Source organism: Ochotona curzoniae, unplaced genomic scaffold, assembly GCF_017591425.1.
Source record: "Ochotona curzoniae isolate NIBS_2020 unplaced genomic scaffold, NIBS_Ocur_1.0 contig_2210, whole genome shotgun sequence".
NCBI lineage: Eukaryota > Metazoa > Chordata > Mammalia > Lagomorpha > Ochotonidae > Ochotona > Ochotona curzoniae.
The window spans coordinates 23,845,714-23,989,892 of record NW_024465369.1 but is presented as its reverse complement, the minus strand read 5'-3'; positions in this window follow the sequence as shown (position 1 = coordinate 23,989,892).

Genomic DNA, 144,179 nt, shown 5'->3' with positions numbered 1-144,179 from the left:
CATCATTATAGAGGTTTGAAAATTATTTTTTTAATGGTTATTTATTTTAAAAGGCAGAGCAATCGATCCCCAGCTCTGGCTCTTATGCTCATTTCGGAAGTAAATCAGAAGATGAGCAATGTCTCTGTCTCTTTCAACTAAAATGAAAACCAATATGTTAAAAAAAATTCTTGGGCCCTGCACGGTAGCCTTGCAGCTGAAGTCCTTCCCTAGCACACGCCAGAATCCCATGTGGATGCCAGTTTGTGTCCCAGCGGCTCTCCTTGCTTTCCAACTTTCTGCTTGTGGCCTGGGAATACAGCTGAGGATGGCTCAGTGCCTTTGGAACCTGCACCTGCGTGAGAGACCTGAAAGAAGCTCTGGGCTCCTGGTTTCAGATTGGCTCAGCTCCAGCCATTGTGCCTACCTGGGGAGTGAATCAACAGATGAATGATCTTCCTCTCTTCTCCTCTCTGTATGTTTGACTTTCTAATAAAAATAAGACAATCTTAAAAATAATTTTTTAATCCTCTCTTCTGCTGTTAATTTTGTTCTAACATATTAATTTATAGCTAGGTGCCCTTATCCAAGAGTCCTTTCACTAATTCATACATCAATTAAGTCAGCAAATGTGTTTTTAATACCAAAAAAAGTGATTATTTCTGCTACATATTCAGTACTGTTTCAAACAAATTCCTCTAACCTGAAAAATCCTGTCAGCCATGTTTTGGAGAATTTGATGACTCTTTTTACGCTCATCAGAAAGGAGACTGACTCTCAGATGTATTGCCCTGTTCACATATGTGTATGGATGAGTGCATAAAGTAATTAAGTGAGCCTTAGGTAGTATTCTAAACCCTTACAGAGACTGTTAGAAACTCTCCGAAGCTACTGATGTTGCTTCTCTATTTTTACCAAAGTATTTAGTTCCTAAAAGTTATGCTTAGGCATTAATTTACTTTATGCCAACAGATGAGTGAGATTTGTCTTAATTTGAATAAACCATAAATGTCCATTCATCAGTTATGATCCTTGTTAAGGCAGCTTGCCAGGAAACACCAGGTGTCTGAGCCGGAATTTACTCAAATATAAGATGAACCTTTTTCCGATGTTTGAAAGCTATAAATTCTCTATTTGATTTTGAGCCAAATATTTAATGTCTTTGAGTCTTGGTTTTCTTGTCTGTAAAGTAAAAATGTTGATTGTATGAGCTCTTAGTTTCATTTCTACATTTCTATGCATTTGATTGATGGCCCAGAGAAGAACTATTGATAGCACTGGTACAATATTTGGCTCAGAAACTCTCAGTGAACGTGGAAAATTAAAGCAAAAACTATGTCTGGCCATGTATCAGAGTCTAATGTTGTACTAAAGAAGTAACGATGAAGATACCCTTTGGTTTGGATAGTTGTGCTACCTGGTTTGGGCCATGAGACAAGCCTAAATGGTAAAAGAAAAATTACCTGAGTTCTAACTCAAAGTTTTAAGTTCATATGACTCAAGATTTAACTGATATCTAACAACTACCCAATATCTCTGTCTTTGTCTATAAGACTTTGGTATAATGTGAAATACTTGATTCTCAAAATCCAAACACATTTACATTGATTAGAAAAACATATGACTTAATATTCAATGATGATTTGCTGAATTCTACATAATCAATCAAAATTTAAGTTAGTATTCTAAAAGGCAAAATGATTTTAATTAAGGGAAGATCATATTATATAATTATAATGTTTCCATTCTCAATTTTAGTTTTATATATAGAAATATAACTTACACTGTTTCACTTCGTTCTGTTATACAGCTGAATGAAAGAGAAGCCATTAAAATATGCTAGTCTCAATAGGTATAGCATGTAATATTAACAACGGGTAAATATGTGGCAGAATCAGTGAATGATTGTTACAGAGGATGCATGAATTTATTGAATGAGAATACCTTCATTTTTGTCACTGTTATAACTTTTAGCCAGTAGATTTCTGTACTGTATGTTTATTAGTGTAAATGAAAGGAAGTATTTTTTTGTTTCTTTGTTTTGTTTTCAGTCACTTCAGAGCATTCCTGTTCCCCAGTTTGTCCTATATTTTGATACTCTTCCTGTGAACACTCATGTGTTTTGATTTTTCTTTTAATGTTCTTTGTCCATTTTATTAACATATATGTGCAAAAAATAAACACTTCCTGCTATTCTTTAAAAATTATTGAGCAACATTTGGCATTTGTTAAATTTGAAGCACATTTTAATGTATTCCAATTAGCCATTTATCCAGGAATAAAATCCCTGCAGGGAAGAAGGTAATTTGCTGTATCTTTGTTTTGTGCATAGATTGTGTACATATAAAAAATGTCTTCTGAATCGTTAGCTTCCTAGTTAAGACAGTGTGTTTTTCTTTTTAAGATGAGTTAAATTACTAGGTTCGCACTCAGAAGTTGAGTTATATTACTAGGCTAATGGTCAAAAGATAGAGAAGACAAATTAGAAGGGAAAAAAGGAGTGGGTGAAGAAAAGAAAACTCACAACATATCCTTTACTTCTCTGAAAATCAAGTTAGGAAACTAAAAACATAATTTGTCTTTTTTTTCTTCCTAATTAAAACATTTATATAGTATCCAAAGTCCAGCCCTATTTTTGCATTTCGTAGTGTGTGTAGAATGTGCTTAACTTAGAAGCACTTCTGATACAATAGATCCCAAATGCTCTCTTTTAAAATTCAGTCCAGGTTTTCTGAAATTGAAATGCACATGCAACTCATTTGTAGGACTGAACATACATCTTATAGAACACACTGGCATTAAATTGAAACCTGAACGATGAGAAGTCATTTGCGTGGGCAGGAAGCCAGATCGTTCCTGGAGTCCTACATGCAGGCAATAATTTACATCGACAGGTAGAAAACATGTTATGTGTTTTTGGTACAATGATGCCGAAAAACTTGGCAATGACTCATAACTCAGCTATCATTTTTAAATTCCAAGAAACATGGGAAAGAGGATGAAAACTTACTCTTGTCTAAAGCTGAAGGCAAAGGAGTCCTTGAGGTCTGACAAGGTGAATCAGACCAACAACGGATAGATGGATGACAGATAACATTATGTTTTAGATTTCATCTCCCTCTCATGGCTGTTATTCAGGTACCTGAAAGAAGAATGGAATCTGCTTTTCATGTTTGGTTTCTCATTTATTTAAGCTAAATTTAATAGGTTTTTCCCCATTCCTTTGTTTTTTTAAATCACTGTGATTGGCTCCATTACTTCCATTGTCTTCTTGTTTTCTGTGAAACTGAATTAGGAGTATCCTCATTTCCCTTAAAATTAGTGACGCAGCTGTTTTCTCAACTACCTGTGGGATTATCCTAGAAAGATTAGATAAAGGAACAAATAATAGCAGCAATCCTCTCTATGGAAAGGTAGATTTACAGAGAGGAGGACAGACAGATCTTTCATCCACTGGTTCACTCTCCAAGCGGCTCCAATGGCTGGAGATGAACTGGTCAGAAGCAAGGAGCCAGCAGTCAAGAGCCAGGAGCCAGGAGCCAGGAGCCAGGACCCAGAAGCTTCTTCCTGGTCTCCTATAGGGTGTGAGGTCCCAAGAACTTGGGCCATCCTCCACTGCTTTCCCAGACCATAAGAAGGTAGGCAGAGCTGGATAGGAAGTAGAGCAGTTGGGATATGAACCTGCACCTATATGGAATCCTGTCACATGCAAGGGGGAGGATTAGCCAATTGAGTCATTTTGGGCCCAAAATTGTAAAAATTCTAATACATCCTTCATATGATCACTGTAAAGTTATGGTGACTGGCACTTTCCTAGGGCTGTACTTTCTGAAATTCTAGGGAGTATTAATCATTGCTCTTTTCCCCTGAACTTGTTTTTGGTTTTAAAAAAACTCCATGAAAACCTGTTTTAAAAATAAGTTTATTGTGGTGCAAAACATTTGAAACCCATGCATAGATTTCTGATAAAATGCATTTTCTTAGCTTTTGCAAAAAATTTTTGAAGGAAAAATGAACTCCAACCCTCATTCCAGGTAATCAAAAAAAGGTGAACAACTGTTACTGAATACATTCAGAATGGCTACCACTACCAGTGGCTGCAGATCTGACAGCTGTTTCTCATGCAAGCAAACTGCCAGAGTGCTGCCACAACTCATGACTAACTGCACATGTCATACAGCTGTCTTCTGGTGGTTGGGTTGCAGTGCACACTGCAAAGTGAAATTAAGCCCATTCCATCTTGTTGTCAATGTGCATAGGCAGTTCATGTGGTGAGCCCTGCTTTTCTGATGCTAGGCTCAGGAGTGCCTAGCTCAGGACTACTGCTCTTAGTAATTATGTGTGAGTATTTCAAAATGTTCATGGAAAACTGAATTTAAAAATATGAGTGTTTTGATGCAAAGACAATCTGAAATCCATGCATAGCTTTTTCATAATATGCATTTTCATGAGTTTTTGAAAGAAGTTGCATATGCATGAATTTCAAAATATTTTTGTGCTAAAATTATCTTTTAATTGTGTTTTCCAAACTTTTTAAAGTCTTATATATTTGGCAGCGCTCATCAGTTCTCTTGAGACTAGATCTTTTTAGGCTTGAATTCTGAGGTGTGAAACAGTAATAATACAAGATTCAACAGGTAATACTGTTCAAATAGTCACATAAAGTGCTTCCTCTATCATTAAGTTGTCTGTAATATCTCTGGGGTAAAGTGGTGTATTGTTTTTTAAATGTTGGAATTTCTTAAATTTAAACTGTTGCTATGTTTCTTACACAATGTAGATGATTTTGGAGAAAGTCTGCTTTTGTTTGGTTGTACATAGGCAGGTCATTGAAAAATTTGATAAGCATTGACTTCTGAATTAATAAAAATGAACAACATATGTTACTCAATTTTCATTGCTTACTAGTTTTATCTGTCCTCTAAAATATGTCTGTGAATGTGAAAATTACAATGACAAAAATATTTTCATTATTTAATGCACATGAAATGTATAAGACCGTATTTCTTTTTCACCATCTGTCTCATTGCCTACCCTAATTCAATGGAAAGAGAAAGCAGGTTCTTGAATCTTTAGTGAATAAATTAATGAAGCACAGGATTAATTCTTAGGTGTCATAATCAAATATGCTAGACATTAAGTGTTTTAATAATATATCTTAGTTCTGTGAGAATTTAACAAGATCTTAGTTCATTTACAAACATTTGTTGTATACTAGGAATAATATCTAATGATGTATAAATTCTTACTACCTCACTTAATAAACATCAAATAATCAACATTGTGTAAGAAACAGAGCAATAAAGCAAGAAGCCCACTTCTTGTTGCTAATGTGTGTTGCCAAGTAGTTACATGAAATGGATATATCATTTTTAACAAGGCTTATTTCAAAGGGACATTGGAACCTTGACTGTTCTACTTAATGTTGGAATGTCTTTTGTTCTTCCTTCTTTGTCTCATTCATTAATTCTGTGAAGTTAGTTTGATTTTAATTGTTTTTCTGTTGCTATTTTTGATAACAATTCTATTCATACTACTGATAATTTCTTTATTGGATACCACAAATATTTTTGGCAGTATTAAGATATTTAAGACAACAAATTGTCTTTAGTGCATTAGGGTTTATATTTCTTATTAACTCATTTTGGAAAACTAATATGCATAATCTGTTAGCATCAATTTATGGAGAACTAAATCAGTTTACCTTTAGTTGAACCTGTTACATCCATAAAACACATGCGTAAAGCACATCAACAGAGGTTGTAGACAAGTATCCTCCTTGGATATTCAGGTTTATATATAACCATTTCCTGCAATTGCCCTCTGCCATCTGACACCAAAAAGCCACCAGGAGATGCAAACACAAAGTGTACAATGGAGAACATCAATAGATGTTATCTCAGGCTCCTTTCTGACTCCTTTGCCTAATGTTCAATGCGGACTACACACATTGAAAATGCTGTTTTCTCTTCTATGTCAAATCTCTGAACACATATTAATTGGGTGCTTAAACCAATGAGACGAAAAGAGACATTTGTCTGTCTTTTTTTTTTCCCCTTTGGAAAATCAGATATACAGAGAGGAGGAGAGACAGAGAGGAAGATCACACAATGGCCGATGCTATGCCAATCCGAAGCCAGGATCCAGGAGCCTCTTCCGGGTATCCCACACGGGTGCAGGGTCCCAAAGCTTTGGGCCGTCCTCGACTGCTTTCCCAGGCCACAAGCAGGGAGTTGGATGGGAAGTGGAGCTGCCGGCATTAGAACCGGCGCCCACATGGGATCCCAGGTGTTCAAGGTGAGGACTTTAGCTGCTAAGCCACGCTGCCGGGCCCAAGACATTTGTCTGTCTTTAAGACAATCACCATTAAACTGTGGAGATAAGAGTAATTAATAAGAAATTGGAGCAGATAGTATCAAAGAATAAATAATGAAGTAAAATCTGCTGATGCTACCATGGCTGACTACCCAATACAAAATAGAAATGAGGAACCCCATATTAAGGAAACCAAAAAAAAAAAAAAGTCAAAATAGCAATAGCAGAAAATTAAATCAAGCTACTTGATGAAATTCACTTACTGGATGAAGGTGGTCTGGAAGATCCAAGAATCTTGCATTCATTTATTTGGTACATTGATGGAGCTTATGAAAGTGGGATTGGTTAGGACCTTGACCTAGAACATCTTCACATAGTACCACTAGTACAACAGTTTTAGGGAGGGTGGAATTCTACTCCGTGGCTTATGAGTCCAGGTGTGAAAAAGCTCCATGGCTTTTTGTCAGCCATGGGATCATTAAAAAAAAAAATGGTAATAAGTTCTCAACAAAGCCCCATTCTGTTTAAGATTTATCTTGAGTTTTTTAAATACAAGAACTGCATGCATTCATTAAGTGCTACTTTACAAAGAACACACAAACCAAAAGCATGGCCAAGTACAGCAAATGTTAAATCTACTTTTTGTCCCAACAAATCTTTTTTGTTTTTGTTTTTGTCTTAGACTTATTGACTGTGGCAACCAAATATCAATGAGTCATACCCCAACTCTTAGAACACAGAATACACTGCAGCTAGACACTCTAACCTCAAGTTCACATTACATGATAGATACTTATGAATACTAGTGAAGTGGAAAATTACACAGTGTGTAAAACCCAAGTTCATGTGGTAGCTCTAACACTTACTGTATCATCTGAGCTACACATAGAAACTCTTGGAGCTCGTTTTCTCTTAGCTCTACCCATCCCATATAGTTTTGTATGATTTTCAAATGAGGTTAATCATGGAAAATAGAAGGGCTTGGTGACTTTAGACAGTTATTGTTATTATTATTATTGCTACAGACACAAAAACTGAGGAACAATTCATTCTCCCAGGTAGAGGAAAGGAAAAAAATAAGGGAAAGTTACAGAATATTGACTCTTAAAGATTTATTGAGTTAGTCAAGTAGACAAGCCATTATTTGTGGACAGAAACACTATTGTAACTGTAGCGTCAGAGCCCTAATTTATGCAGAAACATGTTGATAAGGTTTCTACAAATTATTGAAAAAATAACTTCAAAGTCAAACTTTTAGAAAGAATGCTTCATTATTTTTATAAGTTGTAACTCCTTTGATATGTAAAAAGTTAAGCCTTTTCAAAGGTAAAGGCTGTGTGTTGGTTATCTTTATATTCACCTTCATTTGAAAAAAATCAATGGAAAATTTGCATTCTTATTAGTTGTTATACCACAACATGTGTCCTGCTGGCAGTGAGCAGAAGTCACCTGCCAACAACTGTGTCCAAAATGTATCCTGCTGTGACCCTTTACTTCTCATCTAATAAGGCAGAACATCTTGTGTTGGGATAATCATTCACAGTTGCTTGGGGAACAATCTACACTATTTGCAGAAAATTCTTGATTGATTACATTTTTGACTGAATCCGGCAAAACTGTATATTCAAGGCAGTGAACTTGGGAAGCGGGAAGCTGTTAGAAATAGTCTTTAGAGACCAAAAATTGGCTAACTGTGCAAAGCACTCTGAAATACAAGAATTTATCTCAAACTGGAAGCATTTTTTTTTTTTTTGCTCAGATGCAAGCAAGGGTATTTTATAATTGCAAGAGGAGTGATGGCTTAGAAAAGATGAGTTTATAAAATCAACCTTTGTCTAGTGGACAGTACCCTGTAGTACACTGAAGATCATGAAAGATGTATTTGTTTCAGCTTTGGCAATTAGCATTCCTTGGTTGCACAACTCCTGTCATTCATTGATGTTTTAGAACAAATGCAGAAGACTGACCCATCATTATCCATTTGTACTTATAATTTTTTTTCTGGAGCTGGTATAGTAGTGCATGGGATTAAGTCACCACGTGGTAACTGTCATGGAATAATGGAGTACTGATTAGCATTCCAGATACTCTGCTTCTCATCCAGCTTCCTGCTTTTGCATCTGGGAATGCAGCAAATTGGCTCAGCTCTGGCCATTGCAACCACTTGGGGAGTGAATCAGCAGACAGAAGATCTTTTTGTCTATCTCTCCTTCTCTATGTATATCTACCTTTCCAATAAGAATAAATATTTTAAAAAGAAATAAATGCACCAGTGTTGTGGTACAACTACTTAAGCCATTGCCTGTGGTGCTGCCATAGCATACAGGCACTGTTTGAGCTCAGACTGCTCCACTTCCAATCCATCTCCCTGCTAAAGCACCTGGTACAACAGTGAAGGATAGACCAAGAGCTTGGGCCGTTGTACTCAAATGGGTGATCTAAATGAAACTCCTGGGTTGTGCTTTAGCCTGCCCCAGCTTTGAGTATAACAGCCATTTGAGTAGTGAACCAGTGAATGAAAGATTCTCTCCCTCTCTCTTTGCCTCTCCTGTTTCTCTGAAACTCTTCCTTTCAAATGAATAAGAAAATGTTTAAAAACAAAGCAAGAATGAGAATATAAATATTATTTTGTAATAAAAAATCAGCTATTTAGTCCATAAAGAACTAAGGTAGGGCCATTGCTCTGATATATTAAAATAAGTCAAAGCCTTCATCTCTGATATCTCATATGGGTGCTGTTTCGAGTCCCAGATATACCACTAATGATCAGTTGTCTGCTAATATGCTTGGGAAAGCAGCGGAGAGTGGTCCAGGTGTTTGAGTCTCCGAACCCTTGTGGGAGATCAGGAAGAAGCTCCTGGCTCCTGGCTTTGAATCAGCCAAGCTCCAATTGTGATGACTTTTTGGAGCATAAACCAGCAGATGGAAGAGTTTTCTCTCTCTGCTTCTGCCTCTGCCTAGTAGACTGAGTTCATCTAGGGGGCTTCACCTGGATCTGCCACGTGGGTGGTAAGGGACCAAACACTTGTCACCTTTCGTAACTTTCTCGGACTCATGAACAGAAATAGGGCTTCTGGGATTTGAATCAGTGCCCATGGGGGATGATGATGTTGCTGTATGTCTTTACCCACTATGCCACAATGCTGGCCTGAACTCTGTTCATTTGCTTTCATTCTTTAATTCATCCCTGTCTTTTGACTTATATTATTTCTATCCATATATCTTCAGTTCTGCTATTTCTTCTACAAGTTCAAGTCTATTGTTCCTTTAAGCAATTATTCAATTTCAATTATTTTTAGTTTTCAACTGCAAAAATTCCATTTGGTTATTTTTAAAATAATTTCTGAGTGTTTGGTGATATGCAATATTTGGTTCAATACTATCATAACATCTCCTTTTACTTTTCTGAAATTTCAAATTAATAAACAATAGTGTGCATTTATGCGCTATAATGTGATGTTTTGATATATGTGTGAAATGATAGCATTAGTCAATATGTCTATCAACTCATATATTTATTATTTTGATAGAATTACTGTTTTATCAATATAAATATGTACATACAAAATTATTATTCACTATAGCCATGCTAGGCAATAGCTCTCAAAATTTTTTCTTCCCTTTAACTGAAATTTTACATCCTTTTAATCAACATCTCATACTGTATCCTCATTAGCCTTTGTAACTATCACTCTTATATCTGTATCTGTAAAGTTTGCGGAGGGGTTACATATAAGGGAGATCTAACTATATGAGTGTTTGCATTTATGTGCCTGGTTTATATTACTTCTTCCAATGTTTTGATATGTCCCATGGTGTTGTAAATGATGGAATTTCATTCTTTAAAAGAACTTTAATATAATTCTGTTGAGCATGTATGTGTGCATGTGATATATTTTATTTGTTTGAAAGGCAAAATTACAAAGTGTGAGAGAGCGATAAAGAGAGCTTCCATTCATTGGTTCGTTCTGTCAAATGCTGCAGTGGCTGGGTATGGACCAAACAAAATTTGATACCCGGAAGCTCCATCCTGGTCTCTCACATCGGTGACAGAGGCCCATATACTTGAGATGCCAGCCTCATAGATGGTGGTTTAACCTGCTTGGCTGTAATAGAGGCCCCCATTGCTTATTTATATTATGTATTTATTTATTTATTCACATATTTGTGGGTGACTAGATTGGTTCCATATCTTGGCTAGCGTGAAGTAAGCTGCAGTAAACAAGAAAGTGCAGCTATCTCTTTACCACATTAATTTTGATTCCTTTTGCTGTGTACCCAGAGGTGGACTTAATGGATCATATTATGGTTCAGTTTTAGTTTGCAGTTATCCATAATAGCAATACTAATTGGTATTTCTACCAACATTATATACAATTCTTTCCTTCACATCCTCTTTAACACTTGTTGCCATTTGTCCTTTTTAAAAAGTCTTAGTCATTTTAACAAGTAAGAGATGATATCTCATTGTAATTTCAGTTTTCATTTCCTGTGAGCATTTTTTCATGTCCCTTTTGACCATTTGTATATTTTCTTTTCAGGAATGTTTGTCAGATACTTGATCTACTTTTTAAAAATTGTGTGTTTATTTATTTGTTTGTTTGAAAGAGTGACAGAGGGAGAGGGAGATGTTAGGGAAAAGAGTTCTTCCATTCTTGGTGCATCCCCCAAATGGCTACAATAGCCTGGACTGTTCCAGGCAAAAGCCAGAAGCCAGGGACTTCATACAGGGCTTCCACATTGGGTAGCAGGTGTCCAAATACTTGGGTGAGGTACCTTAGCAGCAAGTTGGGTTGGAAGAGAAATAGCCAGCACTCAAATTAGCTCTCTTACTTGGGATACTAACATTGTAATTGGCAGCTTAACCTCCTGCACCACAATGCCCATTTTTAAATAGAAATATTTGTTTTCTTACTGTTATTTTCATTTTTCTTATTTTGGATGTTAACCCCTTATCAGATATAGGGTTTATGAATATTTTTATCCCAATGCATAGACTGAGCCTTTATTTTTAAAATCATGATTTTCTATGCTATGTTTCTTTAAATTTACTCGACATCAAGTATTTGAGTTTGTGACATATAGTGATGCTTAAAGACAGTTTTTGTTGTTTTTTTGTATTTCTGATGTATGAGTCATATTTTCCTGTTTGTGTGTCTGATAATTGTTTGGTTAGAAAGTAGACACTTTAGATAATATATTGTAGCAGCTGTGGATGCTAGTCTCCTTCTGGGACTTATTATTATCCTTTGTTGGTTTGCTCAGTGACTGATTAGATTATTGTAGTAAAGCTTATCCCTGTGTCCCTCCTAACTCTGTAAAGACTTTAATGTCGCTCTTCAGTGACCACAGCCTTGGCTCTGGCAGGAGAGTCTCTAGTGATAACCGATTTTAGCTGGGCTTGTGTGTGTGTCTGTGTTTAAAGAATCATTTATTTATATATATTTGAAAGGCAGAGTCACAGAGAGAAGGAGAGACCAAGAGAGATTCTCCATTTGCTGTTCAGTCCCCAGATGGCCACAGTGGCTGGAGCTGAGCCAATCTAAAACCAGGAGCCAGGAACTTCTGGATCAACCACATGGGTAGTAGTGACCCAAGACTTTGGACCAACCTCCGCTGCTTTCCCAGACCATATTCAGGATTGAAAGTGGAGCAGCCGAGACTGATGTCCACATGGAATGCAGGCATCGCGGGTTAAAGCCTGACCTGCTGCTCCATGGCACTACCCGTAGGCTGGGCCCTGTTTAAATGTCTCTTTTCTGGTCCACACCAGATTTTACATTCCACTGGTTGTTCTTTTTTTTCAAAAATTTCTCATAGTAATAATTGCTCCACAAACTAAACCAATCATTTTTGGCTGAGTTGGCAGTATTGTTCCTAAAGTTAAGATTTTAATATTTGTTAATACTGCAGAAAGACTAGTTGTCTCCTTTTATGGCTCTTTGAAGCAGTCTGAATAGCCTATAATCTAACCTATATACATTAATTTATTTGCGCATCTCCTAGTTCACATTGCCTCAGGTACCCTTAGGCTTGAGTTTCTCCACATGTTTTGGATGAGATTATTTCTTCATGGAAATTATAAACTATCTCCTTTATAGACCCTTCCCATCCTCATCAGGAAGGATGATTTGAATTCCAGCCTGGGCACTGAGGGTGAAGACAACAGCATGCTTCTCTCTGAGTAACACCTGTGCCTTAGTTGTTGAATGCCTGTAGAGAAGTTGAAGTAACCTCAGACATTTTCAATTTGCTTCCCGTGGCAGAGAATCATCACTTCATGTATTAGGGAAATGGCATTGTGGTTCCAGTGTTGTCCGTAGCACTATGCCCAAGGTAGAACCAGACTGAAGGAGGCCCCTACCTCTCACCTCATTTATCTTCAATTTATACCTTGAACATAAGTAGCCAGGTGTAAGATGAGAGATGCTGGTATCCTGGCATTCTGCAAAGAAGTCACTCTAACTGGATACTAGGAAGAAAACCCAGCATATTTTGGTGTGAATTTCCTTACTGCTTAGCAGAATGTAGAAAGTGAGTCTTATTTCAGATATCACTGATCCATGCTGTTCTTTCTGTATTTTGACAGACTTTCTTGAATAACTAATTCTTCATTTGCTATGTATACTTGGAAAAAAATTTTAGAAACTTGAAACGCTCTTTTTTATTTATAATTTCCTCTAGTTTCCCTGGAGAGTAGGTCCAAATGAGCTCTTCAACCTCCTATACAAGAATTCCTTCCTTCTAATTTTTAATCAAAAGTTAATTTGGAAAAATACCACTATGTTAAATATGTGAAGTAAGTTGAGATGGTGTTTTTGTCACTTCAGGAAAATGCAAACATGGTAACAACCTATGCCCAAAAAGATACCAGCTTTCTGGTGTTGTTTGGTATCCTGCTATTCTGCTTACAAGGACATCATCCAATAGTGATCTCTGATGGTGACAATAATTGAATTGTCACTAATATATCTCTTCTAAAATTTCTGTAGCTTGACTGCCATCCTAATGGAAGATAGTAAAATACATCCCTTCCTACTTTTCTTGACTCAACTATGCTAGTCTGTGTATGAAGGAAAAGAATGCGTTAAAAATTTACATGTATCATTGAGTTTATATCCATCTTATTAAAACTCAGTTCAATTATAAGAACTCTATCACTTCATCTTTTTTTATATCACTCTATCTCTAAATGCAATGCTCTTCTTTTACATAAGTGACTAACAGGATAACATTTTGGTATAACGGTTTTTTCTATTTCTAAAATGTAAGAGTACAGTTTTGAAAGTCTAAGAGTTAATCAGTAACATTTATAAACTCTTCAGTAATGAGTTACAGAAAATTCAAGTCAGAAAATTTGTCACAACAATGTGGGCTAAATGAGCAATCACAATATTTGCATTCTATCTGCTAAGGTGGTGCTTAACACAGTCAATCTCTAATTAAGTATTTTTCACATCGAACTTTGTCATCTTTCAGGGCATTTTTGGATCATTTTTTTTTTGGCCTTTGATTCAAGAAATATAAATGAATTTTAGCAATGGTACTTACATTGTAAGAGGGATTTGTTCTGCCATTTCTGGAACAGTCAGAATATATTGCATATTCATGAGGAAACAGTTTTTGATTAGCACTTACCATTTTAAGACCACACTGCAAGATTTGCTACTTATCAAAATAACAGAGTTTACACATGTCAATAAAATGTGAAAAAGAGGTCAGATGACATGACATAAAGACACTTGTCAAAATTCACACATTAAGATTCATAATGACTAACTTGCTATTGTAGAGTCCCTTACATACCAAACTAGTGGTGACTAAGCACAGTAAATCAAAAGGAATTAGTGAATTGATTTCTAAAATTATATATGATTGATTAAACTTTCCAAATAGCAGTAAGATTATTCTAATGAGCATTGTGCTAAATAAAAGGTTATTTATGAACTTAATTGTCTTCTTCTTTAAAGGTTTTTTTAATTAAAAAAATTTTTTTTTATGATACAATTCCATAGGTTCGGGGATTTTCCCTTCTACTCTATCATTTTCCTTCCTCACCCTCACAGTTTTCTTCCATGCTATAATAGTATACTCCTTTGACAACAACAGTTACATCATACTGCAATTTAAGTGTGTCATAAAATTGTAGGCCTAGACAATGATAGAAATTCCAGTATCCTACTGCCGAGATAAACTTAACAGTTTCAGTGGGAGTTCATCCTTTACAAAGAGCTTCAGAAACTCAACAACAGTGAGACTGACCTACATCCAGAAGTTTACTAATAATGCTTGCTGGTGTGGATGTAGAGACAAAGGTGCCCTCCTTCACTGTTGGTAGGAATGTAGGCTAGTACAATTGCTATGAAATTCAGTATGGAGAGTGCTAAGAGAACTGAAAATTGCTTTGCTGCATGACCCAGTTATCCCACTTTGGGGAATATATTCAAATGAAGTAAAATCTGTATATGAGAAAGTGATTGTGATCCTATATTTACAGCAACATAGTCCACAATAGCAAAGACAAGGAAACAACCCAGACTCCTGTCATAAGAGAAATGGCTAATGAAATAGTGTTTCTACTCTATGGAATAGAGTAGAACTCTAATCTATGGAATACTACTCAGTCATGGAAAAAGAATAAAATTCTACTGTTTACATCAATATAGTCTGAACTAGAGACCATCATGCATAGTGAAATAAGCCAATCTCAAAAGGACAAGTATCATATGTTCTCTCTGATATGATGCAACCTTCATACAAAATGTAAGTTCAATAGATACATAGGCAAACATGCATATACCTATATTCATATATAGCACACTTTGGTTATCATTTCTCATGCTGACACATAGTTCAGTCAGTCTTTTGTAGAAACATGGCACAGCCTGGATACTTTATGGACAACAGGAAATTATGGCTCAAAGTTCTTTAGGCTGGGAATTTCAATTGCCAACAGACTTGGTACCTTTTGAGGAGTGGTTCTCATTACACCTTCATGTGGAGGAAGGGGTGGAAAGTTCTGTGAAGTTATATTTTTATAAGGACAGAAATCTCTTTGGCTAGCAAATAGCTATCTTCTGGGGCTCTCATATGGTCTTCCCTGTACGAATGTGTGTTTATTTCCTCTTCTTAGAAGAACATCAACTATATTGGATTAGGATATCCTCCAGTGATCTCATAGCTCTATTTTCAAACACAGTCATATTCTGTGGTACTAGCAGTTAGAACTTACAATCTGATTTTGATGGATGCACATTGTATATTATACATATAGAAGCATTTCTGGATTTTCTGATCCATGATCCTTTTATCTGTACCAATTCCAATACTATTCTTGGGTAATAAATTATATAAGTTTTAAAATCAGATAATATGAATCTCCTAATATTTTCTCTATTTTCCCAAGATTGGTTTGAAAATTTTGCATATTTGTGTTATCATATAAATTATAGAAACAGTTTGCTGATTTTTCAAAATTTATTTGAGATTTTGATTTGGTTTCTATGAAATCTATAGTATAATTGTGGGACATCCTAATATAGGACCTTCTTATACATGAACATTATGTATCTTTTTTCACTTATTATTATTACTATTAATAATGTGACTAATAATAATAGTAATAATAATAATAGAAACTAATGTGTTGCTGAAGAAATGAAAAAGAAAATCAAGAACCTTCTTGAAGAAAATAAAGCTACTGTATAACCTATAAGTCAGTGAAGAATTTGATATGAGAAAAAAAACTGTTTTGAAGAAATGAAAATATAAACATCAAAAGCTATGATATAGGTTCCATTGAACTTTGTTGATTGAGATATGCCTCCTATACAGAACAGATAAATGGCTTTTGTTTTTAATTCAATCTAATAATCTATGATGTTTGATTGATCAATTTAAGCCTTTTACATTAAGAGTTAATATGAATATGTGGTAACTTGGTCCTGTCATTTTAGCCATGGGTTATTCATTGTTTGATTTAGTCTTCTGTTGTTTTTTACTGAAATGTTCTTCCTGTTAGCCTTTGGTTTTGGTAGGTGCTATCCCTTTTCTCTGCCAAGAGAACATCATTAAGTATCATTTGCAGGGCAGGTTTGGAGAGGCATATTCTTTGAGCTTTTCTTTGCTGTGGAAGAATTTTATTTCATTTTCAAAGCAAAGGAAAGCTTTGCTGGGTACATTATTCTGGGCCAACAGTATTTTGCTTTTAGAATATGAAATATGTTGCTTCATTTCTTTTGGCCTGTAGAGTTTACTGTAAGAGGTCAGCTGTGAATTCAATTGCCATTCCTCTATAGGTCAATTGATTATTTTCATGCGCACATTTTAAAATTAATTTTTTGTTAACTTTTTATTTTGAATTTTTGAATTTTATGGTACAATTTTGTAGAGACTGGGATTTCCCCCCATAAACTGCCACCCCCCAACATATTTTTCCCAGGTTGCTACAATAGTATAGTCCTTCATAAGGAATCATGATTCCATCAGTCTCTTATTTCAGTGTGCCCTGACATTGCTGGTTCAAACAATGTCAGACAGACCAGCATCCCATTGTGTATACATTTCCAACAGTTTCATTGGATCATTTAAGGATCTTTCCCTTATGTTAATTTGAAAATAGTTTGATTATCATGTGCCTTGGTGAAGATTGCTTTTGGTCAAGCCTGTTGAGAGTTTTGTGCCCCTTCTGGATGCTGTTTCTCCAGATTAGGGAAATTTTCCTTTATTATTTCATTAAATATGTTTTTAAACCCAGCTTGTCTTTCTGCGCCTTCTGGAACTACCATAACTTCTTATATTTGACCTTTTAATAGTGTGTCTTAATTCCTGGATACTATATTTTTAGCTTGACCCAGCTCTACTTCCAGCTATTTGATTGTTTCTCCATTATGACAAAGAAGTATCTTCCAATTCTGAGATTCTTTCTTTTGTCTCATGCATTCTGTTATGGAGACTTTCCACTGAATTTTTATTCTGTTCTATTGTGTCGTTCCTTTCCAATAATTTGGCTTGATTTTGTTTCAGTATTGCTATTTCCTGGGTGACATACTCCTTAAATTCCTTGAACTACTGTGTGTGTTTCTGATAAGAAGATTTATAATGAGTTTTCTGAATTCTATATCCCCCATTTCCTTGATGTAACCCTCAGTTAACTCTGATGTTGACATAGGCTTTTGCTCCTTTGCAGGAGAGTCTTCAGTAATATTCACTGTGCCTCTTTCTCTTCTTTTGCTCTTGGTCATTGTACTGGTTAGCAGATTCTTCTCTTTAGGGCAGATTTCTAAGTTGTGTCACCCATAAGTCTACAGTTCAGTTTTACTTACTGTGGTTGGTACACAGTTCTTTGCTTGCAGTCACTTGTGCCTCTCCCTCCAGCGAGTGTCAGGTCTGGATTCTTTTGTTAGACTTCCAGCATGTTTCCATACCCCAGCTCCTGGTTCACCACTTTCCACTTCCTGTGATACCATGCTGAGGCTACACCATTGACTGAATACCATTTCTCCCACTTGTGGTTGGAGCAGTTCCCAGGATTAGGGAGACACCAGAAGTCCTATATAGCTAGGTTGTTAGTAGCGCTGTTCTTGCTGGAACCTGTTGGCCATTTGTTGTTTATTTTCCAAGTATTTGGAGATCTTGTGGATGTCTGTGGTTATTCATTTCTAAATTAATTGCATTATAGCATACTTTGCATGATTTCAATCTCTTAAAGTTTATTAAGACGTATCTTGTGGCAAAAATATGATCTGTCTATAAATGTTCAAGAGAGTATATTTTTGTATTCATTCCTATATGTAGTCAAAATTTTGAGTAGGCCAGATTGGCTAATTGTGTCTTTCAGATTTTGTACAATTGATTTTTTGTTCCAATGATATCAATTAATGACACCCTCCTAAAAAAAGAAAGATTAGAGTGTTCAAAACTTGTTATGGTGTTAATGTCTCCCCAAATTCTCATGAAACTTAATCCTCAATGTGATGGTGTTAAGATGTGAAAAGTATTTACAAGGGAATTAGGTAAAGAAGGCGGGAGCTTCATGCCTGGAATTAAGTCCCTTCTTCAAGGCCTCTACTTTAAGTCTATGAATACACCTTTATTTATTTTCTTCCTTCCTTTCTTTTCTTTCTCTCTCTCTTTCTTTCTTCTTTCCTTCTCTCTTTCTTTCTTTCTTTCTATTGATTTACTTATATTAGAAAGACAGATAAGATTTACAAAGAAAAGGAGAAATGGAGAGAAAGATCTTCCATCTGCTGGTTCACTCCCCAAATGGCTACAATGGATAGAGCTGAGGTAATCCATAACCAGGATCCAGGAGCTTCTTCCAAGTCTCCTATACAGATATAGGCTCACAAGGCTTTTGCCTGTCCTCAGTTGCTTTCCCAGGGCACAATCATTTAGCTCAATGGGAAGTGGAGCACCTAGAACACAAACCTATGTCCACATGGGTTCTGGGCATTTGCAAGGTAAGGATTTAGCTATTGAGCCATCATGCCAAGCCCCAATTTCTCTTTGAAAAAAAAAAGTATTTCAGTACTAATTACAATATCAGTATCATCTCAACTTTTGTTTTACTTACTGCTTTTTTTTTTTTAACTTAGTGCTCTTTTTTTTTTTGTAACACAAATGTATTTTCTGCTTCTTTTTTAGTACTATTTTTTGGATGCTGGACATTTGGTATGATGCATATGCTGTATGAGGCTGTGCTGTCTTTCATTGTAGAAGGTTGAGTTTTATTCTACCATCAACTTGAATTACTTACAGATCTTTTCAATATTGTCTAATTTGATATTTTTCTTTGTTAGTTTGATTCCATTGTTGTTTGTATTAACTCTGCAATGTAGCTTTTACTATTTATGCTCCGGTTTTTTGGCTAAAATCCTAATCTCTTGAATTTATTATAGCAAGAGTTAATACTCTTATGGTGATTTTACTTGAGAAGTCAAAAATTGCAATCAAGAAAGGTCATGATATCTCAACTCTCCCAGCTGAGAAAGTCAAATCATTTTTATTGTTGATCTTATGGTCCTCCAGAAATCCTGAACATGGAATGCCTCATGCTAGTGTTAATTTATTCTGTGACAATGAATGACTGTTCACGACGTAGTGAGCATTTATTTTATATGTGCCCTATTGGCTTGGAGTGATAAAGAATAGAAATATTTTCATATCCGTAAGAATAAAAAATAGAGTCACTACCTTGAATTTTCATTTAAAACACATAAGATATACTGCATATTTTCACATGTGGTTTATTTAAAAAAAATTCAACAAGGACTGGTCTCAGAAAAATATGTTCTATTGCCAGTCCAGTGTAAGAATTAAAATCTGGGATTTATTTTTTCCAAAGGCTTAAATTGCATTTTTTAAATTGGAAAGTTTTCTTGCTTACTGGGATTCGCTTTCTAAAAACATAATTTTTAAAGATTTATTTATTTTTATTGTAAAGAGAGAGAGAGACAGAGAAAGATCTTCTGTCTGCTGATTCACTCCCCAAGCAGCCTCAACGGCTGGAGCAAAGATTCTGGTTCCCAGCTTTGGACCAGCTGAGCCCTAGGCATTTGGGAAGTGAACTAGTGGATGGAAATCTCATTCTCTCTCTCTCTCTCTCTCTCTCTCTCTCTGACTTTCAAGTAAAAAATAAATAAATCTTTTTAAGAAAGAGTTACCAGATTTTCCCTGCAGCTCTGTGTAGAGTAGACTGACATCTGCATTTCCAAGGGAGATATTCAAATAAGCAAGAAAGCATGAAAGGATGAAGTGAGGGGAAAATGGAGAAGCAGACAAGCTAAGGATTAATAACAAATTTTCACGTAAGGCTCAGTCCAAAATGTTAGCCAGAAAAGGGGTTCTGTTGACTTGAGTTTCCAACAAACACAAGCACATGAGCTTACCAACAAAATGAAGTGCCACATCATTTTTTGATTTGCTGTTTGAAATGCTGAAATTTGTGATACTTTCAGATTCTGTTAACATTTGTTAGAGGGTAGGAGGAAGGGACTGGACTATGCTCTTCCCAGTTATATTCTTTGGAAGACCCAAACAAGCACATTCATGTAGGCTGAGTGTTGCAACACAGAACGCCTCACTAGCTATGGTCCTGACCACGTGAAGACAGCTGAATTCATATTTTGTAAAACTGAATTCACACTTTCTAAAACTTCTGATTTTATAGGATGAGGAGGAGGAGGAGTGTACATTAAGAACATTTGTAGGCTACCAGCCTGTGTGCTCCTAATTTAGAAAATTGTGATTTAATGCTTCATACATTTGAAACAAAAAAAAAAAAACCCATAGTATCTAGGTAAGCAGAAATTTAGCTGTGATGTTGATCCTTGTTTAGGATGGGATTAGCATAATTATGGATGTAATATGTAAAATCTGATTCTGAGTCACATTAGATACTTGTATTCCTGGAAGCGTGGGTATGAGTTCAGTTTGTAAATCTATAATGCCTTGTATTTGCTTACAATGCAAAACTGCAATTTCCAAGATACTTAAAAAACCATTCTTGATTATGGAGTAAGCTAATTTTCTTTCGTCATAGTGCTAAGGAACACTTTTAATTTTGTGTAACAAGGTATTTGAGTTTTTAAGTTAAAAATTATATATACTACCATTAATATTATATATTATATATTCATGCAAATAGTCTAAACTCACAGTTTCTCAAATTTGAGTGGCTGGCAAACAGAAATTTTGATTAGACTCAACCCTACTGAACAAACTCTTGATTATTACTTATAGTTCTTTTCTATAGTCCTGTAGGACATTGGTCTTTGTACTAATGGAATTTCTGATTTGGTAGGGCATTAGGATTTTGATATTTAAAGTTTATTGTGCTATCTCAAAAACTAAGCAAAAATGGCGAAAGGAGAGTTGTAGGGAGGGAAGTTTTGAATTCTCAAAATTTCATCTAAAAAAACCCAAAATACCATAATATATAAATCTAGGGAATGATGCAATAGCATCTTAAGGAAATGTTTCAGCAACATGATAAAAAGAGAAGTCACATCTTTGCTGTTCACTGGCAAAGCCATGGAAGTACCAGGTATATATAATATAGCAATGTTTAATTACATATCTGAGTTCAAAGACAAAGAATCTGACACATCTAAGCAAGCATTTAAAAGCTAAACAGTAAATTCAGGACCTATCCATCTAGTAAGAGAAAAAATGGCCAAAAATTTGAGTTTTAAGGTTTCTCTGAAGGTGTTTATTACCTAGAAAGGTACAGAAGACATGGCTTGGGCTCAGGCAAAGAAAGTGGCATGTATGATTTGAATATTCTTTTCAAACCCTACATTGAAATTTAGTGGCTACTGTCTCAGTGTTAGAAGGTGGGATTTTGGGGAAATTACAGGACCCTGAGGATTGTTCCCTGCTGAGAGGAATTATAGGAGCACGATGAAATCTGCTTCTATAGACTCCTGAAGTCTTGCCTCCTTCTTTAGGCCATGTGATGATGCAAGTAGTAGAAGGCTAGGTGCTTGTCTCTTGATCTTGGACTTTCTAGCCTATAGGACTGTGGGCCAGTAAATTTCTGTTCTTTATAAATTATCCAGTCTCAGATAATCCATTAGAGCAATTAAAAAATGAGTCAGGATAGAGGAGAGCTAAAGAATGGCACCCTCTAGAGCTCGAATAGTAGGGGTATTTCTAGCTACTGACACAAGAAGACAAAAGAAAGCTTCAATTTTGGGGAATCCAAGGGAATGTGAAATCACTTATAAAAAATAAAGTGATTCTTTCATTTTCACTTATGAGAATAAAATGATAAAAATAAAAGTTTGTCCAAATTTATGTCGCCAATGAATGTGGATGCTCTTAATCTGAAAAATTTGCAGTAAGGTTGGTCTCAGTCTGGAGAAATCCTAGGAACACTTAACAAAAGTAGATACAAAACAGTTCAAAGCAGCTCTTCCCTAAGTCCAAGGACTCCAAAGTTGTGGGGAGGGGCAAAGAAAGAATGTTCTACAGCTTCAATAAACATCTTTGCCACTTATTAAGAATGACACAAGAGAAAGTAAATACAACAACAGATATAAGCATTATATACTATCCATTACCTTCAGACATAACATAATCTGAGGTATGTGTATGCTCAGCAGCTAAGATGCTGCTTTGGATATGAAGCATCCCATATTGAGGTGCCTGTGACTGAGTTCTGGCTGCTGACTCTAGCTTCCTTCTTATAAATATCTTGTGAATTACCAAGTGATTATTCAAATATTTGAATCCTGCGATCTCATGGATTGAGTTCTGGATTCTAGCTTTAGTTTGGTGTTCTTGTGACTATCTTGGACATTTGGAGAATGAACCAGCAGATAGAAAAGCTTTCTCTCTCTCTGCATACCACACAAAAAAATTAAAATATCACACAATCAAGTAATATAAAGGATTTCATAAAGTGTTATGACAAAAAAAGGCTTAGAAAGAAATATCAAAGAAGATGACAACAGAAATGTGTACTAGGTTGAAAAAGATCTTTGGAAATAAAGGAAAAAGTCCTTAAATTAGAGACTTAGTTCTCAGGGGCTAGCACCATGGCATAGTTACCTATGCCTCCGCTTTTGGTGCAGCATCCCATATGGGCGCCACTTGGAGTTCGTGCTGCTCCATCTCCAGTACAGCTTCCTGCTTGTGGCCATGGCCTGGGATAACAGCAGAAAACGGCCCAGGTCCTTGGGACCCTGCAACTCATTCAGGTAATCCAGAAGTTTCTGGCTCCCGGTTTCAGATAGCTCTGGCTGTCGTGACCATTTGAGGAGTGAAGCTGTGAATGAGAGATCTCTCTCTTTCTCTTCGTCTCTCACTCTTTCACCTTCTCTCTACAAAGTCTTACTTTCAAATAAAAATAAATTAATCTTTACCAATGCCTCAGTTGGCATAAGTAAATATTAAACAATTGGGGAGGGAATTAAGTGTAAAGCCAACTTAAACAAATTAGCACAGAGAGATTTAGAAAAAAAAAAAAAAAGCAGAACAAACATTGGTAGAAACATGAAAGATAAAATGTCCAGCATGGAGAAACTAGGAGCTACAGAATATAGCATATTCAAAAAAATCATCTCTCTTTTAAAAAAATTATTCATTTTTATAAGAAAGATTTACAGAAAGAAAAAGAGACAAAGATCTTCCATTCACTGGCCCACTCCCCAAGCTCCTCAGAAGCTGCAGCTGAGCTGATCTGAAGCCAGGAGCCAGGAACAACTTCTGGGTCTCCCACGTGTGTGCAGGATCCCAAGGCTTTGGGCCAAACTCTGCTGTTTTTCCAGGCCACAAGCAAGGAACTGGAAGGGAAGTGGAGCAGCTGCGATATGAACTGGTGTCCGTATGGGATCCTGGCGCATTCATGGCAAGAACTTTAGCCACTTAGGCTACTCCACTGAGTCCAAAAAATGATCTCTTGAGAAATGTTTAGATTTAATAAGATATATGAATCTTCAAATTGTAGAACATCAAACGTAATACTAAAATTTTGAAAGAACCCAAGACGAAAGAACAGACTACCTGGGCCCGGCGCGGTGGCGCAAGTGGTTAAGGTCCTCGCCTTGCACGCCCGGGATCCCATATGGGCGCCGGTTCTAATCCCGGCAGCCCCGCTTCCCTTCCAGCTCCCTGCCTGTGGCCTGGGAAAGCAGTTGAGGACGTCCTAAAGCTTTGGGAACCTGCACCCACGTGGGAGACCCGGAAGAGGCTCCTGGCTTCGGATCGGCATAGTATCGGCCTGTTGCGCTCACTTGGGGAGTGAATCATCGGACGGAAGATCTTCCTCTCTGTCTCTCCTCTCTGTATATCCGCCTTTCCAATGAAAAAATAATAAAAATAAATCTTTAAAAAAAAAAAAGAACAGACTACCTAAAAAGGAAGAGTTAACTTCTTGTCTTGGAGAAAAATGTCATGGGTGGAATAAGAATAAGCATTTAGTTGCATCTGTAAAATATTGTTTCATCAAAAAAAATAATCTGAAGCAAATATAATGGGTTTAATTATTACTAAAATGAATACATAGTATAATGGTGTATTGTATATTTCCTGTTATTCACGTTTTTGATATGTTTCAGAATTAAAATATGCAAAGTTGAAAAGTAGTAAGACTCATCAATAAAATGTTACTTGGTTATCACACTAACCTCATCTATTCACTTCCATGCCCCAATTCCCCATCCAAGGCAGTAGTTTTAAAATAGAGGTGAGAGGTTCATACTGATACTCAACTTGAAAGAAGCTTAGCAGTTACCTTAATGGTGATATTATAATTGTTCAGGAGTTTTCAGGCTATGCCTTGCGATACTTACTTTTTCTATAAAGTCCTGGGTGCTCTGCTTCCTATCTCCCTTGCTGCTAATGTGCCTGAGAAAGCAGTGGAAGATAGCTAAGGTTCTCGAGCCCCTGCTACCTATGAGGGAGATCAAGCTGAGGTTTCTGACTCCCAACCCTGACCATTTAAGGAGGGAAACAGTAGCTGATAGATCTCTACCTTTCTGTCTCTCTGCCTTCCAAATAAAAAAATTGTTTTATATTTATTATTGCTTAATAGTAAGTTTATTAAAATAAATATAACTACACAAATATATAAAATAAATATCTCATTATACATTTATCATACTGTTGTACAAATATAGGGGAAATCTGTGGGGGGAAGAGAATTGGGGAGGGGAAATTCCTGAGTCTATGGATCTGAATCATATAATAAATAAGAGACAAAACAACAACAAAAAGACAGCAAAAAATAAATAAATAAAAAGTGTAGCAATTCCTGACTTGAATGGTATTCTTTTCATTTCCCTTTAACAAATTAGCATTACATTTTTATAATGAAATCATAAACGTTACATTGATGTAAAGATAATGATTAACTAAGTTTAATGCTATTGGATTTGTACATAGAGAAATTTGAGGTAAAAGTAAATACTGAGAAATTCTAAAATGCTATTCAGTATTTATTTAGTTAGACTTTCCAACTTCAAGATTCTCAATAATCAAGAAAAACTGGTTTGGGTATCATGAAAGTTCAAATCAGTCATCTGATTCTGAAATACAACCTAATTAATCTTGTGTGTATAGCACTTTCCCATGCTCCCTAAACCAAGTCAAAGAGAGATTCATTTTATTTTTGCTTAGAAAGCACAGAAAGAAATTATTTGCTTAATTAGAATATTTTAGCTTAGAAAGCACAGGAAGAAATTATTTTGTTAAAAAATTCTTTTTGTGTATATTTTACTTCCTATGAAAAAGCTGAAAATATTGGCATTTCTTATATTTCAGATAGCTGGAAATCATATTATTATATCATTTAACTTAGCTTATTGTTTGAAGAGAGTAACTCATCACTTAGTCATGGTTGAAAAAGACTGAATTTCCCTTCTCAGTGCTTGCTTAAATCTCAGGAAATTTTTTTAAATATTTCAATTGGAGATTTTTTTTTCATTAAAAAGTAACGATTTTACTAAGTTAATCATTTAAGTCAATGAAAGTTGTAATAATAGCTTTTTTGAAGGCATGAGTTCTTACTTTTTGTAAATTTGGAAAGGAAAAATCACCATAATTTGAGTCTTTCACACCACTTTGTGACCAGGCTCCACCTTCTTTCTCTTCTTTCTCTGCATTCCTTCTTTACTCTAACTCTTCTCAACTACTGCCTACCCTACCCTGCAGCCTGCCCATTCCCACCATACCCCAGTAGCCAGGTCTCTTTTAGAGTCTTTCTTACAGTTCTTGCTGGTGTTTGCTTCCAATTCCACCATCCCTGAGTGATCATTACATAAATGTATAATGAACTAATTATTTAATCAATTTTAATGAATCCTTGACAAACCCCTGTAACTTCACATACTCTTGCCCATCTCTGGATCCAGTTCCTGAAATTCCTAGTTTGGGAAATCAAGCAAACATAAAGAACTCTGGATTGTTTTCTGTTTATTACATGTAATCAGAATATCTCTTTTGTAAAATCCTTCAAGGTCAGACACAATGTTGTATATTTCTTTTAAAATATCACTTGAAGGATTAAGTGAGAGAGAGAGGCAGAGAAAGAGGAGAAAAAGAAGTCAGACAACTCCTGCAGGGTAATACTGATGAAGAAACTGGAATCTACTTTAATACTCATTCACTTGCATATATATATTCATATATATATATGCACATATATATGCAGTATACATATGTCACATGTGTATTTTCTGTTTGAAGACACAACTACTTCTTCAATGTAGTGGTTTTTTCTTTTTAAAACTTACATTTGTTAAATATACTTTGAAATCCACTAGATGAATATTTCAGGATCAAGTAACTTTTTTTTGAAGAGCAAATCAGAAGTAGGAAGTAACAACAACAATAACTACAACAAAATGCAGTGATACCCAGTTTCTAAGTCCATTTTACAAGGTGAATTATAGCTGGATTTGTCTTTTAAGAACTAAAGAAAGAATTGAGTCTGAAAACAGGCAAGAATGTATAATTGTTGTGTTTTTTTTGTGTGTGTAAGCTAGAGACTTTTTCTTTCTTGTAGAAGGCTTAAGTCAGATCATTAGATTGGTAACTTACAACTTAAGCTTCTTTACTTTTTACCATCTTCTGCTTTTTACTTTAACCATCAGAGATATTTTCTGGGGTGTTTAAATGGGAAATTTCCAAAGAACAGCAATCCCTAGAGCCGGTAGTAAATTAAACTGTAAAATTACCTTCCTTTATAGGAAGCTCATGGATTTCTCACCAAGTTCTCACATTGTATTTCCGGCCACCTCCATCCCTCTTTGTGCACACACCTCCTTCTCCATCCCCGCCTGGAATCTGTGGCTCAGTTTAGCCTGATACTAGTTGCATTGTCTATCTATGCGCACAGTGGCTGTGCTGTGCAAATAAGATGGATGTTTGCTTTCTGATTTTTTTTTTAATTTCCAGAAAGTGTTTTGACTTTTAGGCAGGTTGTCAGTGAGAGGCAGATGGTTGAAAGGAAACCTGGAAATGAGAGATAAATAACAAACATGCTTATATTCTGATACATACTCCTGCCTTCCTGGGACAAAGAGAAGTATTTTCAGCAGTTTCCATAAAGGAAGATTAGTGACACACTAACACAGCAAGTCTGTCCCCAAATAGCGGAAATGAATGAGACGTAGTTATTTTCCATGGGCTGATTCACCATTGGTTCACACCAAAAGAAAAGTGTTGGATAGAGACTAATGACCGTAATTCATACCGAGACCTCTTTGAAGACAAGAAACCTAATTTTCATTTTGACTCTCCAAAAACTTATAAATGTCCGTTGTACAAATATTTGTTGAGTGATTGAATGAGGTTTTATTCTGGGCTTTCTTGAATAGCGCCAAGAGTAAATTCCCATAAATGTTCAAGAGCCTATATTAGAAGAGCTGTGCTTTTCCGTATGCATGTGTATTGATATACAGGTAGCATGAATGAGGAAGTAAATCAGTATTATTGGGTATAATTTGCAGCTGAAACAATTTCAACCAATACAGAATTGATTATCATTGATTATTAATGGTTGTGCTGATCAAAAGATGAAAAGGTAGATTTATTTGTTTGCTTATTCAAATAAAATTCAATAAGCAGTTATCACGTGCCTTAATCCTGAGCAAGGTACTGTGAATGGTACAAACACGAATTAAATAGCTCATTGTCCCTGCAATTGATTTCTCTGGACACATGACATTCATCTTTATTAAGGATTGAGAACCTCTGACCATCTCCTTACTGAACAACATGGAGTTTCCTGAAAGTCTCATCACAGATGGAAGAAGAAGAGGCCAAGAAAGATTTTAGATTTCACCTACCACAGCCTCAGCTTTGTGTTCATAGTGTCTTCGAACAGTTTGTGGCAAATGAGTATTATGAAAAAAAAAGCTGTGGATTTCAAATTTTTCAAATGCCATTTTCAATTCCATCTTCCATGACTTTTTGAAGTATCCTTACATACCTTGTGTACCCCATTGGTAAAAGGATCTTTGTCCTAAATCTTTCCTGGGCTTCTTTTTCCTTTATCCCAGTATACAGCTTTGTGCAGTCTTCTCTTCCAGGTCAACTCTGGAACAAATATTATTTGCCTCTAGGAAAGAGAAGATTAATCTGCTTTTCTTAGTCCTTGGTACCATCACTTCAATAATCTGGAATGCAGGATCCTTATATACATCTGTCCAAATTTGCTTCAGCTTCCTAGGAACAGGTTTTGGAAGACTCAGTGCTGGCAGTTTATTTGGAAAGTAAGCCTAGAGAAAGTGTTAAGACAGACAGGGAAGGATGAGCAGCCAAAACAGCGTGTGATAATCAAGATACACCTTTGGGTAATTGGTGCTTGATCTTGCTGGGATTTATGGTGGCTAGTGTCAAACATCCACTTTACCTACCCCTTGCTGAGGTATTTGCTCACCGTCTCTCACCATTTATTGGTTGTGGGCTGTTCCCAGGTGGTAGAGATCAATCTTCTGACATTTCTGCTCGTCCTGGCCCAAAGACACAGTGGGATTTGGCAGAGCAGATGCTGGCTGGGCAAACAGACCTTAGGCAAAGAGGCAAGATGCTGGGATCTGGAAGCTGGTCCCAGAACACACAAAGGTAAGGTCTGAGGACATAGGAGTAGACTACAGTTGCATCTGTATGGTATGATCAAAGAAAGACAAATCAACAATTTTTCCTACTCTTGAAGAATTTATTTTCTACTAAGGGGAGCACAGCATAAAGGTTAAGATTTGGAAGGTCATACCAGATGATTTGAGGCAGTGTCTTCAGGAATATGCAGTTAACTTTTCATTCCAACAGCTTGTAAATTTGTGCAGGAAGAAGACCTGGGTACAGGGGACTGAAGAATCATACATCCCTTTAAGGAACCTGAAATGAGGGCTAGGATAGGACCACTGTTGTCACGCAAAAGAGCCAGCTAATGGAAATTGGGGGGATGTACAGAACAGGGGCAGCTTTGAGTAGAGTTTTAGAGAGAGAATAGTATTTCAGCCTGAATGTGATGGGGCCTGAAAGATTCTGGGAAGGAAGTGAGAAGAAAGCTGCACAAGGCCTCAGCAAGTTTGCAGGTTCCACAGAGCAGTACAACTTTGGAGGACAGTAAGTTGTTTAATGTAGAAATGAAGTGAGCATGTCCTGAGTCTTCACTAAAGTAACCTCAGTATACAGTAGTCAGAGGAAGGACCATTTTTTTAATATCATCATCCGCTTTTTGTCTTTACTACCAGATCTCCTTGGGTTAGAAAGTAGAAAAATCAGCAGGTTTGATTCCCATTCTGTAATCTGGGAGTGGAAATCTTGTTTCTTTATTAGAATACTTAGTAGTAGTAAATAGCATTTACTGAGCATTTATTGTGTCTGGGCACTGCGTGGATGGCATACATTGTCTCATTTAATCCTAACCTGAACCATCATTGTCTGCTTAATTTAAAAGGTAAGGAAACTGAAGTAGTAAAGCCTCCCCCCCCCCCCAGATCGCACAGTAGGAATGTGGGAGCTGATATATTTGTAAGCTTTGTTTTCTTAAAGTTTAAACTGATACATATAGTTGTATTGATGGGATACCGTGTGATTTTTAGATACATGTATGGGCTGTGTAATGTTCAAATCAAAGCAGACAAATCTATTGGTAAGAAGATAGATGTTGCTTGGTGTAAGAGCCTGCACTCATTCCATGTTGAGGAGACTGGCTTTGGCCTTTTGTCCTTTCCTCACACTATGTTGAAATAGGTAAGATCAGGATTCTAACAGCTTGTGTGCCTAATGCTTCTAGGAAACTGAGGGGAACTCTTGGCTGAGGTTTTTCCCAAGACCCTTCTAGTGTCTATGCTCCAAATGGTTGCCTTGCAGGAATGAAAATAGACAAGGGTAATTCTACCATTTTGCTTTGTGTTAAACAATTGTAAAATCCTCTCTTTCTCTCTCTCTCTCTCCGACTTCCCTCTAACTCAAAACCTAAAAGATGATATCAGGAATGTAAATGACATTTCATATGAGAGTGTGCATTTTCCCTTTCTTCCCTGGCCACGCAGAAGAATGTGGGAAAGGATATGACACCCCCATATCATAGGATGCTTTGTATGTATCATTCCTTAATTCAAACCATGATGATGAATTGGAAAAATACCATTCTAGGTTTCTTCCAAGCCTTCTTGTGGTAGTTTTCTGGTCCTTAGTTTGTTACTTCCAGATTATGTTGTTCCCTGAGACATACCTTATTTTCTCATTGGATGGACATATGACTGTTCATGAAGAACTATAATAATAATATAGAGAAACTCAGTGAAGGGGGAGGGGTTTAGAGAAGGGGTAAGGGAAATCCTAGGGCCTATGGAACTGTATCATAAAATAAAAACAATAATAATGAAAAATAGTAAATTTTTTAAAAAGATAGATGATATTATTATTTTTACTCAAATTTATGTCTTCATTCTATCCTGGGAAGCATATAATCCCCTGCCACCTCTCATGACCCTGAAACTTGGCCTGCATTGATTAGAAAAAAACTAAACCAGACCAAAACAATGAAGGAGTAGAGGTTCTTTTTTGTACTATAAATTAAGTAAGTTATAAATTCTCTCTCAACACAGTTTGGGGGATGTAGGGATTATTACAAAGAAAGGAGGTGAAGGATTCTTCAGTGTCTCTGATTATATATGGGAGAACTTATTTTCTCATGGTTGAAACAGCTCTTTGGACACTTCCTGCACTTTCATCTATACACTAATTTATTTTTCTCTAAGTGAATTTAGGTAATGAGAAAGGTGCCTACTTGACATCACCAGAGAATAAATCCTTCTAATTTTCCACTGGAGAAGAGAGACAGAGGGCAGTCACAAAGCAAATAGCTTCTCCAGTATTTTAGACATGTGTCTCAAGTCTGAACTATGCTGAAAACAACTAAAACCCAGGCATGTACTCAGGCTTTCAGGAAAACCATGACTTGTCTAACAGTTGCTGGTAAATATGTCAATTACTATCACTCACCCTGGCTGATGTTCTCAGCAGTTTTTAAAATTTGAAAACCTGAAGCAGAGCTCCCATTCTGTTTATCCCTGGTTCCCAAGCAGCTATCAGAAGGACAGACAGTATGCCTCATCACTTGTTCAGAGCTCTCCAGCTTCAACCTTGTTGACTGTCAGATAACTCCATCTTTATGAACACTGCAGGGTGTTTAACAGCTGCACTGATCTCTACCCATTAGATGCCAGTACTCTACCTCCTAGTCTTCCTCCCGCTCTCCCTCTCCTGTTGTCACAGTATGTAATGTCTTCAGGGATTATAAAATGTCTTCTGGAAAAAAAGCCACCCCAGGTGGACATGCTTCTTGAGACCCTAAAACCACTTATGTGTGTACTTTCTATCACAGGGCATGGTTTTTCAACCAAATTCATTTCAATTCTTCTTTGGGCTATTATTTTATTATAATCTCAGATACATGATCAACATTATTTTTAGATTTGTTTAGTTTTTATAAGTTAAGCCATCTATCCTTCTTTTTTGTTCTCTATTTTTAAAAAGTAGATACATACTTAGACTCAGTGGAGAGAAAGAGCTTGAGATGCCCCAGAAAGAATGGAGTACAGATCTTGGAGGAAAGTGGGCTGCTGTGAAAGGATCGCATCAGGCAGGTGGTGGCATAGGCAGATCTTGTATGCTGTTGCAGGGAAGAGTCTAGATTTTAATCTAAAAGCATTGGGAAACCATTTAAGTTTTCAGGAAGAGGGGTTTACATGATCTTCTTTATGATCTGAAAGATCACTCTGCCTAGAAAATGAACTATTAAAAGGGGAAATTGAATTAGAAAAACCATCTAAGGGCTTAATTAAATCATATGATTTGGATTTAATGGTACAATGACTCCAATGATGACAGAGGAGATGAAGAAAAGTGGACAGATTCAAACACCACAGTAATCATGGTAAATACTACAGTTACAAGTAAGAAAAACAATGGGGAGAATGCTAGAACCATTTAAAAACTTGTCATAGAGCCGAGAATGAACTTGGTAGTTTGGTATGAAGAATGCTCTGGCGAAATATTGTCTGTTATGCTTAATTAATATCCAAGTGGAAAAGAATGATATATTAGCTATATGTTTCTTAAGGATGAGGAGAAATTTGAGCATAACTGGGAGTCACTGATATCTTGGTGGTACTAATAGGCGTTAGACTGCAACAGACCATGTAGAAAAGAGCTTAGATAAGAGAAATGAGGACACCTGGGACAGATGTAGGACTTCTGTGCATTAGAGATTTGAGGGAGGAGCAGAATCAGTGAAGAAAACAAAGTAGGCTGAGATTAGAGGAATTCACTGTCATGAAACCTGGGAAAATCAAAGCACATCAATAGCAGGGAACAGTCAATAGGACCACCATTTTTGTTTTTGTTTTTGTTTTGCCTCTGTGAGACTTTCAGTCATTTCCTAAATATGAGAAAGCTTAAATAAAGACTATAAATATATTACGTATTTTAATAAATACTACTAAGTTTTATTCTGTAAGCATGAGTTATTTTTATATTCATCAATAGAGTCTGCAGATAAGACAGTAGCTTTTTCTGCAGTGAACTTTGCATTCAAATGTAAGACAATCCAGAAATATAAATAACTCTCACAGCATACAGCACTGAACTTTCAAGTAATCAGGATCAAGACTGAGATGAATCCAGTACCCCGGTGAAGAAACAATATGTAAAACCCTGGAAATCTTTCTCATGCGCTGTCTCTATCACAATTAGGGCTACTTACTGTCTTAACATAGTAGATCAGCTTTGCAATTTATTGAGTTATGCAAATGGCATCAGAAAGCAAATCTTTTAGCAGCTGCTTTTGTTAAGCACCATATCTGTGATATTTTCCATGTTGATACATGTTTGTTCATTAAATAATTGTTTCATTCTGTATCCTTATATGAATCAATTTATTTGTCCACTGAAATGTTGATGAGCATTTGTAGCATTTTTAGATTTACACTGATGAACATTTATAGCATTTTTGGATTTACACTGTTAGAAATAGTGCTGCTAATATTCTCATATGTATATTTTGATGAACACATATACATGTTTGTAATTTATCTAGGAGTTAAGTTTTTGGATCAAGCATGCTTACGTCTAACTTTAATAGAAACTAAAGAACTATTTATTCAAGACAAACCATTTACAGCAATCCCAGTTACTTCATATTCTTCTCAACACTTGGTATTGCAGGTTGCTTTCATTGTAGGCATTCTAGTAAATGTGAAAAGGTATCTTATTGTAATTTTTCTTTATCTTTCTGTGAAGACTGGCTTTAAAAATACTCTTACTTGTTGGCCATTTGTAGTTCATATTTTGAAAAGTACCTGTGCAAGCCTCTTGCACATTTGTATGTTGAGTTTGAATATCATCTTGTCTTATTAATTCATTGGGGCTGTTTTCTGTCATCTTTATAAGTGTCAGATATTGAAAAACCTCCAAGTCTTTTCTTTCCTTTTTTGTTCTCTTGATGTCTTCTGATGATGAAAATTGTGTAACTTTAACATAGTCTAACCTTTTTATATTATTCCTTTTGTATAAGTGCTTTTGGTGTATGATTTAAAAGTCTTTGCCTAGTATGGTTTTTTAAAAATGTTTCCCATGTTTTTCTAGTAGTATTATTGCTTTTTTAATATTAAGTTACTTTTACAGGACTTTTTTCTCATTTGTAAGGGAGAGTTACAGACAGAGGGAGAATGACATTGAGAGAAAAATCTTCCGCCTGCTTTTTCACTTGCATCAGAATCCAGCTCAGTTCCAGGCTGCTGTATGTTCAGTACATCTCCCAACTAATGTGCCTGGGAAGGCAGTGTTTGACAGCCCAAATGCTTCAGACCTTGACACCCATATGGAACACGATGGAGTTCTTGGCTCTTCACTTCAGCCTGGTCCAGTCTTGGCTGTTGAAATCATTTGGAAGTGAATTAGCAGATAGAAGATCTTTCCCTCTCTCTGCCTTTCAATTAAATGAATAAATAGATCTTTCAAGAAAAGGAAAAAATTGATATTTTTTCCAGATGACATTCTAAAATAATTAATATTAATGGCCATTATACATAATTTAATTGGGGGGGAATCACTAGTATATTTTAGAAAAATTATATGCATTTATATATTTTTTAAATAAAGTCCCAGGTATATCTTATGTAATGTCAAATTAGAATAAATACATCTAATCTTTCAAGCATTTGATATTTTTTACAGTGAAAATATCCCAATTCTGTTTTCTAGTTTCTTAAATGTACAGCATATATGTTTTTTTTCTAGTCACCATAAAAAATCTGAAAGAATCTGAAAACTTCTTACTTCTATGTAGCTATAGCTAAGTACTTGTCAACCCATCTTTTCCTAACTTTTCCTCTTCATTCCCTTCCCCAGTTTCCAGTAAGCATTATTATATTTTGAACTTTTGCGATATCACTGTTTTTTAGACTCTACAAATGAGATCATATAATGTTTGTCTTTCTGTGCTGAAATCACAATATGACTTTCAGTTGCATCCATCCTGTTGTGAATGGCTAGATTTCATGCTGTTCTATGGCTGAGTAGTGTTCTCTTGTATATGTGTAAAACATTTTCTTTACCCATTCATCGCTCGATGAGGACTTAGATTGTTGTCATTTCTTGACTATTGTGAGTAGTGCTGCATTAAATATGGAAATGCAGATGTCTCTTCAGCAAATTGATTTTATTTTCCTTGGTTATATACCCAGGAGTGGAATTGCTGCATCATATGGTGGTTCTATTTGTACTTTTTTGAAATGCATCTATGCTGTGTTTATAATGCCTGTACTAATTTACATTCCCATCAACAGTATGCAAGAGTTCTCTTTTCCCCACATTTTCCAATACTTATAATTTGTCTTTTTGTTCATAGCAAAGTTACTGGAGTGAGGTAATATCTCATTCCCCAATAATTAATATTATTGACTATTTTTAATTATCAACTATAACTGTTGATCATTTGTGCGCCTGTCCTTTGAGAAATGTGTTTAGATCTACTGCCCATTTTAATTGGATTATTTGCTTTTGCTATTGAATTGAGTTCCCTATATATTCTTGATTTAACTACATGTCATACATATAGCTTGCAAATACTTTCTCCCATTCTGTATGTTGTCCCTTTAGTCTGATGATTATCTCCTTTCCTGTTATTTTACTATATTGAAAATATTTAACTGGGAGTTGGAGTTGTGACATGACTCCACATATGGCATTCCCTGTAATGCCAGCATCCTCCACAGGCCCAGTTTATATCCCAGATACACAACTTTCAATAGAACAAATACTTGCTAATACCCTAGGAAAAGCAGCAGAAGTGGTCCAAGTGCTTGAGCTTCTGTTACTTATATTGGAGACCTGGAAGATACACCATGCTTCTGGTTTCAGCTTGCCCACCCCTGGGTGTTGTACCCTTTTGGGAAGTGAACCAACAGATGGAAGATCTGTGTGTCTGTGTGTTTCCCTTACTCTGTAAAATCTTTCAAATAGATAAATATTTTAAATTAATGAATAATAAAGTCAGCTTCTGTGAAACAATTAAAGTTGCAATGTTTGAGAAACACATCCTCTGCAAGTACTCAGTGCTCTGATTTACTTATCAGATGTCCTGCTGAATATTCATTTAGCATTTCACACACAATTAATGGTTTGAAGAGGTTTTTAAAATTTCTTTTAAATTATTTTCTATCGAATGTGGTTATATATGTATATTAAACTTCAATAATGACAAAACATATTGATAATGGTAAATATATTCATGGTTCAATATTTAAAGTAAATATGAATAAACCCAGTTATTTGAGATTGGATACCATAAAAGTGTTTATATTCAGAACTCACTCCTTATTTTGCCTCTTCTCTAGACTTCACCTCATCTAGAACATTTCATGTCAGATCTCTCACTTTAAATTCTGAAAAACACTGAACAATTCAAAATACTCAATTTTTATCCAATTTCTTGCCATGTTCTCTAGGTGTATTCTACATTTCTATTTCTTGGCTAAATTTCAAGATTTCTAATAAGCTCACAACAGAAATCCCAGAATTTGTGTGTAAACTCCATGCTTCCAAGATTTCCTAGGTGGATATAAATCTTTTCTCCACAGGGTTCATAAAATTCAATACAAATTTAATTATCCTTCACAACATGGCCAAAAGGGTGAAAAAAAAATTCAAGTTCAGACCAAGGAAAACAAAACCAAGGAAACAATAGCAACTAAATATAACCTTCAATACCAGTACATTTCCAAAGGTTAATAACAGAATTTTTATATCATATGGTAATTACTTATTCATGTAGTTATGTGAGCTAAGAATTTATCTTTTTTATATATTTTAAAGTTAAATACTACCAGGGAACATACAAGACAGTCATAAGGAGGACATCTCACATATAGTGAAACACATATCCTGCTTTTACTTATTTTTTAAGATATTTATTTACTTAATATTTATTTGAAAGGAAGAGTTATTGAGAGTTATGGGGCAAGGCAGAAAGAGAGATTTATCTTCCATCTGTTGATTCACCTCGAATGACTGCAACAATAAGGGCTGGGCCAGGCCAAAGTCTCTAGTTTCAACTAGTTCTTCCACATGTGTATAGAGGCACAAGCGCTTTAGGCGTCCTCACCTGCTTTCTCAAGCACATTAGCAGGGTGCTGGATCAGAAGTGGAGCAGCCAGGACTCCAACCAGCATCCATAAAGGATGCCGGTACTGTTTCACAGCACCAGCTCCCATATCCTGCCGTTTAAAAAGCTGAAATAAAGATAACCAATGAAATATATTTTAAAATATGTAATCAAAAAGCAATAATATGATTTCTTCTTTGTCATGAATGAAATTTTAGTGACAAATAGATTTCTTCCATCTCAAGATCTTCTAATGCTCATGGTGATTCAGTCATACACTGATATGTACCTGGCCATTGTCAACATTTGGCAAGTTGCCTCATGAGTTTTCAATTGTGTGTTGGGGTAATTTTTAATTTTGCTATATAAACTGAGGTGCTGTGTGTAGCTGTTTAATCCAAGATCATCACATAGCTATGTGCTGTTAAAATTTGTGAACACTGTTTTCCACAGAAAATAGAACATTCTCCGGCATGCCATTTTATTCTATATTAGAAGAATTTATTTTTCTCATAGGCTGTGCTATACATGACTACTATTATCCTTGAAATTGTCTGCCCTATGAGAAAGGGAAATGTTTTCACTCTTCTGGAAATTAAAGAATGATATCATCATAGTCTATAAGCCCAAAGCTAAAAAATATTGTCATTATTTATTTATGAAGGAACTTAGTGCTCAAAGCAGTACTCAGAGTGTTAATCTCCTATTAAAGGGCTAAAAGCAACAAGCAGCAAAAGTAGAAAACTCTCAATCGAAAGCAATTTGATTTAGAAAATTTATGGAATAGGAAATTTGTCTTGATAGCCTTTTATTATGTGATTTTTAGGAACTTCAGCTAGTATATTTATTTAATTAACTTTGCAAATAATTTTCCCTCAGTAATTTTTTGTAATTTGTATATTTATGTGAGGGGTAGAGAGGTATATGGAAAAAATAGAGATAGAAGGAGATTGAGTGAGAGAGAGTGAGAGCAAGAGAAAGCACGAGAGAGCTCCTATCTGTTTACTCACTGCCTTATATATATATATCCATAATGAAAGCGGCTGGGCTAGGAATTCAGTTGAGGTCTCTAAGGTGAGTGGCAAGGGTGCAGCTACTTGAGCTAGCACTTTCTATCTTTTAGGTTATAAATAATCATGAGACTGGAACTGGTAGTAGAGCTGGGGACTTGAGCCCCAAATCCTCCATTGTGGAACATGGTCCTTTCAACTGACTGTTTAACCACTAAACCAAACACTAACGCCTTGACTACCATATATTATTTGTTTTCTCAAGATTCATTTATTATTCATTCATTTTTTAGTTGAAAGGCAGAGGGAGAGAGAGAGATCATCCATCCCATGGTTCACTGCCCAAATGCCTGCAGTAGCCAGAGCTGGCCTAGGCAGAAGCCAGAAATCCCGTCCAGATTTCCCAAGTGGTTGCCAGGAAACAAGTACTCCAGCCATCATCCTTTGCTGCAGAGGTGCATTGGCAAGAAGCTGGATCAAGTAGAGGAGCTGAGACTGGAACTGTCACTCCAATATGGGATACAGACCTTCCAAGTGGTGGCTTAATGTGCTACACGACAACACCTGCTCCAGATAGTATCTTTTAAGTAAATATTTGGGATACAAAAAGACATTGAGACAGAACTTATAGGATAAAAAGCTTTAACTTTGGGATTCAAAGAGCCATGATTTTAGAGTTTAAAGTAATTTGGGTCTTATCAATCATTTTCCTTCTTCTAAAAATGAACAAATTTAGCAGAAGTAAGTGACTAGCTCTAAGTCATGCTGCTATTTGATGGTACTAGCAGGAAAGACATGTCTGTATATACATGGTCTCAGAGATGCTTCAGTGTCCCTGGGTCCCCTGCAAATGGCAACTTTGGAATTCTACTCCTCTAGCACCACTGTCATGAAAAACCAATACAATTCTTTCTATTATTCAAACTGATGTGTTCTGCAGTGCTTATGTACTTGTCTTTGTGAATAGATTATTACCATTTATAGGGAAATAAATTCCTCTACTCTCTCCTGTAAATCTTTAAACATGCCCATTCAAGAGTATTTTTGTCTCCCTTTTACCAAGGCATGCCTTGTCATATTTAATACCCGGTGTAGAATTAATCAATAGCATAAAGTTTCTGCAGGTGAATTCTTTGTCAGTGCTCACTTCTGTTCCTTCTCCTACCCCTTGTTCCTTTCTGCCTCTTAAAAGACTATTCTTTTCTTAACACAATTTAAAGCTAGTATATTCATCAACTAGATTTGTTTCACCTGTAATGAGTTCAAGACCAAAAAGAAGTTTAAATCATCAGGTCATTTGTTGTTCGTATAAACAGAAGGCTGGAGATGGATGTATGCTTGGGAGACAGCAGATCAAAAAGATACAAGACTATTTTACGGCTTCTGTGGTGGCAGAAATGAATCCGATTACTGTCAGTCTGGGCTGACTTAATAATTAAAAACACCTAGCTTAAGGGGAAGCTATGTAGACAGAAAGCAGCAGGCAGATCACGACAGAATTGGGATAATACATACCATTTTGTTAAGAAAAGCTATTGTAAAGGACTTTTCAACAACTGGGTACCGAAGAAATAACAGGCAACAAATTTGTTTTTTGCAGAACTTAAATGGAAGGTTAGGTGCTTGGGGAAATGGAACCTCAGTAAGTTTTATTCATTCATCACAGAATAAATTAATATCTGCCACCATCCAGCTGTTCTAGATTTAGGACATCAAGGTATTTATGTTTTAAGACTATCCTTATCAGGCTCATATACTCTTGTTGATAAGACAGACACCATTCCATCTGGCTGTTTTAACAGTTACATATAAAAGGATATGAAAATCATGGCAGACAGCAATTAATTTTGCTTGGCAGTATCAGAGAAGACAATTTCTAAGATGTGACTTTTAAGAAAGGAAAGAGAAGGTGCTTCAAAGACCAAAAGATGGACCAGTAGTGCAAATTTAATGAGACAAAAGAACACTTTTCAGTGAAAAAATGAGGTTTATGGAACTAGAATATGCTGTTGGAAAGAGAAGATTGAGCTTTATTGTTTTAAGATTTACTTATTTGAAAGAGTTTAAAAAGGAAAGGGAGAGACAGAAAGACATAGATGTTTGATCTGCTAGTTTATTTCCCAGAATGGTTGCAACAGCCATAAGCGGGCCAAGTCAGAGCCAGCAGCCAGGGGCAAGGAGTTTCATCCAGGACAGGTGTCCAGAACCTTAACATTTGAGTCATCTTCTGATTTTCTCAGGCTATTAGCAGGGAGCTGAGTTGAAAGTAGAGTAAGCAGGTCGCGAATCATCAGCCACATAGAATGCCAGCATCACAGCAGCTTTAATTGCTGTGCCATGGTGATGGCCCCTGCATGGTGACTTTTTAATTTCATGTTGATTCTTAATAATGATTCAGTTTGACATGTTTGAGAATATTCAAGGTCACAACAGAAAGTAGTCAAAGGGAAAAGTGAATGACTGAAGAGAACATATGTATAAAAAGTTATAGTTGATCATAAGTCAACTAACTACTAGTAGAGATATAGGCAAAAGTGATATTAAAAATGATACTATAGATGTTGAAAAATTCAGAGTGGGCTTGATATAGTTAATTAGGGAAGAAATAGCTGTGTAGTTTTGTTTCAGTAAATGAAATTCTGAATAAGTGATCTTGACAACAAAACTTATTAGACTATAAAAGTATCACATGATCCAAGGATGTTAGAAACTTGTCAACGTGGACTTTGAAATTATTCTCTGCAGTTGGGTTCTCCTTATGGTAGATTCTTTAAAAAAAAAAAGGGTCTGAATACAAGCTTATGCATTTCCTAGTGCAAGAAGATGCACTAGAGAAAGACCTATAACATGATAGAAGACGAGAGTTAAATGCATTATTGAGCAAGTTACAGCTAGACAACTGAAGTTCAGATCTGCTGGATAAGGCCAAGATAGGCCAAGCACACATTATGGTATGAAAAAGCAAGAGTCTCCAACAGGCTCTGTGTTATGTGAGGAAAGTTCCTGGTAAGCTCCTTGCAGTAAGCACACCCACATATTTAAGAGCCGTGAAAGCCCAAGGGTGGAGATGGGGCACTTGTAGCATCTGCCATGATTATCAAGGTTCACTTAAAACACTGAACTATAGAGAGAATCTTTAAACTAGCACCAGATTCTCAATGGAGTTGGGTAAAGAATATGCCGGCTAGGAGAGAAAGCAGAAGGCTGTAAAGACAGTGCTGTTACAAACAATACATTCATTATCAGCAAATATTGAAGATTCTTACTTGCACTCTGTCAGGATTTCTGGATAGTATGACACTTGAAGAAGGAGCCACACTTCTGACTGGTATAATTCTATAATAGTGTATCACAAAGTCCATAAGTCTTAGGCCTGCCGTTCTTTTATAGTGAGCTGACATTAATTGATATTAACATGTCAGTGTAATTCCCCTTCTCAGAGCTGTCAAGAACTGCCTTAAGAGGCCAGCATTGTGGTAGAGCAGGCAGAGTCATGACGTAGGATGCTAGCATCCCATAATGGGCACTGGTTCATGTCTCATATACTTTATCTCCTACTTTGTTAATGGATGTCAGTGACAGTATATTTATTACATATTTCCAAACTCATTTTCTACGAAAAAAAAAAACAAGAAAATTTTAAAGAAATCTCAAAAAACTTGATTAAAGTTTGTTGTCTGTTATTGTCATAAAAGTTGGAAATACTCATATATAGTACAAAGCTTAAATAAGCTAAAGAAAGTAGAGAGCTGAATTACTTTGTGTGTGTGAGTAAGCCGTAAATGTAGAATATGTGTCTTTATTATGCAGCCTAATTATTTGATATAGAAAGAGATTATATGTAATTTAATAATTAGAATGTAACTCTTGAGCAGTTATATAATACCTAAACTTTACATGTATGCACTTAAGTTTCTGTAATTTGGAGAAATTATAGAAGTCACTTAATTGCAGAGACTTTCATTAGCTACTGGCAGTGAAACACAAGCTAAGCTGTTTGTCTACAGTCTGACAGCTCCCCTAAGTACCACTGTTTATTGGAGCAGTTCTTTAGAGAAATATTCTCATTCTACTTCCTAAATTCACCTTTGACCTAAGACTCCTTGAGACTGAGAATTACTTGCCCTTATTCTTTCATTAATGTTCTTCATGTCTGTGCATTCTGGAGCCATCTAGCAGATGTGCCAAAGATGCTAGCTTAAGAAGCTAGACAATTAATCATGCACAGTGGAAAGCTCTACTTGCCCTATTTTTAGAAGATAAATCCTTTAAGCAAAGAATACAGGTTCATAGTACATTTCAGGGAGATCTTGGCTAGAAGGAGGCATTCTTTCAATTTGTATATTCACCACAGACCACACTTTAGTTAGTTCAAGCTTCTCAGCTTCCACACTGTTGGCATTTTGGGCTGGGTAACTTCGCTGTGGGACTGTCCTGAATTGCAGGATGTTTAGTGGCACCCCTAGCCTCTGCCCTTTAGATTCCAGCAGCTTCCACATACTGTAACAATCAATCTTGATATCCTCTGGGGAGTAAAATCTTCTCTGGTTGAGAATCACTAGACTGATGGTTAGAAAGCAGGAAGCTATTCTCTCCCCATAAGTAATAAAACTGACACAGAGCCGCTAAAATGAAACTTGTGCAGCTGAAAACAGATTGCTCTTTGTATTAGCTGCCCTAAACATCCTCAGGCCATGTTCTAGATTGCTGCTTAATTGTTGACAGGAAATATCTTTAAAAACATACTCAGTGAAGTGTTAGATGATATGGAACCACAAGATAGCCAAGTATGAGACATTATAAATGCCATCATATTACTTAATAAATGATACGATTGTCAGAATCAAATTTTCTGTAGGACTCAGTGGTTTTAGAAATTCTACATAAGTATGTTGTTTGGTTTAAAACCTCTTCCTGTTTAAAATAAGCATGATTCTTTGTTTTTTGAGAGGAGGATGAAGGGGGGGGCTAAATAAAGATAGAAATTCATTCATTTTTTTTTTTAAAAATCAGGAGGTCTTCATTTTATGATCCCTAAAAACTGCAATGCTGCAAATCTGTTGTCTCTGCCTGTGCCTCTGCTTGCCAGTTAAGGTCACTTCAATGTGAAGAGAAAGAGAAGGAAATCTGCTGTGGACATTGAAAAGAGTCATTTTGTTCAGTCATTTCCCACTCGTCTTCCTCCTCCATTCGACCCTGCCCAGTATTGAAACATATGCTCAGTACTTTCAGGAAGGAAGGAAAGCTTTCCAGGGGGTAGAAAATGAGCATGATTCAAATGCTTTGTCAGCTGGAGTCCAAGCCAGCAACTAGTTTTCACAAACTCTTCTGTGTTATTCAAATTATCATAATATTATTCAAATAATCATAACACAGCAATGAGTCTTTGACCTATTAATTATCCTTTCATCCATTCCCTCCCTGCTGCCGAGCTAATTAGTCAGATGGCGGGGTCTCTGCTTTATGTACATTAGCTCAACCACAGAAAGCCACCAAGTTGTGTCAAGAGCTGCGGTGTTCGAATCATCCTTTTCTTTGCTAATAATCATGTATGCAAATGATTTTTTAATCTTTTTCTTCTTGTTAATAGCCTCACTATTCAGAGTACAGCAAGCTTCCCTTCATCCTTTTTCTACTACAAATTTGTATGTGCATTTAAGCAGAAATGAGCAGCAGTCAGCCACCCGTCATCCCAGATTTCATCTTTGCCCCAGTTTTTCTTCTCCTTGAAATAAAGGAAGTCATTTCTTAGACAAGTAGAATTCTCTTTATCCTGTACATTGTGTCCCAGAGCCATGAATGGGTGTCCTTGGTTGGCACTGGCAATGGTCCTGTCTTCTGCCGTACTCGCACTCATCTTGTGGGCTCATCATGCACAAATCTAATCCTCAGCGACTCTCAAAGTAGCTTCCTGGAATTCCTTTCTCTCACACTGAGGAACTCATCCTAGGACATCAAGTCTCAAGGAACCAAACAACACATTTTTCATGTCAGAAATTCCATCAAGGTTCTTTTGAAATGTATGTACATCTAAACAAACTGAACAGGTTTTCTGTGTTTGGAGTACAAGAGACCCTTTCAGATTGTCAAGGAAGACTACTTTGTGAACGCAGAATTGAAATTAGCATAGCTTTATTTTCTATTCTATTAATGAAAGCTGAGTCAGGAAAACAGAAACTACTCCAGATATTTTGAAAAGAAGAAATTTAATACAGTGAATTGGTTGCATAGTGCTAGAAGGGCTAAGAAGGCAAATATACAATGAGAGCAGCTGTGAGATTAGCAACAGCAGGAAGCCATAGTGCCCATAGTGACAGGTGAGGGTACTAGAACCAAAAAGTCATGTCTTCCTGCTCAAGCTGCATTCGTGGTGCATGCTGTCCAGTGGAGATGTCACCAAAGATAAATACAATTACTGCAAAAAACCACCCCATGTGAAGCAGAAGTAGAAAGAGTAAAATATCCCAGCTGCTTGCTTTGTATTACCATCTTATCTCTCATCAGGTTTATACTGATAGACTAAGAGTCAAATGCTAGCAACCTGGAAAACATTATTCACAGAAGTCTGGAAGATGGAATCTGAAAGTTGGATTCATCTTCTTTTGCAGTGATAGCTTAATGAGTGCAGAGCCCATCAACATAAACTAAATAACAGATCCAAGAAGCTCATAGAAGTGCATAGAATTCAGCCCTTCTCAGCTAGAATCCATGACAAGTTACAAAATGTTTGCCCCTTTCTAAACAATATGAGTCAGCCAAGTAAGTTAAAGGAATAAACAGGGCCCAGTGCGATAGCCTAATGGCTAACTCCTCATCTCACATGCACCAGGACCCCATATGGATGCCAGTTTACATCCCAGCTGTACCACTTCCCAGTTACGTGAGCCATGCCACTGCTTCCAAGCATGCATATTAGCAGGGGCAAAACTTTTGAAACTAACCAGATACTCTAATGTGGAATGTAGTTGTTCTAATTGCTAGACTGTTTATGTGCTCATTCTTTTGATTATCTTATCTCTTCTCATGAATTAAAAATTTACCTATTTACTGATTTTTTTCAAAATTTATCCCCTTCCAAGATTCTCTGGTCAAACTATGAATACAGAAATCCAACTTCCTACTTGCCTTTCTCAATGTAACAGGGCCAAACTGAACCCAAGGTTCTCCATCCATACCTCTTCTACCTCAGTCTTTTCCAAGTCAGTTTGTGATAGCTTCATACTTCCATTAGCTCAAATCTGAAACCTTCAGACATACGTGTAAACCTCAAACACAGTGAGTACACCTATCAACTACCTATTGCTTTTTTTGCTTAAAGGAATCAGAAATTCTTACATATGGTTGATTCTTGGAACAGTATTTAAAAGTACAAAATGACTCTGAATTGTTTTATTGTGTCACTAATAGGAAAACATCCAGATTAGGATGAGAGCACATCAAAAAGATACAGGAACCAACTTTAAAAGGTTCTCACTGATGAAATTTGAGATGATTTGAGCATCTAAGTGTATAATGTCATTAATGGGTTATGATGGATTGAATTAGGTAAGAATCCATTTTATCAGTTAATTAATTAAGACAACAGGTAATATCTGAGTAGAAAGGCAATTAAATTGAGAAGAAAGAATAGAACTTAAAAAGTCATCATTTGGCATTATAGTAATTACTGACTCAGAAGAATCATCAGTGCATGGTAAAACTCATGAGTAAAAAATCTGATGAGTAGCAAGATATTTGTTGCATGAAGTATCTCCCCTTGAGATATTTATTAATTAGAAAGGGAAAATAGTAACCTGATAGGAGATAAACCTGTCAGGCATTACCTTAACCAAGTCACCTTAGCAGTCAGGGGACAAATCAATAACATATGGCTCCCATTATATGATGAGTTATCAAGGACACGGCATCCTTTTTGTGACATTCCTGGTGCAAATGGAAAACCTGCAACTAATCAGGGGAAAACATTAAACTCAAATTAAGGGACACTTATAAAAAATGAATAAAAACTGGACAGTATACTTTTAACTTTTTTCCATGTTTTTAAAGACAAAGGAAGAGTGACAAACAATTCCAAACTAAAAGGATATAAAAAGAAAACAACTGAATGCAACATGTGATCCAAGATTATCTTGTGCTTTGATGGATACAGTTGGGGAAAAAAAGAATGAAATCTGAGCAGGCCCTAAAAGTTAGGTAGTAGCTACTTTAGCATATTGGTGTCAATTTCCTGATTTTGAATATTGTTATAAAGTTTTGTAACACACAAACAGAAAGAGAGAGCAAGAGAGCATGCACACAGATATAACACATGGGATAATTACATATGTAATAATATAAGGAGATCTAGTTTATTCTTGAAACGTTGTTGTAATGCCAGAATTAAAACGTTTTGCAATGTTCATAAAACACTATGTATGAACCCAGATTTCACTGCTCACTACTCCTCATGTTACCACTCTAAACCCCAGCACCATCACTTCCTACTCTACCAGAAGAGCTCCACACCGGATATCTGCTTCAGTGCTTATGGCTCATTGTTTGTTCTTGAAACAGCAGCCAGAGTTTTCCTCTTAGAACTTAGCTTGTACTATGGAGACTCTTTATTTATATTTGTCAGTAGTTTCTTGTCACTCAAACTCAACTACAAAACTCTTGCACATTCTCAAAAGACCTTTGCAGCATTTGGCCCTCCTGTAGATCTTTCCCATCTTATCTCACTTTTCTCCTCTCCAGCCACACTTCCTGACTTTTTTATTTAGTGCCTCTGAACTGTCAGTTTCCCCTGTCTGTAAGATTCTTCCTTTACCCTTATTTCACAGGTGGAACTCATGCTGACCTCCAATTTCAACATTATTTTATTTATTTGAAAGACATAAAGGGAGAGAGAGAGCTACAGAGAGGGAGACCGATCTTCCATTTTCTGGCTCATCCCCAAATGGTTGCACTGGCCAGGACTGTGCCTGGTTTAAACTAGCAGCTGAAGCTCCATTTGGGTGGGCCCACGTCCTTGGGCAGCTGCTGATGCTCTCCCAGGAGATAAACAATGAACTGGATAGGTGGTGGAGCAGCCAGGAAAGGAGCTGGTGTTCTGGATTAGGATACCAGTATTGCAAGTAGTAGCTTAACCCTCTGTGCCATACCACCAGACACTGAACGACTTTTTAGTTACAACACCCTCAATACTCTTTCTATGCTCCATTTTCTTGATGTTTAGACTTCTTTTCCTTTTTTTTAAAATTACATTTGATTCTATAACACAGTTTCATAGGCTGTGGGATTCGCCCAACCCTTCCCTGTTCCCTGCCCCCATGGTGGTTTTCTCCACCTAGTTCCAGTATTACAGTTCAAATCCAATCATAATTCTTTCTTTGGAAGTATGTACTTTGCATAGTATCCAGCATCTGATTGTCCAGATAAATTCAACAGTTTCTTGGGGGAGACCATCCCTGGTCTGAAGGCAGAGCTGGTGCAAGCGTAAGTTACTCCCCACTAAGTATTGAAGATTTCTCTGCACACCCCTCCTAAAACTGTTCTGCGCCTCAACTGTTGACATATGCCTTGTTAGAGTTATAAGCCAACATGGACTATCCTCAAATCCACCAAATTCAGTAAAAATTATGCTTCAACACTATAAACTGCTAAATACAAAAATGAAGGGCCCGGCGCAGTGGCGCAGTGGTTAAGGTCCTCGCCTTGCATGCACCGGGATCCCATATGGGCGCCGGTTCTATCCCGGCAGCCCCGCTTCCCTTCCAGCTCCCTGCTTGTGGCCCGGGAAAGCAGTCGAGGACGGCCCAAAGCTTTGGGACCCTGCACCCGTGTGGGAGACCCGGAAGAGGCTCCTGGCTTTGGATCGGCATAGCATCGGCCGTTGCGCTCACTTGAGGAGTGAATCATTGAATGGAAGATCTTCCTCTCTGTCTCTCCTCTCTGTATATCTGCCTTTCCAATAATTAAAAAAAATATATATATATATATATATACTTCTTTCCTTAAACCTTATGTCATACTATAGAATTCACCTGCTCATTCTACTATAAATTGACTATCTATTTGCAAACCTGATTACACAAGCATAAAATTCTTTGTCACTTTTGTCTACTATTAGGAATATAGGCCAGTACAATGTTTGTGCGAAGTTAGTGCTTGAGAAATATTTATAGAATGATTTATTAACTTGTGCTTGTCCTTCCTCTTCTGCTCAACATTAGGCACTTGAGATTTCTAATATTTTAAATAGATAAATGGAATTTATTCATTCACATATAGTTAGACTGCATTCATTTTTCACAATTATATAATAGTCTATTATTTGCGTGTGCTACAGTTAGTTCAAAATAATGGTGGTTAACATTGAATCTTATGCACCCTTTTTGTTTGCTGATGTAATTACTCTCTCTATATATATATGTATATATGTGTTTGTGTGTGGATACTATAAACATACAAATCTTTCTCGGGTTATGGAATGTGTATGTCTTCAAATTCGTAAGATAATATTGAACTGATTTCTAACAGCATTTCAGAATTACACAGAATAACATTTTAAAGCCATAAGATGGATCATTTAACTCTTCTGAATACTCTGCTTGTTCCCTGTCATTTTTTGAATAACATCAAAACTTCTTGAGGCTTTGGGTATCTTCTTTGATTTAATCTCTTCCTATTTCCCTGATGTTGTCAACTGCTTTTCATCTCCCTTATTCTTCCCTATCTATTTGCCTTCTTTCTCTTCCAAAGAGAACCAACAACATTTTTCTGTAAATTCTTTCCCCAGATATTTACTTGGCTTGAGTCTTCATATATTAAAAGCTTACTTGAGAGAGATTTATCTGAAGTACCTTTGGTAGGCAGAACAAGGGACTCCCCAAGTTTTCCATGGCATAATCCCCTGGAACTCATGAGTTTGTAGTCTTACATGGTAAAAATAAAGCATCTAAGGCTCCTGACTAACTTAGCTAAAATGGAGAGATTGTTCCAGAACATCTAGGTGGGCCTGATAAATATAGAAGCCCCTTCCTGGTTGTGATCAGAAATAATGTAACAATGCAACCCTAATGATGAAGCAAGGGGGCTGTAAGCCAAGGAATGAGAGAAGTATCTAGCATCTGAAAAAGGCATGAAAAGGAATTTTTTTACAAAAAATGCTCATGTCTTGATTTCAACCCAGTTGTGTGATACAGGACTTCTTTTAGACCTATGAGACAATAAATTCAAGTTATCTTAAACCACTAAATTTGTAGCAATTTGTTAAAGCAGCAGTAGAAAACGGATTTCCTAGCATGATAACTATCCCATTTTCTAGATGCCTCCTAGTCTTTGCTTTTCTTTATAGACTTCAGTATTACTTGCCACTTTGCTATACATTTACATTTGCTTGTTAAGATTTACTATCTGTCTACAGTAAGTTAAAAAGACAAAGAGTCTGTCTGTATTTTCCTATGCTGTATCCATAGAATTTAATACCATGGTCACTGAACATAAATACAAGGATCAATAAGTGTGGAAAAAATATTGAATCTGAGTTTACATTAATAGTGACCATTTGTGAAACAGTTTCTAGTTGATCAACCTATACTTGAAATTTTCCATAGGACTGTAAATATACTTTTCAGATTCTACCTTTATATAATTTCCTTAAATAGGACTTTCATTTTCCTGAGTGGGGGGAACCTCATTAGACAGCTGCAAGTTCATGCACCCAGAGCTGATTATCTCAAGGATGATGCCCACTGAGCCCCAGGAGGAATTCCTGAATCCACTCTAATAAGTGGATAGCATTTCACCAATTTCATCTACTGTTTAGAAAACACCCTTCCACCATAAATCAACTCAATGGAGTAGGAGTAAGGCAGGTGATTGTCAGCATCCCTTTAGTGTGTAATTGCAAAAATGCCTTAAAGTTCAACAAAGGCAAGATCCTGACATTAGAAAGCTGGAATTTAAAACCTAAGCGAAAGCCCCCGGAAGAGGACCCAAAACATCAGGCTGAAAGGCACATGAAACTGGCTCTGTCTTGCCTGTGAAAATCTTCATATCTCTGTACTAAGACTGTTTTCAAAAAACTAATTAATGCACTGCATTTCAGCTTACCCTGTCACTGTTGCAAAACCTTTACCTTTGTCATGATTCTTTCTAATGTTCCAGGAGGTGATCACATGAACAGACTTCTGTAAGAGCCAGGAAATGACATTCTCCTGTGAGCTCGCTGGAAACCCGAGGATGCCAGTGGTTGAGATCTCAGCTCATTTCCTTGGACCTGCGAAGTGACATCAACTGCCTGGGTAAGAGCACTGCAAACACTATGGCTGACAGGAGAGAGTGTGTTGAAACACAACTTTATTCAACAGGTTTTCTTTGGTTTCTACTAATGCTGTATCTTCCCAAGATTAAAGAAAAAAAGCACAGGGGGGCCCGGCACTATAGCCTAGCAGCTAAAGTCCTCACCTTGAATGTGCTGGGATGCCATATGGGTGCTGGTTCTAATCCTGGCAGCCCCACTTCCCATCCAGCTCCCTGCTTGTGGCCTGGGAAATCAGCTGAGGATGGCCCAAAGCCTTGAGTTCCTGCACTTGAGTGGGAAACCGGGAAGAGCGTCCGGGCACCAGGTTTCAAATCAGCACAGGTCTGGCCATTGCGGCCTCTTGTGGAGTGAATCAGTGGACGAAGATTTTCCTCTCTGTCTCGCCTCCTCTTTGTCTATCTGACTTTCCAATAAAAAAAAAAATAATAATAATAAGCACAAGGGCTTCCTTTCATCTGCAAACACATCGTGCAGGTTTATTTCATCAAATGAAACAATAGCAGATTTTGTTCTGTTGTGTTCTTTTCCTTTGCTACAGCTTACCTGTAAGAGTTCTACCTAATTAAAGTTAAGAATACCAATTATTGCTAAAAATCTGTATGAACTGTTCTTATTCTGCTTATGATGATTGCTTAACCAGATTGCTCTGAAACTAGGACATGTTTTTAATTGTTGGTTTGTTAACGTTTGATTATACCATTAAATAGAACACTATGTGTATTTGTTGGGTAAATTGCTCTTCCATTTAGGATCTCATGTGTGGCTATTGTATTATCCTCAGATATGACACAAAGTGAAGTAAACTTTAAAGCAAATAGACAAAAATATAGGAAGCTGATTGTTGCTTTGGTAAGCCTAAATCCTGGATTGTATGCCACTGAGTAAACAAAAGTTCAGCTATGGAGTCATTCAGTCATAATCACAAATTTCTTTTAGAAAAACATTTTTTCTACAAAATAGCTTCATGCTCATTAAGCTTTTTCATGTTAATCATGTTAGAGGACCAACATCCTGTAGTTGTAAAGCACATAGAAACTGTATGTTTTAGCTTTCATCAATGACCTGGGTGATTAGAAAACATTGATTTAGCTGAGGTAATCACCTGGAGAGAGAGTGAATTTCTTAACAGATGGTTTGGAATTCAAAATGACCTTGCCAAGTCAAAGAAGCAGATATATGCAGGCAGCAAGACAGTCAAGAATGATAAGCACACTAATTACCTTAGAGTAAAAGAGAAACCTGCTAAGATGGCAGTATAAAAGGGCTGAAAGTTGTGAATGCGAAGTAAATAGCTTAGAGCAATTAATAGAGTAGATAAATAATTAAAGCAGGCATAATATGTACTGTGGTTTATTTGCAATGTGAAAGGACGTTAAAAAGAGATGCTAAAATTCATATGAATTCTGATGGTGAAGTTTCAGAATAAAATTGTTTTAGAAAAGGGAATCTGAACGTATTGTTCATTCACTTGGTAGGTAATGTAAATACTAAGGAATATTCGTAGTTGCTGTCAAGGCGTCAAGAGTCTACTAAGAGAAATATAAATTAGCCAAAAAAAAAAAAAAAGTGCAACAGATAGGTGTTTAATAGGAGATTGATACAATATTTAACAATAATTGTTAAGCACCAATTGCAATAAATGTAATGAAACCTAATGATAAGGTTGAATTCTACTCAAGCCATTGAGTCCAGTTCCATCCTCTTGGCACCAAAAGTTAAAACCCCAGCCTCAAAGGAAGAACAGGAGCAGAGCAGTGATCAGCATGTGGAGATGAACTAATCAGGTAGTTCATCCCAGGCAGGCTCCCTGGGCCCTCAGGAGTGGACTGAGCCTCTGGCATCACGGTGACACGGCCATCTGACCTTGTATTGTCCAGAACCTAGGGCTGCCAACTAACCCAACCCTCTTCCCTTCCCTTAATTCCTTCCTTGTATGTTTTAATTCACCAAAAATTACCATTGAATGGGTGGCTAAAAAACAACACAAATTAGTTCTTCATAGTTTTGAAAGCTAGAAGTGTATGACCAAGGCGCCAGCATGGTCATGTTCTATGAGAACTGTTTTCCAGGTTGCAGACTACTGACTTGTCATTGTAACATCAGTTTGGTGACAGAGAGCCAGGCAGCTCTCTTGTATCCTTCTTATAATCCTGTTATAAAATCCCATTTGCAAGGACTCCACCCATATGACCTAATCGCCTTTCAAAGGCTCTACTCACTAATACTAATAGCAATCAGGATTTTAACAAATTCCTTTTTGAGAGGTCAGGAGCATTTAGTTCATTGCAGCATCTCACAGTTTGTGTGAGCTCATCCAGACTGCTTCCTCATTATTTCAACGTGTCTGTGGGCCTGACTACCTCAAACCTTAGCTCTTTAGCTACTACTGTTTCATTTCATGAGTCTCAAAAGTAATAGGGAATCACGGCCCGATTTGCTACACTAACCCAATCATCTTTACTTAGAGAAGGCTTTCATGGGATGGGGAACAGGGCAAGCCTTTTGGTAAATTCTGCTCAAAGATTGGTACAACACTGTACGCTTGAGCAGCATTCAAATATTGGCTGGTCTTTTAGAGGTGCTTAATACACACAGCCCGTTGACTCACACCTCAGGACATCAGAGGTTCAACCATATCTGCCCCAGTTTAAAGATCTTGTTTCTTCTACTCCATGTTGTTTACCATAGCTTCATTCCTAATCACGCTTCTCCAAGCCAGAACTGAGGGGACACTGAAAGCAACTTGTATGACTTTTTGAGTTAGGTTACAGAAGCAGATATCTAGATAAAATAGATATTCTCATTTATTTAGTTTCTTGGTTCCAAATGAAACTTAAAAGAAGATTGGCAGCTCTCATGCTCATATCCCTGACATTGAGTCCTACCTGAGTGCATAGGAACCAACTGATCTCTTAAAAATCATACAAGAGCAAAATAATTGTGTAACACTGAATGTAAGTAATTTTTAAATTTAATGTGCATGAAACTCCTTTAATCATCATCATATCTCTAGTAAGTGTTGGGCATCTCTGTTTGACAGACAGCCTCCAGCATCTGTGCCTCCATTGCACCTGCAGTTCTGCTCTCCCTATATCTGTGCTCTTCTTCCAGTCAGTGCAGTTTCTTACTTCTATCCTCTGAAGAAAAACAAACAGAATTCACTGTTGTAGGTGTGAATTTTGAAGTTTGTCAGTAGCAAGAGAGGTGCATGGGTAACACCTATCAAGGTTCTTTAGAGGAGCTCCATATACCAAGATCTCAGCTATTGCTTCGACCCTCCTAGGATCCTCTTTCTGTCTGTTTCCCACTGATACATGAAAAGCTACGAGTCACAAGGAAGTCTGTAAACAATACAATAGCAAGCATTAATTGTATAATTTACTCTGGAAAAAGGATGATTCCTGAATAAGGAAGCATTTTCATTGTTGCTATAACAACTTCAGCTTGCTATTATGATTCCCTCTGTTCAATGACATGCTTATGTTTACCAGAACTAAAGTTCATGGGGTTTAAAAATATTATGTATCTATCATGCATGCTACTTAGCCAGTTCATTTACAAAGGAAAATAATGAGCAACCGGCAAAAGGTAATGAATGAAATTCCTTGAGATTTGAATTCAAAAGAGTTCTTTGTGAAGCATGCTCTGCATAAATCTCTGCATAAGGCTCTCTGCTGACTATGGCCCTGCACTGCTCCCACAGCAGCATGCAAACAGCCAGTGAACCAAGACGTGGGCGCCTGTTGTAAACTCAGCACTCAAAACACTTGCTGAATAAGTGATAGACAATGCTACAATCCTCTTATTTTGTCACAATCAATCATTTTATACAATCAGTATTTTTCCCTTTATTTTATCTACTATTGATAAGCAAGTAGAGCACAGGATGCTTGCCTTCATTTAAGGAGGTGGATTTTCTCGGTTTTTGAGTTCTCATTTTAGTGCTGATTTTCTTGGATAGAAGATGTATGCCCAGCAAGCAATTAACTGCTGAGGTGTTAGCATTCTAGAAACACAGGCTAATCTTATAATTTAGAATTTGAGGATATTATTACGTTCTTTTAAATTATAAAGATCATTTAATCTTCATTGCTTCCTTCAAATATAAATGAATCTGACTAGCAAGAGCACAAGGTGAAAGTCAAAGGCACAAAAAGCTAAGCATACAGGTAGCATAGATATATTCCTTTTGCAAAAAGAATGGCCCAAGATGCTACTGAGTTGTTCAAATAAATTCACAACTTTCGACACCTGGAGTCTGAGAGTTGAAATATCTGTAATTACTGGGGCAGAGGGAAGACATCCCCCAATTCCCTGGAGTAGGGTTTACTCTGACTGTGATAATTTGTAGATTACTAACAAGGAAGGAAGCAGAACCCAAGGCTGCAGGTAGAAAGGCTTGCTAAATCCCATGGGTATGGACAAAAAGGAAGCAGCCACTTCACTAGCTAGTGATGTTGTGCCTTTGTCACCTTCCTTGTGTCATCCATGTGTGCTTGAAGGGTGTCTGGTGCCATACTCTTGGAAGAGCTGGACACACTAGCAATTCATTGTGCCATTCCTCTTCCTTGTACCTTTCTTTCCTTATTGCTACTCCCTTGCCAGCTTTGCCTCCCACCCGTTTCCCCAAAATACTCTTCCTATAAAGCCAGGAGGAATAGCTGAAATAAAATTGTGTGTGTGTACATTGTTATATTGTATAATATACTTACTTATATGGGATTCTAGTAAAAAGTTTAGAGAAGGCTTGAGATATTTGAAGGTCATGAGAATAAAATGGGAAAATAGGACTGGGAACAAAATAATATGCTACAAATATCCCTCGTAACAAGAAGATTGCTTTTGGAATATCTGGAACTCAGTTCTAGGAAGTCATTAAGTTCAAGATGTATCATAAATTCAATATTGGGGAAACACCCACACATTAGTTGTGTACAAACACTTGTAATAAATGACAAAATATTTATATATCCACTTAATTAAAGACAGTTTTCTCCTACACTGTAATGACCAAAGTTTGAATGGACAGTTTGTTCATATATGTAGTGTAGGAGTTGCTGGAGTCACATTCAACCCTAGGCAGATTAGCCTAGATTCATGCCAGCAACCTGTTTTTCATAACTCATGCTCATCATTTTGGCTTCTTTAGTTCTTGAAGATTGACAGTATAGTTCTAAGGGATATTGGAAAAATATCAGTTTCTTCTGCATTTTCTTTTTGGGTAAACTAATAGCTTCATATTTTTCCTTCATTCAATTATTACGTATCACTGGGGGTTAAACAGCTTTTCTTGAAAGTCAGTTTAAAGATTTTAACAGACTTGTTCTCAAAAGTTGAGTCTCTTCGTGGCCCACCTTGGCATGGTGTCACCTTCCAAAGGAAAAACCAATCTTAAAGTCCAGAAATAATCAAAAAGCAATTTAAATCTTTACTGTCATCTTTAAAAAATGCCAAGAAATAATTTTGTTTATGTCACATAGGAAAATATATTTACATTTTTTTCTTCCACCTTTCTCTCACACCCCCCCCACCCCAATCCCCACCAAAGGGAACAGAATAGCTCTCTAGCACTACCCATCGTGAACTTCTTCCAGCTGTTATCTCTCCCTCTCCTTCCCGCTGATCTCTGATCTCTTTTCTTCCATAGGAAACCCCCTGCCCTTCCAAGTGTCAGTCTGCTGTCCTCTTACCAAAGACATTGTCCCTTATATTTCTGTGTTTTTTCATTTATTTATCTGTTTATTTCAAAGGCAGAGATGCTGAGTCAGAGAGGTAGAGACAGGAAGATTTCCCATCTGCTGCTTCACTGGCCAGCACACTTGTAATAGTTGGCACTGGGCCAGAATGAAGCCAGGAAGTTCAATGGACATATCTCATGTGAGTGCTGCTTGAAGGGTTTGCAGTGGCAGGAAGCTGGAATCAGGAGCACATATAGGATGGGGTGTGCACATGGCTTTTTTACCATTATGCTAAATGCCTCCCCCAATGTTTTTTACCTTGCTTTTTACTAACCATTATTTTTGTGAAGCTATGCAGTGAAACAAAGTAAATAACAAGTGAAATTTGAAATTTTAAATAACCTGACCTCATATTTGACATTGAACTGTTCAACTCTTTACATTTCTTGATTGTAAAAAAAATTACCAAGTAGATGAAGTCACATTCTCATGATGATGAAATAAGAAGACTTATATTCAAGCAGAGAACCTGGGACACAGGAAAAGCTCACCAACATTAGCTCCTAGTCATACCTGTGCTCGCAATCGATGTCACAAATTTGGAGTATTCATTTATGGGTTTTTCATTTTCGTACTTCTTTGTGTTTTTATTTTTGCACTTTCCTTTTGTTTTATCTTTTGTTTTTCTTTGTCTTCCTCTCTTTCACATAGTGAATTGGTAGAAAGGTAAATGAAGGAGCAGAATGTTAAAATTCTCCCCAAGTCCTTCCTCCATTTCTTTAACTAAGAGCCACAGACTATGGACAGAAAAGTCTCTCCAGTGCTAAGTACACATTCTTCCTGTTCAAGTGGCAGAAGGAATGAAGGGAGTGCTATGGAGACTGGGGTGAAAGCACTTCCCAAGAAAAGAATGAGGTGGTGGCAAAACTCCATAGAGGAAGATCCCAGACAAGAAAACCACTGCACTCAAAACCAGCGCAATGTGGCTTCAGACAATCTTATCAATGCTTCCCTGAGTTTCAGGCTTGAGCTTGATGGAGAAGTATTTGGACCAATATGAGGCAAGGTAGACAGGAACAAAAGACCCCTCAGTAGCTGCTTATGGGTACCACATGCTACAATAAGTAGCAGTACCCACCCCTCGCAACCCTACCAAGTTTGGCCTTGAATACAGTCCCGGAAACTTGGCAAAGTCCCAAAACTCAATAAAGATACAATTTTCTTCTTTTCTGCCAATCTGATAGAATCAAGACTCAGAACCAAAAATGAAGTACAGTTTGGAGTTCTGCCCTGCACACCAGCGCTTGTGAGCTCACTCTAGTTGCTACATCTGAGATAGGATACAAACATGACCCCCCCCTTACATTGTTAGCCACATTTGTGCAAATGCATAAATAAGGGTACAAAGTGACTATGAAGTGCACAGGAGATTTCATCTGTTAAGTTGGCCACAAAGCCATACTTCTGAAAGAGACCATGAAATTCTCATAATTCTAAGATCATTACAAAAGGCATTTCTTTATGAATAATATATCATCAAATTATACTGCCCCACTGACTTAGAAAAGGAGCAGGTGGAATGTTAAATTCTTTATAGATATCACCTTTTACCACATGTGTACACAGTGAAACTAAGATGTCTTACTATACATATAATTGATTGCTTCCCTGAACATTTGGTATCATTTTTATTCACTATTTACCCATTCATTCACTCATTTGTAAATTCATTTGTCAAGTGTCTGTATTAGAGATACTGTGGTCAACCCATTACTGTCATCTGATATGTGTGCATTGTCTGCCTATTTTAATCTCACCTCTCTTTTATTCTTCACATGTATCTGACTTCCATTTTCTGAGAATCAAAATCAGGCTCAGAGAAAATGCCTAAGTCCGTGACAGAGCTCAAGGGTTCAGACACCTTCATTAGGAGAAAGGAATTCTAAATGCCAGAATCTACCACCATTAATCTACAGTGAAATCTGTCCAATATTGGAAGAACAACATGACAGCGTCAATACTCTTTAACTGTACTCTAAGAAGTTCTCATAACAGCAAAACTAAACATGCCTTTTTGAATGATGTGAGGAACCCAGTGCATCAGGAGCCAATCCAGGATGCCTGAATTGAGAAGCCTTTCTCCTCCACCAAGGAGAACCAGAACAACGAAGGATCACATTTCTAGGAGAATGACTGAGGGAAAAGTTCAGTAACAAAGCGACAGGAATGCAAAACAGCATTGGGATTCTGAAAGCCGGCAGAGAGGGGACAAAAAAGCACACTGCGGCTCCTGCCGTGGCTCCCCGATTAGGTCTGTGCCATGCTACACAGAACAGCTAAGTGGAAAGTTCCATGACCACCATCAGTGCCACAAACTGGCAGCCCTAACTCCAGGAGAATTCCGCAGCCTCAACTGACTGTAAATTCAATCAAGAAATGACTGGGTTCTGAGCAACTACTTTACTCCTAAAAAATAAATAAATAAAAAATAAAACAAACAAACAAACAAAAAAGAGAACCTACTTTGCCCCTCCTCTACCCACAAGGCCCTAGGCCCAAACAACCACAGTACAGCAGCTGCTGAACTCTATTCTGTTTGGAAGACAGCCAGCAGCCCTGTTACTACAAGAAGCCTGCAGAGTAGAGCCAGGCATTTCACAGATCAGAACAGATCCCTCTGCATCCCACCACGGTGGCGTTTCTGAGCGTGAGCCCTGGAGCCATGCTTGCTTGCTCTGCACCATCTAGGAATTTTCCTCTCTGCTTCTTTGGACTAAGTGCCAGCAGTAGTCAACATACAGACCCAGAGGATAATATCTGAGGAAGTCTTCTTCTGTATCTCTTAGCCCAGGCTGCTGGGTGGCCAGAAGTCCCAGCATCACCCTGCTATGCCCTCTGGGAAATGAGGGCAGTCTCTTCTCCACTTGGCAACTGAGAGACAGTGGTTCTTGGTTCTATACTCCTGGTATTAATTCACACTGAACAGTAGAACCTGCAGAGCCCTATCTGAACTCCCTTGAAAACAGACTAGTAAATTCCAGCCTTTTATCCCACACCTCTCCCCTCCATAGCTAGCCCTACATCTCTAAGACCTCGGTAATGTCCCAACTTCATCTTGTAAGGCTATAATTGTGATTGAAGGCCCCCTAAATCCTGGGAACACCTAAGCTTGCTTTGTAGGACTGGGGAAGCCTATATTTTCATGCTACTACTGCAAGCCCATCCATTGTCCAAGTGCAGAATCTCTAGTATAACCTGTGCTTTCCTGTGAGATCTACACAACGTTCCCCTTCCTGCCCTGCAGTTCTAGGACTGTGACTATTTGTGCAGCATTCTTCAGGATAAACAGAACCCATACCATGGGGCCTAAGGGAAACCCTGCCTGCATTCTGCTACCCCAGGTCCATACTTACTGCAGAAAAGTGCCCAGCACAATCTGCATCTACCCTCTGGGACTTGGGCAGAAATCCCCCTTCACAATCCCCAATGATGAGAGTAGGGCCGTTTGTGCTATAAATCTCAACATTATCCATGCGTATCTTGTAGGAACTGTCATGTGGATCTAGGACCTCAGGTCTTGGTGCCACAAGCTCCACTTTCACTGAACCCTGCCTCCTCGGATAGCGGTCCCTCTCTCTGTCCCACAGTACCAGGAACATGGTCACTTTCATTATGGATTCTAGTGCTATTGACACCCAAGTCTCTGAGGGACTGAGGAAACTTTTGGATGCCCACGTTCACTTCAAACTTGCACTACCACTTCCACAAACCGCTGAAGACTAGACAACTCTGATGCACATAGACACTGTTGACAATGATTACAGCAGAAGAAATCACTCAGAGGCTGTATTGCTGGGCTCACCTAAAATCAAAGCTAAACAATGACCCTACATTCCACCTAAGGGGGAAAAAAACTTTCACTACCAAAGCTACTCCACAAAGAAGGAACTGTCAAACCAGAAGTACAGATATCAATGTAGAAAGATAGAAAACATGAAGAAACAATATATCATGGTACTTCTAAAAGGAACAGTAATTCTGCAGAAGTAAATTCTGACTTGAAGGAAATTCATAAATATCTAAAAAAGAATTCCAAATAATGATCCTAAGGAAACTTAATAAGATACAAGAAAATATAAACAATTAAAAATGAAGAAAACAGTGCTTCATATGGATGGGAATATTATTGTCTTTTACATGCAAGTTTTCTTTCCTTTTTTCTTAATATGATGAGAACAGATTTTCTGTATTCCATAGATACAGTACTAGAAGTCTTGCTTCCTTTGTTCCTCTGGTCCTTTCCCATATTCCTCCCTCCTTTCACCTTTCTTCAACAGTATTTGCACAGATATGATTTTGATACAATCTATATTCACAGGCTAAATTGGCCACTAATCATAATATTCAAGAAGTGAAAGTTAAAAAAAAAAACCCACAAGACCATATTTCTACTGGAATATAAACATGAGCCTAAAACAACAATCATATCCCAAAGTAACCATTTCATTGCTATACTTTTTTTGTATTAAGTACGAACTGCCATGTTTCAGAGAAACCATGATGACTTTGAAAATGGAATATTTCACTAAGCCTAATGGTTTCCAGTTATACCCGTGTTTTTGCAAAAAACAGGATTTCATTCTTTCTTATGGCTAAGTAGTATTCCAGAGTGTATATATGTGACAGTTTTTTATGCAATCATCCATAAATGGACAACTGGGTTGATTCCACCTGTTTGTTATCTGCTGTGAATTGAGCTGCAGTAAACACAAAGTACAGATAGTTCTCCCATATGCTGATTTCATTTTGTTTGGAGAAGTTTTCAGGAGTGGAATAGCTAGTCATATGGTAGACCTACTTTCACATTTCTGAGTAATGTTCAGACTATCTTCCATAATGGTTACACTAATTACATTCACACCAACAGTGGGTTAGGACACCTTGTATCTCACATCCTTGCCAGGATTTATTCTTTTATTTTCACATGATAGCCATTTTAACTAGAATGATATGAAATCCCATGTGGTTTTAATTTGCATTTCCCTGATGTCTAGTGAATGTGAGCATTTTTAATGAGTTTGTTAGCCATTTGTATATTATATTTTTAATTTCCTGTTCATTTACTTTGCCATTTTTTAAACTGGCTTGTTTATTTTGTTGTGATGGGACTTCCTGAGCTCTTTATAGATCCTGAATATTAATATTCTCTAAGTTCCACAAATGTTTTCTTCCATAGTTGGTTGCCCCTTCACTTGGGTGATGGTGTCATTTACAGTGCAGCATCTTAGTGCAATGTAATTCCATTTGTTTATTTTTGCTTTTATTTCTTGTGTTTATGGGATCTATTCCAAGCAGTCCTTTCCTACAACTATGCTCACAGTTTTCCTCTAGTAATCTGGTGAAATAAGGTCAGACTTAAATCCTTATCTATTTAGACTTGATATTTGTGTAAGTTGAAAGGTAGATATTTTGTTTAATACTTCTGCACACATAGGTCAAATTTTCCCAGTACAATTTGTTGAAGAGACCATTTTCTATCCCTACAAAAATTACAGTTTGTTTGTTTAAAAAAATAGTTGGTGATAGATATGTGATTTAGTTTCTGAGATTGATATTCTGTTCAATCGATCCCCATGTCCATTTTTGTGCTAGGATAAGACTGTTTTGATTATAACTTCCCAGTTTTGTGTCTTAAAGTCTAATAATACGATGCCTCCAGATTTATTTTGAAGCTTAAATATTCAATCAGTGAAATTAAAATTTGCAGTAAAGTTCCAACAACAGAATAAGTAAAATAGAAAAAAATAATTTCTTGAGGACAAAATTGTTAATAACGCCAGGCAAAAATAAAAGAATATTAAGGAAACATAAAACATATGAGATATCTTTAAGTGAGGAAATATTAATCTTCTAGGCATACTTGAAGGAAAGGAGAAGGAAACGGGCATTGGGAACCTATTGAATAAAATAATAGTTGGAAACTTCCCGATCCTTGAAAGTGATATGGACATCACAATACAGGAAGTACAGAGGACTCCAGGTAGACTCAAGCAAAAAATGACCTCCTTTAGGACATATTGTACTTAATTTTTCCAAAGATAAAGATAAAAATGAATTCTGTGGACACTGAGAGAAAATATCACATTGCAAATCAAAAAAAGCAGTGCATAACACTATGGCTCAATGACTAAATCCTGGCCTTGCTTGTACCAGGATCCCATATTAGCTGTTCCATTTCCCATGCAGCTCCATGCTTTTGGCCTGGGAAAGCCTTTGCCCAAAACCCTGGGACCATGTACCCACGTGGGAGACCTGGAAGAAGCTCCTCTCACCTGGCCCCTAGCATCGGATCAGCTCAGCTCTGGCCATTGCAGCTATTTAAGGAGTGAGTCAGCAGAAAAGTAAGATCTTTCTCTCTATCTTTCCTTTTCTGCTTAAATCTGACCTGCCTTTATATAAAAATAGATATCCAATAAATATGTAAATCTTTACTTAAATGATTTATTTATTATTTTTATTGGGAATTTAGATCTACAGAGACAAGAGACAGAAAGATCTTCATCTGGTGTTTCACTTCCCAAGTGACCACAATGGCTGGAGCTGAGCCATTCTGAAGCCAGAGGCCAGGAGTTTCTGCTGGGTCTCCCACACAGGTGCAGGTCACAAAGCTTGAGCCATCCTGTACTCCCAGGCCACAAGCAGGAAATTGGATGAGAAGTGGAGCAGCTGGGATACCAACTGGTGCCCATATGAGATCCTGGTACATGCAAGGCAAGGATTTAGCCACTAGGCTGTCACGCTGGACCCATCAATTTAACTTTCACAACCCATTGTCATTAGTGGACAGATCACTCAAACAGAATTTCAAAAATCATATATTAGAGTAGAACTATATTATAGAGTAAATGGATATGACAGACATTTTTAGAACCTTTCACTCATTAGATGTAAATATCACACTCCTCTCATTAACACATGAAATATTTTCTAGGATAAAACATGTATTAAGCCAGAAAGCAAGACTCATTGAATTAAAAAAAAAAGAAAGAAAGTATAACATGTATTTTGTCAGGCCACAGAGGAATAAAATTAGAAATAATCAAGAAGAACACAAGAAAATATGCAAATACATTGAAATTGAATAGCATACTCCTGAGTATAATGGAATCACTGAAAAAATCACAAATGAAATAAAAGTTATTCAAACCAATGAAAACTAAAACTAAATCGGTGGATACAACAAAAACAGTATAAAGAAGGAAGTTTAAAACAATGAATGCTGACGTTCTCAAAAAGATATTAAACTTTTAATTAAAATAATTTACATATTTATGGGCTGCTTTATGATATTTGAATATATGTACAATGTGTACTCATCTTTCTATGATCAATTACATGTGTCAATCTGAGCAGTCAAAGAATAACAAGATATAATTAGCTTATTCCATTCTGCCAAACTACAAGGAAGACAGGATTTATATGCAGACACTTATCTTAGTAACTTGTCTCAGATTCCTCATCTGAAAATTAAAACCTTTTCTTCAATTTCAAGATTCTTCTGTTTAGTAGTTTCATCTAGAAGCTGTGTGTAAAATTGGCTTACTTTAATGAATGTTTGCTGCTGTAATTTGGATGTGGATTATCCCCCAAAAGTTCATTTGCTGAGGCATGGTCCCCCATGTGAGGGTATCAAAGTAGTAGACACTAAAAATTGGGGCCCAATGGAAGGTAATTACGTCATGGAAACTCCAGCCTACTGAATGGATTCATGCTGTCTCAACAAAGTTTTTCTATCCTGTGTGACTGGATTCATTCCCATGAGAATGAGTTATCAGGGAGCCTGACACCACCCCAGGATCTTGCTTCCTGCAGTTGCTCACACTATTATGATATCCTTGAAAAAAATGATCTTTGGAGATTAGCAGATGCTGGGATCAAGTTCTCAAATGCCATTTCCTATAATCAAAATCAACTTCTTCATTAAGTGTACAGCCTCAGGTATTTTCTCACAGTGACACAAGACAATGAATTTGCATTTAGTGGAAGAAGCAACCTTGGTTTCCTAAGGAAAACACCAGGAAATCCATTATATTGATTTATATACTTAAAAAAATAATATGGACATATTGGTAGATGAAATATACGCACATATATATACATGAAAAATATATACATGATATATAAGCCTATGTCTGTTCTATTTATAATAAACTCATCCAAAATAAAGATTAAACACATTATAAGTAAAAAAAAAAAAGGAAAGATAGGTCATGCAAATACTTATCAAAAGAAATCTGGAAACAGCTGTGATCATTTCACTCAAAAAGATTCCCTACCTAGGAAGATTGTCAGGAATAAAACCGGTGCAATATGGTGATAAAGAAATAATGCTCACAGACATAAAAATTATAGCTGGATATTGACCTAACCACATTTCTTCAAATTCTCAACTGTATTTCACAAATCCTCAACAGTATTGTAGACTTAAATATTTCTCTTCCTGGAATTAATAAAATGATTAGAAAACCAGTAAGAATATTCATGACCTCAACAATGTAACCAAATAATCTGGTATAATTGATATTTATAGAATAATACACATTCTTCATCAGCTATAATAAAATGTCAACCTGTTTAGAACAGAAAACACACAAAGTATGTTCTCTCATGACAAAAGTATTAAATGAGAAAATAATGGAAAGATATTTTGAAAATTCCAAAATATTTGGAAATTAAGGAAACCTCCTAAATAATATATGGATTAAAAGAAATGTCAAGGAAAGCATAGAAGTATTCTGAACTAAATGGAAATACAAATATAGAAATTTATTGGATGCCACTAAGTAAATGCTTTGGGGAAACGTTACATTAAATGCATGTATTGGAAAACAAAAATACCTAAGTCAATAGTGTAAGTTTCCAAATTAAGAAGCCAGAAAGAAAAGTAAGGTAAAACCAAAGAAGATTGAAAAAGAACACAATAAATACCAGAAAAAAATCAATGAACTCTCCCTTTCTCCAATATCAAAGACAAGTGAAGGATTCTACCCTTGAACTTCTATTCAACTTCTTCACAAAGATAGAACCAAAGCAATTAGGTATGGAAATGAAATAAAAATATATGTAGACTGGAAAGGAAGAAATACAAATGCTAACTATTTGCAGAGAACATGAGCTGACATAAAGAAAATCAACACAGAATCTATTAAATAAAAGCTGTTAGAACTTAAAAAAGAGTTACCTTTGTTGAAAGATAATGAAGATTCATAAACAAATGAAAGGCATATACAGTTCATGGATCAGAAGATGTAATATTGTTAAGATGGCAATACTCCCCTTTTTTTTATGCAATGCAATCCAGATCAAATTTCTAGCTGGACTTTTACAGATATTTACAATCTCACCTAGAAATACATATGGAAACTCAAGGAACTTTGAGTAGCCAAAAAATGTTAGAAAAAGATCAACAAAATTAGAGAACTCATATTCCTCATTTCAAAAATCTGACTGTCATGTACCTGTGCAAGAATAGTCAATTTTCAACAAAGACACCAAGAGAGTTCATTAATGAAAGCATAGTCTTGGCAACAAATGCCACTGGAAAAACTGGATAGCCATATACAAAAGAATGAAGTTAAACCTCTCTCTTATACCATATCCAAGCATTAATAAGTCAAAGCACATCAATTTCCTAAATTTAAGAGCCAAAACAATAAAACTGTTGCTGAAAATTTGGGAGTACCTCTTTTTTTTATTATGGAAATACTTTATTATTCCATGTACTAATACTTTGTTTTTAATAATCTTACTTAGTTGATTAGAGTACAAAGGGTCAAGGGCTACAGGAAAGTGGGTAATACTATTGTTTCCACACTTTTTTTTCCCTGTATCTGGGTCAGGGGAGAAACAAAGGGAGAATCCCCACCTAGCCTCCCACCCATCCCAGGTCCCCAGTGTGAGGCATGCTCCAAGGGTCCTGCTCAAGCAGTTTTGATAGTTCAACAGTTCTGAATTGCTGCCAATCTCACCATTCCAATCACGATGAATCTAATCAGAACCCACTGGCTGACATAGTCTCTTCATGGCTGGGGTTCTGAGATCAGCAGTTCAGTTGGAGGGATCTCCAAAGAAACTTCATCTGAGATGATCCCAAACCTGATTCTTGTGCTTGCCAGTATAGAATCCAGCAGTCTATCGCCCCAATCGGCTTATGCACATACTGGTCGGGAGTACCTCTTTATGATCATGTGTTAAACATGTTTTCTTAGATGCTTACACTTCAGTGATAAATTGTACTTTATTAAAAGTTATTATATTCATGAAAGGACACTAAAAATAAACTGAAAGAATAATCCACAGAAGTATACAGAATGTTTATGAGACTCTTACATTTTAAAGCTTTGGCACAGTGGTTAAGTCTGTTCTTAGGAGACCCAGTTCTTGTGTCAAAATGCCTGGGTTCAAGTCCTAGCTCGGCTTCCAGTTCCAGTTTCCTGCTGTTGTCTACTCTGGGAGATATGTTGTATTTAATAAAGTATAAATAACACATAGAAGAGAAAAATTATAAAATGGAGATAGTGGTTACCTAGACATTGAGGAGGAAATGTTCTTAAGAGTTGTCATACAGGGCATTAGTAATATTTCATTTCTTCTTTTTTTAAAGAACCATTTATTTTTATTGGAAAGGAAAATTTATAGAGAGAAGGAGAGACAAAGATCTTCCATCTGTTCATTCACTCTGCAAATGGCTGCAACAGCCAGAGCTGAGACAATCTGAAGTCAGAACCCAGGAGCTTGCTCTAATTCTCCCACATGGATGCAGGTCCCAAGACTGTGGACATCCTCCATTGCTTTCCCAGGCTGTAAGCAGGGAGCTGCAAGCAACGAATCTGGGACAGGAACATGTGCCTAAATAGAGTGCCAATCCTTGCAGGTAGAGAATTAGCTGTTAAGCCATCATGCCAGCTCCAACATTTTCACTTCTTAAACTAGGTAGCCAAAATATACGCAATGTGTGTCTTATATTATTTTTATATTAAAGTCTGAAATACTTAAAAACTAATACAATTTAATTAATTAAATCAATTGGATGTGGATTTAAGCATCTAAAAAAGAAGAAGAACAAGAAACCCTGTAAAGTTTGTTTATTTTTCACACACTCATTATATCTGTATTTGAAACAGCTCCCAGGTTTGAGGCGTCCCAGCCTCTCAGCGTCTCACAAAGATGAAGCACTTTACTGACTCCAGCTCCTTCAAAATAAGTGTGTTTTGATGATGAGCATCAATATGAGCAGAATATGATGAGAGCCTTCTACTTTTTGCTTTGCAGTTTTCTTTTTTTTTTTTTTTTCATAACTACATGAACAAACCTGAGTTTTTTGGCTTAATGTTCTCTTACTTGCTTACTTGTGTCCTCTGTGTCTGCAGGGAAAGAGAGAGAGAAAGAGAGAAAACTATCTTTGTTGTTAGGTTATTTATAAATTTGCAAAGGGGAGTAGTTACATGATAACACCCCCAGGTACCAGGTGAGAGTAGGTACATCCTGTAGAAGGAGTCATTTGATTGACAGTTGAGTGGATATAATACATACAGTTGCGGAGGAAGGGCAATGTGACCCTAAGCTAGGCTGCTTAACTAATTATCCCTTATCAGTGCACTCTGAAAAGTAGAAGTGCCTTCATTCCAGTGTCTCAATACTCTCTGTCTACTGTATCACTGCTTCAGTCTCCTGGCCCCTCAAATTCCTTCTTTGTTCAGTGCATTGATGCCTTTCCTACACACACACACACACACACAGAGAGAGAGAGAGAGAGAGAGAGAGAGAGAGAGAGAGAGAGAGAGAATACAAGAATAGTGTGGTTATTGCATCTTGGTGATAGAAAATAAAGAGACAAAAATGACAGCTGCTCTGATACAGTCTTGCCAGTCAGCAATCAAGGAAGGTTTCCTGGAATAAATGTCCTTCATGGGTGCTTTGTACATCATCCCCTTTCCAAAATCGATAGAACCCCATTGAAGCAAAATGATGGGTTTTGCCTGAAGAAACCTCCGCAGACTCAGTCTCACCAGTGTTGCTGTTTGAAGCCCAGTCACCTCCTATAAAATCTCCATGCCACATGCTGAGATAGAAAGCACTTCCTGTGTGTGCTAACTCTTCTTCACGGAGAACCTTTTATTCCTTAGAGTACTTGCTTGTGTCCTCTTCATCCTGCATGCTGGTCCCTCGAAGGGAAATGACTCTAGCAGTCCTCACTTCTCCACGCTTTCTTGCTCCATGGAAATTGTTTGTACAGGTTCCCCACCCCGGCTGTCTAGACAGCTGATACTTATCTGCAGTGAACACCTGCCCCAATGTGATAAGAATCATTTTCTGTGATTGGCAGCAGGTCACACATGCAGAAGTACAGAGAAAACGGCTAAAAGGCACATATTTCACAAATTACTAGGTTAACATGTAGTGGTGGAGGAACAAAAAATAGTTCAAATGGTATAGATCAGTCAGAGAGAAAGAGATTCAATGTAGGATAAGCTGTGTATGAAGCAAGTTTTAGAAAACTAGCCCAAGTTTAATGATGAAGACAAAATAATTGCTTAGGTTTGATAAACGACATCCTTTAGAAGCATCCATGAATTTAAAAACATTTCTTACACTTCCCACTATGAAGCCTAAATCATTATAGCACTATTTCACTGACCTTTAATACATAAACTAAAATCAGCATTGAAAATTCCTACCTGAAAACCCTGTTTTCAGAACCATTTTATTTCTCTTATGTGTGTGACATTGTGTCCTCTTTATACAGGGGCCTTGCTTCTGTTCTGAGCTGCAGCGTTTTGCTGATGCCCTGAAATAGGAGATAGGAGTGGTTCCCCAATTCATTTCTGCAGCTGTCTGTTTGCATGCCCACTCTGACTCTACAAAACATCTGGGTCAAATGGTGCCTGGCTCCTAGGTGCCAATTTGGATGCATTGAAGGAAGGAATGGAAAGCAGGACCAGAGATGTGGAGCAGGAGTCCTGGTCGCAGCATGTTTAGTTTCTTAGGGCGCCTCTTACTGGGATTGGGGAACCCAGACCACCCAGCATTGTAAAACCTTTCCCAGCAGACTTGCAATCTGGAAGTGCAATTGCACACCTCACCCCAACCCAGCCATGAACTGCTATTCAGGGCAAGGGTCACAGTTCTGCCATTCACTCCAGCATTCTCTGGCTTGCAATCTTCCCCACAGCCTCTGTGTTGTCACTCAGTTCAGAGAAAGCCTTTCAACAAGGCCACAGAGGTCATGGAGATGACTAGAAGCTCTGGGGAAGGCGGAGTCTCCCACTTCCTGACTTAACATCTGCCACTCAGTTTGAGGCTCCTATTCTTCCTGGAGCTTTAAAGAAGAAAAATTATTGAATAGCCCAGGGCTAGGGTAGAGAAAAATCTCATTACTTCTTCTCCTCTGTCTTCTCTCAGGATGCATTTCCCAGTCAATATTCTTGCTACAAATCATTTTTAATTTGAAAATCATACTCCACCATAAAATGTGCACAAATATTAGGAGGCTAGGCAGGGAATTGCCATGCTCAGCATATTGTAAATACAAGAACAGTTTCCCTAATGCAAGAGGAATAAATTATCAATTTATCTTCCCGTGGCTGTCTCATCTGGTTATAAATGATAGCATAGCTTTAACTAAATTTAAATATTGAAGTTCATTAAAAAACTAAGATTTCAGCCAAAATCAAAAACAAAACAGTGGATAGCTGAGACTTCTGTCATATCTCAGGAAATGTAAATAGGACACCAATGACATAAGTTAAACAAAATCATATTTAAATTCTGCTTTAAAGTTGTTTTAAAACAAAGTAATCCTAATAACTTGAATAAAGATATAAATGACCTTTGACTTTTTTTACTTTACTACAAATATGAAACCTATTAATTCCTAAGATTCTATGTAGTTGAATTCTGAAAGTAGCAACTGTATGTCACTTATGGCTAAAATTAAAAATAAATGGCATTTTTCAGGTTTTTCTTTTTCCCATGCCTGTGAAAAAGAATCTACAGCGGAGTCTAGATAAAGGAGGATAGGTGTCTTACACTTCTGAATATCAGTGTTTGTGTGAATGGTACTGAGTCTGTGAGTGGTGTAATTTTGTGGGAGGTATACTGGACATAAACTAAAAGATCGAGTTCTTATTTTATTTGTGCATGTAAAATAACATGTGTACAATTCATCTTACAATTGAGAAGCTTGTGTCTCCAATCCTCTAAATTTTCAATCAACCAACTAAGGCAAAGAAAAAGCCAGTGGCTCTCCTACAATTCTAAGTGTAGAACACAGGCAATCTCTTCATGGTATAGTTTTCTCATGATTTTCCTCTCTTTATTTTATTTTTACTTGACATTTTTAATAAAAAAAAGTAACTTGTAAAGACAAAATCAAGTAAAAACCTACCACCATGCAGCAATAAGCTACAGTTCCTTTGCCCTCAAGTGAACATGTCAGTGACCAAGCTTTCATGGAAGTTTCAGAACTTAATTCAGAGAAGTCCACTTTTCAATTTACTTCAAGCATCTTAAAGATGCATCATGTGTCCACAGCCTGGGAAGGTAGGAAGATCCTGGAGATGGAACCAGAATGACAGTTGAAGATCCTGGATGAGCTGTGACTAACACAGGGCTCAGGCTTTTTGTCAATGAAATGAAAGGACTGAATCAAAGAATGCCAGGCTGCTAACTGTTTACTCTGTATGGAAGGCTGCAAAAACCAACTAAGAAAAACTGAAGGATCAGGGACAGAAATGGAGTTGCAGGTGTCAAGTGTGAGGGATGAGGCAAGGCTGTAAATATTCTGTGAGTCCAAGGGTTGTGAAAGGGATAGAAGAGTAGCATTGGGAGGGAGAGTGGGAGTCCTGAGTTTTTATGATCCTGACTGCTTGGCAAAGAGAGGCTATAATAGTCACATTCATTCTCATATTCTCCTTAAAGCCTTTGACCAACACACAATGTGACCAAATCACCTGATGGGAAACATTTACCTGTCATTCCCGTTATACCTCCCCTTGATACACAAGTGATATATGTTTCTTTGGTCTCTAATAAGTTTCTGGATTGTTAATAAAACATTTTCCCTGTATATTCTATGTCTTCTACTCAATTGATTATAAGCAATGTATAAACAAAGGCTGTTATTTCACACGGTGCAACCATTAGAGTATCCAGTAAATTATTGTTGGCAACGCCCGCGTTGCCAAGTACCCCGAGCCCCGAGTCGAGCAGAGGGACTAGGGTTATGAGACAGACAAGACAGACAACACACAACACACTGAGACTTGTTCCTGTGAAGTGAAGTCTTTATTCAAAGTCAAACTCTCTTATATAGTTTGCTTGGCCCCTCCCAGGATCTTCCCAATGGTTAAGCAACACCTAAGCTCCCCCAAGGACATGCAAAAAGGGGAAGCAGGAAGGAGGGAAATTGCAGTCAGGACGTGCAAGAATGGGAGGCAGGAAGGAGGGAAATTGCAGTCAAGCCACGGGCTAAATGTATCAGGCCATGATTGCCCTTCCTGTTACACCTTGGAGAAACAAGCTGTGCTGTGGAGTTAACCCTTGGGAGACCCGGCCGTGCATGTCCCCCTTTTTTTGTTTTTAATGGACACCTGTCTTAGGTTGTCCAGCAGTCAGTTGATGCCTTACCCGTCATGGGGAGCCCCACCCGGGGCATGTGGGATCCCTGTCTTAGGTTGGTCATCAGCTCTGCCAGATCTTACCCGTCTCTGGCTGCCCGTTACACATCATGCTCAACCAGAATTGAGCTCTAGGATTTTCCACAGCTAAAGTCATCACAGTTTGTCAAATGATGACCTGCTCCGGGGCTTGTTGCCTGCATAGGTGGCAAAGAGGAGTAAACAGTACTGCAATCATGGCTGTAACATCAGCCCCATGGCTAAGACTCCGCTCCATTCCTTTAACATCCCTGCTCTCAGTTAATGCCATTTCATGGGGGTAACACATATATGATGTTAAATTGAGGGAGTAGCTGGAGATCTGCATTTCTCATGGGCAGGATGCCAGGAAGTTGCACCACTGCTGTCAGGGTGTCTTCCTCCCAATGCCTTCATTTTGCAAGAACATCATTCGGAGTGGGATCATGCTGAGTTGGAGCCAAGGAGATTTGTCGTGTAAGTCTCTCGGGAACCCATCTCGGTGATTCTTCATCCTGAGGAAAAACACAAACAGAGCCTCGCCCCCATGTTAGTACTGGATCTGGTCCCCGCCATTTATTTGTGGCCAGATCTTTCCATTTTACTTGGCCTTTATTCTCATTAGCAGAGCGTAGCCAATGGCGCTCTGCAGGAACTACATCATTGGTGACAGTTAAAAAATTTAACACATAGATGGCGGATGCCAGTAGGGAATGGGGAGAGCTGCAATGTTCGGCCACATCCCCTTTCTTTATTTTTTCTAGATAAACTTTAAGGGTGCGATTGGCACGTTCAACAATGGCTTGACCCTGAGGATTGTAAGGGATGCCTGTTTTGTGAGTTATATTAAAATCTTTGCAGAATTTTTCAAAGCCTTGGCTAACATAAGCCGGTCCATTATCAGTCTTAATTTGTTTGGGGATCCCCATATAGGCAAAGGCCTGTAAGCAATGGGATTTAACGTCTTTTAATTTCTCTCCTGAATGAGCAGAGGCATATATTATATGGGAATAGGTGTCAACAGAAACATGCACATATTGAAGTTTTCCAAAGGAAGGGACATGGGTAACGTCCATTTGCCACACATGATTGGGCAATAACCCTCTGGGATTAACCCCTAGGGATGGGACAGAGCAATATTGAGCACAGACTTCACAATTGGTGACAATCTGGGTGGCTTGTTCTCTAGTCACCTTAGCATGTAGTCTTAGAGAAGCTGCATTGAGATGGAACCTTTTATGAAGGTGCACTGCCTGTTCATAAGGGTCCATAGTCAGAGATATGTGCAACACCTGAGTCAGTGCATCTGCCCGCGCATTACCCTCACTCAGGGGGCCAGGCAAGGAGGTGTGCGCTCTTATATGCCCAATAAATAAGGGATGAGTGCGCTGCCAAATCTGCTGCTGTAATTGTAAAAGAAGAAAATAAACTGAGGAGGTCGGGGCTATATAGGCTGTGGTTTCTAAAGGTAAAATAACATGAGCTACATAGCAGCTGTCTGTGTATACATTCAGGGGCTCATTATGGTAAATTTGAATGGCAAAAAGCATAGCAGCTATTTCAGCGGCTTGAGCTGATTTGTGGGAGATGGAAACAGCCCGTTCTTCATGTCCAGAAACTATAGCAGCCTTGCCTTTAGCTGACCCATCAGTAAAAACTACACGGGCTCCTAATATGGGTTGTTGTCTAATTATTTTGGGAAAAACAACCGGATGTCTTTTGAAAAACTGTACTAAGGGATGGGAAGGATAATGATTAATTAACTGAGAAGAAACCGTGGCACAAAAGACAGACCAATCATCAATATTATTTTGTAGCCATGTCACCTGTTGGGAATCATAGGGAATGGAGATGAAATCAGGATATTTCCCAAAAATCTGCAGGCTGATCTTGCATGCCTTATACAACAAAGATATAACAGCAGTGGGATAGGATTGCACAATTTGTCTAGTGGATGCTGGGGAGTGGACCCAATATATAGGTCCAGTTTGCCAAAACACTGCTGTAGGCGCGTGATTGGAAGGAAAAACCAACAACCGCATTGGCGCCTTATAATCCACATAACTAACATGAGCATTCTGAATGGCATGCTGGACTAGCTGCAGACATTCCCTGCCTTCTTTGGACAGTTGTCGGGGTGAGGAAGGATCTGGATCACCTTTAAGAATATCAAAAAGGGGCTTGAGTTGCCCAGTAGAAATGTGCAAAATTGGCCGGATCCAATTGATATCACCTAACAAACTCTGCAAATCATTCAAGGTTTTCACATCACTTAATCTGATGGTCAAATTCTGAGGGGTGACACCAGTTGGCAAAAGCTGATGGCCTAAATACTGATAAGGAAAATCTGTCTGAATTTTATCCGGGGCAACAACCAATCCGGCTGTGGCTAAGGCCTGATAAATACATTGTGCTGCTAACCATAGGATGGAACGAGTTTCAGCCGCGATCAAAAGATCATCCATATAATGAATCAAATAGATATTTGGAAATTGTGATCTAATTCCTTTTAAGGCCTTATCCACATAGATCTGACAAATAGTAGAACTGTTCATCATCCCCTGAGGGAGGACAACCCAATGGAAACGTTGGGAAGGGGCTTTTAGATTGATGGACGGTAAGGTAAAGGCAAAACGCGGAGCATCTTCCAGGTGCAAGGGAATGGAGAAAAAGCAGTCTTTTAAATCTAACACAAGCATATGCCAATCTTTTGGTATTCCCACAGGAGATGGCAAACCAGGTTGCGTGGCCCCCATAGGGGCCATGACAGCATTTACTGCACGTAAATCTTGCAAAAGCCTCCAGTTGCCATTTTTCTTTTTAATAACGAAAATTGGGGTGTTCCAAGGAGAGGTGGATGGAACAATATGTCCAGCCTCAAGCTGCTCCTTTACCAATTCAATTGCAGCCTCTAATTTTTTGCTTGAAAGGGGCCATTGTTCAACCCAAACAGGTTCATCTGTTTTCCATGTTAATTTAATGGGCTCCTCTAACTGACGAGGCTGCTCTACAATGGCCCCTGCAAAAAATGTCCTAAGCCTGTTCTATCCCCTGGGCTACGAACTTCAATCTTTTTATCACAGACTGGTTGGGGGTCACCTTGAAGATGTCTGCCCAAGCCCTTTCCAGGAAAGTATCCTTGTCTATTAAGCATATTTGGCACAGGCTGAGAGGTCAACACAACATTCATGGCACTCAGCAAATCTCGTCCCCACAGGTTAATAGGAATATGTGGTAAAACATATGGCTGGAAAATTCCTGAATGACCCTCTTGATCCTTCCACCTTAACAACCTAGCACTTTTCTGTGGTTGAGAAGTTCCTATCCCTTGGAGAACGGTTGGGGTGGCCTCTAACGGCCAGGAGCTTGGCCACATTGCCTGGGATATAACTGTAGTATCTGCCCCAGTATCAAGTAATCCTGTGAATTTTCTCCCTTCTATCTCTAACTGCAAGGTAGGTCGGGTTTGCATGTCGGAGACCCAACATGCCAAGGGGCCGGAATCACCAAAGCCTCCTTGTCTATCTCTTTTATGAATAGGGTTGTCTGTTGGAACCTTAGGGATCAAGATCAGCTGGGCAAATCTCGCTCCTGGTGGAATGATGATAGTGCCTTTGGCTGATTCTACCATGACTTCTATTTCTGCGGGGGTATCCTCATCTATCACTCCTGGGAGTACTCTGATTCCATGCATGGTAGCACTGCTTCTTCCTAGGATCAGGCCCAAGGTATTCTTAGGCAAGGGGCCCCTGACTCCTGTCTTTATCCGCTGGGGCCCCAGGAGTGGGGTCAATACCTCTCCGGAGGCGGCACAGAGGTCCAGTCCTGCGCTACCTGGTGTTGCTCTGAGGAGAGTTGAGATGTCTGCATTCCTTGCCGTGGGAGCGGGACTCTGAAAGTTGGTACTGTTCCAGAAGCTACAGGTGTCTGCTGGGCTCCGTACACCTGAGGTTGGGGGGCCCGGAGCGGGCCCCTGACCCCGTTTCCCGATAAGGGATTGCCTTGGGCATCATACCTGGACCTACAATTACTGTCCCAATGATAGCCTTTATGGCATCTCCGACAGAGATCTGGGGCCGGCAAGGATTGTGGGGGTCGCCTTCCTTGTTGGGGGACATTAGGACACTGTTTTTTAAAATGTCCGGACTGTCCACATGCAAAACAGGCTTTAGGATATGCCCTAGGTTGAGGCTGAGGGCGTTGAACAGCAGCTGCTATCACTTGTCCAAGGGCATGGGTGGAATCAATATGTCTGCAAATTTTAAGGTAATCATGCAGAGACTTATCTCTATGGGACCGAAGAGCATCCTGGCAATATTTATTAGCATTCTCAAAAGCTATATGTTTAATTACTGGCATAGCTGGTTCTAGGTTACCAAAGATCTTAGTAGCAACCTGCATAATACGGTCCACAAATTCTTGAAAAGGTTCTGCAGGGCCTTGCAAGACCTTAGAAAGCTGGTCTCCTGTATTAGCATTAGGTAAAGCCTTCCAGGCTCCAAGGGCTGCATTTGTTATCTGTGCATAAACTCCTAGATCATAATTAACCTGTTGTTGGATGCCCTCAAAAGGTCCAGTGCCAGTAAGCATTTCAAAGCTTCGATCTGCATGTCCCACAGCTGCGTTCTGCTCAGCAAAATTTCTGCACCTATCCTGAAAGTCCGCTTTCCATAGGAGAAAGTCACCACCATCCAGAGCGGAACGACACAATTGCATCCAATCACTAGGAGTAAGATTCAAACTTGAAAAGGATTCTACCAGTGCCAGAGTAAAGGGTGCCTGGGCACCATAATCTTTAACAGCCTGCTTTATATTTTTGAGGTCTTTAAATTGAAGGGGCTGATGCTCCCGGCGAGGGGGACCCCCTCGAACTGGGACCTCTATGACTGGGAAACATCGAACCCCGCCTACTGGCTGATCAGTGGGGCTATCACTCCAGGGCCGCATGGGATACTTATTGGGTGAATGGCCCACAGCTTCCTCCTCAGGAGGAGCGGTAGGGGTCACAAAATTAGGGGCATATGGTGGTTGCCATGAATTGGACAACTTGCCAGAGAAATGTTTATCTATTCCCGCCTTCTTTAATTTTCTTTTAATTTCCCTAATTTCTTGCTTTAAGAAAATCTTCTCCTCATCTCTTTTGTTCTCACTCACTACTGAAGAAGAGGCCTCATTCTCTTCTGAAGAAGAGGCTTCGTTCTCCAAAGAGCCAGCTTCACTCTCCTCTAAAGAAGAGGTCTCATTCAGGGTGGCCTCACTCGAGGTGGCCTCACTTGAGGACTCAGTTGAGGCTTCCACAGACAGCAAAACCTCCCTTTCCTGGATTTCTTCAAAAGTATTCTGCACTTCTTTTAACTGTTTTTTAACTTCCACCTTATCACTAAATAAAGAATCACGGACTAAGCGCCACAAAGAAAAGTTGGCAATAGGGAAATTCTCTGGGTCCTTTTGCAAGCAGGATTGCAAATTAGCCTTAACCTGTTCCCAATCGGGGACACTCAAGCTCCCTGAAACAATAAACCAAGGACTACTGGATTGAACGGCTTTAACAAAATTTCTAATCATCCTAGTTTTAACTGGCTTCCCCAGTTGATGTAAAAGTTCTTCAAGCTCAGCAGCCAATTTATCCTTGGAGAAGGCAGAACCCATCTTTTTTGCAAGGTAAATGAAACACCAAGATCCAACAATACTTCAAAACAAAGGTAAAACCTTACTGTATTTCACAACAAATCTTAAACCAAACTGTGTTTCAAAACAAGACTAAAACCTACTATATTTCACAATAAATCTTAAACCAAACTGTATTTCAAAAGAAAACTCCCTCTCCTACCAGTTTAGGAAAGTCTTACAATACGTCCCACTTACCTGCTGGCCAGCTTCCCGGGACGACCCTTCGTCGTGTATCCTCTCTTTCTCGATCTCGGTGGAACCTCCAGATGTTGGCAACGCCCGCGTTGCCAAGTACCCCGAGCCCCGAGTCGAGCGGAGGGACTAGGGTTATGAGACAGACAAGACAGACAACACACAACACACTGAGACTTGTTCCTGTGAAGTGAAGTCTTTATTCAAAGTCAAACTCTCTTATATAGTTTGCTTGGCCCCTCCCAGGATCTTCCCAATGGTTAAGCAACACCTAAGCTCCCCCAAGGACATGCAAAAAGGGGAAGCAGGAAGGAGGGAAATTGCAGTCAGGACGTGCAAGAATGGGAGGCAGGAAGGAGGGAAATTGCAGTCAAGCCACGGGCTAAATGTATCAGGCCATGATTGCCCTTCCTGTTACACCTTGGAGAAACAAGCTGTGCTGTGGAGTTAACCCTTGGGAGACCCGGCCGTGCAAATTATCTCATAATAAGTTCTTAAGTGTTTCTTTATAAGTATTAAATAAATGGATAAAGGCAAGACGGTTACAAGATACGGGCTAATGACTCATGCATCCAAAATCTCTTTAGAACTTATTACATGTTAGCTATTGCCTAATATGTAGAGGATAAAAAAAAAGACAATAGGAAAAAAAGATATCTATCCTAATATCTCCCGCTATCTGAGGCAGTCCAGCAAGCATGTTATCATAATATCCTTGACATATCACAGCTGAAAGTAGTTAAGGGTGAAAGCAACACCCAACTGATTCTTGGAAAGTCCTGCTGGGATTTTTAGAGAAGGTTTCATAGAGAAGGTGATAGGAGGTTTGAATTCAATTATTAAAGAGTTGAGAAAGATCAGATGTGGAAATATGTGAAAGAACTCATTGGGCATGTCTCCATCCCCAAGGTCCTGGGTTTAAAAAAAAGTAAAGGATGGAGTTGGAAAAAAAAAACATGGTGCATTCTGGGAAAGGCTTTTGATTCCATAGGTTGTAGTTCTCACCTCACAGGGATTTTACTTATAGACATTAGGCGTCACAGACTAGTATATCCCAAAGATATTTTTAAATGAACAAGTTTTTAACTTGCCAAATGAAATTATTTTTCAAACTAACACTTCTAAATATCAGTATTTAATTTAAAAAAGGATTTTTAAAAATGACAAAAAGCACAAAGGATATAATCATGTAAGCAATATTTCTTTAAGAAAGTAAACTTACTTCTAACAAAAAATTCCTTAGCTTTGATACATTGAAAATCTTATCTCAAGGTCAGTGTTGTTATGCAGAGTTTTAGCCTATGCTTGGATGGCCTAATCTCATATCCTGGCTACTCCACTTCCGCTCTAACTCCCCACTAATGTGCCTGAATGGTAGTCTGCTGGCTGAAGTGTTCGAGTCCCTCCCACTCACATGGAAGACTTAGGTGGAGTTCCTGGATCCTTGCTTTGCCCTGCCCAGCTGTTGCAGTATTGGAGGAGTGGGGAAGGTCATTCTCTCTCTCCCTCTGTCTCTCTGCTTTTCAAATCAATAAATAATCTTTTTAAAAAGTTTTTTTTTCTTATAGACGAATGTTCATCCTATAAACATGAATCTGAAAAGCTGAAATGCAGCTGATGAAAAACCAATGAAAAATTACAAGTAAGAGAATTACAGAAAGTTTTCAGTTTTCTAAATAAAAATAATTCTTATATTCCATTTGGAACATTCGCCATGTGTTCCACAGATATTTTTAAATTTTATGTAATTATCACAAAATGGACTTTATTTGTCCTAACAATGTGGTAACTGAAAAACTCAGAGTTATTAAACATTTAATGACAGCTTAGTGGCGGCCAGGAAACCCAAGGGGGATCAGATATGGCTATGCATTTCATATGCCCTGCTAAATTTTGTCATGAAGGCAGAGTAATGAGAAAGATACTTAAGACCCCTCAGGAAAAGCCATTCTTAATCTTAATCCTAAAAATATAAGATTTTTAATACTTTTAAGATAAATTAGATCATCATACTCATAAATCAACTTTGTTTATTGGCTTGATCATTTGTAGCTTTTAATTTCACAGAAAAGTTGAAGTAGGCATACTTTAAGGGATCTTGTATTTTCATGATTAGTGGCAACATGTAACACCAAATAAGGAAACACTAAGTGATGGATGAAATTCTAAAGCTGTGTAAGTTCAATCCACTTAGAATTCTGTTCAAAACATACAGAGGCCTATCCCAGGCTCATGCTGAAACTGCTAAATTGGGCAGTAAATCTCATGAGAATTCAGCACATGAAATCTCCGGCATTTCCTGCTTCTAATTCTTCCAGAAATATTTCAAGGGTAGCTTTTCTTATCATATTTCAGGGCATAATCATATAAATTGGGGATACAGATGAGATTTTTGATTTGTGCTAATAAGATTGGTTCAAATATGGTTCAACATCACATGTTATATTACTGAAATAAATTTCTGTATCTCCTACTCAAAGGGAAAATGAAAACTTCTTCATGAATAGTAAGGAACTATTTGGTAAGGCAGTGTAAAATATTCTTTAATTTTTATAAGAAAGAAAACAAAATGACTTGCAAAAACAAGGTTATAGAGTAGAAATACACACAGAAACAACACCAGTTTCCCTTAAAAGAAGTAAAAGAAATATTTTCTCCGAAGCCATCAAACTTTTCCTATTCAGTGTGAAATCTGTTTTATGAATCCTTCCCCCGATGCTACTTTTCCATTCTCTTCTTGAATAGCTAGAATGTCAAAATTCATTGACCCTGCAATCCATTCTTATTGCCCTCAGAGTGGCCTGCACACATTTTTCTTAGTCTAGTGGTTTATCCTTTGAAAGGAAGCACAAGTAATCCAGAAGCATGCGGGCAGAGGCATGAGAGAAAAAATGAACAATAAAAAATTAAAAAAACGAAAGAACGATATGCATGCTGATAATGTGCCTGACTGATTGATAAGCCTCTATACCCATCTTTCTTTCTCATTGATTTTTTTGAAAACTGTATTGGCAAATGGCTGACTATTGTTGGTTTATTGATCTTTCTATATCAACCTTATGCCAGTCTCTTGTTGGCAAATACTAAGTTTGAGCTGCTTAGCAAAGTAAGGATCAAATGGACATTAGATTGGAACAAATTTGTTTTTCAGGACTTGAAGCTTAAACAAGCTGGATCATTATCTTTAAGAAAAAGAATATAAAATTACAAACACAAAATGTAAGGCACAAATTAAGTACATTTTAAAATGACAACAGGAATTACAAAACATTTTCAGAGCCTTGGAGGTTTCTTCTGAACACTCATCAGAGGTGCCTACATGCAACGCCTCCAGATTGCAGCTTCACCAGCTTTTCCCATCAAGAACATAGCAGCAGCTCCCACATCGCTGTGGTCCCTTAAGGAGCTCTTTATATCCAGGAGAAAATTTATAAGAACAGTGAGGATTTTGCAAGTCTAGCTGATTTTCGAATCTTTGAGGTTAAGAATGGACCAAACCACTTGCATTTAGAAAATTGCCACTAATACTTCTTTAGAATATTAGGAGACTACAGCCTGAAAGAAAAACATGATAGGAAGATTCTCCAAATGGGCAAGATAAAGGGCAGATTTTAGCTTCTCAAACAATCTGATAACCAATTTCTAAAAACTTTTATGGAAGGTCAACATTTCTATTATAGTTTAGAAAATCAACAGTTTCTGACATCCAATTAATATGATGTTTTTAGTGTGAAAAGTTACTTGTGGTTTTAGTAAAAAAAAAAAAAAGAAAATATGCTAATATTTAATAAAGAATAGCTTCAATTATTCTAATACCTAAAACCAACCGTTGAGGCAATCAGTTGCAAATTTTTTGTTATTTTATTTATTTGATAAACATGCAGAGAGAAAAAAAATTAGAGTTCTTATCTGCTGGCTCACTCTGCAAATGCCAGCAATGTCCAGGACTGGATTAGGCAAGAGCCAAGAGTTGGGAAGTTAATCTGAGTGTACCATATGAGTGGCAAAAACCCAAATACTTGAATCATTTCCATTATCTGCTAGAATTCTCATGAACAGATTCAATCAGTTACTTGCTACAAGAATATAATTAGGAATAAAGAGTAGGGAATGAAACCACAACTGTCACATCTGCTAGATAGATGTTAGGGTTGGTGCATGCATGTGGCACTATGGAAACAAGGACAAAGATCCATTAGCTGCGTCATGTGGTAAGGGTGGCAAGATTTTCCAGAGGAAATTGTGCTTGAGCTTAAAGAAGCATTGGGATTAATGCCTGGGTGTACTGAAAAGGGGATTTGCAGGCCAATGTGCATGAATGGTGAGGCTGCCGCAACACTGAAATCTCTCTGAGATAGTAAGATAACATTGAAGAATTCCAGTTACCATAAGGAATGCAATATACATAAGGAGTCTGGATTTTGCACTACAGAAAAATGGGAAAACATCAGGATTTTTTATATTGTGGAAGGGATTCACATTCAAATATCTGAATATTTTAAAAGACTATACTGGTGGGCCAGTGCTGTGGCAAAGCAGGTAAAGCTACTACCTGCCATGCCAGAATTCTATATGGATGTCAGTTTCTGTCCTAGTTATCCCACTTCTGATCCAACTCCTTGCTGATATGCTTGGGAAAGCAGCACAAAATGACCCAAGTCCTTGGGCCTCTGAACCCATGTGGGAAACCCACATGAAACTCCTGACTTTGGATTTATTTCTTTATTATTTTTTTTTAACTGGAAAGTTAAACATACAAAGAGGAGGAGAGACAGAGAGGAAGATCTTCTGTCCACTGATTCATTCCCTATGTGGCCGGAGTGGCCGGACCTGAGCTGATCAAAAGCCAAGAGCCAGGAGCTTCTTTATGTCTCCCACACAGGGGCAGGGTCCCAAGACTTTGGACTGTCCTCAACTGGTTTCCCAGACCACAAGCAGGGAGCTGGATAGGAAGCAGGGCAGCCGGGACACGAACGGGTGCCCAATATGGCATCCTGGCACATGAAAGACAAAAACTTTAGCTACTAGGCTACTGTGCCAGGCCCAAGCTCCTGGCTTTTGCCTAGTGCTCTCTCTTAATCCATCATTCAAATAAAAATTCATTCATTTTTTTTTAAAGGGTGCATTCACAACTTGTTCTGTGCACAAGTAGGAGACAGTGTTGGGAGATGGTTGCAAGGGTCAGGGAAAGAGAAACCTAACAAGAGCAGAAGTTCTACAGGGAAAGAAATCGGAACAAGACAGCCTTGGAAGCTGTCAGGATTTTAGCCTGGTCAGGACTTGATGACTGATCATATGGAGCGTTACTAGGAATTGAGAGGGACTCTGCATCTGATTTATGACTTTCTGAACCAGGCATCTTAGTCAAAGAATGAATAATTCTTTAGAACAGAGGATGCAGGGCCGAGGTTGAAGGAAGGATTTAGGGAAGAAATCTCAGGAGGTCAGGTATCATAAGAGGAAGAAGTAATTTCAACTTTTTATTTGTTAGAAACAGCTCTTTTTTTGTAGATTCATTTATTTTTATTGCAAAGTCAGATATACAGAGAGGAGGGTAGACAGAGAGGAAGATCTTCTGTCCAATGATTCACTCCACAAGTGACCGCAATAGCCAGTGCTGCGCTGATCTGAAGCCAGGAGCCAGGAACTTCCTCCAGGTCTCCCACATGGGTTCAGGGTCCCAGAGCCTTGGGCTGTCCTTGACTGCTTTCTCAGGCCACAAGCAGGGAGCTGGATGGGAAGTGGAAATGCTGAAATTAGAACCGGCGCCATATGGGATCCTGGTGCTTTCAAGGTGAGGACCTTAGGCGCTGGACCAACATACTGGGCCCAGAAACAGCTCTTAAACCTATTTGTTGTGTTGCCGATTTCCTTTTGGTTCCTACGAGAGCCTCCTGTTGTAATCAGTCCCTCCTTTCTTTGGGACACCTTCCTTGAGCGATTTCTTCTTCATGTCCAGCATCCCCTTAGGCGCTCCTCAACTCCACTTTCTGGGCCCCTCTCACTTTGTACTTCTTATTGACTCCAGGTGTGCCATGCTTTCTCTTACCTTTGCATAGGCTGTGCACTCTGCCTGAATGGTCTCTTCATTCCATTGTGTTCCCATGGCCAATTCCTGTGTATCCTTCTTGAAAGCTATAGGCAACATTTGTTTTATGTTCCCAGAGCCCCCAATACCTCATGGCAACTGATGTGATTTTAACAGTTCTTTCAGCTGTTTATAATTATTTGTGTAAAGCCTACTGTTCAGATGGACTTTTGTTTCATATGGGCAAAGGCACTGCCTTTTTACAAACATAACTATGTCACCCAAAACACAGTAATTGACTGTGTGACAATGTGTAAGTCTTTCTTGTCTTCAAAAGTGAAATAACTTATCTCCACTCCTGAATAGGAATATCTTCAGCCTCTATCATGTATTCCTCTCCCACCTGTTATTAAGCATCTTTAAATATGTTTTTGTGCTTAGCTTCTGAGATATGATACATCATGCTGGTTGGAAATTCAGAGAAGACAAGTGTAACAAGTAAAGGTGGGTTAATGGAGGCCTGGGCTCAGCTAAACGCAGTAAGCCTTCTCCATATTCTCTGTTTTTGTGGCTTCTTCTGCCATTTATGCATCTACTCATTGCAGCCTACCTTTAGTTCCCTGTTCCTTCTCTGAATCCATTCAGGTGAATATGCCTGCTGAACTTACTGATGTAAAATCTAACAACTGAATTTCACGGATTCAGTTGACCCCTATGAAACATTGAACTCTGTGGTCCTATCCCCCTTTGACAGCTTCTCTAACACTTCCTTTTCCTGGCTCCTCTCTTCTCTTCTCTGAAAGTCTCCTCTTTGTCCCCTCATATCTTTGTTCCTTTGGCCATGTGATCAATGACCTGACCTTATTCCCTTTAGGTTTACCACTCAAAATGAAACTGTGGTCCTGGCATTCTGGCTGCTATGTATAAAATTACCCAGTAGCAGTTCAATTTCTTCCTATTAATGAAGAGTCCATACAAGAACATCATGCAGGATGACATTAAAAAGGTCCAGCCTTTTTAGATTAGTTTATAGAAAAAGCCTTTGGAGTTTTTCTGGTGGTCTTTGCTTCTTGGCAAGGAAGAGGAAGTGTCACAGATGTAGGGTAATGAGGAAAGAGGAAAACATGTGTAGTAGAAACAGTGGAGAATTGGAAAAGCACCTGCTGAGGGGTGTGAGTAGCAGCATGACTTAGTTCAGAGAGCCATAGTGGCATAACAAGGCCAGAAGATAAAGGGCAGCAGGTATTTTGGGAAAAAGAAATAGGGCAAGACGTTGCTGGTGCTGAGGAGTGGAGAGGTGAGAACACAAATGTAGAGGGAGCAGTGGGGAAGTAGAAAGGGACTAGCGGACTGGGAGAAAAATTAGTGAGCAAATATCTAACTCCATTCAATCAAAGTGCTAATCTTGAGAGACTTCTTTCTATAAAAATGGGAAAAGGAGATAGCCAGTTTTCTTTTCTTTTCTGACTTTATTCTCTCCTTCTTCTTTCATGTCCTTCTACACAGGAAGGCTATAGACAGACTGTGATCATTTTCTTTGAAGTCTGACAGGTCTGACTCTCCAACCTACCCTATTACTTTGGCAGGTTCTTAACTTTTCTAAGACCAGCTCTTATCAACCAGAAAAAGATGATAAAGTTGGTCCCTCATTCATACGGATGATGTGAAAATTAAGAATACAGAGCTTAGTAAGGTACAAGAGATATACTAAATGCTTAGTAATAGCTCTTATTATTTACATCTGGAGGAGTGAAAATTTGCTAAGGATTACTTTGGGGACAGGAAAATGTGAGACAATGTTTCTATTTTAAATGATAGATCCTAATGTGGATTTCCTACCACAGGAGTAGAATATCCTATACTGAATTAGCAGAATAATTGAATTGGTTGTGAGTCATTCCTATAGTCTGGGGCAGATTTTATTAATGCCCAACTGGACTTTTATTTCAACTTTAGAATACAGAAATCTTGAGATTTACAAACTAGTGTAGAAACAGGCAACTCCATTTGGAAAGCATACTTCTTTGCCCAGGGGTGACAATGTACATTCTTCATGTGTCAAATTAATGTCCTGGGCATTCTGGTACAATTTCAGTGTGCCTTAAATTGGAGGCTTGGATGGAGAAGAATTTCCTTGAGCTAACTGTTTTTGTCAATCACCAAAGCCAAACAATTTGTGAGTTTGCTGTGTCAGCATGACACTGTATTCAGTTGTCATTCTTCATAACCCCATGAGCAATAATGCAGTTATTAGTTTGAGTTCAGAGTCAGGCAGAACATGGGTCTAATTCTGGCCATGCCACTGACTGACCTGTGATTTAAAGCAATTTTCTTAATCTTTGCAAGCTCCAGAGGACTCATCTGTAAAATGGGATAACAAAAGGCATGCCTATGTCATACATTTGTGGTGATTGTTAAGAAAAATGCTGTAACAAGAATGTCTCCACTTACTGTTGAGCAAATGATCATTACTCAAAATGAATTGACTAATTACTAATGTTTATTATATCTAATCAGTCTTTCCATGCTGTCTTATCCATGTTGTTTAAAAAAACTGATTGAGCTATGTAATTAGATATATATATATTTTAAAATATAGCTATCTCTACTAAAGAATGTAATAGCTTTGAATTATTTAAATCATCTTAAATACATGAGTGAGTCATCAAAATAGAATATTTATCCTTAAGATAATGTGTGAATAAATGTATAAATGTTACTCTGGATGACATTTCACAGACCAAGTGGTCCCATTGCCATAGTGAGTTTAGCAGTCTTTGTTTGGATTAGGGTGCCTGCTATTTTTGTCGGGACTACAGTGTTGAGGAAGATAGGGCAAAAATCATGAGGCTGAGTTGGAATCAGAGAACAAATCAACCCTGTCTGTGCACCTGAGGACAAAGCCTGCATGTGTGTGTGAGTGTATGCGTGAGTGTGGGGTGTGGGGTGTGTGTGTGTGAGAGAGACCTCTGTTCAGGGATGCTTTCTGGGTCTCTGTTGACCAGAATGATGAGGAAAGAATTACCTGAGAAGTCTTTACCACTTCTTCTGCCAGGTGACAGATTTGCACTTTATTTTTCCACTCCACTTTAAACTGACCTGACTTTAAAATGTGAGCAGGTATTCCCAAGCAACAACAGTGATTGTTTTCTCAGGAATGGGCTTTTCTGCCTGGCAATAAACTTGAGTCATTCTTCCAGGATTAAACTGTTTTATTTTTTCCTCCAGTAGAAGTGGAAGGAAGAAGTAAGAATGGGCTTTTAGGAGTGTGGGTTAGGAGTCATAATGTTATATTTACAATTAGTCCCTTGTATGTGATATTGTAAGAAGTCTCAAATACAGTGCATTTCCAAAACAGAATTCTCTGAGTTGTTTTTTTAATTAATAACTTTAGGTATCAAATCTAAAAGTACCCCTTTTAAAAACAAGTTACAATTACCATTGCTGAAAAATGATTTTCACTAAAACAGACCATACATTCCACTGAAATGGGGCAGTGGATCCTGATCCATATATGAATGTGCATCAAAACATTTGTGGGAAAGTAAAATTAAAAGACGATGTGTGCCCCCAGCTGTAGACAACTGTGTGGGTTGCTTTTTGCCTATGCAAGTGTTATACTGCTGGGACAAAAGCAGCCAAGAGCTGACAGGCATTCTGAACCTGGTTAATGCCAAATTTATGTTAACCAGTGTGCCAGAATAGTTGCCCATTCTGGTTTTTGTTTGTTTTTTGTTTTCTTTTTAAACATACATGAGGAATGTATGGAATGCCGGGTCAGGACATGTAGGACACACCACCCCAACACCCATGTGGGGACGAGGAGAGGAGGGCCTACAGATTGCCAGATTACCAAGGGAGGGGACTTGGTTGGGGACATACTGGAGTGGAAGCAGCTGGGGCTGTCACAGACCAGGCCACTCTGCTCTCACGTAGGTGAAGGATCTGAGACAGAGTGGTTTAGAGGAGGGAAAATGGAGGACATGTCTGGATCAGACCATGACACCTTCCCATGTGGGAGACTTAGGTTGAGTGAAATAGTGTTCTCTGCTGCACGCTGGTGCTTGCAAAAACTATAGCTGCGAGTAAGGCATGCCTGACTGGGCTGCGGTTCACTACCCACCCACGAGTGTCAGAGCAGGGGGTGAGCCATGGAAGCCTGGGCCAAGGCACCCACCAGAATGTGAGATAACCAGATAGGGGGGAAGATTCTCTATGGGACTTGTGAGACTGTGTATTCTCTGTGAGACTGCAGCACCCATAGTTTGCAGAGAGCTGGGGGTGGTGACAGGCTGAGCCAGGCTGAACCATGAAACCTGACACTCTCAGGATTTAGGGCTGGGAGGAAGCCAGGTTGGGCCAAGCTGCAGTACCTGCCAACACACTCAAATGTCTGAAATGAGGGCACACCATGCCAAACAGAGCCATGGCACCCACTGGCATGTATGAGATTTGTGATTGGGAGCAGGCCTTATAGAGGAACTCAGGGAACTCCTATTCTATGTGGGAGCTCCCACTGGGGAGCACAAGAGCCAGGCTTGGGTAGGACCACAGAAGGCAAGGCTGTAGCACTCTATAGCATTTGTGTGGACCGGGTCTTGGCAGCAGGTTGGGCTGGGCCAGGCTGTGGCACCCTATGGCATACATGAGAGCCAGAATGGGGCATGGTCTGCATTAGCTCGACTGGGCTATAACATACACCAATGAGAGTTGAGACTGTAGGTGGGCCATGACAGACTGAGTTGAAGCGCAAACCAGCATGCACCAGATTCAGGACTAGGAGTAGGCCTGGTAGGGGCTGTCGGGGGTCACCCCATCTATGTCACAGCACATGCACACATGGAGGTCAGACCTGTTGTTGGCTACAACACTCATCAATTTATGTGAAAGATACGGCTGGTGGTGAAACTGACTAGACAGCTGCATCCACTGGTCTTTGTGTTGGCTGGTGCAGGTAATTGACCAGACCTGACCCTGCACTGATTGGTGCACACAGGAGTCGAATCTGAGGTCATCTTAGGCAGTTTTTCTTGGGTGATTCCCAAGTAGATGTCTGAACTCAAACTCCAGCCCCATGGAAAATCACAAAATGTGCGGTCTGACCTTGGAGTCCATGTGAGGGATCCTCAGGTGCTGATCCATGTGCCATGTACAGCTACCCAGATGCAACTGGTGACATGACAGCCAGCTCTTCTAGGCCAGCAGAGGACATCAAGTACCTCATCAAAGGGTGAAAAGCAAAACTGGTTGGACAACTCTCCTGGCTAAGCTTTACAACATGTTCCTGGGTTTATAAGGTAGAGTTAGTCAGCCAATAGATCTTGGAAAATATTTATTCAACCCTAGTGTTGATTAGGTCTCAGAAGTATCGAAACCACTCAGGTAACAGCTTCAGAACCTCATTCCCACATCAGGATCATTAAGACATCATCAAATGACTGTCCCCTATCCCTGGGTGCTAATGCAGCTTAACAACAAGTAGTCCCCTACCCTTCTGCCCCTGTGGACACAGGAGAAAGAAAATTTGACTTATCTGTCCCATGCACCTTCCTCCATATCCTGACACTCCCCACCCTAATTGGAGACCCACATAGGTGTGCATTCCTCTGAACTATGTAGATGATATTAAAGACAAAATCTAAAACTAAATTTTAAAAAGACCATGTGTGTTTTCCATCAACTTTTGACACTCCTTTATTTGGCTCTAAATAGCATTGTTAATATTTTACTTTACTCAATAATTACTAAACATAGTTGGAAGTAAATTGAGTTGGTATTTTATGGTTCAAATCATACTTAATTGCAACTGTAAGAAATATTATTCTAAAATCTGTTACTCGCTCAGCTAAATAAAATATTTATGGGGGCTGGTTTCTATAGAGCATAGAATTTTTACTGATGGCTGCTCCCAAATGCTTGAAGCTCAGGCATGTCCTAAGTGAGACTAGTCAGTGCAGACCAAAGTTCTATTCATCATGCATATTTTATTCTGTGGGTTTAATTTCACATTTGCATTGCCTGGCTATTACTTAGCAGCAGAAATCCATGGGAAAATCACCACCTAAGACTAGAAGAAGAACTTTGACTCATACAGTGATATTTGAAAGAAATCTAGGCAGTGTCTGGCCACAACACAAAATGTAACTTTTCTTATTATAAGATTCAGGAAATTTTGGGACTCAAAGTACAGGAAAAAAATCCACCGCCATGTGACTTTCATCTTTGGAGCAGTAAACTCAGTTCGGCAGCCCCACCACAAGGAGAAACATCCTGACTACTAGAGGGCCACAGGTCACTTGGGTGAATCACACTTGTACAAATCTTTCATTCAGGCTGATGGCTGGAGAAGAGGGCTTCACAGTCTTCCTCCTGAAAACTCGCTGAGGTTTTTAATGAGCTTTACTGAGCCGAGATGCTTCCATGAATCTGAGCTAAATCCTTCAAGGTGCAGTTTAAAGCATCTCTAAGACATCGTTGTAATAACTCTGAGACAAACAGTCCACACCCTTCCTGTACTTTAGGCCACACCCTTTTCTTTTTTCCCTAGATTTGACATAGCTTCAGTAATATTGTGCCTCCATCCCCAGCCAGAGGCATTGGTAATTATACCAGGAGGTGATATTGACATCTCTTTGTAGACAACAGCTGCTCACACTTCCAAGAGTCATGTTTTTTTTCCTTGTAAAAAATATTTTTTACAAAGACATGTTACAAGAGAAATTAGAAAAAATATGCATGCACACACATGTGTGCACACACATTCTACACATTTCAAGTAAAATGATTTATATAATTTTATGTTCTCCATCACTGCCTATATACATGGCAAACCATTCTATTCAAAGTTGGTTGCAAAATATCTTCCATTCCCCCTGCACTTTATCAAGTGCCCTGGCTGTACAACCTCATTAAGAGATAAAACCCTCACTCCCCACTCTTGAGTCTGCGTGTACCTTGGTGACTCCCCAGTAGCTAACAGAATGGGCAGAAGTAATATCACATGATTTTCATGGATATATCAGAAAAAATCATGCAGTGGCAATCTGGCTCTCTCAGAATGGTCACCCTCCACATGTTTCCTGTAGATGAATCCAGCCTCATCTGATCCAGTCATCCCCTTCCCCAAGCATTCAAAATTTCATTCTGAGATCTTAAAATTGTGCAGTCAAGACAAGTGATGCGTGCTGTGTTCCACCTAATCCTTGGCCAGAAGAATCTGTGGTAGTCACTCTCCTGTAGCTGTAAAACATTTACAACTCAGGAGTAAAGAACTCCAGCAAATGGCATATGTGTCATTTCTTAACTATAATCACAGAAATGTATGGGTTTATAATGTTCCTTTATTCCACTCAGGCTTTTCTTGCTCATCAAATGGTTGCTGTCATATGGAAGAGCCCAATAATAAGGAAAGAGTATATGTGCTAGACTCTTACAGTCCTTAGTATCTGGATATCTCAGGCAGCTAAGAGATAACTATTTCTTTGCTGCAAGTATTAGTTCTTTTCTCCATCATTGCTGATAGTAGCATTTACTGATCAGGATTACTGTGAGGATTAAATGAGATACATCATGTAACAACAGTGATAGGATGCCTGACAGCAGATGTCTATAACTGTTTGCTTTTTCCTTTGTTGCTCTTATGCCTGTCAGTTTATTGGTTTCCTTCTTTCTTTAAAATCAGGGATATATGAAAGTATTTAAAAGGTTTTTGAGAAAGTTAAAACAGAAGTTTATGTTGAAAAATTGAAATCATAGATGTGAGGGATCCTCAGGAAGTTCATATTAAATTTGTTATGAAAAATTATGCATGGATTTCAGTTTTTACATCAGAATAAATGTACCTTTCTAAAATAATTTTTATTCTGCTTAAGAGGCAGGGTTTAGCAATATGAGTGAGCACTTTCTACTCATTTCTATTGACGTGCATTCAATCGGTTTCAGATTATTGTTCAACTTTATTATAGCAATTTTGAATCTGGAAATTCTAAGTAAAAATATGTTATAGGTGATCTAACTCCATTCAACCTTTTGATGTCCTTGCCCTCTTATTTGACCTATTTGGTTTTCTTTTGTTTTGTTAGTGAAGTTTAGAAAATACAATTGTATATGCAAAGTATCTTCCAAAAATCTATGGGAAATCCATACTGTGAAAAGTAAGAAGAGTTTGATTTTTTGCATCAAAATAACTAATTATATTTCCTCACAGACTTTTGGTACCCCTCAGATGAGACTTGCTGGCTCATCATGTGACACCAAGCCCTTCCTGCTGGGACCCTTGCCTCATAAAAGGTCTGTGATAGTCCAGAGGTCAGTGAATGCAATCCACATCTTCAAATCTACCTCATAATATGGAGTAGTAATAGGAGAACAGTACTAGGTCTGAAAGTCAACCTTCAGTAGTCCTGTTTCTCAGATGATAATTCCATTTTATATGCTTGAATTATCTGGGGATAATCCCCAAGTTCTCATGGTGTTACCAAGAATGAGATTACATAACATATGATGGTTACATAGTCCAGTATTTGACATCCAGAAAATTAGTTTGCAAAAACATGTTCCTAATATTTGGCTTAAATTCCTTATACTGATGATAGGTTTATTCTCTCCTTATCCAGTCATTTAGTACCAGCATTTGCCAAAACTGTCTACCCACTATTACTACAAATCCTTAAATATCATCAATTGACCCCAATGCTTTACCTATGAAACTTATAGGAAAATGGTTTTCAAATTGTAAATCATTTTTATGTCTCTTCAAGTGGACAATGAACTACCAATAACAATTATTTTAATATACTCTATGTGTTTCTTGATCAGTGCCTCTTAAGAGGAATCTATCAGATTAACCAACCCTGAAGCTCTTGCCAGAGCTTTGATGGTGATTAATCAATAACTTCTTGGGCATATTTAAAAATAAAAACCTAAAGTAATTTTCCAAATGGGTAAATTATAGTTTCATTCTTTCCAGAGTTATCTTTTAAAAATAATACATCTTCTTATGACTTCTCCTGTCAAGTTCTAAAAAGTAATAGCAGGTAAATATATAATGATTATAATAAATTCCTTTGTGTCTTTATCACCACAATCTTTTAAACTTTATTATCAGTTAGTGCCTTCTCCCTGATTCAGATTATGATATATGTTCTATATATTCTGATATCTTGACATCCTAAGTGTAAAGTGAGTGAAAGAATGAATGAATGCGTAAATATGTTTAATTTCTCCTTATTCTCCTTTTCTTCAGCTTTTGAAATAATGTATCTCTTAACTACTTTTTTAATCCCCAGCTTAATTTTTAAGGGTTATATTTCTTTCAGTTTTTTTTTTATTTAACTTGTTCCTTAATTAATGTCACCTTGTTTATTATTAAAATGTATTTTCCTTCCCTGCTGTCCACTTCTGCTTTATTCGCCTAATCACAAGTACTAGGTAAATGCCTACTACGCCTGAAGGCAAGTGCTAGGCACAAGTCCAGCCCTCTGAGATGGAGGTCACAATCACATCTGGAAAGCTGTAGTGCTCAGGGCCCAGCATGGTAGTCTAGTGCCAAAGTACTTGCCCTGCAAGCGCCAGGATCCCATATCGGTGCCAATTCTAATCCTGACTGACCCACTTCCCATCTAGCTTCCTGTTTGTGACCAGGGAAAGCAGTCGAGGACAGGCCAAAGTCTTGGGACCCTGCACCCACATGGGAGACACAGAGGGAGCTCCTGGCTCCTGGCTTCAGATCGGAACAGCTCCAGCTGTTGCAGCTGCTTGGGGAGTGAATCAGCAGACAGAATATCTTTTCTCAATTTTTCCTCCTCTCTGTATATCTGACTTTCCAATACAAATAAATGAATCTTTAAAAAAAGCAAAAACAAAAAACAACTGTGGAGCTCAGAGCCATCATCCTACCAACTCTAGCAGGCTTCTACCAGTGAAGTAAGAGGAAGATGAACAGAAGATTGTTCTTCAAAGTTCACTAGGACTTGAGATACCCCAATAGTTGGTAAGGAGCCACAAAGCCCAGAACCCGGAGTGTCTTCTCTGCCTTTCCAGTGCCTCTAGCCTTTCAGTGACTTTTAAAGCAGCCGATTTCCTGTTCTTTTGTCTTTCACATGCCTACAAGAATGTTTACAGAAAGTATTATCAATATTAGGTGTCAGCTACACACCTGAGAATTTAACATGCACTTGGAAATATGGCAAGCTGATGGAATTAGAACCATAGGAAAGCAATACTGAAGGTGACCATAACCTAAAAATATTTATCTGAGAAGATTACTAGGAAGGTAGGAGTGGTACAAGGCAAGTGGTGTCACTGGAAAGTGAGAGTGAGGAAATGTGTGGGTGATTAATCAGATAAGTGAATTTGGTATTACTTCAGTATGTCCCTTTGACATAGGTCTGTGCCAAAAAAAAGTGATGATAACAGGAAATCTGAGGCTAAGACAGAAACAGCAGTCATGGACTTGAAAAGAAGGAGTACAGTTACCCAGAGAGTGGCTTCTCCCAGGAGGAAATAGGAAACTGTCTAACCAGAAGAGAAGTTGCCAGCACACTCTGCTGTCAGCTTGTCCCACCCCTTGTCTATAGTTTAATTGTCAGTGATAATGGACATAAAGCTCAGTTAGTATTCGCAGAGCAATAAACAGGGATTTTCAAATATAAACAACCAAGAATTCCCTAAATTTTTGATGGAAGCCAATAAAGGCTATGAAAGCGAGGTCTGGAATTCCACTTATGAAAGAACGTTTTCCTAGCAAAATTAGGTATACAGCAAGTACAAGATGGTAAAATAAATAAATCTAATATCTATAAGTAGGTTCAGAGGACAAGGCCTCTGTGCACAAGGAAATAAGTAACATATTCCCATTAATTATTTCAGTGGTACTATTAAAAATACAATGTCTAATGAGTGACAGAATCTTCACAGCGACGGAGTAACTGATTAAACCTGAAGGTCAAGCTGAAAAGGCCCTCAACAGTGCAGCTCAATAGGACATCCCTGCAGAAATAATGAGAGCTTTGTGAGATATAAAAGATAGGTTCAGAAGTCCAATGTCTGTCTAATAAGAAATCCAGGAAAAAACAGGAGGAGTGGGGTTAGGGCAGCAATCAATAAAATGATCAAATAAAAGTTTAAGTGAATAAAGACTTGATTACTCAGACTTAAAAACTGAGCGTAAGAATAGTAGAAACAGAACGCTTGAAAACATCACAGTTAGATTTTAAAGCAAACTGTTTTCAGATGAAAAAAGTCATATAATTAAAAAAATCAGATTGACATCTTTTAAATGGCAATATCAAGTATGGGAAAACATGGAGATGTTTATCAGAGTTCTGAGAAAAGTATTTTTTAATCTAAAATCATATATTTTAAAAGAATCTGTGGAATTGTTAATACCAGACAATACTTGATAAAAATAGAGTTCAAGGAGAAACAGTGTTTAGAATGGAGCAGTAGATTTATTTTCCAATTACAAAGGGTCAGTCAACCAAGGAACTTCACACAGCCAACAAAACTTGAACTATATAACAGAATATGATGCCACTGAATGGAGAAATTGATAATCATAATGAGAGACTCTAATATGCCATCTCTCATAAATCAAAATCTCAAATAGACTGACTCAGAGGACATAATTGATAGACCTAAAAAAAAAAAAAAAAGACAGAAGATGGAGGGCAGCACCATGTCATATCAGGCAAATCCTGCCTGTGAGCTGGCGTCCCACATGGATAGTGTGTCTTGTCCCAGCGACTTCAATTCTGATCCAGCTCTCTGCCAACATGCCTGCGAAAGCAGCAACAGATAGACCAATCCTTGGTTTCCTGTATCCCCATGGGACACCCAGAGGAAGCTCCACGCTTCTGGCTTGATATCAGCCCAGCTCTGATATCATTTGGGGAGCGAACCAGCAGATGTAAAATCTCCCTCTCTCTGTCTGTCTCTCCCTCCTTCTCTCTCAGCAAAATCTGCCTTTCAAATAAAAAAATATTGAAAAAAAAACTTGAAATGGAAGAAAAGATTTTCAAGTAATATATCTCATCAGGAGTTAATATCCAAAAATGCATGAATAATGCTTACAACCCAACAACAACAAAGTAGCCTGGTTAAAAATTTAAGAAAGGACATTCCTCCAAGAAAAAATAGTCAAACGTGCAAAATATAATAAGAAAAAAATGCTTAGCATTACTAACATATGAAAATGTAAATCAAAAGCACAGGATTAGATATCACTTCATCCCCATGGTATGGCAGCTTCTGAAACAAACACTGGTGAGGATGTGAAAAATGTAGGACATCTGTCTATGGCAAATGAAGAGATGAATAATGCAGCCACCCTAGAAAATAGAAGGGTAGCTCCTCCAAAAACCCAAAATATTAATATGACATGATCCAGCAACTCCATCTCTGGGAATATATCTAAAAGAATGGAAGGAAAGTAGGAACTTGAATGATTACCAGAGATTTGTGGTGGAGGGCTTGGAGAGTTATTGCCTAATGGGGACTGAGTTTCAGTTGGCAAAAACAAAATTGTTCTGAAGATTCGAGCTGATGACAACGCAGAAAAAAACAAATGTACTTAATGCTATGAAGAACAGAACACAATAAACATTGGGACTGAAACTCCAATATCGCTTTTCTTTCTCCATCCACTGATTGATTGCACATTTGATTGCAACAGCCAGGGCTGGGCCAGGCAAAGCCAAGAGCTGGGAACTCCATCATGGTCTCCCACATGAGTAGCAGGAACCAAAGTATTTGGACCATCTTCTGCTGCCTCCAAGGAACATTAGAAGGGAGCATGATTGGAAGCAGAATACCCAGGAGAGGAACCAGTGTACTGATGCAGACCATGCAAGCAGTAGCTGGTATCACAATGCCAGCTCCTACCCAGGTTCTAGTTAAACATGCTAATTCTATTTCTCTTAGCTGCCAGCTGCTCATGCTACATCTAAGCTGTTAAGAAGGGGGATTGCGTAAAGGTGACTAGTAAGCAGTTAGGAAAAAAAGTCTCCTCTCAAAACAACAATAACAACAAAAACAAAAACCCTAGAAGGTATCCTCTTCTCTCTCTGGGCATTAGTTTGTACACACATGAAGCCAGGAACTTCTATAGCCATTTTCTGACCTCTTCAGAAATAATGGCAATGAAAGAAGGAGACAGGATTAAGCCAAATTTAAAGCCTGCCCTACTCCAGGACTTCAAGTTAAGTCAGCTAATAATTTCTCCCTCTTTTTATAAGCTAGTGGGAATTGAACTTGTTTCCTCCCACAATAATCTAAGACCTCTTCAGTGAAAACAGAGAATGTGGTGAGAGCACCTTCACGGTCAAGCCTCTTATACAATGGCATCTGGGTAAGATCATCAGTGCATCCCACTCACCCAAGACTTTCTGGAGACTTTCATTGATTGAAAGAAAGAGAGCTTTGCCAGACACAGTGCACCTCAGGTAAAAAAGAGCTGATATGAAGTGAGAGAAATCTGACCACACAGAACTAGCACTTGAGCTTCATGTAAAATTTCATACAAGCCCCTGCTTAAAGTGAAAAGGCAGCCTCACTATTCCTGTGTCTCTGGGGATCCACATGCAGATCGGGGAGGGAAACTGCCTGTATCGCTCCTGGTGCTTCTGGCTTTGGGTTCCTAGAACTGCTGCATTTTTCATTCCCAATGTCTCTTTTCTGATCGTGTCTCCCTTGTGGTTGTGCACTATCCAATCTTGTCTCACCAAAAGCTGTACAAGGCAGACTGTACTGCAGGTGTGAGACCGCATAGAGTGTTAATGGAGCAGTGGAACAAAGCCAGGAGCTTAGCACTGAATATCAGATACCATTCTCCAGACAGCATTCCTTTGATTTCTGTCTGTATCCTCCACTTAGGCTTCAGTTTCTTGCTCTGTTGCAGATCCTCCTTGATCTTCCCACCTCCTTCTCTTCCCAGCTCATTTACCCGTTCAAAAGCATCTTATTTCAAGTCAGTAGCAGTCTGTGCATTCAGAAATGCCCAGAAAGGTTTAATTATCTGTTTCAGTAGCATATTTTTTTCTCCGCACACATTTGTGAGAGTGACAACCAACTGCACAAGAATAGGAGTGTGTTCAAACAGGTATAGTACTTTCATGTAGTAGAGCACAAGACGGCCATTAACATCTGTCATAGACTTCCATTTCAATAGGACAGGATGTGCTCATCTCAAAGGAACAAGAGAATTAAAGGAACAAGGAATAAGAGAGTTTAAAAGAATCTATATAGGACGTTGTTGTGAACAGAGGGAGGTGATATCAAGGAAGCATGTCTTTGGGAAAATCTCAGGAAGTGAGGATATGGAGTGGAAACTGAAAAGGTTTTAAGCAGGGCAGAATCATTTTCTTCAGCAAAGTAAGGGTGATACTCTAAGCTTGGGACGAGTTAGTTAGCAAGAGGGCCCAGGCTGGGGCTTAGCAAGTAAAGCAACCATCTGCAACCTAAAGCTCTGGGACCCTGCACCAGCGTGGGAGACCCAGAAGAGGCTCCTGGCTGAAGATTGGCTCTGCTCCAACCATTGCGGCTGCTTGGGGAGTGAATCAACAGACAGAAGATCTTCCTGTCTGTCGCTCCTCCTCTCTATGTATCTGCCTTTCCAGTATAAATAAATAAATCTTAAAAAAATATATTAATTAAAAAGTACTTGAAAATACTTTGAATTTAGTAAATTACTAATATTTTTATTTTGTAGTCTTAAATTTCTATATTGATAGTTGAAATTGATAGCATGTTTTTGATTTATATCTCAAAAATAATCAGAAAAAATTTGTTGAATAGGTTATGTCAGGGATATTTCAACATTTGATAGTGATCCATAGCTTTCATGCTAAATTGTCTTTGAGGCTTAGGAATTAACAGCTCTTTTTTATTATAAATTTTAATTTCATCCATTCATGTCTTAAACCCTACATATCCTTTATGTACTGGTAGTTCTTTTATACATAAAAACATAAAATATCTATCCTGCTTAAAAGTCATAGCTAATATATTTGTTATTCTCTATGCAAACGTGAGTTTCTTATTTCTGTTATTCTTCTTTGTATATAAAGATACATATTTTGTGTGTAGACCTTAGCAAGAATAGCCAGCAGAGATAATGTCATAAAATTAATTGCAATATATCTGTTACCACTTAGCATCCCCCATATGAACATGGAGGATGTATAAATTCTACAGCAACTGCAACAACCTTAAGTTGAAGGGCAAGAAATAAACTGGTAGACAGAAGTTGGAAAATTTTTGCAGGCTGGAGAGGAGGTTTGGAGAACATGAAACAGAATGGGAGAAAGAAGAGTTGAGTTGTAGGTTAATTAATTCCATCATATTAGTTTTGGAGACCAATTGGGAGTCAACCCAGAGCATCTGGTAAGGTACTTGAATTAAAATCCAGGAGAAAAACGTTTTTCACAACACAGAAACAGTTTTGACTCAATCTTTCCAAATGTCTTTTCCAAATAAAACCAGTACTAATAGAAGGTGTTTATTTCCACATGGCTACTGGTCAATAGGGCAAATCATTTCTTGGTCACCTTCAAACAAAATGTCTCCTATATTATTAAGCATGGGTACAGCAACACAATATATAACCTCAAACTCCCTTTGATCCCTGAGCAAGTGCTGTAGAATGGCACATAAGGAGGGTGGGTACTTGCTCTCAGGGCTGGACCACCTCAATTCCTGTGGAAGGAGCTATCACAGAAGGAAGCTCTGTAACAAAGCCCTAGAATCCTTACCCATGGAGACAAGGGTATGTGGGATGTTTGTGGAGAAAAGAGTCTACAAACATCCAAAAAGGAAATAGAGAAATCATAAAGAGAGATTAAGGGCAGAAGATGAAAGAAAGATTGGAGATAGGAAACACGTTGCACTCAGTAGCATTAAACAACTACTTCCTATTCTTCTTACCCTCCAGCTCCTGGAAACTACCATCTTGTTTCATGTTGTAATGAATTGACTACTCTAGGCACTTGGTATAAGTAAAATTATACAGTGTATGGACTTTTGTAATGGCTTATTTCAGTCGGGTTAATGTCCTCCCTCCATGTTGTAGTGAGTATCAAATTCCTTCCAACTTAAGGCCTAATACTCTTGTATTGTGTGGATATATGTATTTTGCTAAGCCATTCTTCTTTTGGCTATGATAAATAATGCTGCCATGAGTACAGGGAAACAAGTATCAACTCAAGATCTTAATTTCAGAAGTGGGATTGTTGGTTTATATAGTAATTTTATTTTTATATCTTTGATATATTTTTATATTTTTTATATCTTCACTCTTTTTTCCAGTGCCTGCACCATTTCACACAAACAGCAGGACTCAGGCGGAATCCAGCACAGAGCAACACTACTTCCTCTCTTTCACCTTTCCACAGTAGCATCCCTACCCAGGCAGGAGGCTCCCTGCTATGGTTCTTAACCTTTGTTGGTCCCTGTCTAGGTCTCCCTCCAGCTGTGCTCCATACTACAGGGTCCAAGGGACAAAGCAAGTTGAATGTGCTTTTGGCCAACCTCTCCACTTCTAGATCTCATTTAGTGTATGAGCCTCTGCTTTGACTCATCTTCTGAAAGGGGACTACATCTCTTCCATTTGAATTCCTATTCCTGAAATTAGCCAAGGAAATGTTACTTGTAGTAATCAACAGAATTCAGGTAAAATATCAGATACTTGATTTTCCCAACTGTACTTTTGTGTCAACCTTGTAGAAGCTTAGAAGTGGGTAAAAGAAGAAGGGTGAAAAAGGCAGAGTCTTTATTCATAGGTAAATGAAGAAGAATTTTGCAGACAAAATGTGTCTTACTACTTCTAAAATTTATTTCTAAATAGCATAATGCTTAATCAGCTCCATAGTATATCATGAAATATAAAATAGACATGACTATTTTAAATGTTATAGGAGCATACTTCTATATAAGTGAGTTTTCAGTCCCTTTTTCAACCAAAATAAGCTCAACTGTTTTATTCTGTTTTCCATTAGCTTTCTTTGTGCTCTCACCTTGTGTATTTTTCTAGAACCTTGCCTGCCCCCATCAACAGGTGGAATCTATGTCACCTTTCTTGTATCTAAATGAACTCTCTCTCTCTCATCTCTACCAGGATACCTGTTTCTGAAACTCATTCACCATGCTATGAAGAAGCCAAGAACCTACAGGGGAGGCCAAAGTATTTGCTCATATTGTTAGCTGAAATCCCAGTCACCAGCCAGACACACTCACCAGACGTGTGAATGAGGAAGCACTCAGAATGTCACAAGTCTCTCACATTTACCCTAGCTTATATCGAGTAGAACAGAGAGGAGCAGTTGTCTCTAACCCTGTACAAATCATGGAATCGTCAATTAAGTAGTTGTTGCTTTAATTCACCAAGTGTGGTGTGGATTGTGTCTATAACTCAGTCATAAATGGACCCCCAAGTGTGATATAATTTGATTTTAATCATATCTCATGTTTCACATTTTAAAATGAATTTTAAAACATTTATAGGCAGCTTAAGCAGAGTTTGAATTATGACTCTTCATGCGTGTGATATATGGCTATTTAATAAGTTTAGTGTTTGAATTCAGTTATATCAAAGACTACCTCACACTATCAGAATACCTACTATCACATGGCACACTGAGACGGAGATAGAGTAAGTCAATAGCCAAGACAGAGAGGATAATCAGTTACTGAAAATGTGAAGGAACTGGATGTGTGATGCATGGCTGGTAGAAAGGCAAAATGCTATACCTGTTATGGAAAACAGCGTGACAGTTGCTGAAAACTCTCCCAGAATTCTTTTTTTAAAAATGTAAGGCTGAATTATTTTAAATGATTTATTTATTATAAAGACAAAACATGACAAACATGGATAGATCTTTTACTTCCCAGGTAACAACAGCTGGAACCAAGCCATGCTGAAGTGAGAAAGTCACAACTCAATCGAAGTCTCCTTTGTGAGCAGCAGGACTCTAAGTACCTAAGCCAATATCTGCTGCCTCTCGTGGTGTATATTAACAGAAAGTTGAGAATGAAAAGTAGAGTCAGGACTCGAACCCAGGCACTCTTACATGGAATACGTATGTTCCAAATGACAACTGCTTTGCTGAACGCTACTTTTGTCCCTTAATGATTCTTAAAATATTTCATTTCCATCTGTTGTCACATAGGAATATACATGGACCACTCTCTCCATATCTACAGAAAATATCCTCTTCCCCTCTCAACTCTACATGATCCTTTCTAGGAATTCTTACCCTCCCCATCCTATTCCTTTTTATATAAGTGGACTTCTGTATAAATTGTGTATAAATTGACATTATGTGTAAGGCAAATTACATTTTTATTGACATTAAACCATTCTACCTCATGTTCCTGCTATTCTAGTCTTTCTGCTTGTTATTCTGTTCATTCTCTCCAAAAACAATAAATAGATACTTTTTGAGGGGGAAAAAAATAAATTAAGAGATGAAATTCTCCCTTGCAGACAGATGCAGACAGATGCAGACAGAGAAAAACTAAACTTCTTCATACACCAGCAATTTTTAGTCTGTTACATTCTAATAGCTACAAAATTTATTGTCCTTGTGATGAAAGTATAAAATTGTTCACAGAAAATCTCTAAGCTTACAATGCTGAAGGCATCACCGCATGCACACCATAATTTTAAATAATATCAGCAAAACAAGAGCTTAATAGATTAAATACTGTCTTCACTTGTTTCAGGAATTCCAGTGATCTTAAAGTCTACAAGAGCTAATGCAACTGCTTTTGCTCTACACAGTTTTGGTTGGGAGAAATACAGTGATTTGTACTGAAATTTTAACACTAAACACTTTGAAATTCTTGCCCATGATGTGAGTCCCAAGAAAACATCTGGGGTCTTGTGTACTGAGTCTCTAAATCTACATTCCGCCATGCAGTGCCCCAACAGGTTGCACATTGTGATTTAATCAACTGTCTAGAAAAATAGGCACTTAGAATTCTAACACACTGGAACCAGTTGTGGTGTTTTATAAGTAATAGTGGGACCACACGTACAGCCTCTGACAGCACTCTGTCAAGACTTCTTTATATCATTTTACAGTTCCTCTCTGTACAAAGTAAACTTTTCTTCCTTTGGTCAAAAGGACATGGGACAAGCTATTGAAATGAAAGCACAGTTTCTTGTCTCTCATGAATCACTAAGTGATTTGGTTCAACATTAGGTCACTATGGAACACAGCCTGTAACAGAAACACATAAAAGCTCTACCAGGGGAGGGGAGAGACGCTATTCTGGAATATCGTTGCCCGAGTAACATAAACCTTGTGTGTTTTCACAAGGAAATGAGTCACTTGTTTCTGTTGGCTAAAACTCTGTTTTCTTTAATTTCATATTTTAGCTGTCTAATATATGCTGAAAGAGCCCAGGGCTTCCAGCCTTCAGACGGAGATAACTTGCTAATTAAAAGCTCAACAGAGGGTTTGCATGGTAATTAAACAGAACTGGATAAAAGGAACACTCAAGCAACCAGGAGCACATGGCAAATACAAGAGTGAGAGCACTCAAACTACAATCAGTTCTCTTAAGAGCCAGCCCCCGGGGAAGGGGGTCCCCACATATTGAGATAATTCAGAAGAAAACAACAACTGGAGACACATTTACTGGCTTCCATTTGCTAAGAAGTACAATACACTCTAAGTCAGAACATTTTTTGGTCTGGAAATGCCGAGTGATTGTGGTGATTTTCTTTTGTTTTGATGACCTCGAATTAGAAAGCATTAGAGCAAGAGTCGTGACTAAAAACACCCACATGGATCAGGCAGGTAATGTCAACCAGTGATCCTGGCTGGGCATGGAAGAATAGGGAGTGATGAGGCTTGTGACACTCAGAGTGTTCAAAACACCCTGCTTTGCAAACAACAGTATCTGTGAGCCTGATTCATCCTACAGAGGCCTATAGGGAGCGAAGCCTTTTGATTTAGTTTCAGGAAACATATTACTGTATCCTTTACTCTTACTTGGACACTGGCTTCCTATTAAATATGTCCGCTAGTGAGAGTACCAATGTCCGTATTTTTAAATGGTTATGAATATGGTGACATCTGGTCAGCATCCTCATTTGCCTTGAGGATTCATGTGCCTCTTTAGTCACCTCTCCTGTCTTTGGTCCCTAAAACATCGGAAGGTATTAAAAACTTCACAGAGCATGGAAATAGTGAAAAAAACTAGTCATAAATTTGAACATTTTTTTGCAGGAAGATACATTTATCTTTTAATTCCATTTCTTCATAAACTTTTTAAGTACTATCCTAGATGACTCTCATCACCACTGTGGCTATATTCTTTTCTCCCTGCTTTTCCAGATGCCTCTTTAAACAAATGCCCAATATGGCCTATCTCTAATGTGTTAGATTCCCTTCCACTATCCTGTCCCTTTGCCCACTTCTCTGGAGCTGTTGTCCTCCTAACAGACACTCTAACTTCTTTTTTTTAAGATTTATTTTAATTTTTTTTGAAAGTCAAATATACAGAGAAGAGAGACAGAGAGGAAGAGCTGCACCGATTCAAAGCCAGGAGCTCAGAGCCTCTTCTGTGTCTCCCATGTAAGTGCAGAGTTCCAAGGCTTTGGACCATCCTCAACTGCAGGGGCAGCCAGGATTAAATCCAGTACCCATGTGGGATCCTGGTACATGCAAGGCAAGGACTTCAGCCACTAGGCTACCACACCGGGCCCAACACTCCTACTTCTTATTCATTCCCTTTGAGCTCCTTGCTGTGCTGCTCTTTACTGAGACCACTCCCCTTCATCAGCTTTTCCCTCAACCAAACAATGCTTATTCCACTCTATCCATCTGTTCTCTGATGACTTTCTTACATAAATTATTCAAATATAACCCCATTACTTCTTGAATAGCTTTACTTGACATTCCAACACAAGATTTTAAATATCAACCTTAACTTGCTTCCTTCTCAAGACCAATCTTTTTTTTCCTGACTTCATTATTTCTGTCAATATTGCTTTCATTATCTCTCTAAACCAAGTGCTATCTCTGCTTCTCCCCTTTCTTTTCTCCCACATGTCTGACCTGTGACTGATTGTGTTGGGCTAATGAAATAATGCATTTTTATCCATGCTTTCCTTACCAATCCCATTGCCACACCCTTATCCACAAGCTTGGTTACTCCTTCAAGTAAACTTGGAACAATTTCCCGTCTCCTTCCATCTCTGCATGTGGCAATCCTCGCAGTTCACATCAACCAGAAATGCTGTGTTTTAAGCGCCACGGTGCTGACTGAGCATTGCTTAGAGCTTGCAGTGCCATTGTGCCTGTGAGAATTTAAGACATGGTAATCTGAAATTCAAGTTCTCTGTAATAATACATCCTCTGGATGGCATCTCCTACTAGAAAGCATACCCCTTCCCATTGTCCTACCTACTCTCTTGGCTCATTTCACTGGCCATTTCATCCCTGGTCCTATAGGCACTTTATGCTGTATTAAGGTTATAATAATGCTGTAATAAAGGTTATATTTTCCAAAGGTCAGATCTTGTGCTCTTTAAGAATTGTTAGCTCTCTCGAGATTAGTCTTGTTCATATGTTGTGTAGTCACAATAATATAGTTGCAGTAGGTTCTGTTTTAATTATCTCTTGAACAACAGTGGCACTGATCTTAATGATGCCTGCAACAGCTACCAAGCTTTCTATCAAGCTGAAATTTTAATACATTTTACTGAGTGTATTGTCAAGATTTTCATCATTTATTTTATAGACAACATTTATTTATCTTTCCTGCATGTCTGAAAGATTTGAAGATACTAATTAGATGTCAATCAATTTACATCATTCTTAACTATATTCAAATTCTATTTATCATTCTTGTTCTTTATTTTTAACTCACAGGGGTATTTTTTTCTTCTTTATTTATATTTTTATATATTTATATGTAGATAAATAAGTTCACTGGTGCAAAAATTTTTAATGCATCTAGTCTTTTTGTAAACATTTTTCTATGAACTTTTTGAAGACCTCAGTATATTACTAATTCTATTTTTTCCCATTTTTTGAAATTATTAGCAGCAAAATAAGCTCTTAATTCCATTGTTTATAAAATTTTTGAAGTCCCCTCATGTATATTCTTATAAATATTTCCTTATATTCAACTGAGTAGGATGATTTCCAAGAAATCCAGTGCTAGACTAAATGTTATTTTCATTAATAATGTTGAAAGATATGACTAAGTCACAATTTGTGATAGAATGAAATTCTTTATACCTATAGAACTGATACAAAACAGTTCCTATTTCTCCAAAATTTTAGCACATGCATTATCAAAGTTTGAGTACTTTGTAAAAACTTTACTGGTGAAAATCATTAATGGTAGTTTTCTAAAACTCATTTTTGCTGAAGTATAATTTACATATTAAACAAACAATTTGATAAATTTTCACAACCATAGATGATTGTGTATTCACAGCCATGAATATGATGCAGAACATTTCCAAAACACAAAAAATTTCCTCCTGTACCTCAGCAGACAGTTCTCTCTGCCCATTCCCAGTTCCTGGCAACCAAAAATTCACTTTTTGACACTCATGATTTTACCTTTCATAGAATTCCATTTAATGAAATCACATGATACATACATTTTTCATAAGACTCCACTCCTTAGCTAACTGGTGAGCATCAGGGATGCTTATGTTAGTGGCAGCCACTAGGTTCACATAGTGGATGTGAGGAGCATCACATTGTGAGGATAAACCACCATTCATTCACCCACTTGCCAGTTGACCGGCGTGTAGTTTCTTTCCAGTTTGGGGCTATTATAAATAAACTCACCATGAATAATTGAGTACAATGTTTGTGTGAAAAAGTTTCATTTCTCATCTTCTGGACAAATAGCAAGAAATTGTATTTCAATTTCTCTTGGCTACGTTTCTAGTTGTATGACACATATAATGAATATGTCATTGCGAATATCTTGGATAATTTTAAAAACTTAATCCAATATATTTCTTGTCAGGTAGTCGTAGCTATGGGATTTTATTTTCTTTTCCAATTATTTCCAATAGCATAAGTTTTCTCTCTCTTTTTTTTTGCATACGGTCTCATATCCAGTGTTCTTGTTAAATATACAGATTATTTTGTATGAATTTGATCACATTAGCTGGAATTTGGATTTTAATCTCTGTGTCTTTTGTCACTGTGGCTTTATATATTTATACATTGCATTACATAATATACACAATGTCAAACAATGATCATTTCCTTTGCCTTATTCCTGAATAGACAGGGAAAGTTTTAAATTTTCATCAGTTGTGAATTAAATAGGTACTTTGATTGATGTCTTTTGTTATATCAAGGAAATTGTTTTTTAGCCTTAGTTTACAGATAATTTTTCCATGAGTGTACCTTGGCTTTTAGTCCTTGTGTTTTATGTATCTATCGGTATCAACATGATTTTCTTTTGTCTATTGGTAGAGTGTCTACCCCAATGATTGATTTTTTAAATGTTAAAATAGTTTTTTGGTCCCGTGATGGAGTCCATTTAGTCATGAGATATCAGCCTCTTTATTGCTGGGTGTGATTTACAAAAATGTTGTCAAGGGTTATTTCTCCTGTATTCGTAAGGAATAACTGGTCTGAAGTTTTCTTTTCTTTTATGGGTTGGTTTCAGTGCAAGTCTGACCTTGTTTGGGAAAATATTCCTTTTTTCTCAAACAGTTTTCTGTGACACGTTGCAGAGAAATTGTTTTATTAACTATTTGGTTAATTTATCAGTGAAGCACTACTACTAATAGCTTTCTTTCTGATTTTTTTAATTATCAGTTCAGTTTCTCAGTAGATTTATGATATCTATTTCCTCCTATCTGAACTTGCCTAGTTTGTGTCTGTCAGTGGACAGTGGAATTTGTTCAGTCTATCTTTGCATCAAAATTAATATCATGAGTTTTGTGAAGTTGTTCATAATCTTCTCCTATTTACTTTTTAAATCTTCCTTTCCTTACCTTTTCATGCCTGTACAGTGTGGTCTAAGTTTACTTATTCCGTGATTGAAACTGATTGTGCTTTATCTTTCTCTTCCTCATCAATCTGGCTAGAACTATTTAAACAATAGTATTTTAAGAGCTATCACCATGGCTTAGCAATCTAAGTCTCTGCCTGCGGTGCTGGCATCTCCCTGCACCCATGAAGCTTCAGGTACCTGGCTTTGGATGGGCTCAGCTCCAGCTCTTGCGGCCTTTTGGTTGTGAACTAGCAGATGGGGGATCTTTCTGTTTTTCCTCTTCTTCTCTTTGCATTTTAAACAAATAAATATTTATTTAAAACACCATTTTCTGGTTTCATTGTTTTACTCTTGTCTTTGTTTTCTATTTTGCTAATCCTGAATTTGTCTTCATTTTTTTACATCGTCTGTATGTGTAAATTTTAGTTTGCTGTCTACTATTTTCTTAAGATGCAAGCCAAGATCATTATTTAAGAATTTTCTTCCTCTTTAATATAAGTACTTTAATACATTTCCTCCTAATTAGATAAATCTTACATATTCTGTTTTCTTGTGTTTCTAATTTCCCACTTTTATTCAGCTTTAAATATTTTCTAAATTACAATTGTAATTTCTTTTTTGAATCACAGAGTGTTTAGAAGTGTATTCACTGATTTTCAAGTGATTGGTGTTTTCCAGACGTCTTCCTGTTATCAATTTCCTACAATCCAGGATTATTCAGAGAACATGCTTTTTAATTATTTTAGTCCTCTTATATTAATTGAGTCTTGTTAATCACCCATAATATGATCTATCTTGATGAATGTTCTGTGTTCATTCAAAAAGAACATATGTTCCACTATTGGAAGGAATGTGCTATAAATATCAATTAGGTCATGTTGGCTCATAATGTTTTTTGAATATTCTGCATTGTTTCTGATTTTCTACTTGTTCTGCCAGTTACTGGAAGAGTAATGTGAAATATTTACTAAAATTGTACATTTATCTGTTTCTCTTTTTATGTTCTATCAGTTCTTTCTTCACATATTTGGAAGCTCTATTATTAGATTCATGAACATTTAGGATTGCTGTTACCTCTTAGTGAACTGACCTATTTTTCATTAAGTAATGCTTTTCTTTCTCTTCTTTTAATGTTTAAACATTAATAAAATGCTTAATGTTTTAATGTTTAAACATTAATAAAAACTCTTTTTTGTAATAAATGCTTGCTTGGTATAACTGTTCATTTTTAATTTTCACCTCTTTGGGTCTTCAGATTCCAAGTAGGTTTCTAATAAGCAGCATGTAACTCGCTCCTGTATTTGTTATCCAACTTGTCAAGAGCTGCATTTTAATTGAAGCATGTAATCTATTTACATTTATGTGATTAGCAACACATGAGTGAGTTTGTTTTTTTTTTTAAAGATTTATTTTATTTTTATTGGAAAGGCTGATATACAGAGAGGAGAGACCGAGAGGAAGACCTTCCGTCCATTGATTCACTCCCCAAGTGACCACAATGGCCGGTGCTGCGCTGATCAGTAGCCAGGAGCCCAGATCTTCTTCTGGGTCTCCCACGTGGGTGCAGGGTCCCAAAGCTTTGGGCCGTCCTCGACAGCTTTTTCCAGGCCACAGACAGGGAGCTGTAAGGGAAACAGGGCTGCCGGGATTAGAACTGGTGCCCATATGGGATCCTGGGGCGTGCAAGGGGAGGACCTTAACCACTACGCCATCGCGCTGGGCCCACATGATTGAGTCTAAATCTACTCAATGATTCTTTTTACGTATCCTATTCACTCAGTTTCTTTCCCCTTTCTTCTTTTTTTTTTTCGAATAAAAGATGAGCTATTTTTAGTGATATTAACACTAAATAATGTTTCTTTATTTAAGTGGTTTTCTTTGGTTTTGCTATTACCTGTTTAATTATCAGTTTATATTTTTTATTAAAAAGCAAAAGACTTTAAATCAGCAATAGTACAGCAAGGACCATTAACGTGTGTGTGTGTGTGTGTGTGTGTGTGTGTGTGTGTGTGTGTGTGTGTGTAAAGTTTTGAACAAATTGCCCTTCACTAAAATTATAGTAGTATAATGTTGTTAACCACTGGCTTGGCAAAGATATGAAACAAAGCTTGACAAAAGTATGTTGACAAAAGTATATTTGCAGCAATAATAATACACACAGGCATCTTTTTTTCTGTTTTGTTTGTGTGTTTAAAACTTTTTCCTGCTTTTATGTTTTTTGTCTTCTTTATGGTTTATTTTACTCAACATGACGTCCTACAGTTGCATCAGGTTTGGTGCAAATAGAATTTCATTCATTGTTATAGCTGAATAATATTCTGTTGCATGTATGCACCACATTTATTTATCCTTTCAGCTGATGATGGATACGTTGGTTAGTTCTATAAGAGCAGTCTGTTATAAACATAAAATGATGAGTTTATGTCTTTTGGGTATTTCCGTAGCAATGAGATTGCTTGATCATATGGCAAGTCTGCTTCTAGTCTTTAAAGAAATCTCCACACATTTTTTTCCACAAATTTCCCCCATTAGGCATGTTCCCAGCCCTGGGTCTTGCATTTGCTGGCAGGTGGTTCAACCCAGCCTGACATGCCCCAGGCACAGTCCTGGCTGTCTTTGGCAAGTATTGCAGCCTACCCCAGCCAGGCTCAGCCAACATTCTGTGCTGTTCATTGGATGGTGTAGCCTGACCCAGTCCAATCTTGCCTCAGACCTGGGTCTACACATATGCTGAAGAGTGCTTTGCCTTGCCTCTCCTGGCCAGTGCCAAGGTCTAGCTCTTATGTTCTCGAGTGGGAGCTCCAGCCTTGCATATAAGTTCCCTGAGTTCTGCTACCAGGCATACTCCCAGCCCTGGATCTCACGTGTGCTGGCTAGTGCTACGGCCCTGCTTGATATGGTTTACCCTTAGTCCCAGCCTTTGAATGTGCCAGCAGTTGCTGCAGCCTGGCTCAGCCCAGACCTCTCCCAAACTCAGTTCCTGAAAGTGTCAGGTGAGTTCCACAGTCTGGTCAGGCTCAGCCTGTCATCATCCCTAGCTCTCCACACAAACCTTAGGTGCTGCAGTCTCACAGAATCAAGCCCACAAGTCCTGTACAGAATCTGCCCTCAGATCCAGTTTACCTCAGCTAGACATGGCCCCAACCCAAGATTTTGCATGGGCAATTGGGCAGCAGACAATACTATTTATTCCAGCCTAGTCTCCCATGTGGGTGAGTCCCTTGACATGATCCAGATATGCCCCCTGGTTTCCCATCTCTAAACTACTCTGTCATAGCTCTCCTGCCTACTTGGGAGTGAAGTGGCCCAGTCCATGAAAGACCTCAGAAGTCATTCCTGCCCTGTCAAATATGCCCTCATCTGTTTCTACTCCAGTGAATCCCCAGAGCCCCTTCATGGGGTAATCTGGCAATCTGCAGCACCCCCAGGGGGTACCATACCATATGGCAGAACCGGATCACATCTCTCTCCCTTTCATTCAGAGCCCCACCGAGTCTTTGTTCATTTCCCCATATTTCCAGTGAACATTTCTGTCCATAAGATCCCTGGACATGTGGTGTCTTCATTGTGAATCCTTTTTTCTTCTTTTCTTTTTTCTTTCTTTTTTTTTTTTTTTAATCTGTGGTGGCTCTATGCTATGTGGCTTCATGCTTTTCAGCTATCTTGGATCTCTCTGGCTGCTTTTAAATAATTCTATACTTTTGTAAGCATTTTTATTTCCTCTCTTCTATTCTTTGTTAGTTTTGTTTACTGGTTTGCAACTATATATGCACTATCACCTCTACAAAAAAATAACCAATTTTGGTATCTTTACTTCAAATAGAGAACTGGCTGCTAAAGACAGTTTAAACGGAACAAAAATGTCATCCTATTACCCGTATATTTTATTTCTAACGCTCTTCGGACATTTGCAAAGACACAAACCAGTTTCCCTCAGGTATTGTTTTCCTTCTCCCAGAGAAAATTTTAAAGCATTTCTTGAAATTCAAGTCTGCTGCTGATGAATTATTTCAGCTTTTGTATGTCTGTCTTTTTTTTTTTACTTTTCATTTTGGCTGTTTTAAAAAATTCTAGGTTGACAGATTTCTTTTAGTACTTTAAAGATATCTCTCTACTGTCTTCAAGCTGGCATTGTGTCAGACAAGAATTCGTCTATAATTCTTAACTTTGTTCCTCTGTACATAGTGTGTCTAGATTCTGTATGCGTCTAAGGTTTTTTCCCCTTTGCCAGAAGTGCTCAACAATTTGAAGACAATGAACTTTTTCCTGGTTTTCTTTATGTCTATCCAACTGGATTCGTTGAGCTCCTTAGATTTCGGTGTTCCTAGTACTCATCATATTTGGGGAAAAACTGATCGCCATTTCTTCAGATGCTTTTCAAACCCTACCCCCTTCTCTGTAATGCCAATTAAATATGTGCTAGACCACTTGAAAGTGTCCTGCAGATCATTGTTGCCAATTTTTTTTAGTTTTGTGTTTCCTCTGCATGTTTTATTGTAATTTTTTAGCTTCTATTTCTGTGTCTTTAAATTTTAAATTTACTGGTCATTTGTTATGTAGTTGCTAATTTGTTGTTAATTCTATCCAGTACATTTTTCATTTCAAATATTGAAATCTAATTTACTTGAAAATTTATAACTAGTCCAATTCACTTATTTCTTTTTATGCCTTCCATGTCTCCTAATATCCATGTTTTATTAAACTTGTGAAACTTAGTTACAATAGTTCTTTGAGTGTCCTTGCCTTCTAGTTCCATCATTTCTGCTTGTACTGATTTTTTCTTGATTAGGTATCATGTTTTTTGCCTTTTAGCGAGTCTGGTACTTTGTGGGAGACCTTATGCTACGTTTGTAGTTGATTTTTCATTCTTTTAAACAGTGCTGAATTATGTTTTTAGATACAATTAAGTCAGTTTAAATTAGTATTGGCATCTAAAACTTTGCTTTTAAACTTTGTTAGGAAGGGCACAGTCAGGTTTTAGTTGAGGACCAATACTGCATTGCCCCTTTGGATTTTACAAGATCCTTATGTATTAGGTCACTTCATCTGGTTGTTGTGAACACAAACCATTCCCACCCCTGTGTGTGATCCTGGAGTTTGTTAGCCTACTTTCAGTTGTTTTTCCCTGAGCCTGAGATGATTTCCTCTCTTGGTTGTATGCATGAGTAATCAGTAAAGACACAGAAAACCCCAGACACTCTCTCTCTCTCTCTCTCTCTCTCTCTCTCTCTCTCTCTCTCTCCCTCCTTCCCTCCCTCTCTCTTCCTGCTGTCCTGTATTTGTCCCACAGATTCTAGGCCCTAATATCCCTAACATCCAACATCTGTTTCCAGCTCTTGCTGGTTCTACTTGGTTCCCTTTTTCTGCTCTGAAGTTTGAAAACTGTTTCCAGGCAAACTTGGCTTCTCGTGTGTGTGTATTTACTTTCATGAGGAATATCAGACCTGGATGCTTGGTGTGAAATGGCTGAAAGCCATTATCCCTGATATTGTGCCTATATTTCTACTTTGTTAAGGTAGAAAGTAAAACCAGTGCCTCCTACCCTGTCTTGGCCAGAATCAGAATTTCCTGTAAGCTTTACTATGAAAGTCCTTTGATAGGAATGAGGATGAGTATTTCTCCTTATATGTTTAAGAAGCTATAGTATTTATGCCTTTTTGTGTGAATGTAATTGCAGCCTTCATCTTTTTTTTTGTTGTGTTGTTGGTTCTTCCATCCTTTTCCATAACATTATTTAAATCTAAAATTTTTCTTCACAGATTATTTGTAGTTCCAAAGCTTTTCTTAAATAATTATTTTAGTCCTAAAACATTTCTCAAGGACGTTCCACTGGTAACTTAAAGATTCTTAGCCACATTTTTCTATTTGCATATTTCTGTACTTTCAACATGAACATATTTAAGCAAATATTTCTTAAGTATCAAAGGCCCACATTTAAATAGTCTAGAAAAAGAAAGAACAATCTGGCCAAAGGTATACTTTATTATATTAAAGAGCTTTTTGTGTTGGTATAAAGGCCACCTGCTGAACCTGCACTGTTTGTAGATGATGACATGTCATCCAATTTGCTGACTGTGGCTTGCGTTGTGAATCCCATGTGGCTACTCAATGAGGAGCACTCTCTCAGTTGTGTTTTTCTGGTCTTTACAAACTCTACTTTTCTCATTAATGGATCATGCTTCTAAAGCCTTGTCAGTGGGAAGGAAACGATTACCTTTTGAAGCTCATATTTCATCCCTGAATTGCACGGAAGATCTGAAGTGTTTAATAGTTCAAAACACTCAACAAGTAGATAACTATGTTTGATCAAAAAGTAAAGAATGAGAAAACTGATAGGAAAAAAAATGTATAAGTCACTTAATCAAGTTGTAAAAATAATAAATTCAAACGTAAACTTTATTTAGGATGAATAAAATAAAGCCACATATTGTGTAGCAATGAATGTGACAAAGTTTTCCTATTCAGAGACAAATACTGTCACTTTGGTATTTTCCTTTAATGTGGGCTACATGTTGTTTATAAGAGACACTTTCTCTTATAATGACTGATAACAAAAAAAGTTAACAAAATAGGACTAGGCAATCACAAGTAAAAATAAACAGCAGAGGAAATATTAACATGACATAGGTTAAATTTAAGTTTCAGAACACTAAAATAAACAGAGAACATGATGATGAAATTCACAAGCCATCAGATAAAAGTCATGTTTTCCAAAGAAGGTAACATTCACAGATCTATATGCTCAAAGCTGCAACAAACAAGAAAGAAATCTTTAGACACACAGAGAAGGAATATTTTAAAATTCAATTATAATAGGAGATTTTAAAATACTTTCAAATATGGGCTGAATAAAAAGAAATAAGGAAAAAGGAACCAAATAGTACAATAGACAAATTCACACTAATGTAAACAGAGGTGCTTCAATTTAATAGTATTCTTTCTCTTCTTTCTTCTGGCTGCTCTCAGAAAGAAACAGGTGAGTCCTTAATCTCTGCTCTCTGGGAACTGGTCAGGAGACAGCAATGCCTGGCTCTCTCTAGCTCAGATTCAGATGTCTGCTCAGAGTCCTCAAACTGAGGGTTTGGCAAGAGTTAAATTCTAATGGTCAAGACAGAAGAAAAGCCATTAATAATGTAAAAACAGAAGGGATAAGTGCTGGGCAAAACATAAAGCAGAATCTATCAGTCGGATTCAGCAAGGGAGACAGTAGTCCAATAACCCGTAGTCCAGAGCCAAAGATGTGGTATGAGTTACACCTATTTGGGATCGCTTAAAGAGCACACATGACAATCAGGCAACACTCTCTGAGCATGTGATCACCTTTGAATGGACTCTGCGGTGATGGGAAATATAATACTAACATGCAGACCACACCTCTGGGTGATTCTAAGGTGATTCCTGATACTAACCAGGAAGCCAGAGCAAAGTATACCACGTTAATCAGGGGTCTGACCCTTCCTATCCAGAATTAAGGTCATTTTGTAAAAAGTTTTTTAGAGATTACAAAAAGCTTCTAAATCAATCTCCAAATTCCTCCTCCTTAGCCACTTTTTTGAAAATTCATTTATAATTAAGTCCTTGAATTTTTCATACAGACTTAAGTAGTCCAATTCTGCTGATATCTAGGTCCCAAATACCACATCCTCCCAGTCACACCCTAAAATGGAAGCAGAACATCCCAAGAGCCACACTGGGACTTGGATTTCTCGCTTCAACCCTGTAACAATGTGGGCATAACATTGCTTTCTGCATAGCTGTCCTATCCCTGTGATTGTCTTTCAGACCATTCAGTTGGGAGCAGGTGTGAAGAGAATGGTGGCTGAACTCGCCATGTTGTATGGGTGCTGGGCTCCTTTCTGGTTGTCACCAGGATAGTGAAAAAGTTCAGTAGCATTCCTTAACAAAGAACAAGCCCACGGAGGGAGGTACCAAAGTAATTCCGGAAACTAAGATTCACTCATGCTGTTCTTTACAGAAGGTTGGAGTCAATATATGTACACAAAACACATGGATTTTCATGATTTTCTTCAACATTACCAAGATGAAAACCACACTTAGAATCATACCAACAAAAGCCAGACAATTGTTAACAGAGCAGTGAGACAGGGAGAGAAATATAGCAGTGATCCACATGACTCAGCCATGACTAAAAGCCAGATTAAGAACAATACCAGCACTGAGTTTAATCTAACACAAAATCATGATCTAATTCTATTAGGAAAATAGGATGAAACTGAGAAGAAAAGAGGGGAATGCCTGAAAGCCCTAAAATCTCATCTCCCACAGTAAATAGGATAATATCTAAAAGAAAAGTCAAATAATGGCCATCTGTGGGAAAACATAAAAAATACCTGAAGAGGTTAAAGTATTTGAAGTCCAAGATTGAGAATGTAAGTTGGGTAAAAAGAAAGTCCTTTGTTATTTATGGTGAAATATTCATAACATAATAACATTGTTGAGAATCATGTGAAACATTCAACCGTAAGGTGAGAAAAAAAAAACTTCCCAGAATTGTATTTTCATGGTGACTAGAATCTCTGCTTTTCCTTGAACTTTTTCCCCCTGATGTTTGATCTCATTTTGGAAAACTCCTCCCATGAGATTAAATGTCCTGTGTAGCAAAGTGAGTCACTTTGTCATTACTCAAAGGTGCCTTTCTAAATAAAATACCCTCAAGATTTTCAGTGCACAACAACATAGTGAGGTCAACCTACCTTGCTACTACCCTCATTTCATTAACCCTAAGATGAACTCCAGCTTGAGTGACACAATTCTTCTCAAACACATTAATCATTTTTATTAAAGAAGATGTTACTGTTTTCTTTTCATTTAGTAAATTATTTTAGAATAAGCCTAGTACTAAAACAAGGTAGTGACTTGAGCAGAAATATTTACCTATATTCCAAACCAAGTTGCAAAACAACCCTCTTTAAAGTATTTGCATGGAGAAGAACAGTATTGGGGGCAAATAGTCTGCCACAAGCAACCTTCTCAGAAATGCTTCCTGGATGCATTTGGCAGTAGACATTCGCTCTGTCCTGGATGCTACATGTGTGCACCTGAGTTTGTCAGTGTAACCAGATTCCAGCTGTGAGGACCCATCAAGGACAGTGGACACACATGTAGGTCAACATGAAACAACAAAAGCTACCAAGTAAACAAACGTGAAACCAAAACGTCCCCTGGAGAAGAGACAAGCACAGCAACTCAAAGCTGCGGCCTGATAGTCTCACAAAGTCAGCCAATGTCCCCAGCATCCATGGCATCACCTTAAATAAGAGACTGAAAGAAAAGAAGGTGTCCACTCAGGTCAAAAGGGGTGTCAAGCTTTTGTGTTTGCTCTGTTCCCTGCTGCCCTGATGGGAGCCCTGCTGCTGGCACACCAGCTGTGTATCTCCTCTAACCCTTACTTGGAGGCACAGGGAGCCAGTCCGCAAGGCTGACAGCTTCACAGGTACCAGCCTGCCAGGTTTTATTGCTTCTTACACAAATACTTCTAAATACCACAGCTTCTGGGTGCAGTGATAAGCTTCAGTCTCTTTGGTTGGTTAGCATTCCTTCTTTTCTTTCCCGAAATCCTTTGCCACCAACACTTAGACTTTCTGGGTAGGGCTCTGCATTAACTTTCTTAACAAAGACCTTTTCTTGTTGTATAATTACCTAGACAGTGCCTTTTTGTTAGGTGCCTCATACTATGTATATTATCTTAACCAAATTATCCAGTGAATGTCAGCACTTAAAGAGACTTTGTTTTATGTGTTCCAAAATCTACGAGCTCAACTGTTCTGACTTTGCTGGGCTCATGCAGCTGAGTCATTTACCAGCTCTTGTCTAAATTTTGCCCATGTGTTGGTGCCTTACTCTGACTGGCATGATATCATAGCCAAGAATGTGAACAGATAATAGAATAGGCTTACCTTGCTGTACACACACACACACACTCACACATTCATCTGCACACCTGTCAATACTTGCAGAAGCAGATGAGATTCTTGTATTGGAGAAGGTATTTTGAAACAACCCTATCTGTGAAATGAGACCTTTTTATAAGCAAATAACAAATTAATTTACAATACTTTGATAATTAGCTCCACAAAAGCTAAATGTGTTAAATTAAGAGGACTAGACAGTATCATTTGAGTAGTAAATAGGCACTCAAAATCTGGAAGGATGCTCTAAGCTCATTCTGCTAGAGGATGTTTGGAAATGTTCTGGTAATTGACAAACTTTGCTGTCATTTAGAAACAGGCTCAGTTTCTCCTTCTATTAAGTGGTGAGAAATCTTCCCAACATTATGATGAGTGCTAGTAAAGCTTTATATTCAAGAAGCAAATTAATTCCTTTAAATACTAGTTGTGGATTGTAATAAAAAGGAAAAGTGATTATAAACTATTGATCTAATTATACCAGAGCAAAAATTATATGAATAGAAAATAGCACCCAAATAAAATACAAGTGCATGTGTCCATTTGGAATATATACATATATATGAGTGTATATATGCACAATATAAATAAAAACAAAAACACACAAACATTGCAGAGGTCATTAAATTCATGCCATCTTTTAAATTAGTGCTTTCCTAAATTGGCCAAAATCATCCAAGAACTTTTCCAAACCACAGACTACCTGACCTTCCTCCAAATAAAGACCCTCTCTTGTTATACACTTAGGTGGACACTGTCTTTTTGCTAGGTGCTTTGGATACAGGTATTATGATTTTAACTGAATCATCTACTGACATTTAGCACTGGAGAGACTTTGCTGTCTGCCTTCATACATCTGGCAGAGCAATCCTGGCTATGTCCAGAAGTCATGTCATGACGTGTATTTTTCTTTCCTTGATGATTGTGACCCAGGTTTGGAATCACTGACTTAGAAAGTTCTTCCTTAGTTATGTCTGGATACTTTCCTTGTCAAAAAATCGATATAATCATCATCTGTTGATCACTAATGTACATATTGAGTTGAGACCATTAATTATTCATGTAGAAAGGTCCTAAAGTGAAATCTTGGAGAGAGACAGTAGTATTTCTCATCCCTGAAACATTACGTTGATTTCTCTGTTCAGCCCCTACCTGTTAAATCTAATCTATTCTCTGCCCATAAGAAAAGTGAGCAAATAGTTGAATAATACATTGGAAAATTTAATATAGCCTGGTTAATAATTTTATAGCTGTATAATAGTTTGAGTAATTTATAGGCTTCTCCTATTTTTTCCACTTATTCTTTCTCCATTATAGGCAAAGTTTTCCACAAAAAAGTGAGATTAGACCTTGGACACAACAGCAAGATAAGTGAGAGAAAATAAAAAATAAGGAAAAAACTACACCATGCATAGCTGATTTAAACTCAAAATCATGTGCAATATAACTTGCATTCAAATGTTTAACATGATACAAGGTGTTTAATATTTTTAAGTGTGTTGTATGCACTACAGCGAGTGTTTCAGTGCAAGAGCCCCTAGCCTAGCCTTCGTTCAGTGCTTAATTCAGCACAGTGTAAACCATCCAATAGGAAATAAGTGAGTAAAAACTCTATCCAGGAGCATTCATATGTGTGTGTGTATTTGTGTGTCAAATAAAAATACAATTTTTCTGCAAGTTATTAAAGATATTTTTCTGATTTTTCTTTAAGATTTGAAAGAATACCTAATAAAGCTAGTTTCTTTAATTTGTGAACCTGATGCTACTTTAAAATCATTTCATTTTAAAAGAGAAATTAGCTGTATTTTTCTCCTTCGAAAAGTAGATGAGTGGAGCATTATTATTTCTCAAATTTCATATGGCTGGTATTAAAACAGTCCCTGGAACAATGCATTTTTGCAAAGGTGGATTTTCTTCTAACATAGTCAGATTTGTTAAGTCAGAATGTAAGTGCTCCAGGAGCTATATTTATTTCAAAAATTTCAAAAATCTCAATCAAAATTTCAGACCCTAATAACCAGATAGGAAAATAATAGTTATGGAACCCATCTCACTCTGAATTATAGCAAAAAGAAGACCTTACATATTACATGGAAGCATTTTTATGAGATGACACTTTGATTTAACCAGCTTCACATACTTACTGACCTTGTTCCATGAGTAAAAATAGGCAAACGTTCCCCTCTGTCCTTCTCATCTTTTTGAATAAGAAGCATGAGAATGTAGTCAGATGTTTGCATTGTTGGGGTTGAGTTCCCCTACAGGGGGCATTTAAAGCTTTTTCATAGCTTTTGGATTCAGAATGAAAGATTTATTTTAAAAAATACTGTGTGTATGTGTGTTCAGGAAAAAAACTGCTCAAATAAACTTCAAACTAAGAGACGCTACTTTTTTGATCTCTTGCCGTGAAGGAAAAATGTGTCCTTTGACATTGCGGCAAAAGATTTCAAGTGGCACAGGAACAATTCAATCCCACCAATTTGCTTATAAAAATTAAATCCTTCTTTTTTGAAAGCATAAGAATGTGAAGCTCACAAATACATTTAGATATGTATTTAATTCTTAATATTTGATTAATCCACATCTTATCACCACCTTCTGCATATTTTTGCATCCCCATCAAAATACCAAAGTCATTCTTTATAGAATTGGAAAAATTTCTAAGGTTCAGTTGAATCACAAAGGTCCTAGAGTTAGGAGAGTGATCTTGAGCCAAAAAAAGTGTCAAAATGGAGACATCCTAATATGACTGCACAGCTATTATTGTTAAACAGCAAGATGCTGTCATAAATACCAGTTCATTTATCGGTGCAATAGAATAGACTCAGAAATTAATCAGCATACATATAGCCTACTGATTTTAAAAAAATATTTATTTCTATTGGAAAAGCAGGTTTATAGACAGAAGGAGAAACAGAAAGATCTTCCATCTGGTTCGTTCTCCAGGTGGTTTTAACAACCAGAGCTGACCAGTCCGAAGCCAGGAGCCAGGAATTTCTTCCAGGTCTCCCACACAGGTGTGGGACTTGGGCCATCCTCTACTGCTTTCCCAGGCCACAAGTGGGAAGCTGGAAGGGAAGTGGAGCAGCCAAGATATAAATCAGTGCCCATATAGGATCCCAGCAGATGCAAGGTGAGGATTTAGCCACTAGGCTCTCACACCAGGCTCACCCATTGATTTTTGATGAAAATTCCCAGACCATACGTTGGAGGTAGGATAATATCTGATAAATAGCGTTAAGAAAACTGAGTATAAATTTGTAGAAGAATGAAATTAGATCGTGAGCTGTCAGCATAGACTAAAATAAACTTATCATGGATCAAAATTTAAGCTTAAGGTCTTGCATTATAAAGTTACTGAGATAAAATATAGAGAAATATGTCAAGACATTTCTGATGTAAATGATGACTTCTTGGATTGGATCCCCTAAAGCCTAGTAAACAAAAGCACAATTTGGACGAACGGGATTATATCAAACTGAGAATCTTCTACAAAACAAAGCAAACAATATTCAACTGTGAGAAAAAAATATTTACATGAAACTTATCCAACAAATGATTAATTCATAGAACTCAACTCAACCTGGAAAAACAACCTGGAAAAAAGCGAAAACAAAACTTTAAGTGCTATAAAATCATAAGACTATATTTGGACAATTCATTCATTCTGCACCTCCTTCTTGAAAATGAACTATTAAATCACCCTTTGATATGGAATTTGGAGGCATTCCTAAACTGCTGCATATGTGTGTTTTCTTATGAGAGTGCAAGGTTTTTGGGAAACTTCAGAAAGCATAATTTAGGAGGTCTTAATACAATTACCTGCCTCCCAAATGCAGACTGGACAAGGAAAGAAGCCCACACACACTTGACTTGCTTCATGACAGCACACTGGAAGAAATGTCTGTGACCCCTCCTTGAACTGATTCCATTTGGTTTTAAAGAAATGGAAAAGAATGAAAGAGGAAATATTTTATGTCCTCAGGGAAAATGTCAAAATGGTGCTAAGTCAGAGCAGATTTTCCCAGGAACTAAATTATTATAACAAGATAGTGATCAAAGCCATTTCCTTCAACAAAATAGAGGGATTCTAGAACAAAATGAAAAATATATCAAATTTGCTGTAAATTGATTGGTGATTCCTGAACTTGACTAAATATCTAGATTATAGTCTAGAAAACTCCAATGAAGATGATTGTTATAAAGAATATAGTTGTGGTTAATATGTCTACTATGAATAAAATTAAGAGTAATCTAGGGGTAATCTTTTGATTTAGAATACCAACTGCCATTCAGATGACTGGTTTGAATTCCCGCTCCACTTCTGATCCTAGTTTCCTGCAAATATACACCTCAAGAAGCAGCAGGTGATGGCTCAAATGTTTGGATCCCTGCTGTACACATGGGAGACCCTGACCGAATTTCAGGCTCCCAGCTTTGACAGGGCTGAGTTCCATCAGATGCAGACTTTGGAGAGTAAACCAATAGATAAATCTGTCTCTGTCTCTCTCTGTTTTTCCACTTCTCAGATAAAATGAAAAGAAAGATGCAAAGCAATTTTTAAAAACATTATCTCTATGTAGAATGTATCTGTATTTGCCCAAACTTTATTAAAACAAGGAGCATTTATAAGTATTTTGGCTATGATTAGATAAATGCTTTAAAAGTAGGACAGATTTGAAACAACTAGGGCAGATATGAACATGAATTTAGAATTAGCGTTGTATTCATTTAGCAAACAAATGTGTTAGATGCTAATGGCTGCTAATGAAATTTATAAAGGCATATGAAAATGAAAATAGACACCTGTCTTTATAGAACTTAAAAATTAATAGAATTTGGCAACAAAAAGGAATTAAGTACTTAAAAATATCAAAACATGGTTGAGCTTTAGAAATATTACATTCTATCAACCATCTCAGCTACATCTTGGCAGCAGAATACAGGGCAAACAGAGACTCTATGATGGACTGTATCAATCAGTGGATTCTTCAGAGACCTCATAGTGCTTGGAGTGGCAAGATTGGCAGCGATTCCTAACTGGTGAACTATCAAATCCACTTGAGAAAGAACCTCAGAGCATACCCTACAACTGGGACCTGGGGAGGGTGGGAAATTGGGTGGACCTTCTCCCTTAATACCCCCCTTTAAACATGAAGGAAACAATATGGAAATAATAGTCTTACCCACTTTCCTGTAGCCCTTGAACCTTTTTGCCCCAATTAACTATGTAAAGATTGTCCAAAAAATAATAATAAAATTCTTTTAAAAATTTTTTAAAAAAAATATCACATTAAGTGAAAGAAATCAGACTCAAAAACACTCATTCATCATATAATTCCATTTATCTGGAATGTCCAGAGTTGACAGATGTACACAGAAAGAAAACAGATTAGTGAATTTATACAGAGGCGTATATAAATGTAAAATTTCTGCTTATGGACACATACTTTTGTTTATGAATGATAAAACAAATTATGATAGTTATATACTGTGTAAATAAGCATTTAAATTTAAATATAAAGTTGAATAGGTATGTTTTATCTTAAAATTGTATTTTAGTAAAGGTACTAAAATTATCAGTAAAGATAGATGTTGTCTTAAAATGATAGAAAGGGCACAATTAGCTTGATACTAAAAGTGAATTTTCAAAAGTGGGTACGATATGCTGAGAAAATGACAGTTTCAAATACACTGCATGAAAGAAAAGTATGTAAGATTAATGGTCCCTACATAATTGGTACAAGATCATCCCAAGGCACTTCGTTGTGATTACTCAAAAATGAAATCTATGCAATTCATTGTCTCAGAATTAAAATGTTAATAAAGATTCCCATGTACAAATAAAAGATTTGTTTCACACAATTATGTCCAATCTTCCCAAAGCCCAGAATTAAATATATTTTAAAAGGTGAAAAGGCCATACAGTTAAAGAAAGGACAAGAAGTGATGACAATGGTGGAGTTATATCAACAAATTATTGGTATTAACAGCAGAAACATTGAAAGCTGAAGGAGAATGGAGCACTGATTTTTAAATTTTTGATAATTTCTAGATTATAGTCTTATACTCAGCCAAGCTATTATTCAAGTTTGAGAATTAAAACTGGGACAGGAATATATTTCAAAATAAATGTATTCCATGGATTTCTTTCCAGGAAGTTAATAAAGGATATCTTAAAACAAAGAAAAACAATAAAGCAAAAAAGGGAAAGACACAAGATCCAAGTAAAAGCAAGAACAAGTGATATGCCATGATGACATGTTTCAGGAAAATTAGAGAACCATCAGTCCAGAGTGAAATCAAGGACCACAGGAAACAGTTCCTGCTGGTTGTAGAAGTGTTCAGAAAATAAAGACTGTTGAATGTGTTTAACCACATTGGGTAGAGAGCTTCATAGTCTTTTCAAAAAATAGAGGTAGAAATGACAGTATGGGCCATTATTAACTATAAGCCTAATAGAAATTTGCACAAGAAAAATTAGTCACAATTATAATTATAGCCTGTTAGTGAATAATGATTAATATTTCTATAAGTACAATAGTTTAAATCCTGAACATTTACTTTATGAGAAAATGCATACAGTTATCTTAAGGGTAATGGAAAGCAGTAGAGATTGGTGGTAATGTGAGAGCTCAGTTTTTTTTTGAAAGAATTGAAAATCCCAGAACTTATGGCAGACATTTGGTACATCAGTTAAGACACCAATTGGGACACTCCTATTCCACATCAAAATGCCTGTGTTTGAATTCCACCTCCAGCTCCGTGGTTGTATGCATGCTGGGTAGTGTCAAATAACTCCTCCCACTGGCATCTGCCCCAGATATGGGAGATCTGGGTTGAGTTCCAGGCTCCTGCATTCAGCCTGGCCCAAACTTAGCTGCAGGTGTTTGGAACATGAGCCACAATACGGGAAGTTGCTCTCACTATATCTCTTCTATCTCTCTCGGAAATAAATTAAATGCATTAATAATTATTGTGAAAGCTGATACATGTTATTTTAAAATATTGAGTTAAATAGGTCAGTAAGCACCTGCAAGATCTGAATGTGATTGCCTCAATGTAATGAAGCCCAGGGAGGCATGAAACCAGAAATTGACAGTTTTATTATGTCTTTTGTTAGGTTTTGATATTTTGAATGCTATAAATGTATTTCTTTAATAAAAATTAATTTTGGAAAAACATAAGCAGCACTGAAAGTATTGGCAAGTCAAAAACGTGAAGAGTAAAGTAACACTCTATTATTCTTTGAGGTTAGCCACAGAACAATAAGCACATGCTGTTTAACAATCACTGCTCAAATGATGCTGGTTCAGTGAGTTGGGTAATGCACCTTATGCATTATAACCTGGAACCCAATCTTCTTTTCTATGAGGACATAAAGGCCCAAGTGTGCATAAGATTAATTGTTTTGAAACTGAAGAGAGCATTTAGATGGCAACTAGAGGACACTAAACAGCTGTATTATTACATTCATAATGCTTGGCCCAGTGTATGTGTTTAATCATTATGCAACATTTTTCATTAGTGAATCTACAGATCTGATCACAGGGACTGGGAACATATAGCTTTACAATTCTTATGCCATATAGAACTTTGTATCCTGTTTCCAAGACTTTCAAAAGAATTTTCCTCTTCAGGTCCACTTTGTGGCACAGTGCATTGAGCCACCACTTGAGGTGCCCACATTCCACATTAGAGTGCCTGATTCTAGACAGACTCCTCTGCTTACAATCATGCTAATGCACTTGGAAAGCAAAAGATGATGGCTCAAGTACTTCAGTCCCTTCCATCCACATGAAAACCTGGATGGAGCTCCTGGTTCCTGTTCCTTGCCTCATCCAAGTCCAACACTGGCTTTGGCAGGCATTTGAAGAGTGAACCATCAGAGGGAAAATCTCTGCCTTTCAAATAAACAAACACTGACGGACATATGACTACTCATGAAGAACTATACTATAGTAATAATATAGGCAAAATCAGTCAGGGGTTGGGAATTTGGGGAGGGGGTAGGGAAATCCCAGTACCCTATGCAATTGTACCATAAAATTTAATAAAAAAAATAGTAATAATAATAATACTATTAAAGGTATATTTGTAAGAATTATCAGTATAGACAAATGCATGGAATTCATGAATCACCTACTCCGCATTGCCCTTACCAAAGGCAGATGCTGCCATCTAAATATATTTCTTAGGCATTCTTAGGCATAGAAATGGCAATCTTACTAGCCTGACTGGAGTAGAAGTTTACACAATAATTAGCAGAAATGGAGGTGTTTGAATGTGATGCATTAGTGGGAACACTTTCTGAACTGTGAAGCAGCTTAGGAAGGGATTCTACTCAAGAAAGAGCCTCTGGCATTCTAGTTCTAAGGTCCTGTGGACAGTCATTCAAAAACTAGTGGAAAAGAAATGTGAATGGAAAATAGATTGTTAAGAAGATTGATTTGGTAAATTAGTGAATATTTAAAAAGAAGTCAGAATTGTAAAAATTGTTATTCATAATATAAGCTTTTTCAACATTTCTTACAGTGCCAGGGCATTGAATTAAACATTTTTTTGATGTACTTTCCTGTATGGCACTCACTAAATCCATTGGGATCCTTTTACCACCACCATCAAAGCGTTTTCTAGTTGAGAAAGCTGAGGCTATACAGAGTAGTTGACCACAGGCCCTATAACAATAAGTCAGTAGAGCCAAAATTTCACCCAGTCTGTTTCCTAAAGTGGAGAAATCAGGAGAGGAGACTAGATATCCCAGTGAAAGAGTGAGTAGTTACCCATGTGGAATAAGTCCTATGTAAGAGATCAGGATTTTAAAGGTTTATGGTGATTTTAATAAAAGTATTATGTTTGAGAAATGACGGACCCACGGTGAATAACAAAGCTTGGGTTAATGGTCAACAGGAGAATATGAACATGACCAAAGGAGAGAAGGAAGAATTGAAGTGGTGAAGGGAGAAGTCGTTGATCAGACATAGCTTTAGGAAGAAGATAACCAACAATACCAAATGTCTCCAGGCATATTTAATATTTTAATGTTTAAGAAAATGACACAGGCATGGTAGAAAAGCACAGAGAAAAGCACTTCAGCTGTTAGGTAGGAGTGGAAGCAGATTGCTGAGAAGTAATGTGAATAGGTAATGAAATTATTACAGTGTATTTTATCTGTTCAGAAATTTAGCAGTAAAAGGTGGTAAATAAATTATCTCTGCAAGCACAGCAGTCAGGTAACTTCTTATTCCTTCCAGATAACCCTGGACTTAACATCAAGTCAAGTTCATTTTTTGGAAGAACCATAAAGAGTGATGTACCTCTGACCACTCATCTGGAAGGAATGTGCTGGCCACGAATGGCATATTGAGTGTCCGGAGGAGGTGCTGAATTCTGCTAGCATGGAAGCTTGAACATCACAAAGCTTTCTCATGGGACTAAAGGTAGGGGATAAGATGGGGATGAGTCAAGAGACCTCTCTAGAGGCAAGCACTTCATAGACATTTCAATGGGTATTTAATCAATCACGTGGCAAAGAAAGATGCGGGGACTGGGGAGTGGCAGTCTGTCTCCACTAAAATAAGCAAAGGACTATCTTGCATTACAGTCTGCTGGCCATACCCTCTCATGCACAATAAAGCTGTTAAAACAAAAGGACAGATGCTTTATAAACAGGCTGAGGTGCTGGTAGGCACACACCAGTACTTCCTAGCCTCCGAAGCCTCTGGTGTGACTGTAAGGTAAAAGAGGAAGCCAACCTGTGACGAATCTGTGAAAATCAGTCTCATGCTTCGGAGTTCCCAGCATCACGCTGGCAGAAGTGAGACTGGTATCCAGCATCTTCACCTCTCCTGCCCAATCAGCTTTTCTCATTAGTTAGGCTAACTCCCCACTTTCTCAAATGAGTGACCCCCAATACAGTCACTTTGGTTATTGGATATTTATTATCTTTTCAATTTGAATTAGAGGCTAGTAGTCTGGAGTTAAATCCTTCGGCAGTGGGTTTGTCCTTTGGTAGCAGGGGAGGTAAAAATCCTCACCTTTTTTGAGTGCCCAGAGCTAACAATTAATTCTCTGTTTTTATGTCTACATCAAATCTGCCAAAAAAGAAAAATCAAAAACATTCTCCCTGGAACACCAAATTCAAAAGCTGAAAAACATCTTAAGAATTAATCTCTGTGCCCTGTTCTTTGGCTGGCAGGTTAAAAACTGAATTTGCATAAATCCATAGAAGTCAGCCCTCTCTTGTTTGTGAAGATAAAAGAGGTCGTAACATGCTGAAGGGGAGAGGGTTAGCATGCGCTTACAAAGTAAAAAAAAAAAAAATGGTACAAGGATAAGTACAATGGAGTGCTTTAACAGGAGTCTGGATGTAATTTTAAGACAAAGAAAGAGTAGATAAGCGGATATAAAAGGTTAAGTCTACTACCCACTGGCATATAGACACATCCTAATCCTTAGAGGGAGGGACAAGGGAAAAGGAGGTTGAAGTTCAGATGAAAAGTTTAGCTCAGATTTATTGAGCCTGTCACAGATCAAAGACCCCTCTGAATTTGCAGTAGCTTATTCTGCTAGCTGCTTCCTCCCCACACGCTATATACTAGACAGAGATGTGTCCATGTAGTTCAACTCTGGCATCTGTGCAAAATAGCAGTGCCATTTCATACCTCAGTCAGTATTTTAATATCACCCCTTTTTAAGTCCAAAACTGCTCTCAGCGTCAAACTTTAGACACTGAGTTCATTATCTCCTTCTTCGCAGCAGTCCTTCTGATGGGCTCTTTACTGTGTCACTTCTCTATTCCAAAGTTTTCTAAATAATTCCTCATAGCTTTTAAGTTCTGTTCCACATTTGTCAGCCTTCCCCCCAAATTAAGTAGTTCCCAAATCCAGTACAGCCCATCTGCCAGACAGTGAAATTTTACAGAGCACTGTCAACTATATCCTAGACAGGCAAGATCAGATCAGACCACATCTGTGCACACTAAACATTGTTAAAAATTCAGCCTGGTGAGCAACTATGAGGTCAAGTTATACAGGGTCCTCAGATGCAAGCAAGGTAGTCTAAGGTAACAGGGGCATATTAGGAGTTGCTGGTTTTCTGCTGAATTGGATAACTTTTTGTCTTCCAAGAGCAGGTGAAATTTGGAATTTGTCACACTGTTGGTTATATTATTTTTAGTAGATCTACAATCAAGTGTCAGGGTTGACACCAACATAAAATTTAGCCAAGGAACAAGCGATTGTGGTGAAGGGTAATAACACAAATCAGTAACCCCTGAATGTGATTTGTGTTTCTGGAAAATTAGCATAAAGGAAACTCCAGAGCAGAGATGCAGTCAGGAGGGCAATTTTAAGAACTGAGTTGTCAGGAGGGGAAAATAAAGCCTAAGAATAAGGCAGAATATGTCTCAAAATTTAGCCAATCAATAAACGTACTATAAATCATCACAGTGGATACTGTGAAAGAGTTTCAATATAAATGCAATTTAGTGTGATTGGTGCTAACTCCTAATCCAGATAAGATTTGGAAAAGCTGAAACAAGGGGATAGAGTTGTTGCATGAGGCTATCTTTGACAGATTTCTGAAGTATAAGCAAGCCCCAGCAATGCGGAGAAAGAACTTAAAACAGAGGGACAGCAAAGGTGCTGAAGATGAGGTGCCAGGAGAGCTTTAAGATGTTCATGCCCATCGCATTGGCAGGAGGATGGCAGAGGGTGTAATCATTAGAATGTATAATTCTGTGACTGGCCCTCTCCAGTCTCTGGCTACATGTGACCCTGAATGGACAGTCAGGCAACTGTGGACTCAGAGATCTAATCCGAGTGGAGAAGAATGTAAGACATACGTAAAACTCTCCAGCTTGACACTTCTGCACCTGTGCATTCTCCATCTTGTGTTTGAAAGATCACTCTGTGGGTTTCCTGTTCACTTGTCTCATACTGTGGATGTGACATGCAGATTTACCAAGTGAGCTCTGGGGTAGGAGGTTGAGAGAAGCAGGACTGAAATCATAAGCTGACTAGGTCTGGCTGACCTTCCATTCCTTGGACTTTTACTTCTTTCTTTGGATGAGGGAGCACAGAACTAAGGAGCCAGAGCTGACGTAGATGACATTGTTGTAATTTTTCACACATGCCCTCCATGACACTGCTTTCTTCTTCTTCTTTTTTTTGTTTTTGTTTTTGTTTTTTACTTGTCAGATCACTTAGATTTTATGCTTTCAAAATGTAATGGATACCTATCAGGACAGTTTTCCTGTAGCAGGGTTTTTTTTGTTTTGTTTTTCTGGATGCACATGGAATGAAATGCATTTTGCTAGTAAATTTCCCTGGTACAGAAATATAGATTTTAAAATCTATGATAAAGATTATGTAAATTGAAGACGTGAACTGTTATTGTTACTATTATGACACTTAAAATATTGACATAAAAAGATTCTAAGTAGAAAATGGCGAAGGATTTCTAATTCTCAAATTGACCACGTTTGTTTTTTCTTTTCAAATTGACAATCCTTTTTAAAGTGGCAAAATCACAAATAGTGGCTGCCATAAGATATGAATATGTAACACCAAGTTATCTCCGTGAAGGGAAATTGGTCTTAATCAGAAGAGTAAAACTTCTATATTTTTATAAAGCATTTTTAGATAAATCTCAAAGAGGAAAGATAAAAATCATCGAATCTTCTAATGTAATTTTTTAGCAAAGAGATGGCTCTGAAAGTTTCCAGAAATAACACTGAATAACTCATGATTACCACTTTGTTCACTAATGCATCATAGTTATAGTCTGGAGATCTGGGCTCCATTTCAGATACTGACTGTAACAGCAGACACAGTTTACCTTATTAAGGGAAAAATATTTCTATAGGACCTTATTTCCAAAAGACGTAAGTGACGTCTGCCTGCCCTGATGGCCTGCTTTTAAAATCTCATCCAAGCATGTGATTGAAAAGACTATAATTTACAGCTCAGATGCAGAGAAACTTCCCTAAATATCTATCTATCCATGAAACTAAAAGTTCTACAAACCACCACTGGCCTCAAACGTGAGATTGTGTTACAAATGACAGCAGGAATTTGGCACAGGAAGGAAGCCGGGTCAGGCTGCCTGGCTGGGCTCAGCAGAGCACATTCCTATGGCTTCCCTTAGCCAGAGCTTGCTTCCATTGGCTGTTGACCACAGCCAGGTTCGTGGCTGCAGTAGGAAGAGTTCAGGAAGTGCAAGGCTGTCCGCTGCCCAAGCATCCAGTTGCACTCCTGGGGTTCCCTTGTTGACCACCCAGGAGGCCTCAGGTTGCCAGGGACAGAGGAGCTGCCAACAGTAACTGAAACAAAGAGGACATCTATCATTTCCCAGAGCACACAGTCTGGAAGCAGAGCCGGTTCCGCATGGGAATCAACAGCACCACAATACCAACTGAAGACCCGGTGCTTTCGTCTTTCTTCCCTGTTCTCACAGCTTGGTTTTCCTACTCAGCCCTTTGCTTTGGGGGATTACAAAGTGGCTGCCTCCATTTCAGGGCACAACATCTTTCTCCAGTCACTTCAAAATGAGAATAGAATAGAATAGAATAGAATAGAATAGAATAGAATAGAATAGAATAGAATAGAATAGAATAGAATAGAATAAAACATTCTCAGGGCATCTCTAGTTATCTGGGAGAGAGATTTTTGCCAGCAGCCCCTTGTCAGGTGGCTGTTCTATATCCCTATTAGATATAATTTTTTGAGAATTATTTCTGAACTTGAAAAATGAAGGTTGATTGTGTCAATCACTGAATCGCTCCCCAAGTGGAGTTCACGTATGAAGAGGATAGGAGGGCCCCATTTGGTTTAAGGGAGACAGGGTATAATAATTACCACAGCATTTCACTGGGCTCTATCAATATTTGCTTGATTTCCCAATGCTACACTTTTAACAGCTCAGTTGCACAAAAAGTTAATCAACATTTCTACAGGAGTACAGTGCTGGCATCTATAACCTACTTTTAAGATGAAACAGCCTTATAAGAGCATGCGTAAGGCTGTTTTAGGAATGTTGAAGTATGGTGGATTATTTTATTTACTTAGTAAATAGAGACATAAAAATATATAGGCATTACAACATAGGACTTGCAAATACCAGAAAGCTTTCTTCTTCCCACCCCCCCCAACTCCCTATCCATTTTCATTCATAAACATCTTCACAGCTATTTAAAACAGGTTTAAAGCAGGCTTGTGACCTGGGAAAACCATTAATATTCACAGTTTGCTCTTATCACAGCAGCACCAAGAAACCCCTGAGTGAATGAGACAGGGCTAGGCAGAGGACAGCTCATGGTGAGAAAAGCTCATGGTGAGAGGAGAAGCCTTTGGGGAAGGCCTAGAGGTGTTGGTGCTACCACCACCAACATGTGTACTTCCTGGGAGCTTATGAGACAAACAGAATCCTAGGTTCCTCGCAAACCCATTGAGTCAAGATCTGCAACTGAGACTTGTATGATTTTCAAAACTTGGGAAGCATTGTTCTAAGGCAGGAGACCCCAAAAACAAACCCTGGTGAGCCCTGGCAGCTGGGGCACAGTTAGGGGGCGGGGTGTGAGTGGAAGGTTAGACAGGCAAGGTTAGTATGGAAAGAGTGATGATGGCAGTTGTGGTGCTTTCCAGTTGTAGACACCGGCGATGTTGCAGGCACCATGGTTATATTCCATGCACTGTTTCTGATTCAATAACCCTGCAACACAGGTGTCATAAGGAAATAGAGGGTTAAGGGAAGTTAGGTAACTTGCTCACGATTATATAGCTAGCAGGTGATAAAACCTCCATTGACCCTGGGCTTTGGAATCAGAAAAAGCTGAGTCCAAAATCAGCCTGCTTCTTACTTGATGAGTAATTTTGTCTAGCATGTCCTTCCGCTGGGGCTCAATTTCCTTCTTTAGAAAGAAACTTATCTTCTAAGGTATTGTGAGTTTGAAATATTATATCTGTACTATTGGATGTTTTGTCCTTGAATTAAATGGAAGTATATATTTTATTACAATTTACACTAAGCAGGAGGTCCTCCAAAAACAGTCACTTGTCTGCAATTCTGCACTTGCAAAGCTTATTTCAGCAAGTGACATGTGCAAAAATGTGTATGAGGTTTATTCACTCAGCATTCACCCCCATGAAGGGTCATCATTTGCCAAGAAAGCTAGTCGATGGGGTCATTGTTGACTATGTAAACTCAAAAACTGAATGCGAAGTCCAGTAATGATCCCAGTCCTCAGGGTAACTGTCACCATTTGACAAATGACCAAGGAGCAGGTGGCACTGCGGTGCCTCGTGCAACACTAAGGGAACAGAGAGGAGAAAGAAGGTGCTCTGAAGGGCTCAGGGAGCGCAGCATGGCGCAGCCGCTCTCTCACCTGTGAGCACAACAGTTACTCATTCAACTGTGATTTTCAAAATTTTCAACAACATACTCATTCAACTGTACAATGAAAGCATGAGAGTAGTTCAGAAACTTTGGGAAAAGTTTGGGTTAAATCTATGCATAAGAGGACTCCTCAAACACATATCATGAAGGAACATGAATTTCAAAAATGTTTCCACCAAAATAATTTATATTTTGCCTCTAATCTTCCATGGATGTTGATGATTTTTTTTTCATGATAATTGCATGATTGATCAGGGTGAGAATGATTGAGGATTAGGGATAAGTGGGTGAAATCATTATTTCCAAATTTGCTATTTCTTCTTGTTTCAGGGGTAGTAGGATGGAGAAATAAAGGGAGAAGCCACACCGGTTTCCCAAATGCCCCAGCACCCAGGGATGGGGAATTGCCACCCAGTATCCACTCAGGGCTGCACGTTTCAGGGGTTCTGCCCAAGTGGTTTGGATAATTTAGAAATGCTGCCGATCCCTGATCCAAGGATGATGGTATTTAACTCAACTAATTTATGAAAGAACCAGTAACATGGTAAACCTGGCTCAAATGAGATAATGAGAAGCAAATGTTTTAGGCAGAGCACCAAGAAAGTTTAGGATAAGACTGCTGAGTTGAATATAAAACTGCTCCTCTCCAAGGGTTAACAAACTATACCTTTGGAGTTATCTTTTTGCATTGAATAGAAGTTATTTGCATTTCTACTACACTTGCCTATGAAGGGAAAAAGGGAAAATTTCCTGGTTGGCCAGCTTTATCACTTTCTGAAAAGCTAAAGAATTAGTGTCAATCCCTCTATATTCTTTGGACTTTTTTAAAGTCCAAAGGGTATTTATTACACTTATTTTAAAGTCCACTAAAACATTAACTTAGTGCAATTCAGAATTCTCCAGTTATATCTCTGAGTGCATAGCACTGGTTCTTAGGTACTGTCATTATTTGTTAATGAGGGAGCAAATTACTTCAGAAGCAATGAGGTGTGGTAGAGATGAGCTTAGCCTGGGAGTAAGAGGCAGGTTCATTCCAGTTTGACCACTGAATGTCTGGATGGCCTTTTCCTCTCTTTGAGACTCAACTTCCCTTTTGAAAAGGAAAGGATTGAAAGGGTAGCTTTTAAGGAAGCAGGAAATTTGGTAAAACAAACAAATGCAGGTTCCCACATCCCAGACTTTGAGATTCAGAATCAAATCCCAGAGCCACTCAAATGACCCCCAGGCTTAGGTTGTTAGCATGTTTTCACGTGAACAACACCCCAGGTGATGTCAGTGCAGACCACGCTCAGAGACCCTGCGTGGAGTTCTCCAGGTTTAGCTGTCTACTTCTCAATGTTCCAAACAGAGATCCTGGAAGTCTGGGCTGTGAGTATCCTGAGGATTTCATTTGCCCCTTGCTTTGTTTCAAACTATGAAGATTAGTAAACTGGTATTTGTACACTACTTAACATTGCGCAAGTGCTGTACTTTGATTCAGAGTGTGTTTGGGGAAAGTTTAGGATGCATGGTGTTGAGCTCCATCCTGTTGTTTTATTCCCAAGAAAACCTGAGTTGTTCAGTTGGTGTTGATGTTATTGCAATGTATTGTTTCCTTACCTGATATTATATTTAAAATATAAAGCAGGTAAGCATTTAGAAATTTCTTAGAGTTAAAATCTTAAACTATATTGAATGGGTTTGGCTTTTCCTTTTGGGTATTTTTTTAATTGATCTAACAGCGATGCAGGTCAGTGAAGTATATATTAACAGCACACAAATATCAGTTTTATACCCAGAAAACTTAAATTTGCATGTTACAGGAAAACAAGTTTCTTCATGTCATTCTTTGCTTCCACAGATGCTAACAATGACTTTGATGGGATTTGTAAGAACAGATTCAATTGACCAAAAGTCGAAACTCAGAATTTATATATTATATACACTAAACAACTTTTTATAATCCAAGAAAAAGAATAGAAAATCATAGTCTTGTTAACAGAATATGTATGAACGCACAAAAGTCATATACAGCTTCTGACTCCTGAAATCAAAATTGTAATTGAGGGAGAAAAGCTAATAGTGAAAATACAATTACTTAACTGTTACCAGAGTTTGCTGTTTCTCAGAAATAGAATCGGGGCTTGCTTTTACAGTCTGCTTAGCACTTCCCAAGAATTCCAAGAAGCCAAAACAATGAAACAAGAATAAATCACTTACTATTTCTTCAAGCAGAATTTAACTTCACCCAGAAACCTCTGTCTCAAATCTTTTCTTCTTAATTTAGTACCAGTTTTCACTCTTTCTGGAATTCACTCTCTTGCGAGCATCCAAAGCCCTCATCAACTCATGCTCATGCATACACGGGGGAACTTTTATTATATATCTTTGCCTGTCTTCTTACTGGAAAATTGATTCTCCTAGGTTAACTGGTAGGAAAGGATTGGAGGAGAGGATTTTTGGGGGGTGTTGAAGTATATTTAATAATTTGTCAAAAAAGCTTCATGGTTTTCTTTTTTTAATAAATTGTGTCAAAGAACAATAAATACAAAAACAACGTAAACTCTGTGTAGAGTGAACACACCCACTCATTCATCAGGGCAGAGATAAAAAAATCTCCCCAGCCAGAATCTGTCTCCAGTGCCCACGTGTAGCCACTCTGGCAGAAAATGATTCTTGTTTCTACTAACACCGTATTAGTTTTGCTTGGTTTCAAAATTCACAACAATGAATTGATGTACTATGTGCTCCACTCTGTTTTCTTTAGTTCAACATTCCATTTGAGAGATTCATGTTGTATGTGGCAAAAGTCAGCTCATTTGCCTTGGTATAATCACATGACATTTTACAGATACATCATTATTTATACAGGTGACTTTTAATGGTGGATCATGATTGTGTGCTATGAATAGTTTTGTAATTATTTTTGGTGAATGTGTACATGGATTTCTTGTTATTTAGAGAACCAGGAGAGGAATTGTTGTGTCAGATTGCATATATGCCTCAAGTTTTTCTTATTGTCTGTTTTCCAGCAGTTTTTGTTGTGATATGATTTGGTTTGTCTGTTATCTAACCTGTGTGAATTACTTCTTAAATTTAAGCTCATTGGTTTACACAAATGCTTTAACTATATATACCTCAATTGCTATTTGTGTCCTCACCTTATTTATATCAATATCATTTGCGTATGATCGAATATTCTATTGTTTTCTGTGTGTTTAGTGTTATTGGCTGTATATTCTGTTCCTTCTGATTAGATCTGTTTCTCCCAAAGTGCTAATCATGTCTTGAATCTTTTTTTTTTAAGATTAATTTACTTTACATGAAAATCAGAATTACAGAGAAAGAGGGAGACAGAGAGATCTTTCATCCTCAGATTTTTTCCCCAAATGGTCTCAGTGACCAGAGCTGAGCCATTCTGAAAGTGGGAGCCAATAGCTTCTTCTGGGTCTCCCACGTGGATGCAGGCCCCAAGAACTTGAGCCATCCTGTACTGCTTTGCCAGGCCATTGTCAGGGAGCTAGATGGAAAAGGAAACTGCCAGGGCATAAACCAGCCTTGTTCACCTTGCCAGCGCTGCAAGAGGGAGATTAGTCCGATATGCCACTGTGCTGACCCTTCTTATGCTGAATCTTTTCTGCTGTAAAATCCTTCTTTTGGCATGTGTTGTTCAGTGTGGAAATTTTCATTTAATTCTTTGAGTCGATCTCTTTGGTGACATGTCTCAACTTGTCCCCTTTTTTCCCTCTATTTTCTTTATCATCTAATCCTAGTTAAGAACACCTGTAGGTATGTTTCTCTTATCTGTGTTTTCTCTTGTCGACGTGAAACTGTTTCTTTGCATCCATAGTCATTTTTATGGAGTACTAGACAATGGATAATACACAGGTGGTTATGTAAAAAAGGAAATACTGTAGAAGCTCTGTATAACTTCCTCTAGAAATCATTCATGTTTTCTCTACAAGATAGAGTGAGACTTGACCAACTGAATCTGATCAGCGGGGAGCTGAATCAGTGCTGGCTGACATGCTGTCATGCATGAGTCTGTCCTGGGTTTACCTCACCCCTGGAGGAGTCCTGTCATTATGCTTCACCATGACAAGAAAACTGGAAAGTTTGATTGTATAGGCTTTCAGCTTTGAGTTCTTAACCTTTTTAGCCACGGCTTTGAATGTTTAGCTAAAGTGTTGAGCTCTGTGTATCAGCTACATGCCAACCTCAGCTCTCTGCCCCAACTCTATCTTAGCTATTCCATCATGAATTCTCTCTCTCTCTTACTACTACTACTACAAAATTCAAAATTCTCTGCTGGTTTTCCTTTTCCTGAGCAGTTGCTTTCCCTCTGGGAGGCAAATTTCAGATTTTTAACCTCATCCTTCTTTCATGGAATCAGCAATATTCTGAGAAAGGCTATGGTGAGGGTAGGGGATAAGCTTGGGGGTGAGGGGAAGAACAGACACAGAGCATTTGGCTAAGATCCCTGAAGTTCACCTTTCATAGGCCATTCATTCTCTCTGCAGTCCTGGTTCTTTCAGCAGTGTCCAATGCCTTGACATAAATTATTCAGCTTTGCTTTATCAAGCCATCCTCCTTATTGTGTGCTAGGCAGTGTCTGCTGCAACACACTTCAACAAAACGAGAAGCAAAAAGTCATATTGTTTGTAAAATAAGTTATAAGGAGCCCTTCCTATGAAACAAAAGAGGGACTGCTGGAAAATACAGGGTATTCCCTGGGGGCTCCTTTGGGCATGCACCTCAACGCATTCAGGAGTCACTGGGACTCTTCATGAACTTGCTAAAGAGCATGGATAAGCCATTCATCTTTCACCACTTTAAAATGAGAACATTATCTGTTCTTGTTGGACAGAGTTGTCATGAGAAGCAAGCATTGGGTTAAGTGTTTTGTAATGGTAAACATGATGTGCCTAAAGAATAGAGTCAGTTCTGCATCATTAGCTGTGTTCATTCTCTCATTGTTCAGCTGGTAAATGTCTCTCCTCCAACAAGACGGCAAACATTGCAAGGACAGGGCCTATATCCTTACTTGTATTTTGTTTCTTACAGTTTCATGTGTTGTGTACTTCAGAAACTTAGGCATTGTTTAAATATGTTACTGAAAGAATTTCATCTCACTCTATATATAAGGTATTCTGAGGTTCAATCAGCCTCTTGTAATGGTCTCAATGTTTGTGTCCCACTGAAATCCATACATTGAAACCCTAAACCATAAGGTAATGGTGCTGGGAGATCATAAGGGCAGAAACCTTGTGATTGGCTAGTGTTCAACCCTGCAACAACACAGTGAGAAGGTTCAGTCCGTCAGTCAGAAAATAGGCTCTCACCAGACTTCCCAGCCTCCACAACTGTGTGAAAGTGTGGGAAACTATGTTGTTTACATGTGACTCAGTTTACAAAATTTTGTCATAGCAACCTGGATGATCTAAGACAAGCTTCATTTTAATTTTTATTAGGCTACTTTGGTAAAACCCAGTTTAGGGACTGATAATGTTATGTGCTAACTAATTTTGGGGACAGTATTTTGCTAATTAACTTTAACTTTTTCATCCTTTCAGATGATAAAGCCTTAGGATAAGAAACTTTCAGTTGTGTAGAAGAACAGATTGACTTCCCTTGTTTATAATCGTTAAACCCAGATTCTTTTTCCAGGAAAGATTAGTATGTGGTGGAAATGGGGTCATCTCTTACAAAGATGACACTTAAAGTGGAATGAATCTTTATATCCATTCATTCCCACCCTTCTGATCATTCCTTTCATTTAAAAACAAAAAGAGTCAGTTACTTATTTCAAGGTAGTCCTGAAAATCATTTAGGCATAATTAAAGCTAGCAATATCCTGTAAGCAAGTATTATATTCTAATATTTTCTGCCAAGAATTGAATTTGCTAGGCATGACACATTTATTGCTGGCAGTAGATATACCAAAACCTACCAACACCCGGGAATTAACAAATACCACAGGCCTCCTATGGAGCAAGTTGTATGAATATTTAATAGGAAATGCATGATGAATTTCTTGCATGATTATGCAGAAAAACATTTGGGAATGGTTGCAGCTGTTACATGAACTAGCTCAGTCTCTTTTCCCCATCTCTTTCAATCTCTATCAATCTCAATATTGTACTTTAACTTCAACAGTAAGCTATCTCCAAAGATGAGTATTGCCGACACCTGTCAACATTTTCAGAAATGTGTGACTCTTTGCATATGCTGTCGGGATGTGTGTGTGTACCTTACAACTTTCAGTGGTGCACTTTGAGGGAACAACTGAAAGGATCTTGGAGAATGGAAGAGCCATTAGGGAGCTCTGACTTTAAAAAGTGAAAGAAGCTAAAAGGTAACAGCTGCCATGCTTATGAGTATGTAAAATTTTCTCTGACAACAACTTTACCTCTTTACCTAAGCCTTGTGAAAATGTATTCCCGTGTAAATTTGTGGGGTTTTCTTTTGCAGAGTCTAGATGTCTAGTATTATAAAGTTTTTCTTTCTCCTGCTACTCTTGAGTATATGCTTTTTCAGAAAGGAGCATATGCCTTTATAATTTCTGAGGTTTTTGGAATACCATAAGATTGAAAATTATAGCAAAAATGGATTTTTTTTTTTAGAATCAGGAGTCAGAAACAAAAGATCCTTCATCAGAATTTGAACAATGAAGTTAGATCAACACATATTGAAAGGCAGTTGGTTTGAGTCCTCTAGAGCTTTAAAGGGCATCTCTCTAAAACAAAAGCCCACTCTGAATCCATTCACATTTCACAATTCAGAAGGTATTTTCAGCATCATGTTCTCAGGAAGGAGGGATACCAGAAAAACCTCAAAACATGAAACATCTGTAGAATACAATGTTATCAAATCACTGCAGTGAGCTCAAACATGCTCAGTTTCTGTCAATGACCAGTGACCCTCTTATGAATTGGAGGGGGAGGGAAGGAATATGCTTTTTAAAGCTATTCAGTGCTTACTAGATGGCATTAAAGAGTTGGCACCCCTCAAATTTTTCAAGTGGTGATAACATTTTTGGCTTAAAAACAGTGAGAAACATGCTTCCTTGCATATTTGCTTCTCAAACATGACAGAACGTGCTTTTTAAAATGGTGACTTTATTTGGCCTGTTAACTGTCCTCCCGTTTTGGAAGAGCTCTTGGTCAATCCAGAGACTCTGCAGTCACAAAAGTGCATCTCCATGGAATCAAATGTTTCTGGTTGGAGAAAGTTTAAACCAAAGAGTATATAGTTGAAGTCCCAAAGCTCCAGTATGTGCTCCCAGATCTAAAAAAGAAAAATGACCAGTAGTAGAAAGCAGCTTTCTTTCAAACGTAAAAATATCACAGTAAAACAAGACAGCTTGTACCCTTGCTTTCCTGACAGCTTTCCACTGGAATCTAAATATCTGATGTGAGCATTCTTCCAGAAAATGTCCCCCATTACTGAGCACCCCCAATGCTCTATGCCAAAGCCCTTGCAAACAATCCTCAGAATGGGCCTAGCCACACAGAGCAGATTTCCATGTTAAAGAAGGAGTGTCCATCCTTGACTATCTGTCAGCCTCTCTAGCAATGCAGTACCATGGGCATACAACTTCAGATGAAATAGACACACATCATCTCCTCTTTCCATCTTGCCAAAGTCTAAAATTGCAACTGGTTCTTATGCAAAAATCAAAAAAGGAAAAGCTAGAATTAACCTAAATGCTTTATTTATAAGAGTCCATATTTGGCACTTTGGAATATTCTGTGCAGGCAGAAATAAATGTGTTAAGGAAAAAAAAAGTAAATGTCCTTTACTGTGCTACAAAGAAATAGCTGAAAGGCATTTTCGATCTGATCATTAAACACTGTGTATGTTGCTAAAATATAAACCTTAGTTTGTGATGATAATTTGGTATAAGTGTCAATTAGTGCATTATTTTGTAGGTGATGGAAGAGAGAATTCTAGTTGTAATAATCCCAAAGACCCTTTTTCTTATCTGTGTTATCAGTTACTGACAATTAATATGATCAAAATAATTATAATAACTCACAAAAGGAGGCATAAAGAACTTTTATTTCATTCTTTTTGTATTAACAGGTTAGCTCAAAGTCTGCTCACAAATGAATTTTTCTTTAATTAAATGAATTACAAGCTCAGCATGAAAACCTACTGGTTAAATCTTCACCTTGCATGTGCTGGGATCCATTCTGGATGCCAGTTCATGTCCTGGTTGTTCTTACTTCCCATCCAGCGCCCTGCTTGTGGCCTGGGATTACAATAGAAGATAGTCCAAGGCCTTAGGACCCCATGTCTGTGTGGGAGACCCAGAGGAAGCTCCTGGTTCCTGGTTGCTATCTGCTGGCTCCTAGCTATGGATCAGTACAGTTCTGGCCATTGCAACCACCTGGGAAGTAACCAATGGATTGAAGATCTTTCTCGCTGTCTTTCCTTCTCTCTGTAGATCTGCCATTCCCATAAAAAGCAACCAATCTTTTTTTATAAATTAAATGAATCATGCTCTTTAAAATTAATCTTCAGTATTTTTAAATTGTATATTTGAAAGCTAACCTAACCTGTCTTAGACTTGCTCTACAAGAGTCCAATCCCAGCCACCCACTGGGAAGGGGCCAACACAGAAGCAACAGCTTCCTGTTGCCTGAATATTTTTGTTTTTATTATATTCACTCATTAAAGCTCCTTGTTTGTTTTTGCATTGTACTCTTGGGCAGTTCTAGAACATAAGACTAGTGATAAGCTTTCAGACTGATCCTGCTCATTATGTCTAATCAAAACTGCAATAAGGGAGATCATCGTATCATGCCTCTGTTGCAAACACACTGTAGTGATTTTAAAATAGAACCCATACTTTTCAATGGCCTCTGCACATCTTCTCTCAGTTCCTCTTTTTTCAAGATGAGCTCTTGAACCATAAAGTAAAAGGCCTACAACAAACTTGGAGAGGTCCCCATTTTTAATTAAATGTATGATTAAAACAAGAGGGGAAAGCCTTGCCTGAAAGCAAATGTGTAGAAAGAGAGGGAATGGCTGAATATCATTAAAGAGTAGGTGATTGAGGCTGCCCACACACTTCTGCTCTAAGACATTCATCTCAGTGTGGTCCAGCAGGACCCCCATGTTGTGTTGGGTTAGTCTTCTGCAACATTAAGGTTTTTATTGTAGTTTAACAGAGCTAATGCTTTGTTTTCTGGAATAAGTTACTAATTTTCTTATGTTAATGAAAAACACACGTGGGCTCCTTGAAAATCCCAAAAGCAGCATCAGTTCTACTACTAATTGCAGTATTGTTGGCACTGCAGGGAGAGAGGGGAGTGATTCCAATACAAATAGTTGGGACGGGGCACTTTGCCTCCCTGAGTGGTCCTGTAACTGAAAACATTTGAGACTTGCCCCTCCTGGCCATGAGTTCTCATGAATTTTAAGAAATTAGAAGCTCTCGGGAGCTTCACAGCATGATGAAATAATGGAACTCTAGCCTAGGAGAGATACAAGGAAGTAAGTCTGGCTCAAACATCAAACCCCAGCAGAAGGGAATTGGAGACACATCCATTTGATCTTATGTCTCAACCTGACAAGATATTCCTCTTCAGGGCCAAATGAACTCATACTGGCTTCTTCAGTGACTAATAGCTTATTCATGAGAATATTCTAATGAATCTAACAAGCAAAAATATAATAAACTGGCTTCCCATAAAACATAATTTTTTAAAAAACCAGAGGACTTTGGGATGTTGAAACTTTCCCCCAAAACTTAGAGGAAATCATGGGAGGTTTTTATTTCCCTCTCATGAAACTACTTCTGAGTCTTTTTAATTCTCATTACCAACACATAAAAATCAACTTTGCTAAATAGAATGTGTTCCTTTGGAGAGGGAGGGGAAAAGAAATGTCATAAAAGGATGGAGGACCCCATTCCACCCAACCTCTCAACTTGTGCATATTTAAAACACACATGCTCTGCAGATATTTTCCTGAAATTATTTTCTGCAAAACATAAACCAAAGCAGGGAGGCCATGCACCCTGAGTTGATTTCCAATTCTTATTTGTGGCTGATTTGAGGTTAGAGAGCATTTCTGCACTGGGTGGAGTGGTAAAACGAATGTTTATTGTTTAGGATTTTAAAGGCCCATTATCTTGCAGACTCAGTAAGGTTCTGCCACACAAGACTGAGTGCCAGGCCACCAGGCAACTGATTCAAGTGAGGAGAAGTGAGCTGCAACAGCTCTCCCGTGTGAATAAAACATGTCCCAGCATTCGAGGAACTCCAGTGCAGGATGAGAGCAGCTCGAATTTATTAATCAGAACTACTCTGAAGTCTAATTATAGACTTCCCCCAAGTCACAAAATAAATGGATGCCTTAGCAATAAGGTGGTGTTTTGTATATTGAATCCTGTATTTCCTGAATCCTCAATATAATTGAAAGTGAGTTTTGATAGGAAAAAATGTCTAATCCCATTAATAGGTACTGTGAGATAGCTCCCTATCCAATTTCCCGCTTTTAACCTTGTAATCTTTATTCTGGTTAGAGTGCTTGTCCTGGAGTCAGAAACAGGAAGTTGATTCTGGCTCTGCCAGTCATTAAATGTGGGACCTTAAGTCAGTTTCCTTACCTGCCTTGGTAACTGTCTAAAACAGTTCCTTTCAAGGTGGGGAAAATCAATGGCAACCCCTGGAAGGATCTCAAAAACACTAGGGACCCTCTCCCCCAAATACGTGTTAACATATACACTGGGTTTACACTCAGGAGTGACACCACAGAAGCCTTTCTCAAGAAACTTTATTTTATAACCATAACACCAGGGTCTGAGGCTGTAACCTAGTGGTTAAAATCCTCACCTTGCATCTGCTGGGATCCCATATGGGTGCCGGTTTGTATCCTGGCCATCCCGCTACCCATCCAGCTCCCTGCTTATCGCCTGGGAAAGCAATAGAGGATGGCCCAAAGCCTTGGGACACTGCGCCCATGTGGGTGACCCGGAAAAAGCTCCTGGCTTCTGATCAGTTCACCTCCAACCATTGCGGCCACTTGGGAAGTGAATCAGTGGACAGAAGATCTTCCTCTCTGTCTCTTGTTCTCTCTGTATATCTGGCTTTCCAATAAAAACGAATCTTTTTTTAAAGCCTTTAAACCAAATCATCTTAGGGAATTTGAGTTTTTAAGTCTTCTATGATACTACTTCCACATGGAGATAATTGATTGTAAACCTGAAATGGGGCATTTTCATGTCTGTTCTTGACCAACCAAGGGATTCTATACTTCTTTTTCCATGGTAGCTGCTTTTACCCACCCAGGGAGGGAGAGGTTTTGCTTTAAGTAACACATATTGTAGGATACAAAATACAAGTTTTGCCTTCATAAAAATAGGGAGGGCATTTTGAGTAGGCCAAATCA